Genomic DNA, 132,900 nt, shown 5'->3' on the forward strand with positions numbered 1-132,900 from the left:
TCGTGGGAAAGACAGCTTAGTGATCGCGTCCAGCTTCTTCGGATCGGGCGAATGCCGTCTTTTGACAATTCATGGGACAGCGTCCTTGCACGAAAACACTCTTGGTAAAGCTGACGCTGATCCGGCATTCTTCAAAACGACTGAGAAGCCGATCCAGCGTCGCCAAACAACTGTCGAAGTCTTCGCCACCGAAACAGATATCGTCCACGAAGGATCGCCGGTCGAACACAGGTACCAGCGACGACTCGTCGGCTTCGTTGGTCGTAAACATATCGGCTTCGGGGCTGTTAATGAGCCGAGTAATGGGTTCAGCTGTCTTCGAGTCATCGCGGGCAGCTGCAAACTTGGTTCGAGTCGTCGCTGTAGTGCCTGGTAGGCGAGGCGACGACTCGAGTCGCCGGCAGTGTTCTGCCGAGTCTTCGGCGGCCTTCATTTTTGCTGCACAGGCGTTCCAGCCGCCCTTCGGTTGCACAAATCCCCACAATGCGTTGTCTATCATCCGTTGGTAGATCATCGGCGCGTTCTTGAGGCCGAAAGGCATTCGTAGCCACTCGAAATGCCCCAGAGGACACACAAATGCCGAAATCTTGCGCGCACGTAGAGTCATCAGGATGGCCCAGAATCCGCTGGCCGCGTCGAGCGAGCAGAACCACAGGTAAGTCTCTAGGTCCGTGAGCAAGTCGTCGACGAGCGGCATGGCGTACTCCAGGATTGCCGTTACCGCGTTGACCATCTTGTAGTCGATGCAGAGGCGGATGTCTTGGCCATTCTTCTTGAGGACAATGACGATTGGCGAGGCCCACGGGCTGTCCGAGAACGCGATGAGCCCTGCCTTGAGCAGTCCTTTGAGGAGTTCGTACAATTTCTTGAGATGCTTGAATGGGATCCGTCGGGCCCGCTGTTTGATCGGCGCGTGCCCCTGCACATCTATGTCGCAGACCACGCCATATGCCGGCGGAGGGAGTGCATTCCCGCTTGCAATCATGATACTTTCATGGCGTTGGAGTACCTCGATCAGGCTCCTTTGTTGGTCTGCCGACAACTCGGGATTCTTGACGTTCGCCGCCGAGTAGTCGAGTGTCGTCGGCGCCGGTTCCGATAAATCGGGGAGGAACGCTAATTCATGCGCGTAGTCCTCCAGTTCGATGTCCGCCGCCGGATGCTCAGTCGTCGGTACCTTCCGTGGCCAGTACGCGCATTACTGCTATGAACGTCTGGTCGAGAGTCGTTGAGATGTCTCCGGCTTCTCGGCTGGGTGCAGTCTGAGTCATCGGTGGAGGCCCCTTCGGACTGCACTCTAGTCCTTGGTCCTCGTCGCGGCGCACCGTCGACTCAGCAGTCTCCAGTCCTGGTCCGGCTGGTTCTGGAGTCATGGCTTCATCGTTAGTCGTCGCCACCCCCGTTGAGTCGCCAGCAGTAGCGTCGAGTCGTCGGTGATGTTCCTCCGCTATCCATTCTGAGTCACCCGTCACCGACGAGTCGTCGGCACTGTCACGTTCACTGTTGACGGGTGGTTTCTCGGCCGAGTCTTCGTCAGGTCGCTGCAGAATGCCCTTAGGCGTCGGGTAACTCACTCGTTCCACCGCTGGAGGCTGCTTGGCCAACCATTGTTGGTAGAGTTCAGCCTCCCACTTGAGTAGTGTCTTGTCCCGTGCGGCAGCGTATGCGAGTACCTGCCACTCGTTGTACTTTGCGGAATCTAGCCGCACGTAGCCCTCAGTCTTCGGCAGCGACCCAATCGGAACCCAGGCTATCACCGGGAAGTGCACCGGACAACTCGCCAGCCTATCCGTGGCGTTGGTAAGTCGGATCCTGACCGGACGTCCCTTGTAGAACCTGGTGACAGTCGGGATGAACGTCTCAGTTCGGCGGATCCACGGCACGTGAGTCGTCGGCTCGGGTTGTCGCCGCTGTAGTTTAATTTCGTCCCATTCGTGGCCCGGTATCTGCAATGGTTCCGTCGGACCGTACACGACGTGGCTTCCTTCGGCCTCGTCCATCATTTTTTGAGTCTTGATCAGCGGGATCATTACCTCGTCGGGAAGCTTGGCCGTCGCGTTTAGGAGGTCCAGTCGGATACCGGCCGGGATCATAAAATCGGTGCCAAGCACCACTTCTACCCCGACGCAGTGATCCATTATCCAGACTTCAAAAACATAAACGCGTTCCCATCCAAGGGTGACTTTCACCTTCGCTCGGCGAGTCGTCATCATCTTGCCCTTGGTGATCCCTTGTACATCCATGCAACGTCCATGCCCCACTACTTCGCGGAGTCTCAGTCGCTTGGCAAGTTTCTCTGAGATGACACTGACATTTGCCCCAGTGTCCAGCAATATCCTCGTGCGCGAGTCGTTCACGGCTCCGTTCACCAGTGTCCGCATCCTTACGCGCTTGTCAAATTTCTGCGCCGACCACCATCCCATCCGTTCTCCAGCTAAGAGTCGCACTTCTGGAACGAGTCGTCGGCGCGAGTCTTCTTGTATTGCGCTTGTCAGCCAGTCTTCGGCGGTATCTCCCACCTCTTCGTTATCGTCTTCTTCACACCATACACCTCCACCGAGGCAATCGCCTCTCTCCTTTTCCAATTCCGTCGTTTTCATGTCGTTGTCTTGTTCAGTCTTCGTCCATTCGCGCTCGCCCATAAATGCAAAGATGCACTCGGCTTCAATTGCGGGCTCGGCTAACTGTGGCAGCCCGATTGGGACCAACCCAGCCGTAGTTGGCGGGCTGCCTAGTTTAAATGGTCCGAAAACAGGAGTTCTTGGAGCTCGGGTGTGAGGTCTTTCTTGTCCACCTTGGACTTGATGATCTTGGTGATTTCTTGGAACACTTCACATTTTCCGGCGTCGTGCACTTGTTCGCACAGCTTGTACCGATGTCGGCAGTAGTGCGCCGAGTGATAGAGGCCCCCGCAGGCTGCGCACGGCCCATACTGGCGAGGTTTCTCGTCGCGGTGACCGCGGTTCTGGAGCCGATTGTCCCGGCCTTGGTTGCGCCCCGCTGAGTCACCCCAGGGTTGTCGGTTGGCGGACCGGGCGTACGTGCCTTCGGCGGCGACTCGTCGTTCGTTGTCATTGGCTGCCGCAAGGTAGTGGTCGCTTCCGTCTGACGAATAGCTATCACCCCAGTCTTCGCCGCAACGTTGTGAGTCGTCGCTGCCGTGTTCACTTCCATCTTCGCTGTTGCTGGCACCATCATATATGAGGCGTTGTTGCTGCAGCTCGCTCCGCGTGTCCCTCGTGTCCCGTCCATGAAGTTCGGCGACGATGTCGGCGACAGATGCTTCAGCCAGGCTCACGCGAGGCATATTGCGTGAGTCGTCGCGACGACGCTCATAATCTCGTTCGCGTCGGTCGCGACGGTTGTAAGCATCCCGCGAGTCGTCACGGCGGCGGTCATCACGTCGGCGAGCGTCTTCCGGGCGCTCATGGCGGCGCGAGTCATCGTGACGTCTGTCATCACGTCGTCGGGAGGCATCCCGAGCTCGAGTGAGGCAGCGACGACTCGCGGGACGAATTGCGCTCGTCAATCTTCAGTATCTCTTGGATCATCTCTTCCAACTCATGTATGTCTGAGATGCGCAGGTGGCACAGGCGCCGTTCGAGTCCTCGGTCGCCGCAAGTCTCGAGGAATCGCTTGACGTGGTCGCGTGCTTTGCGGCCGTTGCTCTCAAACCGAATTCCGGCGTTCCTGGCATAGCCATTGAGCCGGTTTAGGTAGTCGCAAACATGTTCCTTGTCTTCGCGCTTGGCTGAGTAGTAGCGAGTCTCCGCTGACTGGCTGAACTGGGAGCAATAGTACTTGATGAAAGCTTCGCTTAAGAGGCTCCACGTTCGCTTGGTCTTCTTGGGCAGTTGTCGGTACCAATGTAGAGCGCCGTCCCGAAGACTCAGCTCGAAGGGCATGCACCATTCGTTGGGCGATGCTCGCGTTCCTTTCATCTCGTAGACAAAGGCGCGAAGCCATTGCATCGAGTTCTCGCTCTTGTTCCTGGTGCCCGAGAACGCTTTGATCTGCCCCAGTGGGCGATGCGTTGCCACCTCGATCCTCGGAGTCGCGTTAAGCAACTCAGATTCGGTCACCTCGTGGATTTGGCGCAGGTACTCGCCCATCTGCGCTCCTCCATCGCCGGTAAAGTCCACTTCTTCGTCCGATGAGTCGTCGGTGGGCCCGCTGCGGCGGATCCTGCTCCGTCCTGAGCTGCTTTTCGTGCCCCTGGCCGATTTTGAGTCATCGGTGGTACGCCCAGCGCGGTCTGAGTAGCCCGTAGTTGGTGGAGTCACCATGTGGGAGCCTTGAAAGTACGGGGATCGCTCCCCTGACGCGCTAAACCCCCCTCCGGTGGGTTTTCGGCTGGGGTTTTCGCGGAGTGCCCTCTTCGGAGTCGTCGGCAGCGGCACGCTAGCCGGGTCGACCACTTCGCGAGCCGCACGAGTCTTCCGCGAGTCGTCCAGAGTGAACGAGTTCACGCCGAAGGCTGTGCGGAGTCGTTTCTTCCATTTCCAGAGCTCCGCGCCCGCTTCGGCCGGCACCCAACACTCCAGAGTCGACGGTGAGGGGTGCTCCAGAGGCCGAAGCCCCAATGCTTTCAGAAATCGCTCGGTTTCCTTCACCACTTGTTCGATTGTTATGGAACTCACTGGGCGAGCCAACTCGTGACACAAATCGGCCCAAATCGCTTGGCGAGTCATCGTTGGCTCGAATAGCTCACCCCAGTCGCTCTTCTTCATCTCTTCGTAAAGTCGACCGAGAACCTTGTTGGCCGCCGGCGTGTCACCGTTGAGTGGTGGCCGGTTACCGGAGGTTTGCTCGGTCACTTGAGTCGTCAGGACCGGTGACCTCGAGTCGTCGGCGGCGTCTTCAAAGTCTTCCAAGTCGTCATACGCTGGCCCTGGGCCATCCACATCATCCAGTTCATCCGCGAGGTTGCGCGTCACGGAGCGCGTGTCATCGTCAAGCTCAACCGCGAGGTTTCGCGACAACGAACGTGTGCCCGCGCTGCGTCCCGCAGACAGCACTGCATCTTCCGGAGTCTCGGGTGTCACCACCGCTGGCGCAGGCGCCTTCTCCTCCAGGTAATCGTCGTAGTCTTCATCCATTTCTTCGTCCTTGGCGTCGGATCCAGTCATCGAGTCGTCGAAGCTGACGGTCCGCTCAGCAATCGGGTCGAGATGCGGCGTGATCAGGGCCGCAGTCGAGTCGTCGCCACGCGTTCCGCCAGTCTTCATTGGAGTTGCTGGTACCGCTGAACGTGATCCTTTCGCCATCTTCTTCTTTCTTTGTCTTTTTTTCTTCTTTTTCTTGTTCTTGTTCTTCTTCTTGGTTGCTCGTAAAGTCGATCGACCTGCAGTAGCACGAAACACAGAAGGTCACACCAATCCCGGGTCGCGGCACCAGTTGTCGTGTAGGAACACGCGCTAAATTATATATGGCACACTTTCCCCACCAACAACACCCACCAAGTCACCGAAGACTCAATGGGCTCGTTAGGGTTAGAACCTGAAGGCCCAGGAACTTTCCCTTGCACCGGGTTGATGTTTCCCCTGTGTACCGAGCTTCCGCTAGTCGACCGACGGAAGACTCAGCGTCACTAGCTACGAGCAAAGGCTAGCACGCTCTCACACACAAAATATACCTCGCAGGCCCTCAGGAGGAAGGGTCCCGGCCTTTTACGGCGTGATACGAGGGTGCCGGAGCTATACTCCGGCGGGAAGAAATAAATGGAATGCGCTCTCGCTCCTCCAGTTCCTGGCGACGACTCGTCGCTACCAATACACCGGCCACTAACTCTTGGCCCTGCCAGGGATGAACACACGCTACACTAGTAGATGTGCCCACCGAGAGTCATAATCCTACCTACCAGGTTTACCTTGAGCTGCAGGTCGTTCACTGCAGGCACCGGTGTCGCCCTTGCGTGGTTGGGAGGAAAAGCTGTTCTGTTATTGTTGCCCGAAGGCTTATCTGGTCTTCTCTTAAGTTTCCTATCGATCAATACAAATATCAAGTATAAACGCGTCCGTTTTGGACCGCCAGTTGTAACTCACGACTCTTCGGCGCTTTCTCTGCGACGTGGCGGCGTTACCGACGACTCAAACGGCCGCTGAAACGCCACCGACGACTCGGGACAGGCGCCGATGACTCATAAGTTCGGATCTTGCCAGTAGGTTCGCCCCGCACTTAGCGAGCTGCAACCGCCCGCTCTTGACTTGGGACCGTCGACGAGTCATCGTCACCGGCCTATTTAGGCCAATCAGCGATCAGGGAGTTTAGTCCAATGACTGGCGATGGGTTGTGACTTGCCAGTTAACGCCGGCGCCTCGAGTCTTCTTCGTCCCTCGTCCCGCCTTTGGGTTTTGGCATCGGCTTCATTTCCCGATACCACACAAACGTGGATGACCAGTGTGTGTTTTGGCGGAGAACTGGCACCAGGGTGGTTTTGGTCCTAAAATTCGAAAGGAGTGTACACATAAAATCGTATTTTGCCAAACCCAAAATAAAAATTGTGAATACCCAAATTACCTTAATTTGGCGGCCTGCCTCAGCGTACGCAGTTTGCGCATGAGCTGCTGCACTTCTTCGAGAGCACTGTCGTGTGGCTCCAGATAGTCATGAACGGCCAAGTGAAGGCGGTGGCTTGTGCACCCAACCAGCGGCACGCCAAGCAAATTTGCAAGCCGCTTGTTAAGTGCGCAGTTGTCTCCAACCAGGAACTTGCAGCCAGAAATCGACTTCCCAAAGAACGGTAGGAAGCGCGTGATGGCGGTAAGATGGCCCTGGGCATTCATCTGGTCGTCGGGCTCGTCGATCACCGGGGCCAGCGACAGGAGCGGGTACTGCGGCCCGGCCTCGGTCTCGTAGCAGGCGTAGACGGCTAGGTAGTGCTCCGTTCCATGTGACCATCCGTCGATCATAAGCCCAAAGCTATCAGGCATTTCCACCCCAATTGCCTTCTCTACAGCCTTCACAACCGCTTCCATGCTCTCAGTGAGTGTCGCGACAGATATAGGATTCAGCTTTGTGTGCCTAAATTCAAAATTAGAGTTAGATACGTATCAATTTCTAAAATAGACCCAGCGTTACTTACTGTCGCGTTTCTTTTGACTCACAAAAGGAAAGCGGCAAGTTACCCATGACAACCCAACGCAACCAAGCGTAGCGGTTAGACGCTTTCTGGCTTACCCATGGCAGCATCATTCCGCTAGCTGCCACGCTAGCGTCGCGCATGTCACTCTCGTAGTTAAGATGGTCTGTAACGGGGTTACACGTACAAGTGGCTACAGCCACTTGTGATTTTTAACAGATAGGATATCTATTAAAGTTTTAGATACTTCCTCACCTTGGTGTAAGTCACACCAATAGATACATTGAAGTGAGCCACCACAATGAGTGGTCCACACCTACCCAAAGATCCTATTGGTAGAAAGCAGCATCTTTCTACCAATTAGAGACGTGCATATTAGCGGGGCTCTGAAAGCCAGCCGGTGTCAACCCCTTTCATAGAAGATAAACAGTTTTAGCAGATTTAGGAGGAAGATCAATTCACAAACAATACAGTTCTCATTTTACCTAATCTAAGCCACTTGGAGTCTTATTTGATTTAAATTATATTTGCGTATTCAAATATAATCAACTTGAGTAATTACTAAGTACTTACGCTTCCTCATACACGTAGCGCAACGTGTAAGCTAAAGTAGTTAGTCAAGTTAGACCCACTACATGGTCGGTTCGGACGTGCGACACCAGGTTGGTGTAACCCGTCCGTGGCGTATGCTTGCGGGATTTCCCACATGACTTGCAGGAGAAGTACCCCGTGGCCTCTCCGTCAACGTCTACTCAGGGTTGAAGTAAAAGCTTGCTATTTGCCTGGGCGTGAAGGTCGGGCGAGGCGGAGTGGCAGCGAGTAGGTTGTCAGCCATGGTGGCGTCGGGATGCGTGCAGTAGTGAGTGGTAGTTTGAGTTTGTGTTTGGAAATGAGGCCTGTAGTTCTGAGTGAGCTGCCGGAGCTCGATGTGTGGCTCCGAAAACGCTGGTACTTTGAATGGTGGGGCAAAATAGGTAACCTTAAAATAAAGTGGTGCAACATAAATTACGGATTTTAACCTGAATTGGCACCAAAATAAAATATTGTAACACTAAATACAAATTTATTTTGGGAGGGGTACCCGCAACCCTCCTGAGGATAATTTCGGGTACCCGCACCCTACCCGAAGTTCGGGTATACCCGGCCGGGTAAGCATTTTACCCGGGCTCCGGTATCCGATTGCGAGCTCTGCAAGAAACTAAAGAAGCAACACAGGATCTATTGGTGCTTCAATACGATACACGTACTAACAAATGAGTAACAAGGACTACTCCTTGAGTAATCCTCAACTTACTTGTATCCTAGGATACTTATCAACATAAGCGGAGTTTCCCAATTCCTCTAGGTTGTTCTGTAGTGTGACTGGTGATCAAACACACTTGTCATGCTATAAACCTCGGTAGTCTAAGTCCTGTAGCGATTTCGAGTTCATCTTGTGCTGATTTCAATTATCAGGAAGTATACCTTCGAAGCTGCTATCCTTGTTGTCGCGCTTGAGCTGCAGCATGACGCGGAAGTTCTTGGGGATGTCGTCGGGGTTGTGAATTCGACGCACGTCGGCTGCAGGGTCCAAACGGTTGCGCACCGACGAGCGTTTCGGCACCAAGCCGCCCATAACTCGCTTTTCGCGAGGTCGAATGAGAGGCAGAGTTCGAGCTCCCATCCCTACACTGCTCGCGAGTGCCAGTGCCTCGGGCGTGCTGCCTCTGGAAGACGCCGGGTTTGCTGTCGACCCAGCTATTAGCTCGTTGAGCGCTTGATCAGCAACACTCAGTGTCTGCAAGTTTGTCTGCAGCTGCGGTATTGCCGTCGAAGAATTCCCACGACTACCCGACGACGGAGAAGATAGCACAAGTGTTCGCCGACGTTGCGAAAGGGGAACCGAAGATGCAGAATTACGTTGCGGCCGAACGTCTCGGGGGCATTCTAGCAGCTTGAACCGAACGGAGGAAATGGCTTCGTTCAGAGTCTGGAAGTCGTGCTCTTTCGCCTCCGAATCGATCAGTGAGTACGTTTTCTTGTCAGGTTTTGTCTGCAATTAGGATGATGATCAGCCCTGGTTGGCGAGTAAATGCATCGGTTGGTTCTAAGCGTACCGGATCAACAGGCCGCATTGCAATTGCAGCGACACGGAAAGGTGTCTCTCCATCTCTGAAAATGAGAATCGATCACACTCATCAGAACACTTTCTAAGTTCAGCGAAGTTGCGCTGCGCGTGCAAACTTACAAAAATGAGCGGCCAACAAAATGCGACAGGAGCGCATGCTTGGTCCAGCCAGCTTTGCGCACAAACTCGCTCATGTCCAGCACTTTTAACGCGCTGAGCGGGTTGTTGGCGGTGCTGTCCCAGCACGAGATCTATGGTTTGATACGCAGAACAAACAGTTATTACTTCTGTGTTAGCCCCCCCCAAGCCCCTCACTGCAAGCACATTACCTCGCCACGCGTGACTTTGACAATCGTAATGAGATCTGTGACTTCGCCATTGACGTCTGCGATTTTTCGCTTCAGATACGACGACGTTGCCAGTGTTCGTGGCTCAGTGTTGTTATTGCCTGGGCCAAATGGACTGCTTCGTCGGCTGAGAATCGCGGCATTGCCTACAGTCGAGAGCGCCAAGCTCTTCCGACCGATACGTCCTGACGAATTATCGCCAGATGGATCACCATCGGCATCGTCCAGCTTCTTGGGGGTGTTCTGCGCTGCTGCTCGTGAGCGATGGCCAGACACGCACATCCATACTTCGCCCGGTTTGGGCATAGTGTCCTCCAACAAGAAGTTTTCGCGCGGCTCCGACATTGAACCATTCAGAGCGCTAATTGTGCAGTTCTTGATGAAGACTGTTGTCGGAGGAACGAGTTCGTTGGCGAGCGTGTCTTCGTCTTCGGCAGCACCGCCCCCTTCATTTTCTTCGAGAGTCTCAAGCTCCTCACGAATAATTACTGACGAGCTAACTACTAGTAATGATCGGCGTCGTCGAGGCAGCCAGCCCCATTCACAGCTCGACTCTGAGGACGCGTACGTTGAAGGTCGCCCGAGCTGCCAGGCGCGATGCCGACCTCCGAAGCTACCGACTTGTACACCGTCTAGCGTCCATAGACTAACTTCACCATCGGCACAAGAGAAAATCAAGAACAGCTCAGGCACACGAGTCAGGTTTTCCACGAAGTCAGCAGATAGGACTCGCCGGCTTGGTGCTGACAGGGAATTGGTCGCTCCCGCTTGACTGAACGAATTGCCACTGCCGAGACGCCAGGTGCAGACCAATGCAAGCTCCACTCCTTCGTGGTTTCGCGCCACGCGGAGTTCCCACACTTTAACGTAGCCAGCAGCGTCACCAGATACAAGATGCGTGTTTGCTTTATCGCACCGCAACACAGTGACTGCCTCCGAATTAGTCGTGGGTTGTGCGCTGGGGTTTTGCATCGAGACATCGAGTGGAATTTCAGCTTGAGTCGCCATGGATCGATCGAAGCATAGCAGTATGCCACGCTCACCTGCAGCGAAGAGGAGTTCGAGCTTTTCTGCATACCATAGCGACTCAATTGGTCCCGAATTCTGATGTAGCGGCGCGACGAGTTCCCCCGAATTGAGAGACCACAGAAGTACCAAACCATCCAGCCCTGCTGTTGCCACGTACGCGGGTGGAAGATAAGCCAGCGTCAATACGTCCATGGTATGATGCTGACGCCGTCGGCGGCGTCTACCACGCCTTCCGTGGCCTATCTCATCCGGATCCTGATCGTCATCATCGCCGTCGCTGTCTGGCGGAAGTACGTGGACTGGTAGCGCCTCGGACTCGTCGTTTTTGTCGGCCCACACGTAAAGCTGGCGATCCCAACCAACAGAGCACACAAATCGCTGGCAGATAAAGTCTCCCATACCCACTCGTAAGTTGCGCTCGATGTCCATGATGTCTGTGACCTCATGTTGTCGATATTGAGAAGTCTCAGATCCTCGTGCGGTACGTGCACCTCCAACGACGTGTGGTCGAGGTCTTGGGGTTGCTCTTAATCCTTGCCCAGGGTCTTGCGGTGGTTGACTACCTTCTCCAGGCTGAGGTCGCGGAGGATGCACCGGTGGAACCGGGGTCGGATGATCCTGCCCATGCTGAAGACGCACACGAGTCGGCGATGGTAATTCTGCTTGGGCCATCAATGCAGAATTTCCACGCCGGCCTTCGTGATCCATTCCGAAAGAAGCGGGTAGCAACATTATATCGCGAACTTTTCGCTTTCGAGGAGCGGCTAGTGCGACGGCAGTGTCTGCCCCACTAGAAGCGCCAGAGGGGTCATCGGACAACGCGGCTGAGCTCGCTACAGTCCCGGCCGTTGCTGGCGTCGTCGTGAACAATAGGGAACTCACGACGGGGGGCTCTTTCTTGTGGAACTGTTTGACGAGAGCACCGTTGCTAAAGTTCCACATCTTGAGCTGCTCGCCGTCATGTGAACCCGTCAGTAGTCTTCTGCCGGCATGATCGAAAGCAATGCTCGTCACGGGATTAGCACCGTGCGCGTGCGTAAAACTTGAGATTTCGTCGCCAGTCTCGGCGCTCCAGGTTTTGATAGAAGACTCTGCATCCATCGCAGCTGTAACCACCTGATGAAACACATTGTTGTAGCATGCCAGTTTCATAGGTCGTTCGACAGGAGCACCTCCACGCGCTTTTGTTTTCCGAGCGGCAGCTAAAGATGCGGCAGGACTTTCATCATCATCGACACCTTGCGAACTTGTCCCCCCAACGGTTTTCACTGCCCAGCGAGTGAGCTGCGTCGTTGCAGTCATAAGGCACGGCTGCTTGCCGTCAAACAACAACGCTGACACTCGGTTCTCGGCACTCAGACTCATGGCAGCTCCACCAGAAGCATACAACGACGCTGCAGCTCCTGCGCCCCCTGTATGTCCTGAAGTTCCAGCACTAGTGACCGAACTACCACCTCGGTGCCGATCTACGATAAATGTCTGCAGACAGCGGTGATTCCTCACGTCCCAAACCTTGACGGTGTTGTCTGCAGCCGCGGACACGATCTGGAAATTGTCGTCGTCGCTGACGAGATGCAACACCGAGCTGGTATGGCCTTTTAGCGTGGCAACAGCTCGCTGGGAGCTGTACGGGTTCCAGATGTGAATATCGCGTTCCATTCCGCAGCTAGCGATCAGTCGCGTACTAGCGCACCACGCCAAGTCGAAGACGCCCTTGCGATGGCGGGTGTACTCGAACTTGACAACCAATCGGTCTACGTCGAGAATCGACACTGTAGCATCCAGCGAGGTGGCCACCACTGCTCGCATGTCGTGGACCCACTTTACTCGAGTGATCCAGTCCGTGTGCTTCTGAAACTTAACACGCGATGAAAACCCTTGCGCTTCTAGCACAGCGCTGCCTGCTGGATTGCCCCCGCCGCCTCCGAGGCTACTGGGATTGCTAGTTGACGAGGTTGTTGTTTGGCTTGTATTTCCACCTCCGCTCCCTGCTGCTGTTGTTGAAGACCCTGACGGAGCTCCGGAGGGTCCTGATGAGTTGACATTACCAATATTTGTACCGCTTGCTCCATTGTTACTACCCCCGCTGCCAGTGTTGGAAGTAGTGGCATTCGATCCAGGTGGAGGTGAACGACCATCGCAAGCTAGCCACTGATCGGAGCAAGTAAGCACGGCGATGCCGCCTGTGTCGTCTCCAACAACAATTGCTTCACGATCATCTGACGGCTTCTCCACGTAAGCGAGACACAGCGGGATGCACTGTCTTCGCGAGTAGTCCACGAGGTCACCGATGAGTTGACCCGAATTCAAGTCGTAGAAACTAAGTGTGCGATTCATGGACGACACTGCCAGTCGGTTAGAGCGCTTCATCACACAACAATCCGTGAGCCAGTCGCGCCCAGAAGCTAAAACTTGCTGCGGGGCTAGCGAATTCGCACTCCACGTGCGAACGCTGCCGTCTTTGCTGGTCGTGAGGTAGACGCTGGGTCGCTCTAGTCGAACAACACGAGTGATCACGTCCTTGTGATGTGGCAGTAACCCAAGGCCAAGCGTTCCGCCGCTTCCTCCGGTGACATTGCCCATTGTGTCCGTCGGAGCCGGTCCCGTGCCACCGGGGCCATTACCATTACCTATTTCGCCTGTGAACTTTTCCGGGTACGCCGTCTCGTAGCAAGAATTACCATCGTCCCCTGTATATTCGTCACTGCCGCTCCCACTGAGGAACATATACTAGCAACACAAAAAACAGCACCGCGGTTAGACGACGCTGGTGCAAGTCATAAACCGCAGCAAATACATGTCGCCACGCACATTCGTAAGCTCATCCCAGTCTACCGTTCCATCCGAGTTCGCGTCAATCTTCTGAAACCTGGCAGCAGGAGCGCAGTGAGCTACAGCCACTAACGATAAAACAATTCGATGAAACACAGAACCGAGTCGTACAGTTCTGTAAGTTGTGTTTCACTGAGCGAAGCGTCCACGATCTCACGAAAGAGACTCACGAACTCCTTCTCCGTCAAGTCGCCGTCCGCGAACTTCTCCTTGAGTGACTGCAGCTGTTCGACGCCGATTTCATCGCGAGAGAAGACGGTGCCCGAACGCTTTTTCGCGCGAGGCAGCGCCATGCCAAGGCGAAGACCCTACGACGCGTGAGGCGACTATCGACCCAAAATACGAGGAATTGAAACCGCAAGCCGATGCCTTGATGGAAGACCCCGCCGATACTGAGCCGGGGAATCGATCTCATGGTGGTGCTTTTCAACGAGTTCAAAATCCTCACAGCGATCTTCGGACACCGTTCATCGAATTCATCGGAGATATCGCGACAATCGCCCACGATCTGCTGCTGACAAACAGCTTTTCGCGCCGTTCACCGCGTGTTTTGTGTACGGGCATTCGGCGACATCTGCGCTAGGCGAACGTCGCCGCCTGCATCTGTCGCCTGCTGAGCTGATCGATGAGCTCTTGCCCACTTTGCGTGAACGCCTGCAAGAGCTCTTCCGCAGCTTGTTGGCCCCTCCCCATGGAGAAGTCGCTCGCGACGACGGCACGGAACGCTTCATATGGTAGTCGCCCTTAATTTCACACCACAACGCGCGTTGAAGTCGAAGCAGCGACGGCATTTCGACTGGAACAGCTGCAGCCGCGTCGTCTGGGTTTACCCCCGCCTCAATGTCCGCAACTGTTGGATGCCCCCGACAGCTCTCGGACTTCGCTCCTGGCGAACGGATTCCCTTTCGAGAACGGTTTAGTGTTGTTCCTCTTCACCTTCGCCCGAGAAGACACGAGAGAGCATTCGGTGTGGGGAATTCCCGTCATGTACGGACGATCAGATCGCGACCAGCTCAAAACGCTCCAAAGCACTCGAGAGCCTCGAGCCTTGCGGTGTCAAACGAGTGACCCCCATCCCACAAGTCTATCCTGACGGCCATCTGACTCAAAGTGCCCCGGTTGCTGCACCTTTCGCCTTTGGGGCTTCCAGCCTCATCGCGTTACATTCGGAGCGTGGGGACAAATCCCGCGTTGGCATCTGCAGAGGCTCGAGTCAAGGCGCCTTGTCCTTGATGCCATCATCTTCGCATTCGCCCCATTGGGAAGGAAGGCATCGATCGGATAGACTCGAAATGCCCGCGACCCGCAGGTTCGGGACGCCGCGGAAGCGCGAGGACGTTTCCTCGCCGACGGCGGGGGACGGTCCCAGCTCGGCCTCCGTCGCCATGATGAACGTCAGCTTCAGCTACGGGAGCGAAGAGAGCAGCGCCGCCCACGAGTACAACAGCCAACGCAGCGACGAACCGGCTTGGGAGCACCCGAGCTCGCTGCGACGAAAGCCGCCGACTGTCGAGGCCATGCGGGAGTCGGCTCGAATGAGCGACAAGCGGCTGCACGAGCTGGCCGGTGCCAGCGCTTCCAGCGTCAATTGGGGCGAGCTCGACATGGAGCTGGCGGCCGCGAGCCTTAGCGAGAAGCACGACAGCGTCTGGAAGCGCAAGAAGACGCGTCGAGGATACTCGCACAGCGACGCTATGAAGCTCTTCACGCGGCTCACAGTGCGTGACCGTCGACACCAGACGCGCTGGGGCCCAAAGGGATTCGCGGTGCTGGCCGAGGGGTCCTTGAACTGCACCGTGCAGGAGCTGCGCCTGGTGTTTCGCGCCGCATCCTCCGATATTTTCCAGGACATGATGCGCTGCATCTACCGCCGCGAGTTCGTCGAGGGCGAGCTGCTGCGCGCCATCAAGATTCAACGCGGAGAGGGGAACCCGGCCAAGGCGTACGAGAAGAGGGAGCTCACGGTCAAGACGGCCACCTTCGAGAGCGGCAAGTTGTTCTCCAAGAACGAAGCCTGGTGCTTCTTGGAGATGCTGCAGCCTCGGGACCGAGCCAAAGAGGAGCAGTCCGCGAGGAAGACGGCGTCGTCCACGGCGAGCGCCGTTAGTACTGCTCCTCCCCCGGCTTTCACGAGGACGCTGGTGTCTGTCGCGCGTTCCGGTATTGTGCTGGACAACGTGTTCGTTCCGACGCCGCGCACACCGCAGCACGTCCCGAACGTTGTCATCAACTACTCCTTCGAGGAAGACAGCAGCGGCCGCACTACCCGCGTGGTTTTCCACGGCGAATACTTGCCACCCGACTCTCACGATGCGTTCAAGCGTGCCGGACACGAGAGACGTCTTGCACGGACGTGGCTGCTGCGTCTCGCAGCGAGTTGCCATCGGTTCTTGCTGGTCGTGCGACGCCGTCGACTCGGAATGCAGGTGATCATCAACAGCACGCGTCTTCCACTCGAGACCGTTGCCAACGTTCCTCGGTGCGCTTGCTGCCGCCGCTCGTTCTCCAAGTTTTTCAAGCGCACAAGAAGAAGACTGTGCTGCTTGTGCGGCTTCCTGGTGTGTGATAAGTGCGCTCATGCACAGGAGCGAGAGCACCGAGCGCGTGGTGACGCCCGCCCACAGATCGAGCAAGTGCGTGTCTGCGAGCGCTGCATCATCCGAGTGGACCAGGCTAGGTACACCGCTGTGACCGAAGAGGATCTGCGTCCGGCGCGAGTGATTTCGGACTCGAGCTCGCCACTCTCCCGAGCAAACAGCACTCCAGGCGGCAGTCTCCGTGGCATTGGCTCGAGACGTACCAGACCCACGCTCAAGACACGGCCGGCATCTCTGAACGATCTGCTGCTGGAAACCCTGGCAGATGCAACCGCAGGCGGCGAAGCTCAGCGAAAGCGCAAGGCAAGTGTACTCAGTGTCATGAAGGATATCGTCGACGAGGAGCGAGCCCGCAGACGAGCGAGCTCTGCCAGGCTCCGAAGTTCATCTGCAGATCCAACCAGAACGGGCTTGCCATTGCTCGGAGAACGCAACGAAGACAGCGAAAATGACGATGATGAAGACGACGAGGGAGAGCAGATGGATAGCGTCGAGCGTCTCAAGCAGATATGGGACGAATCTCCACGCTGGGAGGACGACTATCCCCTTGCCAACGCCGACTCGAGAATGTACCAGATCGAGTTCCCCGATGACCCGTCGGAAGTCATCATCCCCCCGATTCCGACCAACGAGTTCGAGAGACTGAAACTAATCCGCGAGCAGCAGCTGGACGAACTCGGCGACGTCCCTGAGCTTGGAATCATTTGTTCTCTGGCTGCCAAGGAGCTAAGCTGTGCCGTGAGCATGATCACCGTTGTGGACAAGGCCCAGCTGCACGTGCTGGCCTCCACTCACCCGGCAGTGCCCGGTGGTATGTCGGCTCCGAGAGAGCAGGGCTTCTGCACCCAGGTCATCCTGGACAAAAATCCCCTCGTGTCTCGCCACGTTCAGGCCGATGTGCGCTTCAGTGCCATGTCGACTGTGCGCAAGATGGGGATCAACTTCTACTGCGGCTTCCCGCTGATGGGATCCGACGGCACCACAGTCATCGGATCCGTTTGCTGCGCTGACCCGCAAGCTCGTGACTTGACGCGATCGCAGTATAAAGCCATGAGCAGCCTGGCCAGCACAGCGTCGCGTGTCGTGCAGCGTGCTGCCGAGAACCGAGCAGTGCGCGAACCCTCCATCGAATGCTGAAATCGCCGTCATCGCAGTTGACAACTACTATAAGCAAGTACTACAAAATGAACGATCGCGTAAAAGAACTTCTAGCACGCACGCCATAGATTTCATCAAAATCCATGCATTAGCGAGCGAGTGTAAACCAAGCAGAACGCGTATTGACCCGCGCAGGTTACTTACTCTACCGAGTTCAGGTCTTTCAGCAGTACCAAAGCGCGTGCGGCTTCCAGGTTCTCCGCCCACGAGCTCTTCTGGTCCTCAGAAACATCATCGGCGCAGCTAATCGTACCCGCCAAGGTTACAAACGACTGCATGATAGCAGTTGCTTTCTCCGGTAGTGAGTCTCGGAACGCCTTCAATACCATGTCTCCATACGTGACAGTGTCGCGAGGGAAGCTGCCGGGAAGCGCTGTGATCTGCTGGAAGAAGAGTTGCAGGACCAACGCTACAATAACCGCATACTGGTCACTGCTCTCAAGCGCTTGCGTTACCTTCTCGTCCAGCTCTGCAAGCGTCGCCTGTCGGTACCCAAAGATGACTTGGCGCTCCTTCTTGCGGTCCAGCTTGCGAAGCGGCATACTGAGAGCCTCTGCCAGCACCGGGACGTGAGCCATGAAATCGCTTAGTGACCGACGACCAGCAGTGGCAAGGGTCCACAGTCGCACCAGGGCACTTGCAGTGGCTTGCGGGAGGCTCGACTCGAGCACCTTCTTGTTCTCATCGCTCAAAGAAGTCAGGGGACCAATGACAGCGTTGTTCTTCTCCTCATTGTTTCCACTAGGAGACGACAGGAGTGGAACACCTTCCAGCTCCAAACTGTTGCTCTCAGCCACAAAGCTCGTTACAAGCGCCGCAATCTCCACTGACGAGGAGTCGAGCACGTGTGTCTCCACGATAGCAAGCTGCTCCATACCAACCGGATCCTTGGCATCCACGTGCATCGACAGCTTGTTAAAACCCTTCTCTAGGATGAGCAACTTTGTGAACTGCTCATCGAATCGGTCTTCGAAAGTCTTGCGGAGCTCGCGCAGTGACGCAGCATCGCCACGCAAAATGCTCGACAATGCCTTGGTCAGGGCAGTCGAGTACACCTCGTCTAGCTTTGGCTTAAGATACGCCACCATGCCGTCCATGAATTCGTCGTCTCCTTCCAGGTCCTCGACAGCAGGAAACCACTTCACCAGAAGTTCAATCGTTTCCTCACGTGATGGCACAATAAAAACCTGCGCAGATGCCGAGCTGCTTTCGTCATCTCCACCAAGATCCCCACCGCGCTTTGACGCTCGCTTGCCCTTCTTGCCTTTTCCAGACTTTCCGCTTTTGCCGCTGCTCTCTTCCTGGTCGCGCTTGTTGCCCCCCTTGGCGCGTTTGCCCTTCTTTCCACGCTTACTACCAAAGTCCTCATCGTCCGAGTCCTCTTCCTCCACTTCTTGTCTAGTCTCGCGAATGCTCGGAGTGTGCCCACTGCTCTTCTGCTGGGCTGCAGCACGCGAAGCCTTAGCCGTCGCATCTTCTGCAAATTTCTCCAGGCACAACGCAAAGAACCCCGAGCTGACGGCGTAGCTCTCGGCGATCTGGTATGCCTTGGCCACATGGCCCGCCTTCTCCAAGGCCGGCGAAATCGCCAACAGCAGCCCCACGTCTCCCACAGGAAGTGCACTCGGCAGCAACAGACGTACATCCACGAACGTGTTGTCATTCACCGCCGCCTCGACCGATCCTTCCAGCTGCAGCTGTAGCGCTCGGCTCACCACGCTGTCCTGCAGCGGGACGGCGTCCGGGAACCTCTTCTTCAAGAAGTCGTATGGCCGCGTAACCTGCAGCTCCTTGGCGCGTGCGTGCTCCAGGTAGCCGTTCTGCTGGAAGAACGAGTACATGCTTTCCCTCTGCGCCGCCATGAACACGTATGGCACGTACTCACGTCCCCTGAGCGTGCCCACGAGCACCTTGGCCTGCATGAGCTCGGCCAGCGCCTCGTTGGCCACAGCCTCGTCGAAGCCGAAGGAGCGGATCACGTCCGGCACGAACACCGGGCGCGTGATCGCCGCGAACACGCCGCGCACGCGAGCCTTCTGCGCCGCCACGTACGAGTCCGTGTACAGCACGTTGTCCCGCTCGCGCGCCTTCAGGATGCCACCGAGCCGAGCGCGCACCACGCCGCGCATGAAGTCCACCGCGAAGCCGAACTGCTGCGCCAGGTCCCCCACGGACGTGGTGCCGCTCTCCTGCAGCAGCACGTCCGTGTCCTCCATGATGCCGTCCAGGTACCAGCTCGTGAGCAGCTCCTCGCCGTCGTTGACCAGCGCGTAGCCGCCGCGGCCGCGGCACAGCGCGTGCGCCTGGCGCTCCACATGCGAGCGGTCCACGTCGATGAGCTTCTCCAGCTCCGTGAGGCTCAGGCGCCCGCCGTGCAGCGCCACGTAGTCGGCCACCTCGCGCTGGATCTGCGGCGGCGTCAGGAACTGCTTGCCCGTGCGCGTGTGCACCACCTGCAGCTTGCCCAGCTGCTGCAGCTTGAGCAGCAAGTCGATCACGTTGTGGTCCGACAGCTTGAGCGCCGCCTCCTGCTGCTGCACGGCCGCGAGCTGCTGCTGCAGCAGCGCGATCTCGTCCATCGTGGCTGCTGCTGTCGGGGAGAAAATACTTTGCAAAACGTACAGTATCAGTTAAAAATTGCGATACAGGGGTTCACACGTCACACATGTTTTTAATTGGCCCTCTCGAACTTTTTGCCATCTTTTGATTGGCTATATTACGAGAAATCAATCACAGGGGCAGATATTTTAAAGATAGAGAGCAAAGGCTACCATTACCTTTACGCAACATCCCGTACTCGCTAGATCTGCTATCATGTTATGAGACGGTTTCAAACGAAAAGATGTTCCCAAACCTAAGTGCGAATCGCGATTTAGCCACATCAATCGAAAAAAGCGCGTCTTCTCCTTCTTTTGCTATTAGTCGCCGGTAAATGTTGAAAACTCGAGGAATGACATCTACGGTATCTAAATATGAAAATACCTCCCCCCCTCAATTTCTAGATTTGTTTTGGGCGTGAGACCGCAATATACATTTTTTAAATATTTGCACATCGTTAATTGTTAAAACCTTTGTGTTAAACGAAATTGAATTAGAGTGATTTTACTTAAGTACACGAGTGTTGTCACTTTCAAATTTATGATGTTTGGATCGAAAACTTCAAGTGATGCCGAAGCATCATTTCGTTCCACATCGTCTCGTTCCAACGCAATTTGGACAGGAGGAAACTGCTGATCGCAATTGGAGTCTTGCAACAGCGTTCGGCCCGGCGGGTGATCCTCCGAACTACTTCCCTGTGTCGACGAGCAGGCTGACAAAGTGTAATGAGTGACACGCAGCGACTGCAAGGTTTTGCTGGCAGACTCCGAGTCTGCTAAGACGTTGACGATCACTTGCGTCTTGTCTCCATTCGAGAGGCAAGATTGCAGTAAGAACGTCAACTTTGCGCTCCGAAAAGGAACTTACAACCAACAAACCAAAGCACAGGTGAGAAATTCAGTCGAAAGCAGTAAATAAAATAGAGGAGATGCACGTACATGTTTATTGCATGGACGGACTGCATCGAAAACGTCGTGAAGGGCGCTTAGATTTTTGTTAATTGCCTTCGCTTCCTCCAGTCGTTGACACGTGACATTGGAGCGAGCAACGCGCTCACTCCCAGCGAGGTCAACGAAATGGAAGAGCCCATCCACGTTGTCCTCATAGTTGGGATTTGAGCTAACAATTCGAGCCACAAACACAAAGTGCGAGCACGACGATGAGGAGTTCATCGTCGTGCTCGCCGTGTTTCGGCGGCTTGTTGCTCGAGCGAGCAAATCCATGATCTCCTCGCACGCACTTACCTTAAAGCTGGCGAGTCGTAGTACAGTGACTTGTCGCCGTTCCTGAAAAATTTCAGGTCGTCACCCAGCAAGTCGGTCGTTTGCTCATTGTAGATCTGGATGGCGGACGCTTGTACGTCGTAAGTCCAGCCATTTCCACTCAAACCAGCGGTTTGGTGGAAAATGTCATCCAGAGCTCGCGGAATTAAACCGCGAAGCGGGCCACAGCAACAAACTGGGGAGCATCGTATCCGTCGACAGTGGACTGGGCCATCTCTGCCATTTCACCGTAGATTTCGTCTTGGTGGAGGACGGGGTAAACCCTGGTCGAACTCGAACGATCAGCCCCTTCTGCTCCCATGCAGGGGTCAAACGCACTCCCGTCACTTCTAAATGACAGAGCCGCGTCTTGATCTTGAGCTGGTCGGGCTCAAAGCAAAATGGGAACATATCGCAGTTTCTTAAAACATATTGGTGGTAAGCAAAAAAGGTAAATGAAAGTGCACAAGTTGAACGCCATACCTACATGTTTGACCATTGTTTTCTAAATTTTGAAAAGTGACGAAGCTCTGTTACGTGATTTTTTAGCGGGTCGATTTAGACAGAAAACATATTCAGCCCTTTATGATTTTGCTTCTCATCTCAAAACAATATCTGCCTGTTAACTTTTTTTCAATTTTTTTTTTTTTTTTTGGGGGGGCTATGATTTCAATGCATCTGCTTTATTCAAGATAATAATACTATCGTAGATAATAATTTTATCCACTTCACTACACCTTTCCACCTTCAAAACGGCAAATTGCTGGTCGTTTTGATCTTACATTTTGGAGCATTGAACTTGGAATTTGTCGTTTGTAGGTGGGCCTAGGTGTATTTACAATCGAATAACAACGCCATGTTCAGTCAAAGATTTACAATATGTACGTGATAAAACCACTGTCTAGTGATAATGTTCAATTTTCTCAAGCAAAAGACAAAAAAATCGATAAAAAGTTTTGCCAAATAAACCCCCAAAATATTTTGAAGATGTTTTTCGGCGTCACTCTGCTGCGTCACGGTCGTCACTCAACCGAGGGTTAACTTCCGCTTTGGGCATCATGGAGGTGCGGCTCGACATCGCCGAGGAAGCGCTCAAGGTGCTGGTGGCGGCGCTGCAGTGCCTGTCGCAGGTGGGCAAGGAGCTGTCCATCGAGTGCGACCCGTGCGCGCGGCGCCTGACGCTGCGCGCGCTGAACGACGCGCACTCGGCGTCGGGCCAGGTGGTGCTGGACCGCAGCTTCTTCTCCGAGGCGCAGGGCGGGCGCAGCGTGACGCTCGCGGACGTGGACATCGCGTCCAGCGAGACGCTGCGCGCGCGCTTCGGCGGCCGCACGCCCTTCCTCAAGTGCAAGGTGTTCGCCAGGTCGTGCTGCAACGTGTTCCGCACGCTCAAGCACGTGCAGAGCGTGCAGCTGGCGCTGCTGGTGGACAAGGAGGCGCTGGCGCAGGCGGACGCCGCCAGCCAGGACGCGTCGCAGGCCAGCGACGTGGACGAGGTGGACCTGGACTGCATGGAGCTCACGTGGCGCCTGCGCTGCGACTTCGACATCACCAAGACGCACCACATGAAGGTGCAGGCGTGCCAGATCATGCGCGCCGTGTTCGACAAGAGCGCCAGCCCCAGCCGCTGGCGCACGCGGCAGCACCACCTGAGCTCGCTGCTCACGCACATCCACCACAGCGGAGAGGTGAGCGTCACGTGCTCGCCCTCGCACGTCAAGTTCGAGAGCTACTTCTCCAACTTCACGGACAGCAAGGCCCAGCTGCAGACCGAGACGGCTGTCGAGAGCGCCGAGTTCAGCGAGTACATCCTGCAGCAGCCGGCTGATGATAGTGTCGACACGGCGGCACAGCTGGTCTTTTGCATCAAGGAGATCAGGGTGGGTGGGCAGGAGTTGACTGAGAAGAGCGACACGAACTGACGGTTGCTGCTGTTGCTGCTGCTGATGACACAGGCCCTGCTGGCATTCTGCAAGACGAGCGACGTGTTGGAGGTGTCCTTCTACTTCAGCACAGCAGGGAGGTGAGTCGAGATGAGGTGAGTTGATGTTGCAGAGGTTGTGTGTCTGATGATTGCGGTCTGCTGCTGCTTCTCCATGTGAACCGCTCCCAGCCCGGTGCTGTTCGCGGCCGAGTCAACGTCTATGGCCAAGTTCTCCATCGAGATGACGCTGTCCACCGTGACGACGTTCCTGCCGGCGTCATCACAGACGCGCAGCGAGGAGGAAGTCGCGCTCTTCGCCAACGGGTACGCTGTGCATGCAGCAGGCAACGACCACCAACACCTCCGAGACGACTTACCCACGTGCATGAATGACCAACCTCCTCTCCCTTGCAGCAGCGGCAGTGGCTACGTCGCGTCCAGCCAGCCGCCGTCGCAGTCGCAGTCCTCGTCGCAGGACAACCCCCGCTACCTCACGCACAGCAAGCGTCCGCGCGTGGACTGACGGACCTGCAAACTCGAGCACGCAAACACACACTCCGCATATCCACTTGCCCCCTCGCAACGCAACGCAAAACGCCGTCGAAATACGCAAATGATGAAGTTAATTTACCCAGAAGACGGCGCCGAGCCGCCAGCCCCGCCGAGTGTTCTACTGCTCGCGCTCCTGCACGAACCAGCTCTCGCCGCCGAGCTCCGTCTTGCCCTCGGCCACGCTCTCGAAGGTCGGGGACTTGTCCACGATCTCCCACTCGTCGCCCTTGGGGCTGCCGCTGGCCTTGGCGTCCTTGCTCTTGTGCTTCTGCTGCTGCAGCTGCGCGCGACGCTGCGCCGCGGCGGCCTTCCGCTTGGGCGACGGCCGGCGGTAGGGCACGAACATGGTGTCGGCCACGTCGACGTCGTCGTCCTCCTCCTCGTCCTCCTGCTCGTCGTCGCTGTCCACGCCGTCGCTCTCGCTGTCCGAGAACTCGTCGCTGCGCGCGAGCTCGCGCAGCTTCTCGAGGTCGAAGTGGCGCTGGCGCAGCGGCGACGCCAGCGTGCGGAAGGCCGGCGACAGGCGCCGGTTGAGCCCGCTGTTCATGCCGCCGAAGGCGTTCTCCGAGCCGTGCATGGACACCGCCGCCATCCTGGTCCCAAGATCTCTAGGTTGCTGAAGCTGTTGCTGGTGCTGCTTGCGCTGCTGCGGGCGAGTTGCCGAATGAGCTGCGAAGCAACTGGTGGAAGAAGGGCGAAGGATGGTGACCAGCACCAGCGCGCCCCTCCAAGATTCACTGGGGCTAAGTATGGCGGCCTGTGTATCGCAGAGGGTTGGTGGCCGGCGTGTTTGCGTGGACGCCTGACCGCCGCTGCATTGGGGCTGATGGCCAGGTGGAGGCTGCGGATTGGCAGCGACAGGATGGCAAGCGCAGTGCAGCAGGATGGCGAGGGCTGCCAGGTCAAATCATCCGTCGGAGACCATTGTCCGGACGTACGGACGCGGCGGCGCCACGTCGTGGGATTCAACTGCGTGGTTGAACGCGTCGAGCGTATCACGGCGAGGAAGCGAGGCGAGGGACCAGATGGCCGAGGCTTCGAGATCACGGGCTGGGGCATTGAACTTCAATGCATGCGCCTCATGAGCATGCCAAGTGGAAGGGCAGAGAAGGCTGAGAACTCTCGGCGCGACGCGAGCGATGCTTCAAGCACATGAACGGAATGGTTGGTCTCCGGTGGTTCGTGCGCGCTGGCCGGTCGCGCGCCGCTTAGATGGAGAAGGCACTTCCTCTTTCTCGAGTGTAGCCATGTCGCGCACTGCAACAGGTGTGCCACGTTGAAGCGAGTACTGTCGTGTATCGCTTCATGTCTGCATCAACTGGTGCGGGGAATGGCCAAGTACGCTGTACTGTTTTCCTCCGGATGTGCGATGTGCGCAGAAGAAAAGGCTGATTCAAGTGTATGTGTATGTGCGCTCGGCGCCATGGAGGTGCTGGCGACTAATGGGCGTGTTTCATGACGTCACTAAGGCATGGACGACAGGCGTCTGAAGACATGCAGCAAGCGAGAAACGGTGCGGACATGCAGACGCTCAGTCGTACGTGACCCGGAAGAGCAGGCACTCCTCGTTCTGGTCGGTGCGCTTGTCGTTGATGAACAGGTAGATGTCTTCGGCGGCCGCGGCCGAGTGATCTCGCGCGGCGAAGGCCAGACGCAGGAAGGCTTGGCCATTGCTGGGCAGCTGCAGCACGGGCTCGCGAGGAACCAGCAGCGTGGGCGCGCTGGAACGCAGCATGATGGTCTGCGGCTGATCCCACGGGTTCGCGTACGAGATCTTCTTCTGCGCGGCGCGGCCGACGGGGAGCCGCAGCTCGTACGTCTTGGTGATGACAGGCAGCGCCAACGTTACGTGAACGCTCCAGGCTCCGACGAGCTCGTGCGTGTCCACGTCCACGAGGTTCACCAGCACCACCATCTGCGAGCCTGCTCCGTTATCCACCGCACAGTAGACGAACTCGATGCGGTTGAAGGCCTGAGGAACCAGAGCAAACACCTGACCAGGACGGAACTGCACGAGGCTGCGGTGCTGCATCGGCGTGAAGCACATGACACGGCGCTTGCCAGCTTCCGCTTCTCGGGTCGATGAACCTCCGTCACCCTTGATCACAAGCTCGTGCCGGACGCTCTGACCAAGAACAGCGTGCACATCCACGCGCAGCTTGGACTGGATGCGGATCTGCCACACCTCGAACACGCGCGCGTAGTACTTGTCGTCGTACAGCACGACGAAGAAGGTCTCGAGCGCGGGGTACTCCCCCACGCGACACTTGAAGCTCACCAGGCCGCTGTTGTTGGCTTCGTCTTCGCCACTGCGCAGCAACTCCATCGCTACGCTCGGATCCATGCACGCGACGAACTTGCTGCGCGGGTATCGCAGCTTCCAGCGCCAGATCGACGACGCCGGGTGCGAGAAGCGGAGCACGCGGTGGCAAGCAAACGGCTGCGGTTGCAGCTCCATGTTGAAGAGCGCTACCGTGTGGCCGTGTGAGCAGCTCTTGATCACCACTGAGACCGGGATCGCCGACGCCCTCTTCCCCTGTTCTGACGACTTCGGCGTTCGCGTATAGCTGTCGCTGGTGTCGAGCCAACGTAGACGCAGGGGGATATGAAGTTGATCGTGCGAGTCCATGACGACTTCGTGGTGGTCATCGATCATCTCCTCCTCGATTTCTGAGTTCGAAGTCACGAAGCCGTACGATAGCGGCAGGTTTTCACGGTAGAACGCCCACTCATCGCTGCTACGCACGATCTCCAGATCCAGCACGACTGCGATCTCTCTGGACGAAGGCAGCAACAGCTCGATTCGGAAGCGGTCGTTGTGGTTGTACGGGTTCACGAAAGGAAGCTCGAAGAAGAGCAGATCACCGAAGGACGGGAACAGCGTCAGTGAGGTCGTCACCTGCTGACGAAGCAAGGAGTACACAAGTGATTTCTTGTGCCCATCGCGATAATACGAGAGCACGCGCAGTAGTTGGTTCTTCTCCTCTTCGAACCGGCGTAAGCTGTCCTCGCCTTGCTGCTTACCACGCTGCTGATACCGGTTGGTTTTGGACACAGCTCGAACAAGCTGCTTATGCGCCTTGGCTTCGTCGCTCTTAACGTGCTGTCGATATCGCGCCAGGCGCTCAAGCTGGCGAGCGTACAAGTGGTCGTTCATCTTTGTCACAGGCTTCGCCATTCCTCCACCAGCCCCTGCCCCTGCATCTGCCTCATCCTCGTTTTGATCCGACAACAGCGTGAACCCGAGCTCCATCAACACCTGCAGAAACTCGACACGAAGCAGTTCGCTGCGCGTTTTGCTTGACCGTCCACGACCGCCAGGAATTCGCCCGCGACGGTCATCCGCATCCTCCAAGAACTTCGACACCACGCGCAACGGTAGAATGCCCCGTTGATAAGCATCCAAAGCCGTTTGCCGTAGCTTCAGCTCGACAGCTCGGATTTCGGGGTTGCTGCTGAACGTGTAGTTGCAGTCAAGGTTTGCTGCAACCCCGCTTTGCTCTTGCGGCTCTCTTGGAGTAAGTCCTTGTGCAGACGTTCCTAGAATGGCATCGGTTTTTGTCGCTTGCTCAGCCTTCTCCAGTGCTGGTTCTATTGTTTCCTTAACCGTGCCTGCTGCTCCAGATGCCACGGCAGGTTTAGTTTTCCATGGCTTATCTCGAACGACAGTCGAAGCCGATCCTGTTGTCTCGGTTACAGCACGAGCACTTTGCGAACCTGGTATAGGGGGCTTCTTCGCCGGCATCCGAGAGGAACCTGAGCGACGAAGTGGTGGCGGGCGTTTACTTGTTGCAGGTGGAGCAGCTTTCGGGTCTGGTGGTGCAGTGGACCTCTGGTCCTCACTTTTGAGTGAGTTCGCAGGTTTTTCCCCTTCTACTGGGCCATTTTCCGCTTCAGGAGTCTCCATGAACAATACAAAGTCTTCCACACGAAGTGCATTTTGCTGTTTCCCGTCAAGCGACTTGGCCATCGCGATGATATCGTCGTCCGAAAGGTTTGCGAAGTCTGGACCCAGTTCTCGCAGCCCTATCACAAACTGGTCATATGAAAGAACCCCCGTGGCCTCCTTGTCGAAATGGTTGAAAGACTGCTGGACAGCTACTCCTTTCCCCACCGCCGTCTGCAACAGCTTCTTTAGCTTTGCAAGTCCATCAGATACTTGACTGCTGAGCGGGCTTTCGTTTGTTGTTGCACAGTTTCCCGACTTCGGGGGCTTCGAAGCGGTCATTTCAGCCCTCTTAGCTGCTCGCACTGCAGCAAACGATACCCGCAGCGGTGTGGTCTTCGACTTATCGGATCCGTCGTTCTTGGTGGATTCGTCAGCACCAACAGCCTTGGGGTCAGTTTGCGTTCGCCGAAACCGAGCTCCAGCAGTACTGGTTGCATCGGGGGATTTCCCCTTCCCGAATGAAGACGAACGCACCGGTCGCTTTTGCCGTTCGTTCTCCACAGGAGTAGCGTCGGAACTAGGAGTTCCACTCGTTGCCTCACTGTCACCTCCTGCAGCTGCAGGAGGGGTTGGTCCCCTTTCCTTCTCCGAAACACTAGGGGGTTGATCAGCTGGACCAATGGTGGTTTGTGCGACTGCTTCCTCCCTCGGTGATTCCTTTGCTTTAACAGCTTCTACGTCCTTGGTGTCTGCATTACCAGGAAGTACCGTTGCTACAGGAACTGACTCATCACCTCCTTCGCTTTGAAATACATCATTCTCGGTCGAGTCTTTCACTTCCTCAGTGCTAGTATTTTGTGGAGGAGTGGCAGTCTCCGAAGTCTTGGCATCACCAGCAGGCTCAGGCGTAGTAGTAGTAGCACCACCACCAGCAGCAGCAGCGTCGGGCGCGTCTTCATTTTGAGTGAGTGGTGGAGATGCTTTAGCAGCATCAGCAGAGTTTGTGGCACACTCCAGGACTTCCCCCCCTTGTGTCTCACTTGGCGTAGTTTCCACCGTCGCATCTACAGCGATCGGTGGTGGCGATATTCGCAGAAAAGCGTCGAACTCTTCGAGCGATACGCTGCCACTGCCATCCTTGTCGAGCTCCTTGACGATTGCGAGAGTATCTTCGTCAGCCACATTCTCAAAACCTGGGAGCTGTTTGATAGCTACCACAAACTCATCTTTAGTGATGACTCCACTGCTATCACTATCAAAATGAGCAAAGCACTTCTTCACGTCGACTCCACTCGCCTCCGCACGGAGCAGAAGCTGGCGTAGTTTGTCCTCTGTTGTCTGTCGAGCTGTAGGTGGTTTAGATGCACCGTCTTTTTTCTTGACGTCTTCCCGAGGTGAGTTTTTGTTGTCGGAAGCCGTAGACACTGGTTCAGGATTAGCGATCTCGTCACCAGCATTGTCTGCTGAGGTATTCGACGTGGATGGCGATGTTGCTGTTTCTGGGAAGAGCTGCCTAAACTCTGAGAGCGAAATGGTGCCGTTGTCATTGCGATCAAGAAGTTTGATAACCCCATTGATCACTGAGCTGTCCTCTGCAAACCCCAGCTCCGTCATCGCCGCCACGAATTCCTCCTTCGTAATGATACCATCACCATCTTTGTCGAAGTGGGCAAAACACGCATCGATAGACACACCCTTACCGACCGCTTTCTCCATTAACGTCTTTAGTTTGGCCATCAGATCATCCTTGCGGTCGTCAGTAGATGGGGAAGCGCGCTCATTATCATCACTTACTAGAGATCGGAATTCGCTGAAGTCGATCTTGCCACTGCCATCTTCATCGAGCTGTTCTAACAACGCATCAAAATCTTCATCCTTCATTTCTCTAAAGCAACCAAGAGCAACCAAACCACCTTTGAGCTCATTGCGCGTGATTTCACCGTCTCCATTAGCATCGAAATGAGCGAAGCTCTTTTTCAAGTCGACTCCCTGATCCTTTGCCTTTTCCAGAAGCGTTCGTAGACGCGCTAGCGCGGAGTCCTTGCCCGATGTTTTTGCAGGTGGTTTTGCGGACTGCACTGTTTTAACTAAGGCATACAACTCTTTGATATCCACATCCCCGCCTTCATCCACAAAACCGAAGTACGACATTAACTGCATCACGTCTGCACTAAGGCTTTGTGAAGATAGACCAAGCTCGTCGCGACAGAATGCCTGGAATTTCTTCCCTGCTAGCTTGGACGACACATCAAGCTCAGCTAACTTAGTTAAGTGAGGAATGAAAACCCCTGACAATGACTTCTGATTCTCCTGGAGCTCGGCACCAAACTCTTGGAACTCTCGTCGAGAGATAATTCCATCTTGATTCGTATCAAAGCGAGTAGCGACAAGCGCAGCATCGTCGCCGGTCATGCCTTGGCCTAGAAAGAGGCCCTCCATGGTTGTCTGAAACTCAGCTAGAGAAATATTTCCGTCGGAATTGGAATCAAATTGATCAAAGACCTCGTGGATTGTCATTCCGCTTGCGCAAGCACGAACAATCAGCTTGACCAGCTTCCTTTCCGCCTGTTCTCGAGCTGCTTGCTGAAAACTCGCCGCTTTCTCGTGCATCTCTTTGCCTGACACACCACACGCCACTAGAAACTCACGGTAGTCGATCTTCATGTCCCCATCTGAGTTGATCGTCTTCACGTACACTTCGACAGCATTTCTTTCAAACTCCTTCAGAGTGTCATCAGAGTCACTCTCTCCACTCTTCGCGTTGAGCTTCAACAACTGATTAAGAGCCTGTGTAAACTCCTCAACAGACAGAGTACCATTACGATCAGCATCAAAATGCGTGAATACTTCTTCAAAGCTGATTCCTTTCTTCTCCAGACGACTTAGAATCTTGTGAACATCTGCTTTAATGTCCTTGACAGTCTCGTTGACAACCTCCTTCTTGTTGTCCTCAACAGAGATGCCCAAAGACTCCAGGAATTCTACGTACGAGATGGTGCCATCGTGGTCTTTGTCCAGCTCGGCGATCAGATCCTGTACGCTTTCCTTATCGCCGCTCGTCGATACTCCGAGTTGATTGAGCCCGCGCTCAAACTCCTCATAGGATAGCTTGCCATCCCCTGACGCATCGATCTCAACAAAGATATGATGTACACGGATACCCTTCTCCATCGCGCGAACAACAATGCGCTTAATGTGATCTCGCCACTCCCCTTTCGGCATACGACTCGGTGTGTCCAAGAACTGACTGAATTCCCGGTACTCGATCTTGCCATCCTTGTTCTTGTCGAGTAAGTCTGCAAGAAGCCCCAAGTCATCGTCGGATAGATCGTCAAATACAGCTCCCAGCGAGCGCATCGCCTTAATAAACTCATCTCGCGAAAGGAACCCATCCTTGTTAACATCGAACAGCCCAAAGGCATCCGAAAGTACGAGTTGATTTTTCGTCGCAATATTCAGCACTCGCTTTAAACGCTGAGCGTGGTCAGACGTAGCCACACTTGGCTGCTGCGGTTGCTGTTTCTGCTGAACTTCCGGGGCTTTCACGCTGGCTGCAGGCTGGTCTTCGACTGGTTTAGCGACAGAGGCTGCTACGGGAACCGGGGCTTCAGGTGGCCTCAGCGAAAGCAGGGCCAGCAAACCTGTCTTCCCTTCCATGTCACACTTAATGCGCGTCGGTCGATTTCCAGCTGAGCTCGAGGCGGATGCAGCTTTGCGTGACCCAAAGAGCTCACACAGGATGGCGATCTCCTTGGGAGTGAGTGTGTTCACCGAACCAAATCCTTTCTGCTGGAGAGGTTGTGCCTCTCTCCGCTCACGAAGTTCCTTCCCAGTTCGGTCTCCATAAAAGCCTTCCTGTGAGAGGAGGCGATAGAGCTCTGGGTTGGACTCCACTAGCGTCCGAGCACGAACTCGATGCTTGGGCTTACGGGATGGTTCGAGATGATCTTCAATCGGAGCTGGTTGTGCCCCCGAAGACTGCACCGCGCCAGTTTGGTTTGAAGTCTCCTGGTCGATGTAGTTTTCTCCCTTTAACCCGTAGCTGCTCATCAAAAGCTGAACCCTCCCGACGCTTGGACTGTCAACTCCACCTCTTGTGTCGGGAACAGTGCAAATTGCGCTCCCCTCGTCATCTCCAGTATGATCAGGCAGTAGCGTGCCTCCTAACGGTGGTGCTATCTCAACCTCGGCTTGGAATTTCTTGACACTATTTCCTTGACGAAGCAACTCATGCAGAGGGATGGCAAACGTCCCGAGCTGGAAAAGGCTGTCTGCATCCCACACATCGACGTACAGGTTGTTCCACTTGAGATATTCTGCAAAGCGGCGAGTCTCCAGTGGATTCATCGTGGACGTGGTGTCCACGTCGAACTGAATCGCCAGCGATGGCTTGTTGGCAGTAGAGTCTCGCATCAACAAGAAGGTTTGAATCTCGCCGCCTGCTCCGTTATCGAATGCTTTGCTAAGGCGCAGGGTCTCCGTCCGCGTAGGTGGGAAGTTGTAAAACTGGAAGGTGAAGTACACTCGAGCAGGAGCTGGACTGCAGTGCATCCCAGTCTTCACTTCAGCCCCAGGGCTACACGCTCTGTAGGCAGCGAAATGGAACCTAATCTCGTTGGCCTTGAAAGGGTCCTTCACCTCCGTTTCAATGGACTTCGCGATGATCTCAACCTTCTTTGGTCTCTTCCGTTTGTCGTGGTCCATTTGATTGTTTGTTGGAGACGAAGGCGGCTTGTCATGAGATTCCATGTACCCGTAACGGGTAAGGAGAGTCTTCGAAGCACGACTGAGCTCGGATGTTGGGGCATCAGGAACAAGAGTCGTTGGATCAGCGGGTCGTTCCGCTTGCTGCTTCTTGGTTGGCGACGGGGTTCTCGGAGGTGGGTCTGCAGGCTTGTCCTTGGCAGTGGGTGAGGTGGCTAACGCATTTAGCGTTTGAGCCAGCACCGGATTGCTGTTCGCTTTGCCGAGAAGCTTCCTTGCCCATTGATCTGCAGCACAATCTTCGTTGTCGTCGTTGGTTTGGTTGCTTTCATCGACAGCAGGCTTCACGGGTGAAGCCGGGGCCTTTGTTTCTTCGATTGGTGGTCCCGGTGCTGGTACATCCTCGTCAATAGTGATCCTCAGATCGCAAAACGCAAACGAGTCCTTCGTCGAAGGCTCACGATTCTGAAGCGACCTCGTCACTTGATCCGGCGGGGTGTACAACGTGTTGTCCGAATAAGGGCGGCAGGGAGCTCCTGATAGGAGGTCTACATGCAGCACGCGCCGATGTTCTTCTTGCTCTTGCAGCAGTACTCCCCCTAGTGTAGTAAGAGGCTCAGCCGAAATGGCGGTGGCGTGATGGTGCTTATCGTACAAGTATAGTTTCTTGCCGTCGCTCGGAACCAGAGCGCGTGCCCCCATCGTTACCAACACCACGTCTTCCTCTGGTAAAGGAGGCTTCTTAGCTTCAAGAGTTTGCTGCTTCAGCTTAGACGGCCAGATGATGCGGAAGTGAACAGTGTACTGAAGCACAACAATGATCGCCATGTTCGGGTGGAACACAAAGCCGCGAAGTTTCGAGTGGTTGCGAACGCAGAGTAGTGTGTCACCTCCGTTTGGGTCGGCCTTCAGGGGGACCGTGAATTGACGTGTTCGAAAGCACCGTCCGTTGTGCAGTGCAATCTTCAACACACGAGCAGATACTTCTCCTTCGACACTGGTAGCACCTTCGTGAATTGCTTTACGGCTGATCCTCAGCCGAGCGACCAAATTTGCTTCGATCTCGTCGCGAAGATTGATGGCCACCCGAGTGGCAACGACATCCAGCTCAAATGGTTCCTCAATCTGCACCGACTTGGGAACAAGCGAGGCAATTTTCACAAACGACGCTAGCGTTTCTTCGTAGGTAGTGTCGGCTTCTTCGTGCAGCAGCATCTTCGGGTTCTTGCCCATGTCGATGTTGGCTAGATTGCCGTTCTTTAGACCGGGAATCGGGTCAAGTGCGCCCACGAGCTCAGTCTTTCGCAAGAACATCGCAATAGACATCATCGGCTCGTACTGCACTAGCTGGTAGTAAAACTTGCATCCTTCGTGTTTCTCCTGCGCACTCCAAGTATCAGGATTAAGCTCCCAGAGCGCACGTGGACTTCCTGTAAATACACTGACAGAGTCACCACTCGTGTTCAGCGAGAAGGCTGATGGCACGGAGCTAGATTCGTCCTTCGCGCCAGACTGCACCGGTTGTTGACGAGCAAATAACGGCAGCAGCGTCCAGCCACAGCCTACTACTCGTACTGTCGCCTTCGAGTCGGGGTCTTTTTCGTATGCCACCAGCTCCATTACTCCGACGCAGTTGGCGTCAATGATGTCCGAGATGAAGTAGGCTCGGAAGTTCAGCAGCGCATTCTCAATCACATACCGCAGCGTGCCATCCTTCGGGTGTCGGGCCTGCTTGATGTGAAAAGGATCCACCGCAAGTTCCGGACTTACCCACGTGTTGCCAAAGAAGCGCTTTGACGTGGCATGAAACAAGCTCACATGAACGCCCAAGGTGATGAGAGGTTCCTCTTCATCCTCCTCATCTTGTTCATTCGCGCCGCTGGCAGCTGGGATCGCCGACGTGTGCAGGATCGAGTCGGGCAGCACCCAGTTCATCACCGACATGACATGAAGCGAATATCCCTTGGCCTTCTCGACGCGAACAACTCCGTCAGGCACGGGCATAGACAGCAGACTCGAGCGGAACTTCTCAAACTGCTTCTCTCGGGTCGTCCATAGTGATGTCGACGCAGGTTCAGCAGGCGGAAGCAACGCAGTCGTGCTGCCCGACTGGTTCTGGGCCTTCTGCCATCGACGCCGGGACACTCGCGCCGCTCGAGCACGCCGAACGGACGGTGCGGAGTGAGCCTCCGAGTCCGTCGAGAACTCCGACTCGGAAGGCGAATCAGACTCGGACGACGCGAAGGAGTCTTCGAAACTCGAGGAGCTGGGCGAGGACACGGCCGAAGACGTCGCTCTCGACGCCGCCGACGCTTGGCGCGCGCGAGCCACCATTGCCTCCAGAATGAACTTGACTCCGGCCGCCTGCAATAGCACAATAGCACACACACACACAACTCGTCTCTCTCTCTCGTGAAGGGTCACTACACGCCAAGCGCCAAGCAAGCAGGCAGGGGGACACGCATCGAGAGAATCAAAAGCACAATGCAGCAACCTGTTCGCGCTTACTAAAACTACCGAGACAAGCTGCAGGTCCGTCCGAGAATGCGAGCATCCACACACAAGTTAGGTGTTGATGAGCTTCTCGGCCATGGACAGCTGCGCCTGCGTGAGGCCCGAGAGGTACGACACCATGAGCAGGTCCTGCAGGCCCGTGTTGAAGAGCTGGTCGAACTGCTCGTCGCGCAGCATGGGGATGGCGGCCAGCGCGTCGGCGATCTCGCGGCCGAGCTTGGCGTCCGCCGCCTGCTTGCCGGCCACCACGTCTCCCACGAAGCTGCTGGCGCCGTCGATGACCTTGTACAGCTGCTCCATGGTCTCCTCCAGGGCCTCGAGCTCCTTGGGCAGGGCCACGGCCTTGGCCTCTCCGTCCTTGGGGGCCATGGCGTTGACTGCAGCAACAACAAAACACAGTGTTAACTCCCTGCTACTGGCCACTTAAAGGCCGGGAAGACGTAGACGTAGACGTACGCGCAATGGCCTCCGGCTCCGAAACCTTCTGCGTGACGGGGATCTGCTTGAACTGGTTGACGAGCGCCGTGTCCACGACCTCGAGCGGCGCGCCGACGAAGGCCGACACGTCCAGCTGGTCGCCCCGCAGGCTCGTGTCCAGCACCAGGTGCACGGGCAGCTCGCAGACCGAGCTGTAGAACTGGTGGATGAGCGCCGAGTGGTCGTCCAGCTGGCCCGCGCCCGCCGCGTACCAGCCCACGACCACCTCGCCCTCGTTCACGCGCTGGTGCAGCTCGTACATGTGCGTGTGGAAGTCGCGGCCCACCGCCACCTCGTCGCCGTTCTCCAGGTGCGGCACGGCGAACGAGCCGCTCACCTCGGCCACGCCGCCCTCCACGCGGCCCAGCAGCGTGCCGATCACGCGCGCCTGGCCCTCGGCGCGGCGCAGCGCGCGGTCCAGCACCTGCAGCACCACCACGGGGTGCAGCTTCACCTCGGTCACGGGCTCCGTGCCCAGCAGCAGCGCGCTCATGATGCTCTCAGTGCTTGGGCTGGGGGTGCGGATGATACTCCTCTAATGGAGGGCGCAGCGTTGGGTGGTGCGTGTGCATCCGCATAATTCTGACGCGTATATCACAGTACAGTGGATGATGTCTATGTGTAACGTGTTCATCCCAGGTGTATATTGTATATTAGAGTTTGTATGTCGGTGACTTTTAAGTGTTTTGGATACTGTGTTGGAATTGGTTGCTGCAGGTTTGGAACATCTGTTCCACTATACACTTGAGTGTATACACTATTATACGCGAATAGAGGCCGCACACTTTTTGACGAGCATGCTCCGGATGCGAGTGACCACGGTGGAGCGCGCGCTGCGTCGCCGCGTGCTGGGCGCGGTGCGGCCGCTGGCGGGCAACGGAGCAGCTGGCAGCAATGCGCAGACGGCGGTGGACCACGGTGCTGCCTTTTCCGGACTGAGCGCGGTCTCTGGGCGCCAGGTTCAGGCGACGACGTGGCTGGCGGCGGCGGGCGGCGCGCTGGCCGTGGCGGCGGCGCTGGGCGGCGACGCCCGCAGCGAGCAGAAGCAGGAGGCGGACGGGGGCTACAGCGTGAACCCGATCCAGAACGTGACGGCGCTGCTGCGGCTGTACGAGCAGATCGACCAGAACATGAGCGTGTTCGCGGCGCGCTTGCTGGAGGAGCTGGAGAAGAGCGTGCAGGAGGAGAAGAAGGCCAACGGCGGGCGGCTCCAGCTCTCGCCCGAGCAGCGCGCGCTCAACATGAGCATCGCCTTCGAGTCCACGCTGGAGAAGGTGCAGGACGCGGTCTTCCGCAACAACTACGTGACCAAGGAGCAGGTGCAGGAGGCCATGCAGCAGCTCGTGACGGGCACGCTGCGCGGCGGAGGCCCCGACGGCAAGATCTCGGAGGCCGAGGCCGAGACGATCGAGGACTTCGTCCGCAAGCTCGGCCGGCTGCGGTGGAAGGTCACGGGCTCGCGTGACCCGCTGATCCCCGGCGCCAAGTCTGTGTGGGTGGGTTGGAATTAGCTGGGCTGGTGGTTGCGGTGGTGGGCTTAATGCTGACGTGCAGCTCGGTGTTGCGTGCTGTATGTAGATGGTGCCCGAGGACAAGCCGGACATTGAGGTCACGACGGTGATCAGCGTCATGGAGGAGCTGATCCCGTCGCTGACGGCTGAGATGGAGAAGCTCGCCACTGCGCTGCGCAAGCAGAAGCTGTCGGACGCCGAGTTCCGCAGCCAGCTCTCGCAGCAGTACGTCAAGGCGTCGGGCAAGCAGACCGAGGAGATCTGCAAGAAGTTCAAGCTGGACCTGCGCGCCTTCCAGGCCGCGCTCATGTTCTACCACGACAACGACCAGTTCGAGAAGGCGCTGGCCAAGCTGGCCGCGCAGCAGCAGAAGAGGTGCGTACAGGGGATGGAGGAGGCCACTCTTTCTTGTATTTGCTTGCGATTCACTATGATACACCCATTGTCTAACTACTCTAACTACTGTCGGCAACCTCCTCTGCAGGTTCAAGGAGCTCGGCTTGTAAGGCTGCACGATTGGCCGGAGAGAGGTGGGGAGCGCGCGAGCGACGCCCTAAGATCCATTTGTAGGCCGCGCGGTGCGGCTTAAACCGTTGCGACTCCTGCACCTACCCTCCTCCTCGCTGCCAGGACACGCGACTGCCCATATAGAGACCCCCGCTGTTGCTTGCAGCACCAAAAATGGAGAAGCTGATCGAGCATCCATCCTGCCGTCTCCTCTCCTTCTCTCTCGTCTTGGCACGGAATCTCCGCTGGCCGCTGCGTTAATAGCGACGCGTCAAAGTCTGCGCTTCCTTCTGCGCAGTGGCGATCCGGCGACTCAGAGCGCTGGGGCGGCTCAGCAGTCGACGCGTCTGCAGCAGCGTCGAGCCGCAGCTGAGCGCTCCCTGCTGCGCCAAGGCGCGCTGTAGCCTCGGCAGCTGCTGCGGCTGCTGCGAGGCTGCCAGGAAGTCCCAGAGCTTGCAGACGCGGCAGTCCGCGCTGCTGGTGTTATTATTATTGCTGCTCTTCTTGGGGCACGGGTGCGTCGCGTACGTCTTCATCAGCCGGCGCGTGGAGTGGCACAGCGAGCTGCCGCAGGCGTCGCCGGCGTGGCAGTGCTGCACGTGCTCCAGCCCGCGCTGGAAGGACGCGGCCTTGGCCTCCCACTGCTTGCGCATGGCGAAGGCTGCCGCTGTGGCTGTGGTTTTGGCTCTGGCTCGGGCCTCGACGTCTCGCTGGTCATCTGCCGGTCTCTGCTGCTGCTGCGGTTGCTGTTTCGGGTCCAAGGCGGGGCGGGCGTACAGGCAGCGCTGGGGCGGGCTGGGCATGGGGCGGGCAGGCGGAGGTGGCGCGGGACGCGGGGGTGACTCAGTCGCGCAGGACAGCTCTCGAGCGAGGCCGTCGGACGCGGAAGGAGGCGAATTGGGAATTGCGCCGAGGATACTGCGCCAATCCAATGGACCGACCGATGCTTCTTCTTCTCTTGAGAGACAGCCGCCTGTTTGAACTTCGGTCCACCGCAAGGAACGTGGTGTGCGCCACGCGAGTTTCTAGAACGGGAGGCGTTGCCAGAAGAAAGTTTCTGAGAACGGCGGCGAGAACCCTCTTGAGAACGCATGCGTGGGTACAGTCGCGAAGTCGACTCGTGAATTGAGAGTCGGAAGTGCACTGCTGAAAGTGCATACCCCGCGTTATGCGCCATATCAGACGGAAGCGTTTTCTGAGGGGACAGCACCTCGAGCGATGCCTAAACCTGTATGGACGCCAAGCCAATCCTGGAGGCACTGGCCGAGCAGAGCATGGGCTCCGCAAGAAACCTCGAGCGCAAACGGTGTCGCTCCGCGCGCATGACGTGGTGCACCGGCGCCGCGCCTCGTGCCCCAGCTCCGGGCACCGTCAGCGACGGCGAGAGCGTCACGGACATGCGCAAACACCCGCATTCAGCGGCGGCTTCAACGTGTTGCCCTGGCCGGCCAGCTGGAACATTCCGCCTGGCCGCGAGCCTGCGACGGAGAGGCCGGCACGCGCCGGCGCTCGCTGGGGACGCCGCGGTTGTCGCGACCCACAAGAAAACTCGCTGGGGCCGAGACAAGCCCCGCTTGCTCACGTGGCGCAGCTATCATCATCCATTGTCGTCTACAGGTAGACCGTCGAAATCGCTGCACTTCCTCGCAGGGGGGGGGGGTCTCCACGGGTACATACAAGTATGCATGTGGGAAGGGCAACTGCTCTAAGAGCAGTGGCCTGGGGCTCTTTAGTGTCACTCCTTACGTTCCCTGAGGAAACGTGGCCTACGCCGCAGGCACTCCAGCGAGGCATCACGTGGTGGTGTGGTGGTTACCTTACCTAGCAATGTTGGCGAAAAGAAACGCGTCTCCGAATATTTTGCAGTCAATCCATGCCTGCAGACGCTATCAACACCATTGCCGTTCTCTTTATCGCGTCAAAGCAGCTTGTGCACTGCACAAGAAGCAAACATCACACGACCTTTTAGTTAAGGTGTAAGATTCGCGCCACTTAGGCCACTGCCACAGCTTGTGGTTCTCTTCGCTTGCATGGTACACGTGAGCGAGAGCGCATGAGTGAGCGTGCTGTCGTTCGTGTCCAGGCGCGAGCGCAGCAGCAAGTGGTGAGGTTAACGAGTAAGGGTGATACTTTGAGCACTGCTCAAAGTATCAAGCTAGAATACATCGGAGGTTAAAATTGCATTTTATTTTTATTTCTGTATAGTGTACCACAAAATTTATCCTATAGGACAAAAGTTACGGTACACTATTCTGAATTCAAGTTAAATTTGTTTTTTATCCTACGATTTGTAGGATCACAAGTCTCACAATAACTTGAGCGGGTACAAAGACCGACGGATTATTTGAAATACGAACGGTACCATGTTATTGGTACAACCGGATTAGAATAGATATAAGGGCTCCTCCAGCCTTGGTCCCCACCACCTCTTCCTCCTCCGCCCATAGCAGGACCAGTTGTAACGGGGTTACACGTACAAGTGGCTACAAGCCACTTGTGATTTAACAGATAAGATATCTGTTAAAGGTTTAAATACTTCCTCACCTTGGTGTAAATCACACCAATGGATACATTGAAGTGGGCCACCACAATGAATGGTTTACACATACCCAAAGATCCTATTGGTAGAAAGCAGCATCTTTCTACCAATTAGAGACGTGCATATTCGCGGATAAATTTCGGACTTAAATAGGATCACATCGAAAATAAAGTATTTATACCGAAAATACACAAATATTTTCGATCATACAGTATTTAAATTTATTTTTGGCAATGCCACAAATAGCAACAAAAAAAGGCGTAACATTGTCCATGCCACTACGTCACTATCCCGAGGTGATCAATCGACCATCGCTCGGCAACTCTTCCGCCCATGGACGCCGCTCTGTGGGAGCACCAGCGGGAGATCGCGGCCGTGGGCCGCCGCCGCAGCGTGCTGGTGAGCAGCGCGCAGCCCGTGGGCAAGAGCTTTGTGAGCTGCGCGCTGCTGTGCGAGGCCGCGGCCGCCAGTCCGCAGCGGCTGGCGCTGGCGGTGGCCGCGTCCGCTTCCGCTCGCTCGGAGCTGCAGACGCAACTGGCGCGGCTGTGCGGCCTGCGCGTGCTCAGCAGCGACGCGGACGCGTCGGCGGCGCCCAGGAGCAGGTGGATCGAGGACCAGGCCTTCGCACGCGACCAGCTGCAGGCTGCGCGCGGCCAGATCGCTGTGCTGTCGCCGCTGATCCTGCAGGAGACGCTGCGCCGAGGCGTCTTGGCGCTGGCGGACGTGGAGCTGCTGGTGCTGGAGGACTGGGACCTGGTGCACGCCGAGCTGCCGGCCTTCTTCAAGCTGCTTTCGAGCCTCCTGGACGAGCTGCCGAGCGCCGACGCGCCGCGGATCTTCGCCACGTCCAGGCTCCCGGCCTCCAGGATGGACTGGAGCCCGGTGACGAACCCGCTGCTGAAGCACATCCACGTGTTCAACATGCTGCCGGTGCTGGCGTCGACGTCGCTGGAGTCCAGCTTCCCGCCGGTGCACTGTGAGGTGTTTAAGAACAAGAGCGGAGAGGAGGAGGAAGGGAGTGTGAGAGACTTCCTGCTCGGAGCCAACAGCAAGAAGGTGGACCTGGTGCACGTGTTCCGGCTGGAGTTGGAGCTCGGCAACTCGGCCGCCGTGTACGACGACAAGAAGAAGCAGGACAAGGTGAACAGGTTCATCCAGGACGCGGAGGTGGTGAAAGAGCACTTGGGCCAGTGGTGTCTCTGGAAGTTTGTGGAGCTGGAGCTGCAGGTTAATCTGCAGGCGTGTATCGTTGACGACCCGGACAACGTGAATAACAGGAGGAAGCAGAAGCAGCAGGGCAGCGGGGAACTAGCGGACGACCTGATGAATGGAGAGGAGATTGAGAGCGACGCTGGAAATGAACCGGAGGATGGAGAAGTGGACGAAAATGAAGACGAAGTCGAAATGATGGATGTCACCAGCCACGAGCACGAAAATTCAAAGACTGCGAAAACAGATCGCTTGATTGCAAGATTTATAGGGCCTGGTATCGAGATAGACGAGAGTACAAGGCTCAAAATCCGGCCCATCCTGAAGGTTCTCGCTTGGTTATCTACTCAAGCAGCTCTTTGCGGGACTCAAAAGGCCTCGCCACGACTATTGAAGACTGCTGAAGTAGTGCGGAACCGTTTCACGAATTCTCCGGGACAAAAGGAAATTCGAACGTGGGTGTTTCTTGAAAGGAGGTGCCACTGCCGTGTTGTTGCTGAGTATTTCACTGCAACGTTGGCAGACCTGGGCTTACCTCCGAGCTGCTGCATGCTTGGCAGCAGCAATGCGCGTATATCTGGAGCTCTGCGCTTTTCATCATTCCTGAAGGTGATGCAGATGTTCACAAACTATAAAACGAAAATCCTGGTGACAACTTCTGTGTCCAAGACATCGCAGAGAATGCGCATGGCCCCTCCGCCGTGCGACCTCGTAGTGGTCATGAACGAGTTGCTCGAGCCCAACAAACTTTATGAATTTGGCAAGCGAGCAAATGCCACCAAAGGATTCGTCAAATATGTCACGGACGACACGGTGCTGGCTCGGAAGAAGTTCGAAGGACTATTTCGCAAAATGCAAGAGTACATTCGTCTCGAGCAAGAAAACAATCAAATCCATCCCGCAGCTTCACAGCCTGCACTCGCGGCCTCGAATGCGAACGGTGGCTTACAGATGCCGCCACCCACAGCATCGTCGTCAGAAATCACACCGCCCCCTGCCACCTCAACGCTAGCCTCTCTGCAGGCCGAAAGTCGGGCCGCTGTCATTCCGAAAAGGGTGCAACCAGTGGTGAATCCTTACGAGATAATTAATCGCGATACGGGTGCTATTCTGAACGTGACGAACAGCGTATCATGCCTGAGCAAGTTTTGTGATACGTTACCCGGGTTGGACACGTATGATCGGCGCCCACAGTACATTGTGAAGCGTATATCTACTGCAAAGCACATGGCCCCATCGCTGAAGCGATCTAAAAAGAAACTCTTGAAGTACAATGCGAAGCTGACGGACAAAATCGATGTGTTGAAGGCAGAGGCAGAGCAACGGGCGAATGAAGCCGCTGGCGAAAATGGTGAACGTAAAGTAGGCGACGACCAGTCGACTACCGTCGTACAGGATGCGCGTTTTCACTATGCCGCTACGTTGAAATTACCAGGGGCTTTGAACATTAGGAAGCAACTGCATTCCCAGCAGGTGGAGACACAAGAAGAAGCGAAGGGTATTGTCGCGTTCAAGGCGTGTCAAGAATTGATTAAGAAGGGGTTGCTGGATCGCCACTTCCGTTCCAAGCTTTTGGATGACCAAGTAGCTACAATTCACAAAGATGATAACGACACTGGAGCAGCCTCGAGCAACGGTGAAACTTCCAAATCGGATGATACGATTGTGATTGGCGAAAACGACGAAGCCCCCGATACCCATACACAACTTGCTGATCTATCGACGCAGTCGTCGTATGATTTACCGCCTGTGAGTGCTGTCGAATTGAGTTTACGACCGATTCGTAGCCTGGCAAGAGAAGCTGCTGGCAGCAGTGAGGAAGGCGAAGAGTGGTCCACGACGATGTGCTTTTATGGTCTCAGCGGTGCACACTACGCTATCTTAGCTACCGATGAGTTGTATACTGGAAACACCAACACAGGATGGCGTTATGATTTTGCTACGAGTGGCGTGATGACACCGGAGATCCAGCCGATAACACTGGCGAAGCGGCCATTGAAAATTACTCTGACAAAGCAGGATCTGCACGATGTACTGCATTTCCACCTGGTAGTCATGCGTCTCGCGTGTATGGGTGTACAAGACGCCGTGCGAGATGTAGACATTTCCAGTGATAACGTCTGGAACGAGTTTTCGGAGCAAAACGATAAGGGATACTTGGTTGTTCCCAGTATTCTGGACGAGATGAAGCAACCGCCAACACTGTCGCTGGACTGGGATTACGTTCGTGACATTATCAGAAAACCACTGCTTGAGCCTCTGTGGCCTCTGCCCTCGACTTGCACGGCAGAGAATGCATCGGATACAACTGATGAATGGATCTGCGTGCCGACGTTTCGTCTTAATGCTAGCTATGTTGTGCAAGCGTTTTCTGATAAAACCGTTGACGATATACGAAAGGAATATCTGGTGGATGATAAAGCATGGGCGACCCACTTGAAAAAGGGGAAATCTACCCCAGGCAATCCGATCCTAGGGCGGTGGCATACACGTGAACAGCTTGAGGAAGCCGACGCAGGGCAACCTCTGATTTATGGTATTCAAGTCCCTCCTATTGTTCCCATCATTCGAAGGGTTATGCAGCGCAACAACGACGACGGAAGTATCGCTCAGTACAAGACCAAGTTTAACGAGCGCTTGCTCGTTCCGCAGTACACGTCCCGCCTCCGACTCACTAAAAGCCGCTTCTTCGATGTGATGGGACTCGTTCCGCTTCTCTATGAGTTTGAACGCAAGTGCCAGATTTCACACTTGATGGGGAAAATCGGGTTGGAACTTGACATGACACTGCTAGATGATGCGACTACAAAGCCTGCGTATGAGCGGCTAGAAATTCTCGGGGACACGTTCTTAAAACTCGAAACCTCGTGGTACATGTACGAGCAGCGGAAAGACATTTCTCAAGAGGGCCAGTTGACACAGCTTCGTCGAGATATCATTCGCAATGACAGACTCAATCAATTCGCACTAGCGGCACGACTTCATCACTACATTTTGTACCCGGCCGAAGTGGAACAGCACCCATTCCAGTGCTGGAAACCGTCATGTATGGGAAAGACCCCCGACCCAGTCGTAGCTCCGTCAAAGTGGATTGCTGACGTTTTGGAGGCGATAACCGGAGCGTACCTTGTCGGACAAGGAGAAAAGGGTGCACGCTACTTCCTCAAATGGATTGGCGTCAGTGTCCTTGAACACCCCTCGACCGATTTCGCACGACCTTTTTACCCGGATTGCTTCCCAAACGAGCTCTATGACGCAGTGATGACCTCGCGTGGAGGAGTGCAGCATCCATTGAGCTTGAATTTCAAGGTTCCGCAATTCGAAGACCTCCCTAAGCGACTCATGCTCCTTCAGCAACGATTGAAGTACACATTTCGGAACAAACGCCTGTTGCTGGAGGCTGTGACACATCCGTCAGTGGGTCAATTGGTTCTTCATATTGATCAAATGGATGCGAATAGCAGCGATGCTGATAGGGCGGCCGAAGGCGGTGACATTGAAGTGATGTCGCGCACGCAAAAGAAGAAGAAAACGGTCTGGAAGGGTGACTACGAACGGTTAGAGTACCTGGGTGATGCTCTAATCGAGTATTTGACGCTGTCGTACGCGTTCCTGAAGTATGACAAATGGCTGCCAGGATCGCTGTCGCAGTGGAAGAGCGCTACAGTATCAAATGACGCGCTGGGCAAGACTGCGTTGGCTTGCTTTGGTGTAGACGAATGCATCTTTGCCGGCACTGTTCGTATCGACCGCGAGACAATGGAACGCGTTGCCAACATTGAACGGAAGTACGCCCGTGCCGAATCAAACTCCGGCCTGAGCCCAGCGTTTGAAGCTGTTGGGGTGTCAAGAAGGCAGAAAGCGAGGAATAACGGCATTAACCACACGCTGCCAAAAATGTTTGCGGATGTGTTTGAAGCGCTCGTCGCCGCGGTGTTCCTGGATTCAGGTAAGGACCTCCAACTCATTCGTGATGTATTCATGGGACCGCTATTGGAGACCGTGGGGCAGGATGCCTACGCTTACGTGTGTCGCGAGAGCGGGCTGTCCATGGACAACGGCGGTGACGAGCTAATGGAGGACTTGACGTTCTCGAGTGATGAGGAAGACTAATGTATTAGTGTGAACCGCAGGATCTTATAAACGACTAGTCAATTTTTGCTTTCACGTGAACTTTTGCCTCCTCGTATGTAGGCTGGAAATGTAGGAAGGCGAAGTGAATGAAAGTAATCCCCAGCGCGAGTTGTTCGATTTGTCCTGCCGCCTCGCAGAGCGATCGTAGTGCCGGTGAAGACACGCTCAAGGCGCTGACACCAGCCGCAGCGAAGAAGAGGGTGCCGAGAACGAGGTTCTTCGAGCCCAGGTATCCCGGCACGCGCTTCCACTTGGTCGGCCACGGGTCGCAGAGATACACTTGGTAGGCCCGCCCAAAGACCACGTTGGTGACGCACATGGCGCCGAATCTCGTCACGAAGAGCGCATTGAGAAATGTGGCGGTGACTTCGTCTCGCCTGTCCTGATGAGTAGTTGGGGGTGTGCTGCGTGCAGCAGCCGAGCCAGCCGAAGAGCGGTAGGGCGACAGCACCTCGTGCAGACACGTCTGGGCCATCTTCCAACAGACCAAGCTGAGGATGCAGAGGCACAAGGTCGGGATGGTGCGATTCTTGGAGAGCACCCGTCGGCGATACAAGAACAGCAGCAGTCCGCACTGCAGACCCAGCTTCGAAACGTGCTGAACGCTCTCGTTCGACGCCGCAGTCGCCACCTGCGTCGCGAAGTTGGACGCCGAAGCGCCAGCAGCTTGCAGTCGCGCCTGCGCCAACAGCTGCCGTAGCTCCACCAGGTCGTCACGCGCGTTGAGGCTCTCGAGCCACCGCAGCACACCGGCAAAGCCCCGGCGGGTCTGAAAAGACGTCGACGGGAAGACCGAGTGCTGGAGCTCGTGGAACTCGAGCGCCGGCACGTCCAGCACAGCATACAAATACCCGCAGCCGCACGCCACCGTCATGAACAGCAGCGGCAGACGCAGCCCCGCCTTCACCGCGCGAGGGGCAGCACCAACGTCCTCCCCTTCCATGGCGGTTGTCACACAACCGTTGGCTGCGTTGTGCGCGCGAGGGGACACTCCACGTCACTTCAACTTGAGGTTAGCGGCCCTCTAACGCGAAAGTTGCGGTTGGAAATGTCAAGTTTCGGCCCAAAAGTTTCAGGTTACGAACGTCCCCACCCCCTCCCCAAGTGGCGATGCTGCGCGACGTGCGGGTGCAGGAGCTCGGGCGCGGCGAGCTGGACGCGGCGGCGCTCGGCCGCCTGCAGCGCGCGGTGAGCCGCAGCGCCTTCGTGGCCGTCGACACGGAGATGGGCGGCGTCTCGTGCCAGGAGTGCGTCCGCGAGCTGCTGTCCCTGTGCCGAGGCTCCCGTCTAACGCCCGCTGTGTCTCTCCTTGTGCAGCTCGCCGCGCCCCAGCGTCATGGACTCCATCGACGAGCGCTACGCGCAGTACCGCGAGAGCGCCAGGCAGTTCCCGCTCGTGCAGTTCGGGCTCAGCGTCTTCCTCTGGGACGCCGACGCGCGCGTCTTCCGCGTCGAGACGTACCAGTTCCCGCTCTTCCCGGTCTTCCACGAGAAGGTCTTCGGGGCTGCAGGCGCCTCCGCCTCTGCCTGCCCCGACCGGAGGTTCCTGGTGCAGGCCAAGTGTCTGCAGTACATCCGCGCGCACGGCTTCGACCTCAACGCGTGGATCGACCGCGGCATCGGCCACTTGTCCCACCACGAGCAGCAGCAGGAGCCGTGCAAGTCGGCGCTGGAGCGCTCGGCGCGGCCCGAGATCCTCCGCAAGTTCGACCCGCAGCAGCCGGCGCTCATCACGGACGAGACGCAGGCCTTCCTGGACCAGCTCACGGCCAAGTTGAAGCAGCGGCTCGCGGCGTTCGACGATGGCAGCAGGGATGCTGCTGCAGGACGGGGCATTGCAGCCATGCAGGACAACGGCACGAGACGCCGTGGGCGCCGCGGAGGCAAGAAGAACAAGAAGAAGAACAACGGCCGCAACAAGCGGAGGGGGGAACGAGACCGCCCCACGCCGCCTGGCAGCACGACGAGCAGCAACGTCAGCGGGAAGGACGAGCCGCTGGATCAGCCGGCTCAACATGCTGATGATGAGTCGGAGAATGCGACCAAGGAGGAAGATATCGAGGAGGAGGAAGCCCTGGACGAAGAGGAGAGAGGCCAGCAGGAACTGGAGCCAGAGCTTGCGGAAGAGGTTGAGGACGGCACCCTCGAACCGGACGAGGACGCTGTTGCGGCCATGAAGCGATTCCTGCTGGCACCAGTGCCTGCAGATCCGACGTACGGCCCGTGCGGAGCTTTCGTCACGGAGCCGCTCGCACCCTTCCGCCGTCATGCGCTGGTGCAATATCTTCGCAAAATTCTCCCGGGTGCGCTAGCGCTGGATTGCAAGGTGGACAATGTTGACGATGAGGACGTCGTACGCAACCCGTGGAGACGCCGCGTTCGTATCATCGCGGCGCGTTCCCAGTGCCAACGGCAAGCACTGCTGCTGGCTGATCAGCAGCTCGCGGACGACGAGATGCGCGAGCGGAATTTGAGTCTAATTGGTTTCACGGCTGTGTTGGACGCTATTGTGGCTGCGCGGAAACCGATTGTTGGGCATAACATGCTCCTCGACCTTATGCAATGCTACGAGAAGTTCCATGGACCCCTGCCAGGGCGCTGTGCCGAGTTCCAGCGCGAGTTGCATGCCTGGCTTGGTGCTGGCGGTGGCGTCTTCGATACCAAGACGCTTGTCGACTACGCTATGCAAAAGGTGGACTCATTCGCTACCCATTTGGCGCACACCGCGCTTGAGAATTGCTTCGAGGTGTTGTCGAAGCACCCGTTCTACGGTCCGGAGGTTCAGAGCGCGCAGCCAAGTGTCAGAGGTGTTGACGCCGCGCGTGAGTATGGAGCCGAGCTAATGGGTTCGTCTCAAACTCCACTCCAGGCTCATCAAGCTGGCTACGACGCGTTCATGACCGGCTTTGTGTTCCTTCGTGTGTGCTCTGGTCTTGGGGTATCTAACGAGTCCATTGCGTCGCTGGGAAGATCCTCTCCGCGGTCTGAGAGTAAGACGAAGCGCGCTGACGATACCCTGGAGAGCCTTCGCAACGTACTGTTCGTGAGCCACTTTTTGCCGACGTACGTGTTGGACTTGCCCGGGCCGTTCCCGCAGCCCACACCTACGCCGTCACGCTCCCGATTTGTTCGCATGAAGCTGACTCGCACACGCGCGCCCGTGGCTGCAGGGGCCACACCACCGCCGAATGGTACGAGTAACAATTCCTGCCCTGCCCTGAAGACTTTCCACATCAAGCACTGTGTGGGGTGGGCTCTGAACCTGCAGTCGGCCACGAGGATGGTGAACGTGCACTGGGAGGGACAGCAGTGCGTGTATGTGGAGCTGCCGTCCGCTGAGGCTGCCGAGCAGCTACTAGCAGTGCGAGCTCAAACGAAGGAGTGCTGGGGCTCCGCGAACGACCCGATGCCGTCAATCGGCTGCGTCGACTTGGATCGGTGCCCTGCAACGTACGACTGCGCGGAGATGGAGGCAACGGCGACGGACTCGGCGCCGCCACCACACGCGCAGCCCATTAGTGATGACGAGAAGGCCCGCAGGAAACGTAAGAGCTGCGAGATGGCGCAGTGAAGCTGCAGTTGAAGGCCTGCGCCAGTGCTGTAGTCGCTGTAGCTTCTCGGCTGTGTACATAGCTGACATCGTGTCAATGTGGGAAGACAATGAAGCTCGGCCGCACGATCGAACCATGCATGCAATCACGAGTGTCGTAATGTGCTCATAGAGGTCCTGCACGTGCCGCTTATGCGAGCTAAAGTGCTGGGAGTAAACCTCATGATCTTTGCCCTGCAAGAAGCGTGCTCTAATGAAATACAGATGATGCCACCAAGGCGCATGCAAGCAGCGATTGCTGTAGCAAAGAAGCCATTGATTGTCTTTGACTCTATGGTTCTCCTGATAGATAATGAAACTACACGCCTACACCGATATGAAGATACGAAGCTAGAGCGCTCTGCTCGCGCTCCCTAATACTGAATGTCTACCTAGCCGCTCGCCAACCCTTTACAGCACGGGGGTCACCGCGCCGTTGATCTGGCACGACACCTCCAGGAACACTTGGTCCGAGGCGGCGCCGTTCGGGAAGGCGGCCGAGCGCTGGTCTTCGGAGAAGGCGCTCAGCGGGTAGAGGAACGTGACCGACTGGTCGTGCTTCTCCAGCAGTTTGTCGTTGGACGCAGCAACGGCGGCGTTGGCAGCCGTCGTGGGGAACAGCGCACCGGTGGACATGCCCTTGCGGATGGTGCTCATGTCCGCCACCGAACGCCGGGTCACTTCGTTCTTGCCGTTCAGCACGGTGAGCAGCACCTGGTTCTTCTCGTTCCAGAGCTTCGTCAGCTTCTCGTAGAGGCGCGAGGTCATCGACACGGGCTTGACCGTCGTCTTGGTCTCGGGCATGTGCTCGTCGTCGCCCTCGACGTCGCTGTGTCCGAACTCATCGCTGTCGGCGCCGAACCAGTTCGTGTCGGCGAGGGCCGGCGCGAAGGGCTCGTCCACGGGGTAGACGAACTCCTCGATCAGGTCCGTGTCGAAGCTCATGCCCACGTTCTCCAGCTCCTTGGGCGAGTCGCACGAGCCGGACGAGTCCGTCACGTCCGAGGCCGCGGACGGCGAGTTGGCCGGCTGCTGGGCTGCGGGCGAGCGCGACTTCTTGTCCGAGGCAGCCACCGCCACGGCCGCAGCGGCGGCCGCGCTGGCGGCGGACGAGGTCCACGAGGACACGTCCCGGAAGTCCTCCCAGGACGTCTTCTCCAGACACGCGACGATGCGCGAGGCGATGCTCATCTGCGACAGCTCCTTGACGGGCACGGCGTTGAACATGGACGAGAAGTTGCTGCCGCTCGTGACGTTGGCCACCGAGTCGCTCTGGCCGCAGAACGTGACGGAGAACATCATGGCCATCATCATGGCCAGGTTCTTCTTGGCGGCGTGGATCTCGTGGTGCGACTGGCTCTGCGCCTGCATCTTCTGGCGCTGCTCCTCCTCGGCCAGTGCAGCAGCGACGGGGTCCTCGCTGATGGGGCTCAGGCCGTAGGCGGCCAGCGGGGACTCGTCCAGGTCGCAGAGCAGGTCCTCGCCCACCATGGCGTCGTCCATGTCCTCGAGGCAGGCGGCCCAGTCCACGGCGGGCTCGTCCTGCACCACGACGGGCTGCTGTTGCGCCTTCTCGACGGCCACGGGCTCGGCCTTGATGCGCGGCTCGGCCAGGTCCACGCTCTCCTTGCGCACGAGCTGCTGCTTGAGCTGCTCGCTCTCGACGGCCATGGCGGCCAGCTGCTCCTGCAGGGCCTTGAGCTCGCGCTCCTTGGCCTGCAGCTGGTCCTCCAGCTGGCCCACGTACGCCTTCTTGCGCTCGCGGTGCAGCTGCGCCGACATGCGGTTGCGGATGAGGCGGCGCTTCTTCTTGGCCTCCTTCGAGTCCGGGTCCAGGTGCTCCAGCTGCGCCTCCATGGCTCGCAGGCGCTCCTCGCCGCTCGGGTCGAGTGCTGGCTCCGTCTTGAGCTTCTTGGCCGAGGGAGCGGCGGCGTCGGCGCCTTCCAGCGGCTTGCGCTTGTCGCGGCGAGCGTTCACGCGGGCCATGCGCTGCGCCTTGCCGGACGGAGCCTCGTCCGAGGAGGACGCCGTGGACGAGGCCGGAGAGGCCGGCGGCTCCAGCTTGATCAGGCGCTCGGACGGCGCCGCGGCGGCCGGCGGCAGGCGGATCTGGTCCACGGGCTGCACGGCGTCCGGCGTGCGGGCGGTGTTGCCGGCGTTGGCGTTAGTGTTGCCGGCGTTTTGCCAAATGTTGCGGATGAAGTCTGTCATGGTTATGTGCGTGTGCTTCTTCTTCTCTCTATCTTCTTTTCTCTTCGTGTTGCGTTGGTGTGTTTGAGGGAATGGCAAAATGTGTCTAAAGCGACAGGGAGAGAGGGGGAGAGTTAGACTTTTTTACGGTACGCCGCTGGCGACGACGAGCGTTTCGCGTCTCGGGGGACGCGAGGTGCCGTTGGGCGGATGGGTGGAGGCCATACCTTGCTTACTTCTCCTCTTCTCTCTCTATGCGGCGGTGATCGCCCTGGTGCGCTTCTAGTGCTCGACTTGCCTCCTCCGCGGCCTTTTCCCTTTTGACCGCTGGGTGCGGCCGTGCGTTGCTTTGATTTGCGTGCGCCCCCCGCACTGGCTTCGCCCCAGGTAATCCAGGGGCCAGCATCCGGATCGGCCGAGGTTTTTCTCGCCTTTTCGGATCCAGGCCATACTTTATGCACGCGCATAAACGGGCGTCTTCAAATCCCCATTTTCGCACCCGCAGAGCCCAAATTCGACCGCCGCGGTCGTCGCGCCGTGGACGAGCTCGTGGGCGGACGGAGGGCGTTCCGACCATGGCACCCAGCTACGCTGTACATGTACTGTGTACTAGTAGGCTGGTAGTTCTCTTTAGATGAGTTACTTGTCGGCGCACGCACCAGCGAGCTTGCAGCACTCGATGCAAGAGGTGGAGAGCCGACCATAGAAGGGAAAGTTCGGCGTATCTTGGCAAGGTAGACCTGCTACCCCAAAAAAGTAAGCGCTCGCCACAGCCACTAAATGTGATATGTGCCCGTGCTGTTGCAGGCTCGGAGGCTTTGCCACACAATCACCAGCTGCAGCGCGCTGAGACTGGTGCCCATTCCGCAGCTAGCAATAGGTTCATTTTTAAAAACTGGGTCTGCTGCAACCCCTAGCCGCCTTCTGGAATCGAGGTTTTTTCTAAGATACTGTACGCTGACTTTCTTCCACAAAACGGAGGCAAAGATCGCGAATGGCTGGTCACTGACCGGCTGGCGCCATCGCCATGCCGCGCTGTACAAGCCCCGCCGGCTGCGGGCTTCTCCATCTGCCATCTGCAGCGCATCAAGCGCCACCTGCAGCGCCGCCGCGGTGATCGCGCCGCAGACGGAGACGGAGAGCGCCAAGCCCAAGCCGAGGCACGGCGCTCACAGCACAGCAAGGGCCCCGTCTATCACAAGAAAGTTCTGCCTGCGACCAGAGTGATGTTTGTTGCGTTGTCAAGCCCCCAGACGTTCGTCGGATCGTGCGACAGCGCTCGGCAACGACACGGCAACACCTGCTCGCTCCGGTGCCGAGCTCGAGCTCCGCTCCTCTCGCTGCCGCCGCTGCTGGCAGAATGTGCACGCTTATCCTGGCAGCGCATGGCGTGCGCTGCTCGCTTCCGCCCAGATGGTGGCGACCCCCATAGGGGATTATGGTGCGCGGCGCCCCAGAGCGTCAACGGCACTGCATCGGCATCCTGCGGCACGAGGACGGAGGATCGCAGAGCGCCGGCCGTGATGGGGACAGCGGGACAGCAGGACAGCAGGAGGAGGAAGCTGCCGGCAACACGGCGCGGGCGGCGTCGCAGCTCAGGTCGGCGCTGCGCCTCGCCTGGCTGCCTGACCGGGTCCATCTTGGTGCGGACGACGCCACGACCTCGCCCCGCACATGAGTTACTCGAACTCGACGACAACGTGCTTCATGCCGTCGTCCGCGGCGCCTTCTTCGGCGCCATTTGCTGCTCGCCTCGGTGGGCGAGAACGAACGCGTAGCGCGCGCGCTGAGCTTTGCCTCGTCAATTGATGCCGCCCACGGCCAGAGATTCGTGCGGGGCGCTGCTGAGACTCTCAGTGAGAGGCCCAAGCACCAGCCGGGGCTCGTCTCTGACAGTCAAGTGCGTCAGCTTCGTCGCCGCCAGCGGGATTCCCGCCCAAAGGAGTTCAAATCCGGTGCCACCTCAACCTGCACAGCCGACGGGGCACCGGCGTGTCTTGCTCGTCGTCCTGCGCTCGTCCGGTTCAACGTGGATCCTGGGCCCGAGCAGGTGATCTTGGCCGGTCATCGCCACAGCGCAGACCCGGCGCAGAAGCCCGAGTCGAGCGTCGAGACTCGAGCGCGAGCTGCGCAGATGCAGCCTGCACTGCAGGCAAGGCAACTCGCTCCCGGTCTCTGCGCGCCTGATCTCTCCTGGAGGAGACAAGCGTGCACGAAGTTTGTGCCACGAACGGTAGCCAACTCGCACAGTCCAACGCAAAAATTCGCGTCGCAGTCGTGCTGGGCAGGACGTGCTTGATCCGCAGTGCACAATGGCTGCAGACGTGCGGTTTGCCTGCCTGCCTGCTTGCCTGCAACCGCTGCAGCTAAGGTAGCTTCAGCACCATTGCAGCGACTCTGCTGAGTAAGAATAAGGCGACTCGAAGTCGAGCAGTTACAGGGAAACCGACGTCAACGGCAAGTGTAGCTTGAAGCTCGAAGTTCTTTCGCGTCGCCAACGGCAACGCCCTTCACCAAGACAGTCTGCAGCGAGCGAGGTGCGTCGCAACGAGTGATGTGCGTTGCAGCTCGTAAGTCAAGATAGGATGTAGCTCACAATAGTGCTGTGTGTCTTGCACGTGCGTACATACCAACGCATGAAACTTCAGCGGCTTGAGTCAAGTCGGTTGCCTCACCAGGATGCAGGTCGCTACCAACGGGTGCGAGCATCCACTTGCCACGCACTTCTTCAGTCCTAGCCTCAGCTGACTCCTTCCCTAGCTTAGTCGACCCAATCTAAACTCCCCAACACTATTTCAGAGTGGTCCCAGTTTTACGTTTGCCACACTACTCGCCGGCTCCCTGCGTCACGTACAAAACGGGCGGGCGGTGCGTGGAATCCGCTCGGTACGTCCAGCGCAGGGGGAGGCCTCTCTGGCGGCCCCCGCGCGTGCTCAATGCTGCGTATGTCGCCCCAATGCGCCTGCACATACACTGACCCCGCAATCTCCTTAATATTCTGCCTGTCAGTGAAGCAATCGCCGAGCAGCTCTCGAGATATCAGCAGCTACTCGGCCGGCCCTTGACCTCAACCCAGCAGAATCCAGCGCCCACGCAGCCTCCAACGCCATGTTCTCAGCGCCAGTGGAAGCAGCAGCAGACAACCGGTCTACTGCCGAAGATATGGTGCGTTTCGCAGACGTACTGACAGCTGTTGAAGCTGGACGCCCCAAATGATACCGAAAGTATCTGCTACCGGGCAAAGGGGTATTTTTTGTGGTGGTTAGCTCATCGGTTTGCTGTTGCTGCTACTGCAGATGCAGCCGAGCCCGTCGCCTCCTCAGGGCGCGACGTCGAACCCGTTCAAGACGGCGCTGCACAAGTTCGCGCAGAAGAAGAAGGAGCGCGCCGCGGCTGCCGCTGGTCTGAGCAATGCTGCGACCTCGAGCTTCTTCTCGCGTGGGAATAATAAGGCTGCGGCGCAGCAGAAACCGCAGGCGCTGCCGGGATCCGTGAAGCAAGTGAACACGGGCCAGCTGCCTCCTGTGTGGGCGACACCGTCGCCAGCTCCGCCGAGGTTGGTGGGCATTCTTGGCTGAAGATTATTGGTGGGGTATCTAACCTGCCGTGCTGTTGTTTTGCGACAGAAAACTTTCGTCGCCGGTTGACTCGGCCTCACCGCGTCTCCGTAGTTTGTCGTCTGCAGACAGCGAGAGCGACGACGTGACTTCTAGGTCAGTTGACCACACGGGCAGGAACCGACACTCGCTTCATGAAGACGAGTTGGAGCAGGAAACTCACGGCACCCCGACGCATGCTAAGTCTCATCACCACCTTCACCACCACAATGGCGGTAACAAGGGCGCTCAGCTTGTCGCCAACCCGGTGCTGCAGTCTACGTCTTCGTCTCGCAATGCGTCCGGAAACCTTCGGTACACGCAGTTCGAACGATTGCTGGAGAAGGAGGTTGTCGACCTGGACCAACTTCGCAAGCTAAGCTGGGGCGGCGTACCTACGAAGCACCGGCCTACAGTCTGGCGGCTACTATTGGTAAGATCTTTGCGGTGGCGTTGTCACCTCTTTGATGCGCTCAATACTCACATGATTATTGTGCGTGAATACAGGGCTACATGCCGCCTAAACAGGATCGACGAGCAGCCATGTTGGAACGCAAACGGCAGGAGTATGTGGAACTGTTGCAGCAGTATTATTATATCCCGGATACTGATCGGGGTACGCGCGAGCAAACCACATTGCGGCAGATCCTCGTCGATATTCCACGCACGAACGCTGACGTTAAGCTCTTCCAAAACGAGCGTGTTCACCAGGTGAGCTGGGTCGTGCATCGAGGGGGTGACAATCGACTGTATTGACAAGATTGCTATGTCGTGTGTTGCTGTCGTGTGCATGTAGTGCATGGAGCGCGTTCTGTATATTTGGGCAATTCGACACCCAGCCAGTGGCTACGTCCAAGGAATCAACGATCTCATGACGCCGTTCTTGGTTGTCTTTCTTTCGGCTTTCATCGGTAAGCAACAAGATGCACCGGATTTACGTTGAAAACTGTGGAAATGCTGACAGTTGTCGTCGATGTGCTTGTTAATGATGCAGATGAGCCTCAGACCTGCGATCTGTCGAAGGTGTCCGATGATAACTTGCAGATTGTCGAAGCGGATAGCTACTGGTGCTTGACGAAACTGCTGGACGATATTCAGGATCATTACACGTTCGCCCAGCCAGGTCTGCAACGCATGGTGCAGCGCATGGAGGAATTGGTTCACCGGTGTGACACGGAGCTCTTTGAGCACATCGTGGAGCGTGAAAATGTGCAGTTCGTGCAGTTTGCGTTCCGCTGGATGAACTGCTTGCTAATGCGTGAGCTTCCCCTAGACGGCATCGTGCGCATCTGGGATACATACCTGTGTGAAGACTCTGGTTTTGAAAGCTTCCACGTGTACGTGTGCGCTGCCATTCTCATGACATTTGGCGAGACGCTCAAGACCCTCGAGTTCCAGGACCTCGTGCTCTTTCTGCAGAGTCTGCCGACGAAAGATTGGGTTGAGAACGAGATCGAGCCCTTGCTGTCCCGCGCGTTTATTCTACAAACCTACTTCGCCGACGCGCCGAGTCACCTCAGCTCGCAAGCTGCTCAATAGGAGCGAACGAGTCAGGTAGCCCACCAATTGTCACGAAATATAAACATCTCGACTGCTACAGCATCCTGCGTGTAGCGTGTGAGCAACCGAAACATGATGACGTGAATTAATGGACAGTCGATGGTGGTGTCTTCAAATTATCCAACCACCAATACACTCGTTTGTACTCTCCTTTTGGTAGCGGTGGTGCTTCCGTTCTGCATGGTGAGCTGACGCACGAATTTGACGGGGAGAATGGTCATGCACTTGCTACCGGGCAATCCAGTAGTTCAACCTGGTACTTCTAGAAGAAGCCGCACAAGCACTGTTGGTGTTGCCCTGTTACCAAGATCCCTGTTGGAGACGCGAATTCTGCTGTAGTGACGGTAGCCTCGTCGGCAACGATGCAAACAGCTACGACGGCGCGAGTTATCAATGCAACGGACTGCCCTCGTCGTGCACGACAACAAATTTCTCCGCGTGAAGTAAGGAAGTCGCCAAGGCGTCAACTGTTTGGCGAAACTGAGGTCTACCTACCGACTGGTAGCTCGCCACGAGGCTAAGCTTGCGCAGGAGCAAGACCATACCATACCTACCGGGTTCATTTTACCAAGCCGCCGGAACTACGATATTGCTGTTCGACGATGATTAAGCGGCGAGTTGAAGCTTTCGCCCGGCCAAAACCAGTAGCTGTCAACAACTTGCTGCTTCCAGTAACTTTGAGTAAAACTTCAACGCTCACTTCCATTCTTACGCAGCGCGCAGCTTCTACAGCGGGACAACAAGCGCTCCCAACGGATTTGGCCACGGCGGACCGTGCAGCTGCTTCAATATGCCGGCGTACGAACGGGTGGTGGGGTGGGTCTTATCGTGGACGCTTGACCAGCTCCGTTAAGTTTTCTCCACAGCAATCGTTCTCCGCGACTCGTACGGCGGCATTATTGGCGACAAAATCCAGTGTGCATCGATCGACAGCAGACAGCAGTCGCGCCGATGTAACCGCCTACATGTCACCAAATTAAAGTATTACACGTATTGATATACCTGTATGTAGGCTCCACCGAGACGGCAGCGGTTCTAAGCGGGGGCCTCGGCGGTCTTAACCCCTCAATGCGGCCAGGAAGGCTGGAGTGCATCCCCGTCCGGAGACACGTGCCGCAGGTGAGGCCGCGTCTGGGCCGCGCGACACCCCTTCCTGGGCGTACATAACTTCGCGTTGAAGCCCTGCTTTGTTCCGGAAGAAACCACAATGCCGACTCGTCACAAGCGCGCTGCAAAACACGGTGCGTTTGCCGGGATGGCTTTCATCTTCTCCCTTACAACTCCCCAGTCACTTCTCCACAACTGTCACCTCCCCTCACCTTGTTTTACGAAAGCTGCGCTTATACCTGTCTAAACCGATCGCGTCGACTTGGACGGGCGTCCGAAGTAGGGGAATCTTTTGCCACGCGGCACCCACGCACTTTGGTTTCGACCGCAAGAGCAGAGAAGGAGAAGGACAGGCGCCGCGGAGTCAAAGAGGGCGGCCATGGCAGACGCGCGCTACGAGCTGCAGACGCCCGAGGAGGTGCTGAAGCACTTCGACGTGACGGAGGAGCGCGGCCTGAGCGCCGCGCAGGTGGCGGCGCGCCGCCAGGAGCACGGCTACAACGAGCTGGACAAGGAGGAGGGCACGCCCCTGTGGAAGCTCGTGCTGGAGCAGTTCGACGACGCGCTGGTGAAGATCCTGCTGGGCGCCGCCGTGGTGTCCTTCGCGCTGGCGATCTTCGAGGACGGCGGCGAGGAGGGCATCGGCGCCTTCGTGGAGCCGCTCGTGATCCTCGTGATCCTCGTGCTCAACGCTATCGTGGGCGTGTGGCAGGAGTCCAACGCCGAGGCCGCGCTCGAGGCCCTCAAGGACCTGCAGCCGGAGAACGCGCGCGTGATGCGCGACGGAGAGATGCTGACGCTGCCCGCGCGCGAGCTCGTGCCGGGCGACGTGGTGGAGATCCGCGTGGGCGACAAGGTGCCCGCGGACCTGCGCCTGCTGTCCATGAAGACCACGGCCGTGCGCGTGGAGCAGGCCCAGATGACGGGCGAGTCCACGTCCGTGAACAAGGACATCGACGCGCTGCCGCAGGGCACGGAGAACATCATCCAGGCCAAGACCAACATGCTGTTCGCCGCGACGGTCGTGGTGAACGGCCTGGGCCACGGCGTGGTCACGGAGATCGGCATGAAGACGGAGATCGGCAAGATCCAGCAGTCCGTGCAGGACGCGTCCAAGGACGAGGAGGACACGCCGCTCACCAAGAAGCTGGACGAGTTCGGCGAGCTGCTGTCCAAGGTCATCGCCATCATCTGCATCGTGGTGTGGGTCATCAACTACAAGAACTTCTTCGACCCCATCTACGGATCGGTCGTCAAGGGCTGCATCTACTACTTCAAGATCGCCGTGGCTCTGGCTGTGGCCGCGATCCCGGAGGGCCTGCCGGCCGTGATCACGACGTGCCTCGCTCTGGGCACGCGCAAGATGGCCAAGAAGAACGCGATCGTGCGCAAGCTGCCCTCGGTCGAGACGCTCGGCTGCACGACTGTCATTTGCTCGGACAAGACGGGCACGCTCACCACGAACGAGATGTCGTGCGTGACGTTCTCGCACCTCGGCAAGTCCGAGACGGACCTGGTGACGTACGACGTCGAGGGACACACGTACGCGCCGATTGGCAAGATTGAGGGCGCCCCGCTGGGCCAGTTCAAGGCCGTGTCCTCGCTGGCCGCGGTGTGTTCGCTGTGTAACGAGTCTGCTATTGAGTTCCACGAGGGCAAGTACGTGCGTGTTGGCGAGCCTACGGAGGCCGCTCTGAAGGTGCTCGTGGAGAAGATTGGCTTCCCCCACGACAGCGTAAAGCAGGCGGAGCTTGAGTCGCTGCGCGCTGCCAGCCCTGAGAAGGCGGTGCAGTTCTGCAACGACTTCCTCGTGGAGCAGAACAAGAAGCTGGCTGTGCTCGAGTTCTCGCGTGACCGTAAGTCGATGTCGGTGCTGTGCGCCAAGTCTGGCGCTTCGGCGCAGCGTGCTACCCGTTCGTCGTCCGCGAACCAGAATGTGCTGCTTGTGAAGGGTGCCCCCGAGGGCCTTATTGACCGCTGTACCCACATTGAGCTGGGCGACGGCACTGTTAAGCCGTTGACGGATGCTGGCCGCCAGGTGCTGCTGACGCAGGTGTCGAGCCTGGCCCGCAAGTCGCTGCGCTGCCTCGCTCTGGCTAAGAAGGAGGAACTTGGCGAGCTCGGCTCGTACGACGGTGACCGCCACCACCCCGCGCACAAGCAGCTGGAGCGCACGGAGAACTTCGCTGCAATTGAGGCGGGTCTGACGTTCGTTGGCCTTGCCAGCATGCTGGACCCCCCGCGCCCGGAGGTGCGCCCGATGATTGAGACGTGCCACACGGCTGGAATTCGCGTTATCTGTATCACGGGTGACAACAAGCTGACCGCCGAGAGTATTTGCCACAAGATCGGCATCTTCAAGGATGGCGACGACCTGTCCACGCGCTCTTTCACTGGCGCCGACTTCTTCAACCTGCCGCTTGAGAAGCAGAACGAGTACCTGTCCGATGTCCACGGAATGGTGTTCTCCCGCACGGAGCCGAAGCACAAGCAGCAGCTCGTGAAGATGCTGAAGCAGCTGGGCGAGGTTGCCGCTATGACTGGCGATGGTGTGAACGACGCGCCTGCTCTGAAGCAGGCCGACATTGGTATTGCTATGGGTATTACCGGTACGGAGGTTGCTAAGGAGGCTTCGGACATGGTGCTTGCCGACGACAACTTCGCTACGATTGTGGCTGCCGTTGAGGAGGGCCGCGCCATCTACAACAACATGCAGGCGTTCATTCGCTACCTGATTTCGTCGAACATCGGTGAGGTGGCTGCGATTTTCTTCACCGCTGCTCTTGGTCTTCCGGAGGGTTTGATCCCCGTGCAACTGCTGTGGGTGAACCTCGTGACCGATGGTCCTCCGGCTACGGCTCTGGGCTTCAACCCACCTGATGCCGACATCATGAAGAAGCCTCCTCGCCGTAGCGACGATGCTCTTATCACGGGCTGGGTGTTCTTCCGGTACATGGTTGTCGGCATCTACGTTGGTTTCGCTTGCGTTGGTGTGTTCGCCTACTGGTACATGTACTACGAGGCCTCGGGCGATGGCCACACGCTGATCACGTACAGCCAGCTGACCAATTGGACCAAGTGCCACGAGTGGGAGAACTTCACCGTGAACAACTTCGACGGCATGGACTTCTCGTCGGACCCTTGCCGCTACTTCACTGACGGCAAGAGGACGGCGTCGACGCTTTCGCTGTCGGTTCTGGTCGCCATTGAGATGTTCAACGCCCTGAACGCGCTGTCGGAGGACGGCAGTCTGATCACGATGCCGCCCTGGTCGAACCCGTACCTCATGATCGCCATGGTGGTGTCGTTTGTCATGCACTTCGTGATCCTGTACGTGGACGTGCTGGCCGACACGTTCAGCGTGATCCCGCTGGACTTTAACGAGTGGCTGGTGGTGCTCGCGTTCTCGCTGCCGGTGATCCTCATCGACGAGGTGCTCAAGTTCATTGGCCGCCGCATGCACGCGCGCGAGCTCAAGGAGCGCATGGACGAGTGGGAGAAGAAGACCCAGTAGACGAACAGCTAGTGAGGTGCTGGCCCGTGTCCGCTCGAAGGACTTTTGCTGCGACGCGGTGAGGTGAACATATCGGTGGCTCCTGCGCCGACCGGAAGCGCTCGATCCATCAACCGAAGCAGAACCGCTTCTCGTCCTGGCGCGGCGATGAGCCTGGATCTTGTTTGATGACGATGCATGCTAGAGCGAACTCGAGACAGCCGTATTAGAAAGAAAAAGCAATAAAACATGACCACATGCGCCTTGTTTCGTGACTGTGAGAGGCAAAGCCTTGGGTCGGCTTGTGCTCGTGACGACTCGTCACTGACGAGCACGGTACATGTATCAAATCAAGCACTGCCCATGGTGCAGTGCACAAATTTCAAAGCACTGAGTCCGTGCGAGGAACCTAGCAGGGAAATGGTCTGCGCAGTGGCGACCCTATCAGCCGAGCGCATTGCGTGGCGCCAAAGCTATGGCCGATGGCAAACATCAACTAAGTCCCAGTGTGCAGTCCGCGTCGGTTGTCGGGCAGCACCTGTTTGCTGCCACGAACGCCGACGGACACACAGAGCTTTCACCCTTGGGCTGGGCACCCGCACTTCAACCACCAGCACGGCTGGCATCACCCAAGCGAGCCAACGGCTCGTCCAGGCCCGAGCCATGTCGCGGATATCGCCGCAGAAGGGGGACGTGAAGCCTTGCGCGGCGCCCAGATGCGTCGTTGATCGCAGGAAACAACATCGCCCGTGGACACATCCGCGCCAACACGCCAGCAAAACCAAAGCGAGGAGATCTCCCTCCTCCTTCGGAAGGACCTTCAAGGTCCGCGCTGTGATTCCCAAAGGTGGAGGGACCAAGTGTGCAATCCCGGGCGGCGGTCTGCGATAAAGCCGCGAGAGAAATGCATCACATGATTTCCTTGAGGCCAAATCTTAGCCTGCAAGCCAGCCCCACCGATATAGGCAACCAAGCGTTGGGGCTTCCGCGTGCGTCGCCGCCGCCGCCTAACTGCGCCTGCGTCAAGTCGACCCGAGCCTGTCCCGAACTTCGGGCCGAAGTTGCTGCACTTGCTGCACGGACATCGAGATTTTTCGACGGAGCGGTCGCCTTGTGGCGCGCGCGGAGCCGTCGAAATCCAAAGATATGGACGGGGGCCGCAGCCAGCAGAAACACGTGCTTTGCCGGCGCACAGCCTGCCGCGAAGCCATGTGTGCTGCGCTTCCAGCAGAGCCGTTGTTCGGACGGGTAAAAGCGTTTTCTTCCGACTTCAATGACGAACTCGCTCGCATTTTGGACGGGGGGCGGCGTCGTGGAAGGCACTGGTACATGCTCATGCAGGCCACAGTAATGGGCTTGCCACGAAGCCCTCGCACGCGGGCAAAATGCATTGGACAGCCCGCGTCGTGCGGTTGCCATTTGAGGAGCGCTTTCCCACACGCGCACGCCACTTCACATCTTGTGCACGGTGTTAGTTACCGCGTCGTGTGGCACACACAAACCTCCAACCCGCATACCCGTATACATCAACAACTGCAGCCGCATCAGCTAGTAAACCTCCCCTTAACCCTCAACTCGCACAAAACGAGAGTTACACACTACTCTCCGCCTCAACCCCTAATAACTACTATAGCCGGGTATCACGCCACGCAGGGAGACCGGCGAGGTCCATCTCCGGCGCCCTGTCGCCCCACCTAATTCCCAAAAAGGGCGGCAGTTGGCCGGTCAAAAGCAGCAGTTTGGAATTTGGCTGCTTCCGCGCAGGTGCGTCTTCTTCTTCGAGGGAAAGAACCCACGTCCAATGGCGCGCGGCGAGCACCACCCCCACCAGCGGCACTGGCTGGACGCCAAGCGCGACTCGAGCAGCTTGGACCCCCGCGGCATGCGCTTCCCGCTCGTGAGCGCCAGCAAGGCCGCGGACGAGATGAGCCGCCTGCGCAAGCTCACGTCGCTCTCGTACCTGAGCGGCAAGCTGCGCGGCATGTTCCACCGCGAGCACCGCGACACGATCGTGTGCGAGGACGACGAGGAGAGCCCCGGCGGCAAGCGCAACATCTACGACATCATCCGCCGCAACGAGCAGCGCCACTCGAGCGGGGGCTTCGACCACCTGGCCAAGTTCAGCGACGCCGTGCCCAGTGCGCGCCCCGCGGCCTTCTCGCACTGCGCGTCGCTGCCCGCCGAGCCCCACGAGCCCAGCAAGGAGCAGCGCTGGTGCACCAACTGCTCCAAGTGCTTCCAGCGCGGGCTCAGCCGCTTCGACCAGTACTGCGGCCTGGACTGCAAGACGGCGCACCGCCTGCGCCAGTCCGCGTGAAGCCACGCCCCTCACTACCTGGCGCAGTCGCCCTCGCTCGTCTCGGAGGAGACGCTGGCGGTGCGCGCCGCGGCCACGCGCCCGCCGCCGCACTTCACGACTCACTCGCTCACCCGCCAGCGCCGCGGGTGAGCGACAGAGCAGAGCGACGAGGTCTTTTACGCGCGCGCTCGAGAGGGCGCAGGTAGCTTCGGAGGGGAGTCCACAGATGACATGAACCAGCCGCGGATCGGCTCGTCACGGCCACGCGGCGGGCGTTGAAGGGGGGAGGGGAACGAGAAACCCTGCACCCACCGCCCACAAGAGAAGAGAGAAGGAGAGTACAGGCATGTACGATACCAAGAGAGAGCTCGAGCGGGAGGAAGCCTGCCTGTTGCTCGGCTATAATGTTATGATAATTTAACCACCGCCCATTGCCTACTGCGTAGCGCTACGTTGCCTGCTGCTTCCCGCCTTGAACCTGATACGCCGGCGCCAGGCAGGTCACTACGGTAATTGGATTGTTGCTGTAATGCACAAGTTCGTTCGGAGGTAAGAACGCTTTTTAAAACACGTTTAAAAACGTGTAATGGAGTGTTTTTACATGTTTTTTTCCCCAAAGAACCTGAAAAGTGTGCACTTGCTCATTACAGTAGTCCAACATCATAACCAGCACTCCTACTACCGTAACACCAATCACCACGCACGCGCTGTGTCGTCGAGGGCCAGGGTCTACACATCCTTTTTCGTGTATGAAGTTTTCTCGAATGGCCGCAGCAATGATTGCACAGACCACCATAGCCCTGCAAACGAGGACTTATGCGTAGTTGACCCACTATTTGTATTTGTATTTGCTAACATGCTGGCGACCAGAAACGCCGATGTCGATATGAATGTGCCTTGGAACCACCACCAGCACATGAACTTTCCCACCAGCCCGTTCAAAACCCTCTCCGAAGTATTCACCACTGTTGAACACCACTGTGGACAGCATCTCAGCCCCAAAGCCTCGCAATTGATGTTTTTTATCGAGCGTTACCGCAGTTGCTTCTTCATCTTCCAGCCACGTGTCGCCATTCCTCGCCAGAAAGAGCTGCAAGCGCATGAGCAGGAAACCGAAGCATATTCTTCTTGAGGACCTCCTCCTTCAGGTGTCCCACCGTCTTGTTCCCGTCGATGTCCACAGGGAAGGCACTTCCAGTGGCACCAACGACCTTGCAGAAGATAAGCAGCATCATTCCTCGGCAAGGCAGATTCTCGAATGAAAAGCAGAACTGTGCCGGCTTCGCTCTGACGCGAGATGGTGTTCGACTTACCTAATTGAATAATTAGGGGGGTTCGGACTACATCAATCTGTCAATCTGTGCGAATTCTCGTCGCCTACGAGAAGAATACCAGTATCATGGAAACTTCAAATCGAGCATTTTTCCGGCTAAGTATCAATGTTAATTTCGCCCCAAATTTGGGATTTGGTCCGAATTGACCATCCAAAAAGCGACCCAAATAGTGTACCGTGAACTTCCGATTAAGTAAATCTGCACTTACACAGAAGAACACGGTACAGCATTTTGTCGCTGCTCGCACTTAGCCGGATTTGATAGCTCGATTACGACGAGGGGGTCGATCTCAATCTGACTCCGAAGAAGCCTTGACGCCTCGACGACAGCAGCAGCTCCAGAGCAGTCAAGGGCAGCGATGGTGGCCTCCAACAAGATCGTCGTGTGCGACAACGGCACGGGGGTGCGTCCTGCCATGACAACCAACTCACAGCTCGTCGCTGACTGACTCTCCCCTCCCCTTTTGCCCCGCAGTTCGTGAAGGCCGGTTTCGCCGGCGAGAACTTCCCCAAGGCCATCTTCCCGTCCCTCGTGGGGCGCCCCGTGCTGCGCGCCGAGGAGGCGGTGCAGACGGACATCCTGCTGAAAGTGCGACACTTGGTGCCGGACAGTTGCCGCCCCAGATTGAAGCTAACGACACAGTTTATTGCCTGTAGGACATCATGTTCGGCGACGAGGCCGCCGCCGTGCGCTCCAACCTCGAGATCTCGTACCCCGTGGAGAACGGCATCGTGAAGAACTGGGACGACATGGAGAAGCTCTGGGACTACACGTTCAAGGAGCGCCTGGCCATCAACCCGCGCGACGGCCACCGCATCCTGCTCACGGAGCCGCCGCTCAACCCCAAGCGCAACCGCGAGAAGCTCGTGGAGATGATGTTCGAGAAGTACGGCTTCGAGGGCTGCAACATCACCACGCAGGCCATGCTCACGCTCTACGCCCAGGGCATCACCACGGGCGTGGTCATCGACACGGGCGATGGCGTCACGCACGTCGTGCCCGTCTTCCAGGGCTACGTGCCGCAGCACCTCATCTGCCGCCTGGACGTCGCCGGCCGCCACATCACCAACTACCTCATCAAGCTCATGTTGCTGCGCGGCTACCCGCTGAACCGCACCGCCGACTTCGAGACGGCCCGTCAGATCAAGGAGAAGTGGTGCTACGTCGCCTACGACACAGCTGCGGAGCGCAAGCTGGCGCTGGAGACTACCATCCTCGAGGAGTCGTACGAGCTGCCTGACGGCCGCATCGTGCGCCTCGGCCGCGAACGCTTTGAGGCCCCCGAGGCGCTCTTCGACCCGAACTTGATTGATGTCGAGGGCGCGGGTCTTAGCGACATGGTGTTCGACATGTGCATGAAGGCCGACATCGATCTGCGCGCGGAGTTCTTCAAGAACATCGTGCTGTCCGGTGGCTCCAGTATGTACCCTGGCCTGCCTAGCCGCCTGGAGAAGGACATCAAGCAGCGGTACTTGACCGACGTGTTGAAGGGCGACAACAGCCGCCTGAGCAAGTTCCGCCTGCGTATTAACGACCCGCCGCGCCGCAAACACCTGGTCTTCCTTGGCGGCAGTGTGCTGGCTGATGTCATGAAGGACAACGACGCCTTCTGGCTGCTGAAGAGCGAGTACGAGGAGCAGGGCCTGCGTGTTATCGACAAGCTGCAGTGATAAAATTCAGTGGACCAAACGTAGCTCTACCTGCGTGCTTGCGTGTCGGTAGGCCATGCTAGATACAACGGCAGCCTGATGAAGTCAAATTTCCACATAAATTCATCAGCGATGCGTGAAGTCATGCCAAGTGGGTGTCACTAGAGAGTTTTGAAGGCAAGAAACACTTTCGAACGCAGCAATGCATAGCTTGCACATGTTGAATATGCTCATGGAGCTGAAACGACGAACATGCTTATCTATCCCCTAGTGATTGGTACAATAGCTCCATGCTTCATCGCTATAAGGCGAGCTTAAGTCTGGATGAACGCCAGCTCGCCCTGGAGCGTCTCGTGGCGGTAGTCCACTCGGATGTCCGGCACGTTGGTCATACGAATATCTGCGTAGCGGTAGCATCGGCAAAAGTTAGAAGACGAAAAAAATGGTGTCAAACATGTCCGTGAACTTACCATTGCCGCGCGAACCGGGCAGTGTGTACTTGGGGCCAAGGTAGTGCTCCTTGAACTTGTGCTCGAAACCTGACTGCAGCACCGAGTTGCGCGCGATCTCGCACATGTCGGTGGACGTCAGCTTCCATACCTGCACGGCTACCGAGTACTCTTCAAGAAGTGCATCCTTCGTATAGTGCAGCATGACCGGATCATCGGTACTGAGCGAGACGTTCAGGCCACGCGCGTGATAGATCGGGAAGGGGTTGCGGTGGTAGGCGAGGAACAAGCGGTTGTTACTCAGCGGCGACATGGCAATGCCAATCTGCGTCAGGTAGTACAGGTACTGCAGAGCGACAGACTTACGAAGCGTGATACCGTGGTTGATGCCGTTGGCAGTCAGGTAAGCGGCTGCCAAGTGCTCCGGGTCGCCAGCTTCGCCTGAGTGAGGTCGGAACGAGAAGCTGTTGAGGCCCTTCTGGCGACGGAACTCGTTCAGCGCAGCAATGTTGGCATACAGGTAGTAGCACCAGTAATCGTACGGAGGGTTGGCCTCGTGCGTCCACTCGTGGGGCTTCGGCAGCTTCTTACCGCGCTCAGCACGGAACGGCTCGGCCTTGCTTTCATCGTCCACACAGTCGAAGCCCACCATCGTCTCGAGGAAGTAGTGCAGCGGCAAATTGCTCGATGGGTCACGCGTCACTTCGAACAGCGGCAGGAAGATGTAGTCGAGCATCTGCTGAAAGTTGTCCACTTCACCGAGCTTCTTGTACAGGAAGTAGAGTCGCGGGATCTGCACCATCCAGCGCACGTGCGGTGACGTCAGCTTGTTCACGTAGATCCAGCGACCCAGTTTGTCCCATTCCGAGTGCTTGCGTCCGTAGATCGAGACACGCCACTCCACAAGCTGGTACTTACTCGCGTGCAGATCGGAGATGACCTCCTTCGTGATCTCCGCCAGGTACTTGCCGGCAATCAGGTTGTCCGTCTTGAGGAAAATCTCACGCAGACGACTCTGTCCGGCCGGGTTATACTTGAGGTTGAAGCGGTCGAAGCGGTGGAATGTGTTGCTCGCGTGCATGTCGAGCGTGTCGACGCTCAGGTCGTACCCGGTGAGGTTCAGCGACCGGAAGACCTCGCTCAGCGTCATGAAGCGGCCGTCGCGGAAGATCACGATCTCGCCGGGCGAGTTGCGCAGGCGCGACTTGATGAAGCGCAGCAGGTGCTTCTGGTTCATGCACGCCGAGTGGTGGATGTGCGTGTCGACCTTGCGCACGTTGTAGAAGTCGCGGTGCGGCACGGCCTTCTGCGCCACGAGCTCGCGCTCCGAGTTGAGCAGCGTGTGCAGGTTGTACCTGGCCTCGAGCAGCTGCAGGCGCTTGAAGGCCAGCGTCTTGACTGGGCCGTAGTTGATGATGCGTTTGACCTCGAACAGGTCCTTGTAGTACTCCTCCATGGGGCCCACGCGGCTGATGGGCTCCACGGCGTCCTTGTCCTCGTACACGAGCACCACGCCGTCCACCATCATGAAGTGGTGCTGCGTGGTCTCGGGCACGGCGTTGCTGAACGGCTCGTACGGGATCTCGTCTCGGTGGCGCAGCTTGGCGGCCGCGCTGGCCGCACGCGGGCTGGCGTGCAGCTCCGCGGGCGGCGGCGTCTTGGGCTCGTTGACGGCGATCCACTTGCGCCGCAGCGCCAGGCACTTGCGGATGAGCTCGCACACCTCCTTCGTCTCGCGGTCCACCTCCTCGGGCGGCGACGTGATCTGGATGCGCTGGTACGTGGACAGCTGGCCGTAGGGCTCCGGCAGCGTCTCGAACAGGTCGCCGCTCTGGTCCTCGCGCGCGGCCGCGTGGTCGTCCACGAACACCTCGGACAGGCGGCGCAGGCGCTTCTCCGTGGCCACCTTCTCCAGGATGGAGGCCTTCAGGCGGCCCTCGTGGTGCGTGCGCTGCGACGCCTCGTCGCTCTCGTCCTCGTCGGGGCTCGGCACGTCGCCGTCGTCCGCGTCCGTCGTGGCCTGCGCCGCCGCGGCGATCACGTCCGCGTGCAGCAGGTGCGGCGGGAAGCCCGGGTCCAGAGGGCCGTCCAGGTGCAGGTGCGCCAGCTCGCGCTCCAGCACTTGCGCCGACGCGTCCATGGGTGGAGGCTGGGGTGGTGCTGCTGGAGGGTCTTTTTGATACTGAGCTGCTCGGCTGCTTGGGTGTTCGCATTCAGCGGGAATCACCCACGATATGCTGGGTGGTTGCAAGAGGGTGGATAAAAGACGCGAAAATGGACGGGGTTGTTTGGACTTTGACTGGCAAATCATGAGGGGGTGGGTGGTATGATGTTTTTTTTGGGTGGTTGAACTGGTGACGACCGCATCGTGTCGGTGGTCTCGACAAGAGCGAAACTGGAGGGAACTACGCGATGACTGCATCACCAGAAGCGCTGCCGCCACTGTTCAGTGTGGGTTGCCGTGAGGGGGGGGGGGTTCATGAGTGAAAAACGCTCACCTGAGATGTACGAATTCGACTGGCGATAACAACAGAGGTTTCTTCAACTACGAATTGATATTCTCTACCTCCACGAGATTGGCGTCAAGTTCGGCCCAACCAATTGTCGAAGGTATGCGGAAGGGTGATAAATGTCGACGCTTGGGGGGTCGATCGAGAGTGACTCAAGCGGGAGCAAGACTCACGCGAAGAGATCTACTGGTAACAAGCGACTTCGGCGTAGCCCAGCGGCGAGTGTTGTCGACATAATTGAAGAGGAGCGCGAAGAGGAGGAGAAGATGCGTAATTCAGGATACGACGCGGTTACTCGTTCCTCTATTGCTGTGCAAAATGCGGTGACGACGCCAAAGATGATCAAGGACGCTGGTGCTAATGAGGAATTTGTCATGCAAGCACAGCAGAAGGTGGATGGATTTCATGTAGTGCGTCGAAACTACGGGGTTCCGCTTAGTTTGCTTGTAATAAGGGGATACTACGCTGTTTTACTACAGTTTCCTGAACTATCTCAGCAGGTATACTTGAGTTCACTCGCAACCATTTTCCATGTCAACGTTGGTAGCACCGTTGCAATCAGCGCCTCGCAACGGGTACATTCACCGAGAAATCCATCGTAAACCTCACGTTGTGTTTTTCGCCTCTCTTATTCATTCATCAGCATTGCCAAGAACAGTGATTTGACCATCAATTCCGACTGAGCAGGGAAGCGATTGAAATTGCTCGCTGCCGAGGCACTTACAGCGGGCACCCATAATGGGCACCGTTATCGTAGTGAGAAATACTGTGGTTTGGATTATTCATGCATCTGTTCCCATCAACGTTCTTTGTTTGCTTCTTGGCTCTCGCACTTCGTAGCTGCACCGATAAGAAGCTGGTTATGCAGGCGAAGACCCGAGTGGTGACGTATTTTTTTTAAGTCATCGTTGGAATAGCCAGGGAGCCCCAGGTTGAGTAGGAAGTTCCTACTAGGAACACGAGCACTGGTAGAGCTGAAGTGCTCAAATTAACAGCTCGACCCAAGGACCAGCCTTGCTCACCACGTTCGAGAGAAACTGCAATTGTTCCACGACTGCGACGTACGTCATGCACGAGGTAAACGTTGCACCACAGTTGAAGCACTGCTGTCACGGGGTAGTAGTGAGCACATTTATCGATACAGATCACCCAATGTGGTGCATCTACTGTTGGCGCGCCCCGTGCCGCAAAAGAGTGCTATTGCTACGCTGGTAGCTGGACCCGAATGGACATTATTTTTCTGTTACTACGCTAGCAGAGAGAATCACAAACTGGATGGTGCGGTGCCGGTGACCTAGCTGCGCGAGTAAGAAACCCCAGAGGCCTCCATATACTTTTACACTAGAGAAATGCCACAGTCAAGACAGCTCCCAAATCTTTTATCCCCGTCGGATTGACCGCTGTTTTAATACCTGCACCACATATATCACAACTGAGTGCTGGTGCGGTAGCTTTTGCCGCGGACAAATTTCGCTACCAGTTTCATTTCCCAACGACTTGCACTTTTCTAATGTTGGTGCGAAAACTGCCGTTCTTTTTATTAGCCCAATGAGGGGTGCTGTGCTCAACGTATGTGTGCAACTTGCAACGTGCCTTGACAATCTACAGAAACTCACAAGACTCGTCAGCCACACCGTGGTTGTGCTGTTCTTGCATGTTCGCGTGCGCTCGCTCATGCCTCGTGGCTGTTGTTGACGCGAAGCGTGTCAGTCAGTGGCGCGCGCTTGATCTCGCGATTGTGCAACCGGCTCAACTTTGGACGAAAACAGGGACAAGATCTTCGCAGTTGCGAGCTCAAGTTACGGTGGTCTCGTAGCGCAAGTGTGCGCGGGCAGGCTGGAGCTGTCGTTGACAACGACTCGTTGTACTAGTTGACCCACTCAATTGCGGAGATAAAAAAACTATTGTCCACAATTGCGGCTGCCGATGGCGCCCAGCTCCATTCAAGTAAGGATGGGATCCAGCGAGCGCACAACCGAGTACTATAGCAGTGTGCATGCACTGAGCAGCGAGCGCTATGGCAACGTCTATCTTGGTCGCGTTCATGCATCCCGGGTTGACCAACCCAACCCTTGAGTTGAAACGCGTGCCGCCCAGGCTCGTCTTGACACCAGCGCCATTGAATCCCTCGCCCTCCTATCTTCCTATCCGAGGCGGTGCTGCGGCCGCACTCAGGCAGCGAGTGGCTGGCTGGCATAGGGCGCCAGGACGACCTAGTCAAGTCGGCAGTGGCAGCACCTTCAACAGCTGGGAAGTCTCTCATAGGTCCCAAAAGTCTCTCATAAAAAACCTCCGTAAGTTAATGGACTTAGAAAGGGACGTCCTCCCGCCTCATTTTCCCCGCGCCGGACGACGAAGCACTGGTCTCGGCATACACTTCATGACTGCTGGTGCTTCGGTGCCGATTTCTAGGTCGGCGGCGCGGCGGTGCGTTCTCAGCAAGACAGAGCACCGAGCGCGTCCCATATCTTGGTCATCCCTTCCAAGTTGAAGTGGGTCGGGGTAGGGTATGCGTTCTCAGAGCGTGCTAAGTTCATTGAAGCCAGTGCGCACCTATCGTGTACAAAGACGGTGTATTATGATGATAAAACCTCATGTTTTGAGGTTTTTCAGCGATGATTCATACTTTTCGCTATAGTAAAGAGGCCCGAAACCTAAGAATATCGGACATAGCCGAACAACTACGATAGAATATAATTCATGAAAGGCTCCAATCCGGCGTCATTCGCCAACTCGCCGGCAGCAGCGCAAGCCTCCCCAAGCCCAAGCCTAAACCTCTCCAGCACTCCCCAGCACCATGAAGGCCGTGCAGAAGCTCCGCCCCGTCGCCTCCAAGCTGCGCGGCGTCTCGACCCGCAGCGTCTGGACCTCGCAGCAGGTACGGGGTCAGCTCCCGTAGATGGCTACACGTTTGTCAAACGTTGCGCATAGTGGCTAACGGATATCTATGCTCTTGCCGCTGCAGTACATCGACCGCGAGGAGAGCTGCGGCGCGCACAACTACCACCCGCTGCCGGTGGTGCTGACCAAGGGCCGCGGCTGCAAGGTCTGGGACGTCGAGGGCAGGGAGTACTACGACTTCCTGAGCGCCTACTCGGCCGTGAACCAGGGCCACTGCCACCCCAAGCTCGTCAAGGCCCTGACCGAGCAGGCGCAGACGCTCACGCTCACGTCGCGCGCCTTCTACAACAACGTGCTGGGCGAGTACCAGGAGTACATGACCAAGCTCCTGGGCTTCGACCGCATCCTGCCCATGAACACGGGCGTGGAGGGCGGCGAGACGGCCGTCAAGCTCGCACGCCGCTGGGCCTACGACGTCAAGGGCGTCCCCGAGAACCAGGCCAAGGTCATCTTCGCCAAGGACAACTTCTGGGGCCGCACGCTGAGCGCCGTGTCCGCCTCCAACGACCCCGCGGCCTACGGCGGCTACGGACCCTTCATGCCCGGCTTCAGCAGCATCCCGTACAACGACGCGGACGCACTGGAAGCCGTCTTCGAGAAGGAGGGCAAGAACATCGCTGCCTTCATGGTCGAGCCCATTCAGGGTGAGGCCGGTGTCGTCGTGCCTGATGATGGCTACCTCAAGCGCGTGCGCGAGCTCTGCACCAAGCACAACATCCTCTGGATTGCTGACGAGGTGCAGACCGGTCTGGCCCGTACCGGCAAGATGCTGGCCGTTGACTACGAGAATGTCAAGCCGGACATCTTGATCCTCGGCAAGGCTCTCTCCGGCGGAATGTACCCCGTGTCGGCCGTGCTGACTAGCGATGAAGTGATGCTCACGATTAAGCCCGGCCAGCACGGTTCCACCTACGGTGGCAACCCGCTCGGCTGCAAGGTCGCCATGGCGGCGATGGAGGTCATCCAGGAGGAGAAGCTCGCTGAGAATGCCTTCAAGCTTGGCCAAAAGTTCCGCGGCGAGATGGAAAAGTGCGTCGCCTCACTTGACACTCTTGCAAACGTGCTGGTCATCACTAACGTGTTCACTGTTTGCTTTGCTTGTTTAGCTTCAAGTCGAGCGTGCTTCAGGGTGTGCGCGGTCGCGGCTTGCTGAACGCGATCATTATCAACGAGCGCCCCAACCAGCCGGACGCCCTGCAGCTCTGCATGAACCTGGCCAAAAAGGGGCTACTGGCCAAGCCCACGCACGGCAACATCATCCGTCTCGCACCCCCGCTTGTCATGACCGATAAGCAGCTCGACGAGTGCACGTCGATCATCAAGGAGGTCCTCACGGAGGCGGAGAAGTAAGAACCGCGGGCAGGACGCACGCACTCAAGACCCTGTGGCGAAGGATAAGCTGCAGATAGGCTAGACTCAGATGCATGTGCCCTTCGTGAAGTTGAACGTCGAAATAAATGAATTCTAAGCCAGAGTTGTCGGCCGCCGCATTGATAATACTGAAGTATTTCAACACTCATTGCAACGATTTGTGGCCATCTTGCTGGGTTGTCACCGCCAACTTGTGACGGTAAGAGCAACTAGCGTCGAACATGGATATCACGCGCTTCTGAAGTGCTGGAGAGCTATGATACTTAACAAAACGTATCCAAGCGTCAGTAATGTTGCCATTTTCAATTGCAGCAGCATGACAAAATACATGTACTACACCACCACCACAACACACTCCCACTCAAACGATCGGCGCCGACAAGCGTAGCAAGTTGAAGTGGTCCAACCCAGTTCTCAAAATCCTCGGGATCTGCCCAATTCCCCAAATGTAATCCCCACTTCACCCAAAATAGGGCTCGTCCATTTCCATTTTGGCGCCAAAACCGCATTCCGCACTGCCGATGGCCCTGACGAGCCGCCGGCCGCGCGCCGCGAAGGCGCCCAGGACCGAGGCCGACAACAGCCAGGACGCGTCCACCACCAGCGAGACGGAGGACGAGCTGCTCACGGCCTCCGACGCGGAGCAGGACGCGGCTGCGGCCGACGAGGAGGGCGAACATTTGGGCACCAAACGCCGCCGCACGACCAAGACGCAGGCCAAGCGCAGCAGCAGCAGCAGGAGCAAGGCGCCGGCCACGCAGCTGTCGCAGCTGGACGCGCACATCGAGTCGGAGATGGGCGTGGTGGAGGAGATCTACTGCGAGAACTTCATGTGCCACCGCAAGCTGCGCGTGGCGCTGAGCCCGCACATCAACTTCATCACGGGCGAGAACGGCAGCGGCAAGAGCGCCGTCATCGCCGCCATCCAGATCTGCCTGGGCGCCAGCGCGCGCTCCACGCACCGCGGCAAGAGCATCCGGAACCTCATCCGCCACGGCCACGAGGGCAACGCGCTCGTCCGCATCACGCTGCGCAACGACGCCGTGGGCAGCGACGCCTTCCGCCCGGAGCAGTTCGGCAGGAAGATCCAGGTGGAGCGCCTGATTCGCAGGGACGGCTCGGCCGAGTACCGGCTGAAGGACGAGCGCGGGCTGCTGGTGTCCAAGCTCAAGACGGACCTGGACGCCATGCTGGACCACCTCAACATCCAGACGGAGAACCCGTGCGCCATCCTGGACCAGGAGAACGCCAAGCTGTTTCTGAAGGGAAACCCCGGCGACAAGTACAAGTTCTTCCTGCAGTCCACGGACCTGTACAAGATGCGCAACACGTACTCCAAGATCGACGAGGAGACGCGGAATATTGCAGAGACCACGCTCAAGAGGGAGCGCGCCAAGATCGCCACGCTGAAAAAGGCCATGGATGAGGCGAAGAAGCAGTGGAAGGAGGCGCAGAGTGTGAGGAGATGGTGGCTTTTGTGGGGGGAGTTGTTGAGCAGCACTGACGCTTCGTTGTTGCTGTTGTTGTTGTTGTGCTTTCGCAGATCGGGAAGCTGGAGGAAGAGTTTGAGGTGCTGAAGAAGGAGCTCGCGTGGTCCTTCGTGTGCGAGAAGGAGGCGCTGGCGGCCAAGACGGAGAAGAAGATGAGGCGCAAGCAGCGCGACGCGGAGCATGCTGCCGGGGAGTACGAAGAGACGAAGGAGCAGGTGGAGAACCTCGAGCGCAAGCAGAAGGACAAGAACGACAGACTCGAGGAGGTCAGCGCGCGCATGACTGAGAACAACCAGCGGAAGACCGACGTGAAGAACAGGATCCGCGAGGCCCGGCGCCCACTGCACAATTGCAAGGCGGAGATGAAGCATCTGACGCAGTCCAAGGAGCGCGCGAACCAGCGGCTGGCGCGTCTTCAGCGCGACCTGCAGAAGAAGCGAGAGAACCACGAGGCCATGCTTCACAACCGAATGCAGCGCAACGACGAAATGCGCGACCGCATCGAGATGAAGCGCCGTGAAGTGCGGGATGCTGAGCATGAAGTCAACGAAGCCAAGGACCGTGCTCAGGCTCGTCCGCAGGAGCTGGATGAGGTGGAGAACCGCCACGACAACTGCGTCCGTCAACTGCGTGAAGCTGACAGCGAGGCCGGCAAGATTCAGCACCGAATTAATGCGCTCAAAGGGCAGAAGCGCGACAGTCTCGCTGTGTACGGCAACCGAATCCCGCAACTGCAGCACCTCATTCAGGAGAACCGCCACCGTTTTTCGGCACCGCCTATCGGGCCACTTGGTCTTCATGTCAAGCTTCCGGAGAGGTATATGCACTTTGCTGTGGCTATTGAAGTCGCTCTGAAGGGAACACTCGGAAGTTACCTGGTGGTTAACGGTCGGGACAAGGCTCTGCTGGACGACTTGAAGCGCCAGGTCCATTGCCCACAGAACCAGGCCAACATTATTATTTCGCAGCGGTCTGGCCGTCGTTACGGCAATTTGCGTCTTGCTGAAGGGAACCTCGCTGCACATGCGATCTGCAACATCCTCGAAGTTAATGACGATGAAGTGTTTAACGCTCTCGTCGATGTGTGCAGTTCAGAGAGCAAGCTGCTGTTTGACGATCGCCAGTCTGCCGAAGAGAGTGTTCTGAGTGGATCAAGTGGCAACTTCAGAATGGCACGCTTTGTGTCGGAAGTGTATCTACCTAGTGGTGACAAGTTTGTTGTTCGTTCTGGAAACCTGGCATTCATTGCGAACAAGGGAAACCGCCGCAGTTCCATTATTTGTCAGGACGTGGAGGGTGAGATCAGAGAGTTAGAGCAGAAACTCGACTATCTACAGGGCAACTTGGATGTGTTACGGCGTGACGAGGCTCGGCTGCGGCGCGATCGAGAAGACTTCCGTCACCAAATGAAGCAGCAGAACGACCGCATTGACTATTTGTCGCGCAAATTCAATCAGAAGCGGGCAGAGCTACGCAACTTTGAGGAGGAACTGTCGGACGATATGCAGCAACACACACTGGATACGTCTGTGCTGGAAGATGAAGTGCGAACAGTTGAGGACGAGCTGGAGGGTTTCCACCGTCGTGAGCAAGAGCTGAACGATATATTGTCCAAGTCCAACCCGGACCTTGAAGGCCAACTGCATGAACTCGAAGAGCTGGACGAGATGGAGAAGAAAATCGCAGCAGAAATGAACGAGTACCAGGAAGATGCTGACGCTATCTACAAACACCTCAGTGAGATGAAGGTGCAGGAGATGACGTATCAGCGAGAGGCAGCAACTTTGCGCGAGATGGTAGTGCAGTGGGAGGACGAGTTGGCCGCTATTCAGGAAGAGTGTGAGGAGCTGAGGCAAAAGGCTCAGCAACACTGCGAGCGCGTAGCTGTGACGCACTCGCACGACTACTACGGCAAACGATTAACCGACATCAAACGCCAGATCGATCAGGAGCGCAGTCGGTTCCAAGGCATGGACCTCGGAGAGCTTAAGGACGACATGGACGCAAAGAAAATCAAGTACAAGAGTAAGAAGGCAAACTTTGATAAGTTCCGTGAGAACCTCGAGCGCATCCGGTCGATGCTGGAGGAGCGCAAGCGGGTATGGCAAATCCTCCGCAAGGAAATTGCTCACCGGACGTCCATGGGGTTCAACAAGTACATGTGCCTGAACAACTTTGCGGGCAAGCTGAAGTTCCGGCATGACGATCAGCGGCTCGAAATCACGGTGCTTCATAATGAAAAGGGAGCCTCTCGTGCGTCGCAGGTGACAGATATGAAGGAGCTATCAGGTGGTGAGCGTTCGTACACACAAGTGTCGCTGCTGCTGGCTCTCGGCGAGAGTATTGAATGCCCGTTCCGAGTAATGGACGAGTTCGATGTGTTCATGGACTCTGTGAACCGCGATATGACCATCCAGCTACTCGTGGATGCCGCTAAGAAGGACGGCAAGAAGCAGTTTATCTTTGTGACCCCGAACGACCTCAGGTACGAGAGGCTTATTTGCACAGATTGTTAATGCAGTCTAACTCACTCGTGCGTGTTGTGTGCTACCTTCAGTGCTCTGCGACGCGATCCGATGGTAAAGATCCAGAAGATGAACCCGCCGCGTGATCGACTAAACGCAGATCAAGCATAGGAAGAGCACGAGTATAGCCACGCCTTTATGGCGTGTATAGTAGTATCAGTAGGGAGCAAGCGTACGTCGCGTTGCTGGCATTTATTGACAAGCACATTTCCACGAAGTCTGGTCGGCCGTACTGTCTCCAAGCCAGGTCCACATGGAAGTATCTTTTGAGGCATCACAAGACACCAGAGAGGACGGCCTGTAAATGTGTGCACGAGTCGAGCGGTGGCGTACGCTATCATCACGGTCATCTTTTGAAGTGTAAGAATGGCTGCTGGTTGTTTCAAGCACTTCAACTGGGGTCAAGTTGAAGTTACCACCACGATGAGACCGGTCGATCTCTGGCGTCCTGGACTAGAGAACGGCAGAATGGTTACCCGCTTCTTGCATGGAGGCAACGCAAGGCACACAGCGCCCCGCCGTGCTCCGAGCCCCGCTGCAGTCTCCTGCTCCGTGGATGCGATGCATTTTCCTGTATTCCCAGTCAGTTGGCGCTGCATGCGTCGTTGTAGATCGAAGCACTGCGATCTAAGCCGTGCGCGCCCGTGTGTGAGTGCATCTGGCACGCCTCCATTAGATCAAGCCTCAATATGCTCAAGATTGCCAAAGGTCCAATAACTGATGCGGCTTGTAGGCTACAAGTTGTAGATATGACAGTGTTGTTGATTTTTTTTACCATTTGCTAGACCGCGCCTCAGCGCTACCAATACAGATCACTCAAAAGCTGCATGCTGTTCGCTGTGAACGGCGCATTCAAAAGGATTTTCGGCCATCGGAACTCAAATCGTGCACTACTCGACGATGTCAATCAATCGACCCTAAACAACGCTAAAACGTCCTCCCCTTACGGCTTCGCACGCAGCCAACTAGCCCCGCAATCTCGGACTATTTTGACGCTCACTGCGTATTCACGTTACTGTTGCGGTCACGCGGCGGGTACATGGTCTGAATCTTCACCATTGGATCCTGCGGCAAAGTGCTGTACGGCCAACAAAAAATACAGCATCGGTACCAAAGTCAATGTATCCGCCAAACTTACCAGGAGCGTACCTCAGGTTGTTTGGCGTCACGAAAACGAACTGCTTTTTGCCCTCCTTCTTGTCGGCGTCCACCAGCAACTTCATGGTCATGTCACGGTTCACCGAGTCCATGAACACGTCAAACTCGTCCATGATTCGAAACGGACACTCGGTGCTCTTGCCCAGCGCGAGCAGCAATGCGACCTGTGTGTACGACCTCTCTCCACCGGACAGCTCCTTCATGTCGGTCATCTGCGACGCGCTAGTGGCGCCTTGTTCGTTCTGGAGCACAGCAATCTCGACCTGCTGCTCTTCGTGCCGGAATTTCAGCTTCCCCACAAAATTGTTTTTCATCATATACTTGCTGAATTCGTTTGATGTGCGGCGTGAAAGGGCCGTGCGGAATCGATTCCACGTCGTTTTGCGCTCCTTCAACATGGACCATATCTGCAGCAAGTTCTGGCGGAACGTATCGTAGTTAGTCTTCTTGGCGTTGTACTTAATCTCCTTCAGCTCCATGTCGTCCTTCAGCTCGGCCAAACTTAGTCCATTCAGACGCCGGCGAAAGCTAGCGAGACGGTTCTCCGCTTGCTTCATCCGCTTATCGTAAGCATGTCGAGGAAGAATATTAGCTGGTCGGGTGCAGACCTGGGATGCTTTCTCCTCTTGTCCTTCCTGGTCCTGCTGGAGCAAAGCTAATTGTTTGGTCATCCGCTCAACTGAAGCTTTTGATGTCTCATCTTGACGCCGAGTCATGATCTCGTCCGACTTCATCTTACTGAGCTGCTTATAGAGCTCGTTTGCGTCGCGTTGGGGGTCATTCAGTTCTGCAGCGACCTCATTTTCCTCTGCGTTCAGCTTTCCAAGCTCAGCTAGCGGGCCTTCCAATTGGTGCTTCGACACCGTGATACATTTCTGCAACTCCACCTCACGGGCTTCCAAACTCGTCAAGTCCTTTTGAACTTTGCTTATCTCGTGATCCAGCACCGTCGTATCCAACGTGTGGTCTTGCTGCAGGTCAGAGCTTTCGCTCTCAAGATTTTGCAGCTCGCTATACTGTCGATTGTATCGTCGGGATAGATTGTTGATGTGGTCATTCTCCTGTGTTGCAGCCCGATACAACTTCTCTCTATCCGCTCGCAGTTGTGATTCCTGGCTGCACACGTCTTGCAGATCCCGATGTAGAGCGTCAAGGCGCTGCTCCAGTCCTCTGATCTCACCCTCCACGTCTTCGCAGATAATAGGTCGACGAATATATCTCTTGTTGGCAATATACGCTAAATTCCCCTCACGCACCATGAACTTATCCCCGTTCGTAAAAGATACACTACAGACACACCTCGAGCCATTCTGAAGCCCCCACTACGACCCTGCAACACGCTTTTCTCTGCAGTTTGGCGATCATCGAACAGCAATTTGCTCTCCGTGCTGCACATATCAATCAGCGTGTTGAACACCTCATCATTTGTCACTTGGGAGAATGTTACAAATTGCATGAGCTGAAAGTTCGTCTGCTGGCAAGTCCAAATTTCCATATCGCCGGCCATTACGCTGGGAGATAATAATTTCTGCCTCGCGGTTCTGGCAGCGGGCCTGGCGCCTCAAGTCATCCAGCAATTTCTTGTCTTGACTATTGACCACCAAGTAGCTCTTGAGCGTGCCTTTCAAGGTTATCTCAATCGCCATGGCAAAGCGCATGAACTCCTTGGGGAGCTTCACGAACTTTCCGAAAGGTCCAATAGGTGGCGCAGTAAATCGGCTCAAGTTCGCCTCAATCAGCTGTTCCAAGCACGAAATGTTGCTGCCAAAAACTGCCAAACTGTTCGTTTTTCGATTCTGTAGCGAGCGAAGGCGATATTGATCATTTCGGATGCCCCCTTCAACTTCGTCGATGTAGCGGAGGCAATTCGAGTGTCGATCCTCCAGCTTTTCAGCATCATCTGGTGTGTGTTGGATTCGAAGCTCGGCCTCACAAATACTCTGTTGGGTCTGCGCAGTTTCTTGCCGCTTTTGCTCAAGGCGATCTCGCAAGTCACTGCTCCCCACCTTGCAAAGAAGTTCCTCGTGCTCCTCCTTCTTACGCTTCAAAACGCGTTGCAATCCTGCGAGGCGTTGGGCTTCGCGCTTCTTGGACTGTGCCAGCTGAGTCAATTGCGACTGCTTTTGGTGAAGCGGGCCTCGAATCTCGCGGACCTCCTTCTTTATGTCCGTCTTGCGGTTGTTGCACTGATCCATCCTTTTGCTGGTCTCTTCGAGCCTAGAATTGAGCTCGCTTTGCCTCTTCTCCAGCTTTTCAACCTCCGCTCGTGCCCACGCGCATCTGGCAGCGGCTTGATCAGCGTCGCACTTTGTCTTCACAAGCTTCGCCTCCACTTTTGTTACTTGCTCCTCCTTTTCCCGCACGAATGACCACTCCAATTCAGCTTTCACAACGCCGAGGTAGCTCACCAGCTTTTCAATCTATTAGCCAACACGAAAGAATTGAGCAAGTTCATCGCCGATCACAACAAAATATGTTTAGTACTCACACTCTGCGCCTCCTGCCAGTGCTCCTTGGCTTTCTTCATCGCATCCTCCAGCGCTGCGATCTTGGATTGCTCGTGCTGTAGCGTTGACTCGGCAATCTTGCGAAGCTCCTCTTCGATGTTTGCGAACGTCGTGCGCATCTTGTCCAGCTCCGTTGACTGCAGGAAGAACTTGTATTTGTCTGTTGGACTGCCTTTCAGGAAGAGCTTGGCGTTCTCCTGGACCAGGATGGCGCACGGGTTCTCCGTCGGGATGTTCAAGTGGTCCAGCAGAGCAACCAAGTCTGTCTTGACCTTGGATACCTGCAGCCCATGCTCGTCCTTCAGTCGGTACTCGGCCGAGCCGTCCCTGCGAATTAGCCGCTCCACCTGGATCTTGCGGCCGAATAGCTCCGGGTGGAAGGCATCGCTGCCCACGGCGTCGTTGCGCAGCGTGACGCGGACCAAAGCATTGCCGTCAAAGCCGTGTCGAATCAAAGTCTTGAGATTTTTGCCACGATGCGTGGTGCGCGCGTTGGCGCCCAGGCAGATCTGGATGGCGGCGATGATGGCGCTCTTGCCGCTGCCGTTCTCCCCCGTGATGAAGTTGATGTTCGGACTCAGCGCCACGCGCAGCTTGCGGTGGCACATGGAGTTCTCGCAGTAGATCTCCTCCACCACGCCCATTTCCGAGCTGACATGCGCGTCAGCTTCTGCCTTGGCCTCCGAGATCGCCGCTGCAGTCTTGCCATCGTATTGAGTCAAGTTTTTCGCGACGATTTCAAGCTGCTGGTTGCCACATTCGGGAGTAACTTCAGATGCTTCCGCAGTAGCAGCCCTCGATGCCAGTCTCGGGCTGCATCGTTGCTTCTTGGCGGCTGACATGTTTCAAACTGACGGTGCTTTTGTTGTCGATGCAAGCGATTTCCCGACAGTTAAGTTAGCGTCGTCTCTCATGTCGTTTGTCTCTCATGACGACGCTGACTAACTGTAGGTAGTCAGATCCCCGATTTCGCATGGAGGATTTAACGACATTGAGCTACCGGGATCCTTGTACCTCTTGAATCCAAAGACTGTATTCCCTGTTTGTGCAGGAAAATGCTAATCTGTATTTATAGTGCTGCTAAGAATCTCATGAGCATTTCCTGCATGTACCCGCAGTAAATTCGTGCCACGCTGAACTTGACCAGAGGCCTGATGGCGAGTGGCGGACGCAGGTATCTCGATCTTGCACCGCTTTGCATATGATGCCGTCACTCATGTTATCGACGTAGTCGCCGGTGTGCATTGTGCCAGCAGTTCTACAACTCCGGGTTCCGTGACAATGTGCCTGCCGGGGTGAGTCGACCGAGCGCAGTCTTTTCAACCGAAGAATTCAATGTTAACGGGCTGGATGGTGATGGCAGGAGTTGCTGCGTGCGCGGCGGATGCTGATGGAGCGCAGTACTGAAGACGACGGGCCTACGAGCCGCTTGATCCGCCAAGGATTCGACCAGTTTCTCGCTGATCTTGCTCGCGAGCGCGAAGCCCTTGACATCAGCCAGCGCACCATGCCGCTGGATGTCTGCGCGTTCTGCGTGCAGTTCTTGCCGTCTTCGTTTAATACGAGTGGCGATGGCGAGGAGGAACAACGCGTCCAGAGCCCAACCAGTTATGCTGTCCAAGCAGCCCCACCTTCGGAGCTCATGGCTGCTCGCTGCAGCACTGGGGGTCAAGTGCGCTCAAGCCTCGTGATTCAACACCAATTTCCGAGCAAGGCGTCAACCTCAGCAGCTCTCGGTAAAAGTCCACGAACGGCGCGAATGACAGCGAGAGTTCATCGACCACGAAGCTGCTCTCGACCTGCTCCGAGTGCTTCAGGATCACCTCGAGCTTCTCCGACATATCGTCTTCTGTCAACTGATGCCACTCGGGTACTTCGGATTGAGTCACCTGCAGCAGCGCTGCATTCGATGCCGATGGGGCACGAATACAGCCAACACCGCGGTCTTTTGACGGCCACAAATGTCATGGGCAATCTTCGCGCGCAGGAAAAACAGCAAACCACAGCGATACTGCGGGCTGAGACCAGCCAACGAGAAGAGTACTACAACCAACGCGCCGCATCAACGAGGCTGGCTCAGAGAATGGCTCGAGAACGGGATGAACGAATGACAGGGTCGGTCGATCCAGAGATGGAGCAGCACCAGAATATTATCGACGCTCTGATCCGCGGCGCGGGGACGTTGTACACGGGTGTCGTTGTCGCTCAGCAGGAAAATCAGCCTCCAGTCCCCGCACCTCGAACAAGCGTGACCGCGGCCGGCTCCAAAATCGTCACGAAGAAACATGGTCGCCATTTTAAAACCGAACTATTCTTCCCAGCCATCCCCGCACGAGCAGCACCGCAAAAATCAAGTAGAAGTTAGCTCGTGCCTTATTTGCTTTCAAACCAAACCAATCCACACACAAGGTAGAACACTTTCTTGTGCCTCAGTTCACTTCTCTTGAAGTTATTTGGGTGCTTCATGAATGCAGATTCAAATCTGCTTACCAACAAAATGACGTACAGGCCCAGCCAACCTTCATCACTGAAGAAGAAGCCGATCTTAGAACTGGCCGACAAACGGAAGAACAGACAGAACACGTGCCCGTAACGACATGTTTTGCGCACTTCGGAACCTTCACTTCGGTGTATTCAAAACATAATATGCACGTAGCTAACATTTCTCTTCGCACTAGCGGAAAGAGGTTTACAGGCCCAGCCATCCCTGGTCGCTGAAGAAGAAACCGATCGTAGAGCCGGCCGATAAACCGAAGAACAAGCAGAACACCATGACAGCGCCGCCCGACTCGCGGTCCTCCGGTTTGAGCATACGCGGGGCGACACCCATGGTCACCGTGGACAGGAAGCCGTTTGTGACACCAATGATGAGGTTGAGAACGATGTTGTAGGCGATGGCACCCATGTCGTCGAAGCCGAAGGAGTAGAGCGAAGTACCCGCGACGCCCATAAGTAGCAGCGGGATGAAACCCAAACGGATGATAGAGAGACCCAGGCACCACTCACTGGTGAGCAGCTTGTACACAGCAGCACTAGTCATCACACGACCGAAGAAGTCACCGTAGTTGTAGCTGCCCACAATACCGGGCGAGCAGTACCAGTTCTCCGTTACCTCGTGCTCGACCGCAGCGTACGGCGGCTTGAGGTTACGCGCAGCAGCACACCCGAAGCCCGGGTACACCGACAGCGACACGAAGAAGACGAGGAACTGCGCCAACGCGGGGACCCAGATGATGCGGAAGATGCGCCACAGGTTACTGCACGTCTTTCCGAGCGGCAGCGTGTCAAGGCTTTCGGCCTTCATTGACTCTTCGTTGCGCTCAACCAGGAACTTGACGCAAGGCAGGTTGTTGAGGCGGTAGTACACGAAGAGCGCTACGATCAGCACGACGATGAGGAGGCCGAAGAAGAGGTAGAACGAAAGCTTGGTTGAATCACCCGTCTGGTGTACGCCGCCAACGGCGAGACGCAAGATGGTGAGCAGCGAGACGTTAATGATGCCAGCGGTTCCGTTGCCGATCTGGACAGCCTGGGAGAATTTGGGAATCGGGAACAGCGCCGCGAACGTGTAGTACGTGGCCTCGGTCAGCGAGTTGCCGAATCCAATGCAGCAGAAGCAGGCCAGCACGAGGATGGCGCCGGTCTTTTCGTTGGAGAAGTTGATGGCGCTGAAGACCATGATGAGGACAGCCATCAGCATGAAGATGCCGTAGCCGACATGCACGCGGAAGTCGCGCGTGATGGACTTGTCGAAGCCGAAGAACATCTGCAGACCCTGACCGATGACCATGGGCCATGCCGTGCAGAGCGTGGTGAGGAACGAGAAGTCGAGTCCGGAATCGGCAAACTGCACAGTGTAGAAGTCCTGCGCGCTCAGACACGAGTAGTAGGCCCACAGCACGGAGGCGTTGAGGAACATGAACATGTAGAAGATTTTGCGCTCGTTCTTGATCATGTCCTCCCAGATCTCTTGCGGCATGCCGTCGTGTCCGATCTCAAGGCCGTCATCGTCTTGAATGGGTGAAATGAGCTTGTCAGCCTTGGTGGGCGAATCCATAGTGGCGCTTGACCTGGCTTAGAATTTCGAGCCGAACCACACGGATGGCGACTTACTTGATTGTTGTCCGGTAAATTGTAGAATGAGCGACTGGGAGCGTGGTGCTCCGCCACGCGGTGTTCACCGCCTTTGTCGTAGACGAAAGCACGACTTTCGCATGGCCCGACTACCAAGAGATCCCGACGTCAGTCTTGCCCCTTTCAAACCTGCTTGCAGTTGAGTCACAGGTTTGTTTATTCGGATAGATAGCTAAATGCTGTGGCAGAATGTCTACATATATATGACCTGTCATTAGATTCTTTATAGTTTTACCTCTCTACAACTTATACTGATGAACAAACACAAATTCATCATTGCTGCATAAACACACGAAGCGCGTACTACAGTATAATACACGTACACATTCAATAGGGTCCATTCCAAGCACCATCGACATCGGCGTGTAAGTTTGAACGCATTCGACTTAGGCACTGTCAGACACAGGTGTGAGTGTGGATTGCTGGCTGCCCTTCAAGTCCTCATCACGAAGTTATTTGAAGAACTCAAGTCTGCAAGCTCTCGTTGTGGCGAGCTCTTAGAGTTTTTATGGCGGATGCAACCACCAATTCCTTATGCATGTATGCACACCCTGCAACTTATTAATACAGTAGGTACACCCACTCCAGTGGAATCTCCACCGCACGTCAACCGAAGTTGCGCACAGGCGTTGAATGTGAATATATTGCGTAGAAGGCGCAAATTGAACTTAAGTTGACTTCAATCGCTGCTTACCAGGCGCAGGCGCGCATTGTGCGTGAACACCAGCAATTCATGCGCACTTGCCCCTTCACGTGAAGTTCACGAGCCAGCAATGCGCTTCCGATCACCATGTCACACAGTGTTCGCCTCGGCTAAGTCAGCGGTGCCACTAAAACTGCAACTTGCAAGACCGCCGTCAACAACGCAGATGCATTCAAGTAGGATCGATATTCAACAACGACCGCTGCTGCTGCTCTACAGGCCAAGCCATCCCTGGTCGCTGAAGAAGAAGCCGATCGTAGCACCCGCGGCGATACCAAAGAACAGGCAAAATACCATGACGGCACCACCCGACTCACGGTCCTCCGGCTTGAGCATACGCGGGGCCACGCCCATGGTCACCGTCGACAGGAAACCGTTCGTCAGACCGATGAGCAGATTGAGCACAATGTTGTAGGCGATGGCGCCCATGTCGTCGAAGCCGAAGGAGTAAAGTGAGGTGCCGGCAACGCCCATGAGCAGTAACGGGATGAAGGCCAGTCGCACGATAGAGAGACCCAGGCACCACTGACTGTTCAGCAATTTGTAGACGGCAGCTCCCGTGAACACACGGCCGAAGAAGTCGCCGTAGTTATAGCTTCCCACGACGCCAGGCGAGCAGTACCAGTTCTCCGTGACCGTGTGGACCACAGACGAGTACGGGGGCTCCAAGTTGCGGTCCGCCGCACAGCCGAACCCGGGGTACACGGCTAGTGACACAAAGAAGACGAGGAACTGCGCCAACGCGGGGACCCAAATGATGCAGAAAATGCGCCACAGGTTGGCGCAAGTCTTGCCAATGGGCATCGTGTTCAAGTTCTCGGCCTTGCAGGACTCTGCGTTACGCTCGAGCAGGTACTTGGCACACGGGATGTTCATCAAACGGTAGTACACGAACAGCGCCGCAATCAGCACGATGATGAGAATGCCGAAGAAGAGGTAGAACGACAGTTTGGTCGAGTCGCTCGTCTGGTGGACACCTCCAACCGCGAGACGCAGAATCGTGGCCAACGTGATGTTGAAGATACCAGCCGTGCCGTTACCAATTTGCACGGCTTGCGAGAACTTGGGGATCGGGAACAGCGCCGCAAAAGTATAGTACGTGGCTTCCGAGAGCGAGTTGCCGAATCCAATGCAGGCGAAGCACACCAGCACGAGGATGGCGCCGGTCTTTTCGTTGGAGAAGTTGATGGCGCTGAAGACCATGATCAAGATGGCCATCACGATGAAGATGCCGTAGCCGACATGCACGCGGAACTGGCGGGTGATGCTCTTGTCCAGACCGAAGAACATTTGCAGACCGTGGCCGATGACCATGGGCCACGACGTGACCAGCGTGGTCAAGAAGGAGAAGTCGAGTCCGGAATCGGCGAACTGCACCTCGTAGAAGTCTTGGGCACTCAGACACGAGTAGTAGGCCCACAGCACGGAGCCGTTGAGGAACATGAACATGTAGAAGATCTTGCTCTCGTTCTTGATCATGTCGTCCCAGATCTCCTGCGGCATGCCGTCACGCCCGATCTCGAGTCCTTCGTCGTCCTGGAGCCCCTGAATGAGCTTGTCCGACTTGCGTGGTGACTCCATGGTGTTTGGTGCACTTCGGCTCTACTGTAGTGAGTTCAGCCTCCCCGCTTGTTCGGCGTCTGGTGAATCGCAGAATGAGCGGTAAAGCGCTCACTGCCTACGTACATACATGCAAAGAGCAGCGTCCCCATCGGCGGGCGGGTGCCCTGGAAATGATAGAAAAGGAAGGCGGTAGGCCACGCAGGGCCTCAGCACGTTTGACTCGAGCTGGAGTCTCCGTTGAAGCGGGTCTCCCATAGTTGATATTAGTGGTCCGGCTCAGGAGTTCAGAATCGGTCAGAAACGAAGCAACGGACTCTCAAAAATGGTATGAACATGGCACGTAACGCTTGAGCATGAACTCAAAGCGTCCTGCAGACAGGAATTCCTCTCGCTACAACACTTCGGAGCTGGCAAACAGACAGAAACTAACCTTATTAGGTACACACCGAATTGCAACTGCAGGCCACCCAAAGTGTTTATGCCACATTGGACGAGGCCGGTCAGTGCCACAGAGTGAGATCGTCAGCCTCGTGAGGCCAGGCTCACCAGTCGAGTGTTAAACGCCTGCGCTGGTTTCGACGGCGCCGGAGCTCGCTCGCTGCAGCGATGCAGGTGGATTGCATAGCGAAATGGCTGGAGCTCGCCAGCGACGACGACTGCATAGGGTGCAAAAGGTGGCCGTGCGCGCCGCTGGCTGACGGAAATGGCCCGCCCTTGTGGTGCGACCGGGTCTTCCGTGTTCGTCCAAACCGGCCTGGACCGATCCGATTGCTCCGATCAACTCGCGATGGCTCGCAGATCAGCGATACTGTAGCGCTCCAACAGCCGTCGTTGCAAACGAGTGAAAAGAGACCGCCTTCTCACCCAGCAGCTCAGGCAGCGCGGCACTGCCCACCACCGGTTCCGAGACCGATGCAGAGAGCCCCGTTGCTTGCACGTTATAGGTGGCCCATTTCGCGCGCGGCCGCAGGCCGTCACAGCAGCGGCTCTGTGGTCACGACGCGGCAACTCGCCCCGACCGCGCGTGTTTTTCCTAGGGTGCGCCATGTTGAACACGCTCGCCCGAATCGGCTTGTCAAGCGCTTTCTGGCGCAGCGAAAACAAGCAGGAAGGGCTCGCGAGGCAATCCGCGCGCTGCTTACCGGCGAAAGGCAACTTGCATCGCATTCACCCGTCGGGCTCGCTCACTTGATACACCAACGGCGGCATAGTGGAGCCAAGAGTATCGCGGGGATGCGCTTGAAGCTGTCGTCTACAGCAGTGGGACGCAGACACGTTTCAGCAAATCAAGTGAGTCCACGCGCGGCGATGCAGCCCGTTTTGGTTGGCTCTGCAAACCTTGTCGTCGCATCAGACCGCTGATGCCCGTCCAGGGCATTGCAGCACTACGGCAACTCGAGGCTGAATGCGAAGGCAACTCAACCGAACGTACTGCGGCGAAGAGGACAACACTCCGAGCGCCTTGGCAGCCACGGCAGGTGAGTAGTCTTAGACGACCGCAGGCTGGCAGCTCACCAAGGCGGAAAAAAGAACCAGTGCTCTCGTATGTCGCGGGCGGTCGTGAGAGTCGGTTCCGCACCTTTCAAATCGCCCGCCAAGCGCAGGCGCTGCCTGCGATGGCTTCAACTTGATCGTCTTGTTGGCAGCGACTTGCTGTCCCAAGCTTTCGCACTCGAGCTGTGGGCGAGCGAACACAGTGCTCGGATAAATCGCTGCTTCATCATCTTCTGCCGCGCAGCTCTTACAGACGAGAATCCACGACAATATCAACAATCGACCCGCGCGACCAGTGAATATTAAAATCTTGAGGGCATGTGTCGACTACATGTCTTCATTCGTTCGTATAAGCTAGAATACTGTACCTCTACAGCAAGCTTACCAAATAGATTGCAGTCCACATTGCTACCGGTAGTAATTTTGCTGTGCGTGCTTCTCGTCTGAATGAGAAGCTCCGCAACTTTGCGGGCCGCAAGCAAACCGAAACAAACCAGCACTGCTGGAAGTGTGGTATGTACACTCCGCCAACCATCACTTCAACATGGATCAGTCACCCGGTTCACGATCCACCAAAACTAACTAATGTCGAGCGGCACCGCCACCCACACGCGCCTTACCACGTCAGCGGTGGTCAAGTTCCATCCATTTCCACCGCAGCCTTCGCCTCCACTTCCAATTCCGCTTCGACCTGCTCAAGCCAACCAGCCGCCATGGATTCGCCGGGCAAGACAGACAAGCTCGTCCAAGAAGACCCGCTCGAGATCGCGCGCGACGGCATGCCGCCCGAGATCTGGGACGACATGGTCAAGCACGAGAGGTTCATCTACTTCTCGCTCATGTTCCTCAACGGGTCGGTGCTCTGGGCCTACTACTCGTGTCTGAGCGCCCAGGACTTCTACACCGTCGAATTCCCGGACTCGGGGCTCGACTTCTCCTTCCTCACCACCCTCTGCACGGCCTGGCCCATGGTCATCGGTCAGGGACTTCAAATGGTCTTCGGACTGGACAAGAAGTTCGGCCAACGCGCCCGCGTGCACGTGGGCTACGGCATCTTCATGCTCATGGCCGTGCTCATCATGGTCTTCAGCGCCATCAACTTCTCCAGCCAAAAGACGGGTGCGGTGCTCGTGCTGGTCTGCTTCGGGTGCATCGGCTTCGGCAATTCACTGTCCGAGGCCACGTACTACACGTTCGCGGCGCTGTTCCCGATCGAGAAGTTCACGAACGGCGTGCAGATCGGCAACACGTGCGCCGGCGTCCTCAACATCACGGTGGCGACGGTGCTGCGACTCGCGGTGGGGGGAGTGAACCAGACCAGCAGCTCCACGAAGCTGAGCTTCTACCTGTTCTTTAGTCTGCTCGTTGTCGTGCTCATCTGTGCCATCCTGCTGTACCGCTACTTGATCAGCCTCCCGTCGGTCAAGTTCCTCATGGACCGCAACGAGAACTCGACCAAGGAGGAGCACCTGGCCAGTCAATCGGTCGGCCGCACGCTCCAGAACTTGGCTCGTATCTTCGGTATCATCTGGATGCCGGCGCTCGCGCAGTTCCTCGTCTTCTTCGTGTCGCTCTCGGTCTTCCCGGGCTTCGGCTGCGCGGCCTCGCGCAACCTGTACCCGCCGTATAACGACGAGCCGCACGGCCTCACGGCCACTTGGTACTGCTCGCCGGGCATCATCGGCAGCTACAACTACGGCGACTTCACCGGCCGCATCCTGTGCACGGCGGCGGTGTACCGCGTGGTGACAATGGGCTGGGCCTTCGGGCTCTCGGTGCTGCGGATCGCCTTCATCCCGCTGCTGCTCATGGGCGTGGCCGGCACGTCGCTCTACTCGTTCCCGTTCGGCAGCATGGGCGCGCTGGCCTTCAACATCGTGCTCAACCTGCTGATCGGCATCTCCACAGGCCTGCTTTCAACCGTCACAATGGGCGTGGCGCCACGGATGTTGAAGCCCGAGGACCGCGAGTCGGGTGGCGCCGTCATGGTCTTCTTCCTGTTCCTCGGCATCGCCACGGGCTCCACCTTCGGCTTCCTCGTGAGCGACAACGGCTGGCTCGGACTCTAATCTATAGCTGTCGGTGCATCCATTGACACGAACACCTTTAGGACATCCGATGGATAATACCGGAACGAATCCCATGTCGATGAACCTGTGGCACGAACTTGTAGCTCGGAGACGTGTCCGTCCATGTTGCAACAGATGCCGCTCTCCACGCGGGACAACAATCGGTCGATGTGTCGGCGATGGCCTGGCTAGCTGATCCCTACACCTGCTGGGCATTTCTTCCCGCCGACAAAGCAGCACGCAGGCCTGGACCCCTCTCCAGTGGTTGACGTCGAGTTACTTAATCGCAGGAGCGGTTTGCATTAGTCTGCACCGCCTCACTCCTCGGGCCATTCCGAAATCCGCCGGGCAAGTCTCAAGTGTTCGTGTTCGACTCCCGCACCTCCCTCTCAAGCTACACCAGCGATGGAGTCCCCGAGCAAGTCCGAGAAGCTCGTGCCCGAGGACCAGGTGGAGCTGGGCCGCGACGGCATGCCCGAGGAGATCTGGGACGACATGGTCAAGAACGAGCGCAACATCTTCTACTCGCTCATGTTCCTCAACGGCTCCGTGCTCTGGGCCTACTACTCGTGCCTGAGCGCGCAGGACTTCTACACGGTCGAGTTCGCCGACTCCGGACTCGACTTCTCCTTCCTCACGACGCTCTGCACGTCGTGGCCCATGGTCATCGGCCAGGGCATCCAGATGATCTGGAGCCTCGACAAGAAGCTCACGCAGGAGTTCCGCGTGCGCGTGGGCTACGGCATCTTCATCCTCATGGCCATCCTCATCATGGTCTTCAGCGCCATCAACTTCTCCAACCAGAAGACGGGCGGCATCCTCGTGCTCATCTGCTTCGGCTGCGTGGGCTTCGGCAACACGCTCTCGGAGGCCACGTACTACACGATCGCGGCGCTCTTCCCCGTGCCCAAGTTCTCGCAGGCCGTGCAGATCGGCAACGGCACGGCCGGCATCCTCAACATCTCGCTGGCCACGCTGCTGCGTCTGGCCGTGGGCGGCGTCAAGCAGACCAGCAGCTCCACCAAGCTGGCCTTCTACCTCTTCTTCAGCATCCTCATCGTCGTGCTCATCGTCGCGCTCTTCGTGTACCGCCGGCTCACCAACCTGCCGTGCGTCAAGTACCTGCTCGAGCGCAACGCCGCGTCCGCCAAGGAGGAGAACCTCACGCAGCAGCCCGTGGCCAAGACGTTGGGCAACCTCTGGCGCATCTTCCTCATCATCTGGATGCCGGCCGTCACGCAGTTCCTCGTCTTCTTCGTGTCGCTCTCGGTCTTCCCGGGCTTCGGCTGCGCGGCCTCGCGCAACCTGGCGCCGCCCTACTCGGACGTCACGCACTCGGTGACGGCCAACTGGTACTGCGCGCCCGGCATCGTGGGCGGCTACAACTACGGCGACTTCTTCGGCCGTATCCTCACCGGCGCCGCCGTGTACAAGCTGCTCAACAGCGAGTGGTGCTTCGGCCTGTCCATCGTGCGTCTGGCCTTCATCCCGTTGCTGCTCATGGGCGTTGCCGGCACCTCGCTCTACGCCTTCGGCCACGACGACATGGGCGCCATCGCCTACAACATCGTGCTCAACCTGCTCATCGGTCTCTCGAACGGCTTCCTGTCGACGGTGACCATGGGCGTGGGCCCGCGTCTCCTGAACCCGGAGGACCGCGAGTCCGGTGGTGCCGTCATGGTCTTCTGCCTGTTCCTGGGCATTGCCGGCGGCTCCACGCTCGGCTTCTTCTTCAGCGACCAGGGCTGGCTGGGTCTGTAAGTTGGCGTTCGCGCCGCTTAGGTAGTCCGCTCTACTTGTTTTCGAGCGCGAAGAACTGTACATGCTCCCCGTGCACCGCACGGCAAGCAACACTATTCAGTACATGAACTTCTTATACGTGGGTGTCGTCCGGGTCGAAAGGTGATGCAGAAGCCACCCGACCTCAGCGTCGAGCTCTTGCTCAAACAAAACACAGAAACCGTATCAAACACCAAGGTGTTGATACATGTACTTACGACTATTGAACACCACGGGAGAAGTATGCCCCCCCCCCCCACGTAAAGCACCACCAGACCAAGTCAAGTTCTAGAAGTATGCAAGTTGAAGCTACTCGAGACATTTTTTCAAATAATTATGGGCAGCTAGGACGATGTGGAGCTCATCGTCGCATTAGTGCCACCTTCAGCTCCATCCTCCGAGTCGGCCTCCGTTTCGCTGCTGCTGTCGAACAAGACGTCCCAGCCGAGACCCCACGTGGCCAACACGTCCTCACGCGCTGTCTTGCGGAAGTGCCGCATCTTCGTGCGCAGATACAATTGGATCTCCAACCGCAGCGCGTCGCAGGGTTCCACCATGGCCATCGTTAGCGGCTCGCGGGTGAACGGATCCCTCCCGGTGCTACCGCCCTGCTGTGCCGAGGCCAGCAGATGCCGAGCTATCACGGCGCGATCTACGATGTTGCCCGATGGCAGACGTACGGGGTCGGTCATCAGCGTGCTGAGCAGAGGGTCCAGGTACTGATCGGGGATATCTCCAAGACACGCTTCCATAGCCTCCTGCACATGGATCATCTCGTCTGCCTCGTGCATCGCGCGAACGAACTGCTGCACCCACGAGTCGTCCAGGTACAGGTAACCACCCCCCACGTCCTCAGTTTCTTCTTCCTCGTCCGAGCTGCTGCCTAGATCTTGCTTTCGATGTGGTCGCAAGAAGCGGCAACCGCCCACGAACAGTCTGAAGTCGAAGCGACCATCCTTGGCCAGCGTCGCGATGAAGCGCTTACCCAAGCGCTTCTTTGTCGTGGCAGCATCACCAACAGAGCTCCCAATCGATTCGGACTGCTTCTCCAACAACGCTAGCGCCTCGTCCTCATCCAGTTCATGGCCTGCTTCTTCGACTACCATGCGGGCTTCTTCGACATCGTCATCGTCATCGTCTAGGCTAGACCCGAGATAGCTTTCCGACTCAATGCGCGTGCACAACGCGTTCAAACCCCAACGCACATGCGTGTCCAAATCACCCACGCGTCTCTCCATGATGTCACCACTTGACTGCACGATCTTCCAGAACGACGACGGCGAGCAGAAGCTAGACGAAGTTGAGGAGCCTGAAGACTTCAAAGCGCTATGGCCGGAGTAGCGCACCACAAGTACAATTAGGTGCGCCAGAAGCAGTTTGCCATCCTCCACCAGAGGCAGAGAGAAGACCCACTCCTTTTCTTCGTGTGCATTCGCCAACGAGGCCACCAGGAAACTGAGAGTGCGCGCCGCTTGTTCTACAACAAGCGGTTGCAATAAAACGTGTCGAAGAGCTGTGGCAGGGGCCGACACTGAACGGGAACGAAAGCTACCTTCACCGCTGATGATTGCAGCGAACCACGAAGTCAATTCCAGCGCCTCCAGGAGCAGACGCATCGTCAAGCGTAACTGCTTCGCGTTGATTGCTACATACCCATCGAGCATGTCGCGTCGAAAGGGTAGGACCACGACACTTCCATCCAAAGAGTCCTCAATGAGATCGTGTATCTGTCGGAGAGTCGTGATCTTATTGTGAGCCTCGTCAAACAGCTTGGCGATATCGCTCCACAAACCACTCACAAGCCCCGTCAGTTGCTGAGTGCTGCAATTGTCTGGCTCCGCAGATAGCGAAGACTGCGAGGTCTCAACGGCATCCGGTGCGCTTAGCATTTGGAGGAGGCTTTGGCGTTGACTCGGCAGTTGCCAGAGGTAACGCAGCAGCATCGTTACTGATACTCGTGTCGGTAGAAACCCCCACAGCATGTGATCGCCACTAGTCACAGCGCTGGTGAATGCCAGACCATTGTTACTGGCGTTGTAGCGATCCATGTCCGAATGAAACTGCAGTAGACCAGGTATCAAATAGCGCGACAGTAATGGGTGCCGCTTAAATAATGCTTCCATTCTCCGGTGCCCTGGGCGGTGCTGAACTTGCTGACCCTTCGAAACGAAAGTCAGCAGAGTTGTCAGTGAGCGCAGCGCCTCCACTCGGAGGTGAGGATTCTTCGTGAACTTCGGAGCCACCACTATTTGTGTAAGCATTATCAGCAGCGGCTCCACAATTTCTCTAACTTCGTCAACTGCATCGCTGTCAGCATCATTCTGCTTCATTCCCTTCAGCTCAGATACGAGTTCACGGTATTCCAATTTTTCGAGGCCCAAAAGGTAAACGACGTCGCACAGATCGAAGAAAAAATGCTCTGGGAACCCGCTGAACATGGGCGAGAAATATGAGAGGGGTTCAGCGAAAGGATCCTGAGGCACAGTCCCTGGTAAGGAATCCGCAGGAGTTGTAGACGCTGTGTGCAATAGCCAGCGACACGTTCGCGCGTAGAACACAAGCCACTCCGCTATATTGGCACTTTCCAGCAGGTGCAACTCCATCTTCACACATTTCACACGGATGTCCTCAAGCCGAGCCTTACTAGCTTTGTAATGTACAGATGGGTTCAGCGATCGATTTTGTCGCCGCCGCCGCTCTCTTCGCTGTTTCTCCACTTCAAATCGCTCTTCATCACAGGCGCAGAATGCCTGCAACTCCTGGACCTCCTTCAACATACTCAGCCAACGCGACAAAGTCGCTAGAGGACCGAAGTGGAGATACTTCAGCGTAACGTAAAACATCTCCGTACTGCGAGGAAAACGTACACGCGGGATGAGGGCGGGCGGATGCAACAGTCGCTGGAAGTGCAGTTTCCGTACTACGTCTCCCCACGGAATTTGCAGCTGACGTCGCCATGGGTCTGTGACCACAAAATACATGTGACCAGGAGCGTGCATTTCGTTGGGATTGCCATTGCTGAGTTTCTCCTCGCGTGTCAAGCACATCGCACAGACGAATCTAGTTGATATACAGTTTGCACACTTGTAAAATACGTCGTCCGGCTGACCAGTTGCACCCAGCGTGTCTCCACAATCAGCGCAGTGAATGCTTGATGCATCAAACACTTCATCCACACACTCATACGCCTTGCTTGCATCGTCTTTCTGCTTGCTAGTCGTAAGTAAATCGGCAGGCAACGGCTGGAAGTGCTTTAATGCGAAAACAGGGATCGGCGACTCGATACGGAGGAAGACATGATCGGGATAATGCACCATAGCTTCAGACTCCGACTCCGACGAGGAATCGGTAGCAGCCTGGTGTGAGCGGAAATCTTCAAAGCAGCTACTGCACAAATCCATATCCCCGCAAAATGCGCATTTATACCGCACATGGTGAATATTGGCGAACTCGCAGCGATCACATACTACACCCTCGTGGCAGGATAAACGCGGGTAGTAGTAGGTGGAGTCCACCTCCTTCTCTTCCTCGTCATGATCTTCTTGACTCCTCTGTATTCTGCGTGCGTTGTATGTAGCAATACATATCTCGTCACGTGACTGAATCTCTGACATCTCGGAATCAGCAACCTTTTCGCTGGCACGTGCATCCTGTGTACTGCGAGAGTAGTGAAGCGGAACCTCCGGGAAATCCTTGCTAGCATATACGCGAGCGGGCTCCACACTTTGGTGATAACGGGCATCGATAGCGCTTGGATCATGCTGAGCTTTATCTAGCAGAGGAAGTGTGTAAGCAAGTAGCATAGTAGTAACGTTCACCAGAAACCCGTCTAGTCGCTCGTGAGCATCGTAGTTCAAGCGCCGTCGTGGGTCTGCCGTCATCAACGTGAGTGCAAGCCAGCATAGAGTGGCGTCCACCACAATTGGGTGCTGGTCGTTTGATAGTAGTGTCTTCATGAGAGTTTGTAATGTTCTTCGGAACTCAGCATAGCCATTCATCCACTGTGCACGCAGGCAATCAGCAACTGCAGAACCGTGATTCGCAGCCCTCACAGCAGCGTCAATTTCGTGCGCATCATCAAGTATAGAGGTAGCACGCAGGAATGGGCCTAGCAGTGTGCTCAACGACATGGTCCACGTCCTCATAAACAGCGGGAACCAAGCAACCGCTGGCCTTCCAGACGACGAAGGCTTCGACGCTGGCGGAGACATCACTAATGCAAGTGCCGCCGCCTTGTCTGCAGCCAGCAAATTGTGAAATAACTGCGCGAATTCCGCAGCCGCCTGAAAGTTATGCGGGTACAGCTCCAGCACCCGCCGACGCAGTTCCTGTGCAATCTGGCGTACAGCCACCGCGCCCGTCTTGTGCTTCAGCTGGGGCACGACCAGCTCAAAAAATCGATCCGTCGTGAGTCTCGTCACATCTGCCAGCGGGTTGCTCCGTCGAGCTGCTTCTTTCACGTTCGGGATCCTCGTAAAGCACTCGCGACACAGGTTGAAGTTGCACGCCGCGCAGCGATAAACACCCCCGGCCCGCGCCGAGTCGCCGCTCGTCTGCGTCACGCGCTCGCACACCGAGCACCTCCACTGCTTGGCGCCCAGGAACGCGCGCAGCGGCAGCGACGGCAGCAGCGCGTGCTCGTGGAAGGCGTGCTTGACGCCGACGCCCCGCGGCTGCAGCAGCACGTTGACCACGGCCACGCCCAGGAGCGAGGCCAGCTTCTGCGCCGAGTCCACGAGCGTCTTCTGGCTCACGGGCGCCCACATGTGCAGCAGCTGCGCGGCCGCGAAGGCCACGCCGGCGTCCACACTGGCCAGAGCGTCCACCGCGGACGCTGCGTCCACCGCGGACGCTGCGTCCACCTGTTCGATCTCCTGTCCCTGTGTGGTGGACACTCTGTTCATCGCCTGTATAATCAGGTACAGTGCCTGCACGAACAAGTCGGACGCGCGGTCCGTCCACATGTCCTCCGGGAGGTCCTCAAAGGTCCTGGAGGACACCCAGACGCCGCTGTCCTCCCGATGGTCCTGCTGCTGCTCCTGGCCGCGCGCCGCCAGCGGCCACAGCCTGCTGCCGCCCGTGGGCTTTCCTCTCTCGTGCGCCGCCTCCTGCCGCTGCAGGCGCGCGACGCTGCGGCGCTGCAGCTCGCGCCACCACTCGGCGGCGTCCACGGCCACCGCCTCGCCCGCGACGAAGCGCAGCGACGGGGACAGCGCGTGCACGTCCAGCAGCTGCGCCACCAGCCGCGTCAGCGCGGCCAGCACGCGCAGGTAGGCGGCGGAGGCCTGAGCGTCTTCTGCGAGTGAGGGGCGGAGAGGAGGCCTGTGGGGCGCCAGAGCGCGCGCGGGACGCGGAGCCGGCCGCTGCGCATCGTCCGAGGAGGAGCAAGCGCATGCGCGGCGCCTGGAGCGCCTTGAGGCCGCGCGGACGCGTCGCGGGCGCACAGGAACATGGCGAGATCTCCCCGGGCCGTCGACGTTCTCTCGACCTTCAAATGGGGGTAGAGGCTATGGTACAGTGTACCGATTGAGAAAGCGTCGACCACCGAAAGGCAACTTCCGACGTTACTGTACCGAACATTGAGGCGTGGAATCTTCTCCTTCTCTCTCTAGTCGTACTGCGGTACTTCTACGTGTATTGTAGTGCTGTTCTTTGTTTGCTGATGTATTGCTCTTCCCTTTCACGTGCTGGTTCGGAGGTGGGAGGGCGTCCCTGCTGCTAGCTTCTCCACCTCGTTGGTGGCTTCCTGGATGCAATACACGAGCGACCGCAGCTCTTCCACCGAGCAGGTGAAGGCCACCGTCTGCAGCCCCTGAGTGGCAGTGCTAGGCGACTGCAGCTTCAGCTCGACGAAGTACAGCGGCTCGTGGACGCTGCCTGCGCTGCTGGAGCGCAGCACGTAGTCCAGCCGCCACGACACGTCCACCACGTGGGCGAAGTCGAAACCTAGGAGTGAGGGTGAGCACACAGCAGCAACAACAGCAACAGCAACAGCAACAACAGCAACGACAATGCAGTTAGAGACCACTGCAGAGATGTCCGCACAGATGTAGCCATGTCTAGGCGTACTGGTATTCTCTAGCACGCGCTCCACGCTCGGCACAGCGGCAGCCAGCGCTGGCAAGAGCTTCAGCTGCAGGTCGTCGTCCTCCACTCCGAGAGCGAAGAGCTGCTGTCTGCTGGGCCGCATAGCACACAAGCAGGAATCCCGTCAGGTCGGGTATAAAATTAAAGAGTTTACTTGTATCTGCGTCAACAGTTGAGCTCGCACCGCTGTTCTGCCGGCGTTCGAGCGCCTCCGTCCCTCGCACATGTCGCCACAATAGCGCACATGGCTGCGAAGGCCTCGCTGTCGCTTGGTGACGGGAGCTCTGCGGCGTTCGGATGCGTATCAACGGAGTGGGCGAGGTCGGTGGCCATTGCCGAGGCTGCCGCACTCGCCAGCGATTGCAGGGAAGCGGGAGAAAGTGTAGAGAAGGTCGAGCGCGCGGCGAGGCACCACGCGCGCATCACCCTCAAGGAAGGCGGCAGCATCGTCCGCGAAGCCGCCGGCCATGATGATCTGGAACACCAAATTTAATACTGCGGATACGGGCTTTTATATTTGATGTTCATAAAACCCAATCGCACTTCTTCGGAAAACCAAAACACCCACTTGAATTTGAACGAATCGAACGTTATTATTATAACCATCGGGATTCGGCTTACATCCGTAAGATACGAAAAAGGCTAAAAATTGAACGATGTTTTGACAACTCCAAACCGATCTGGGTCTCCATCGCAAACAATGTGCTTTGAGTAGACTTTGGACAGACACAAAAGGTTGAAGAGTACTAACCAGCGAGAAAACATTGACATGGATTGAGAAACACACATTATATTCTATTCGACTGAAACTCAACGCTCATCTCTATACATCGATACGATACTCGTTCGCGTACGCACTCAAACGGTGCGGGTGCTGACACAGTCACACTGGATGGTTGGCCGATTTGCCGAGCTAGGCGAAGGAGACGGTGCTGGTGGAGTACTGGCAGAGCGAGCCCGAGGGACCGGCGCCCAGCTTCTTGGGCTCGCCCGACGTGGCACCCTGCGACCATGCACACACGTCGACCTTCTTGGTCTTGATCTTGATGTTGCCGAGCGTGGCCTGGTCGCCCCAGTTCTTGTTCACGGTCACAAGGCTCACCTTGCCGTTGACGGCCAGGACGTTCTTGAGGGTGACCTTGCGGCCCTTGCCGCCGCACGTGCCGCAGGAGCGATAGAGCTTCCCGAAGTCCTGCGCGTAGCTACGAGCCATCGACGGAGACGGATTCCTGGTCCGTTGATGCTGGATGACCTTGTCGTCGGCCAGTTAGCGCGCGCCACCACCGAATCACCCTGCTCACGCTGCTGAGGACCCGCCCTTGATTCTCAGCGCGATCCTCGCCACGTCCTCCTCGTTGCTCGCTCGAGCCGCTCTGCTCGCAGTGTCACGTCCTCCATTTGGATTTCCTTGCCGATGATCACGTTCTTGAGCATGGCGCCGGGCTCCACCATGAACACAGCCGTCTGCCACCCGCTCTCCTTCTGGCCGCCGCACTTGACGTTCGAGCGCGCAGTACAGTACTTCATGCCGCCAGTGTTACGTCGTGCCTTTCTTGACCGTGACGGCTCCGTACATGTATTCGTAGAAACCGTCTTTGCTGGCGGGCCACGATCCGTCGGGCATAGCAGGCCGCAACCCCGTCCCTCCTTCTCCCGAGCGCGTAATAAAGGGAGGCGTCACCCGTACACCACACACTCCGTCTGCCTGCAGAGCTGCCGCGGGCCGGACAATCGATCGGCCAGGTGCGACAAGACGACGGAAAGAAGGACGTTGACGCATGGTTGTTGTTGGTACTGGTGGCTGGTTGTTGTTAGCTTGATCATAGCAACGACCCCGGGCCGTGGGCGCTTGGTTGATTCGGTGTTGCCCCGTCTTTTTGAAGAGCGCTGTTGAATGAGCTCGGTGGCCCGACAGGAAGTGCTCGCGCACACTTTGCACGACGCTGTGGCACAGCAGACTGCTGTATGCCAACCGAGCGCGAACAATGCAACTTGACGGAGCAGTGTTGTCCGTAGTGCCGTCGGCCGCTCAAAGGGGCAATACGTGACGTTCGTTGCTCGTTACAAGTGGGGCAATCGTTGACACGAGCGTCAAATCCTGTCGCAGTTCCATTCGTGTGGACTGTCCGCACAGATGCAGACGGTCGGAAACGGCAGCATGAACGGTGACAGCGAGCAGAAGAGCGCTACACCGCTAGATGCCAGACCTGACAGGAAAATACTATCTTACATGTAGTAATAGATCCTGCAGGCGATGGATGACCACCGCGGTCGCCCGCCACATGGGTTTGCTGCGTTGTTGCCCGACGCTGCAGCTGGTGCGGACCGTCCCACGGTCTGCGACCCGAGCGTTGCGACCGTCAACTCGTTGACCTTGGGCCGTCCACTTCGCTGACGAGCAACGAGTGAGGCGTCCACGTATTGCCCGCAAAAGTTTGAGCGGCGTTGCATGTTCTTATGCTGCAGCGCACTACGGACAACACTGCTCCGTCAAGTTGCATTGTTCGCGCCGTTGGCGGCAACATACCGTCTGCTAAACCGTGCCACAGCGATGTGCAACGAGTGTGGCGACGTTCGCGCTCTTCACAACGCGGTCAAACAGCAAAAGACGGGGCAGTCACCGAATCCGCGCCACGGACACCGGGGTCGTTGCTATGATCAAGCTGCGGGCAACAACCAACGGTGGAGCCAGTGGACCAACAAGCATCGCTTACACACGTCTTCGTTTCGACTCGATCTTGTCGATGCAGTGGCGATCGATTGTCCGGCCCGCGGCAGCTGGGACTGCAGGCAGACGGAGTGTGTGGTGTACGGGTGACACGCCTGATCAAGGCGTTTAATACGCGCTGGATGATTGCGTTTATTCGGAGAAGGAGGGACGGGGTTGCGGCCTGCTAACTGCACGGATCGTGCAACGCCAGCAAAGTGTTTCTTCGTCATACGAATACATGTACGGGAGCCGTTCAATGGTGCGGGGGATTTGCAAGAAGGCACTCACAGATAACACTGGTGAAGTACTGTACTGCTGCACTAAGCACGACGTCACGTCAGTGCAACAACGGCGCAGCAACTTAGAGTAGGAGCGTGGTGGCCACTTGACGGCTGTGTTCATGGTGGAATGCTCAAAAGTGAACGTGAGGTCAAGTTGTGTTGCATCGGCAAGGACGGCAAACCCTTTGGAGGACTGCACTGCGAGCAGAGCGGCTCGCTCAGCGATCGAGAACGTGGTAGGAGGACGATGGCCAGGACGCGCTGAGCATCAAGGGCGGGTCCGCCAGCAGCACATCTAACTGGGATGACACTAGCATCAACGGACCAAACCGTCTCCATCGAGGGCTTCTACGCGCAGGACTTCGGGAAGCTCTATCGCTCCTGCGGCACGTGCGGCGGCAAGGGCCGCAAGGTCACCCTCAAGAACGTCCTGGCCGTCAACGGCAAGGTGAGCCTTGTGACCGTGAACAAGAACTGGGGCGACCAGGCCACGCTCGGCAACATCAAGATCAAGACCAAGAAGGTCGACGTGTGTGCATGGTCGCAGGGTGCCACGTCGGGCGAGCCCAAGAAGCTGGGCGCCGGTCCCTCGGGCTCGCTCTGCCAGTACTCCACCAGCACCGTCTCCTTCGCCTAGCTCGGCAAATCGGCCAACCATCCAGTGTGACTGTGTCAGCACCCGCACCGTTTGAGTGCGTACGCGAACGAGTATCGTATCGATGTATAGAGATGAGCGTTGAGTTTCAGTCGAATAGAATATAATGTGTGTTTCTCAATCCATGTCAATGTTTTCTCGCTGGTTAGTACTCTTCAACCTTTTGTGTCTGTCCAAAGTCTACTCAAAGCACATTGTTTGCGATGGAGACCCAGATCGGTTTGGAGTTGTCAAAACATCGTTCAATTTTTAGCCTTTTTCGTATCTTACGGATGTAAGCCGAATCCCGATGGTTATAATAATAACGTTCGATTCGTTCAAATTCAAGTGGGTGTTTTGGTTTTCCGAAGAAGTGCGATTGGGTTTTATGAACATCAAATATAAAAGCCCGTATCCGCAGTATTAAATTTGGTGTTCCAGATCATCATGGCCGGCGGCTTCGCGGACGATGCTGCCGCCTTCCTTGAGGGTGACGCGCGCGTGGTGCCTCGCCGCGCGCTCGACCTTCTCTACACTTTCTCCCGCTTCCCTGCAATCGCTGGCGAGTGCGGCAGCCTCGGCAATGGCCACCGACCTCGCCCACTCCGTTGATACGCATCCGAACGCCGCAGAGCTCCCGTCACCAAGCGACAGCGAGGCCTTCGCAGCCATGTGCGCTATTGTGGCGACATGTGCGAGGGACGGAGGCGCTCGAACGCCGGCAGAACAGCGGTGCGAGCTCAACTGTTGACGCAGATACAAGTAAACTCTTTAATTTTATACCCGACCTGACGGGATTCCTGCTTGTGTGCTATGCGGCCCAGCAGACAGCAGCTCTTCGCTCTCGGAGTGGAGGACGACGACCTGCAGCTGAAGCTCTTGCCAGCGCTGGCTGCCGCTGTGCCGAGCGTGGAGCGCGTGCTAGAGAATACCAGTACGCCTAGACATGGCTACATCTGTGCGGACATCTCTGCAGTGGTCTCTAACTGCATTGTCGTTGCTGTTGTTGCTGTTGCTGTTGCTGTTGTTGCTGCTGTGTGCTCACCCTCACTCCTAGGTTTCGACTTCGCCCACGTGGTGGACGTGTCGTGGCGGCTGGACTACGTGCTGCGCTCCAGCAGCGCAGGCAGCGTCCACGAGCCGCTGTACTTCGTCGAGCTGAAGCTGCAGTCGCCTAGCACTGCCACTCAGGGGCTGCAGACGGTGGCCTTCACCTGCTCGGTGGAAGAGCTGCGGTCGCTCGTGTATCGTATCCAGGAAGTCACCAACGAGGTGGAGAAGCTAGCAGCAGGGACGCCCTCCCACCTCCGAACCAGCACGTGAAGGAGAAGAGGGATACATCAAACACGGAGGGGAGAGCTAATATATTGCTGTGTCAACGTAGCCTGCGGGGGCTGCTGGACTGACTAAGCTGCTTTGGCACAAGTGTCGTCACGGGCATCATCATGGCGGCGGTGAGCGGGTAGATCAGTAGCGGTCGTTGTTGCTCTGGCTGACGACGACTTGGCCTTTTTCGAGCAGTTGGATGTCCTTCTCGAGTTGCGTGAGCTCCTTCTCGAAGGTCTCTTTTCGCCGTACCTTGCCGAGCGTGTCGAAGACAACGTTATGGCAGAGCTTCTGGTACTTGGCGTTCACGTGATCCCACTTGGACTTGAGCGCGTCTACGAGTGCCAGTCTCTCGCTCTCGTCCATGGACTCAACGCGGTCGCGACTATCTTCCTCCATTAGGCTGTGGTTTTGCCGCACGAACTCCTCGATCATTGAGTTTTCGCGTTCGATCTCGTCCTTCACCTGGCTCAAGTACCGCGGCACCTGACCATAATCCTCCTTCTTCATGTACTGCGGAGGCTCATTTTTCACGCGAGCCCGGTTGCCTGGCACAGCGAGAATCGTCTCGACAGCGTTAGCCGTGACAAAGTTCTTGGCGGACTTGAGCCCCATGATCGGCTTGTCGTCCCTCTTCACCACGGGAGCTCTTGTCGCCCCGGGATAATTGAATTTGCCCGCTGAAGACCAAGCACCAAAAACACCACGGATCAGCGAGTTGAGACCGCTTTCAGCAATACAACGAACTACCTACGTTTCTTGGAGACGACGGCAGTGGCGTTTCGTTCACCCTTGCGGATGAAGGACTTTGGGTCAGGCTTGGCAGGTAGGCGACCGAAGCCGCGAGCACTCGCAGGCTTTTCCATCCTTTGGGCTGATCCTAGGTTTGCACCCTCGAGCTTGGTCTTGCCGCGTACGCCGAAGGTGCTTCCGGTGGGCTGCACATTGGGGTCGAACTTGGAACGGTAGCGCTCGGGTTTCGCAGGCTCCACGTGCACCTTCGGAATCAGGTTGTAGATGCACTCGTCGCGCTGCATGGTTGTGGTCGTGTCCTCCGATGGTTATGACGGAGGTGTGCGTTGTCTTGGCTGGGTGACAGCTCTAAAGGCGAATGGCGCGTCGGTGGGGCTGCATTGGTTTCGGTTGCTCGCACAATCTCATGGGGAAGCTGCAGTGCTATCTATGGCCTATCGAGTTGAAGTCGACATGACTTGTTGATCAAAAATGGATCAATGCGCGAGCGTGATGCTCTGGAGCTGATCATTCGTGGCGACTGCATTTACTTACTTTAGTTTACAATTTGTAGCGGCTAGAAGCTACAACGACTTCGACTTACTCACATGCTTTGTGCTTGCGGACGCGTCCAACAAACTCGTCATTCGTGCCCTCGTCAACCACTTTGGTGAAATCAGCATCATCATCCACAGCATATTCCTCTGGGACGACATCAACCACGACCATCGTGTGAGGAGGCTCCACCTCGACCAGCATTGGAGACGAAGTGGTCGGCGTCGGGGTCGTCGGCGTAGTCGATGGGGTGTCTGTGACATCCTCCTCGCCTTCGGAATACCAGCCGCCTACATGTACTTGACCGAAGCTACCGTCCGACAGATCAAGAGATGCAAGTGACGTAACCTTGACCTCCTGGGTCTTCGTGGCTGATGGCGCTATAGTTGCCGGGGCCGTCGTTGTCGGTCCTGGAATCGGCACCATTGTTGTCGGCGCTGACGTCGGTGCCACCGTTGCCGGCTCTAGAATCGGCGTCAACGTTGTCGGAGCCGGTGTAGGCGTCTCCGTTGCAGTCGCATTGCTAGTACTATTGGCAGTAGCGCTGATGGTGGCCATTCCGAGCTTCTGAACATACACGCCGTTATTCCAGAGCTGCACGAAGGCCTCCACGAAGAAGACGCCAGCATCGGGCCCTCGGAGTGCCCGGTCAGATTGACCTGTGCATTCGCCGTCACTCTCACCAGGAGGCTTGACCCAAACGTAGCGACTCACGTACTCGGATCCAGTATTGGTCGTGGGCAGCTCGCCGATACCTGCCCAGTTGGCATTGCACCACTCGGTGCTCGGAGGACTCACAAGATTTCGCGACGTGTCCACAATGCACTTGTACTCGCGACCGCTGGCTTTGACGAATCGCTCGCACGTAGCTGCCATCTCCTCGTTTGAGCGATAATTCGACGCGTTGAGCGAGATCCCCTTGCCTTTGCAGTTTGGGTCCACAGTGTTGACGATCTTCGCGACAGCAGCGGCTTGGTCGTCGTCGGAGAGCGTCCAGTACCCCACATCCAGGTAAATTTCAGCGTTCGGGTTTTGCGACAGGATGTCCATCGCCACACCGAGGTTCTCAGCGTAGCCTTTGGCGTTGCCGCACCCTCCATCAGCCAGTAGACCAATTGCGTCGGGCTCCAAGATGTACACAACTTGCTGGTTGCCTGCAGCGCTCGCGAGTTGTTGCAAGAAAGCGCGATAGTCGTCGCTGTTGGCGTTGGAACCAGCGGTCGAAAACCCGTTGGCACAGTCCTTCTGGGGCAAACCATACACGACAACTGTGGGTGGAATTGTGCCTTGGTTCGTGTCGCTACAGACTGGGAGCACGACGGCCTTTGCCAGCGCTGACACATCTGATACGCGGTCGGTGTACCATTGCGCGACTTGCTGCTTCGCTATGAGCTCGATCTGGTCTTTCACATTCGGGTACGTGGCCACTGCGGTCGGGTATGAACCACCAAGCGTAGTTTGGCAGGTAGAGAATCCTGCGGTCGTGACCGAAACGGAGAGCGCCGTGAGCATTAGCGTGAAGTAGCGACTGACGGGTATCATGGTCTTGTTTGGGCTTGGACTGCCGCGAAAGTTGCGAGTCTGAAGGGGAGGCGGACTCGACTCGCTTGAAGATGTCTTGTTCAGCTGGTAGGTAGATTGCGAAGTGGATGAGATTGAAGCAATCCACGTAGTAGTTCCATTCGCTCTGAGTACAGCTCGACAGAGCTATCTACCAGCTGCGGCGCCATCGTCCTTGGCGCATTTGTATACAACAACCCATGCAGCCTCTACCTTCACAGCATAAGTGCAGCTTGGTGAGCTCGAGTCACCTGGCATCGGTGTGAGTACTGCGGGAGAATCCGATCTGTCCAATCAAAACTAAAGCAGATTAGTGAATTGTGATGGAATAAGATGCTGTTGTGCCCTACAAACCTGAGCTGGAAGAGTAACAAGCAAAATATAGCCGACAAGGTCATAGTTAGCACAACACGTTATCATCACTTACACCTTTCCTCATCTTTATAGTTGAATTCATCACGCTTCTAGACCACATCTTCGCTAGACGATCGCAATGTCTTCGACGTTCTACGAGGAGACGACTGATTCTTGGACACCACCACGTCCTCGTCATGAGATGAGAGGCCCCTCTCTCCGCACTCGGCATCGAGTAAATCAAGCTCATCATCTTCGTCATCGTAGTTGAGCTGCTCGGTGCTGGCAGCTGGAGAGTTGGGGTCTTCATCAATGCGCGAGTATTGCACGTTGCTTCGTCTCTTTTGAACTCCAGATGCTGCTTTTGCCTTTGCAGGTTTCTTTTTGGTGCGCCGCCGGCGACGACGAAAGAACAGTACAACGACCACCAGCAAGACCACACCCGCCAACGATGCCATCGCAACTGGACCTGACCAAGACACCGATGATGGCAGGCTCGATGATGACACCGAGGCAAGCTGATCCCTGGTTGTCGCCGCTGATGCACTACCGGAGCTGCCGTTGACATTGGCCTCTATGGTTGCAGCGGTGGCGGTGGGGTTGGCGTTGATAGTGGCAGAAGGGCTTGGGGCTGGAAGAGATGCAGCGGGGCTGATACCAGAGTTAGCGGTGGAGCTTGCTGATCCAGAAGACGTCGACAAGCCAATTTCTCGTGTGCGAACTGGCTTCAGGACGACCACATCCTCGGTTCCTGAGCAAATCGGCGAGGTGGTAATGCTGTTTGTGGACACTTCAACGCTTAATGGGGCACCGAACTGCTCGCAGGTCCCACACCGAGGTAGCGGGAGTGCTGCCCATGTTTGGACGTTTGGTAGGTTTGTCTTTTCGGCAGCTGTATCAAAATGAACAGCTAGAATCGCACAAATACGAATAAACGCGTTAGTCTTGAGTAACTTTCTTCACTCAATGCATCACACAATACGTACCGACACGGAAGAGCTGGCAGCTGAAAGCGTCTCGCACAACTAAATAGAGCGCGTCAATCTCTTTCATGGACCGGTGGAAATCGTCTCCAAAATGAGGAATCATCAACGTGTAAATCTCCTCAGCCACGCCCGAGGAAAACCCTTCAGGCTCCGCCTTGAGCTCAAGATGTACAGCATCACTGGCGCTCGTTCCGTTCACAAAAACAGATCCCAACAATTCTGCAGATCCAGGTCGCAGCCCGCTGTTTGAAACAACCACCTCCACAGACAAAAACGAAGACGTCGAGTCGCCATCCGCGATCGCTCCTAGCTGTACACTCTTCAAAGACAGGGAATACACGGGTCCTGCCATGCGAGCAGCCTGCAAGTTCGTATAATGAAGATCAGCTGATAGTTGAGGGACATCTTCACGGGGTGGCCAAAACCCTGGAACAGATGCGGTCTCAAATGCTGGTCCAACCTCGGGAGACATCGCGAAAATGTTGTGCGCTTGCCACATCCAGTCGCTCGTCTCACCGTTCACAGTATACAAATTGCTCTCCTTCCATGACTGACCATAGTCGAACCCATTAAAATGCGCCAGCTCGCGGGCTAACGCGACAAACACCGAGTTGTTCGGCTCCGCTGGTATGCCTTCGTCCTCACAAGCGAATGGTAGGTTGAAGTACTTGCCAAAGGAGTGGTAATTGAGAGCCACACTGAAGTCGGAGGTATTCCGCTCCACAAGCTCGCGAACAGCTTGTGTCTCCGGTTCCGAAAAAGCACGAGGGCCATTGTAATCATCCCCACAAGGTTCGTTGCTGCTGCCCTTAGTGTTGAGCGCGAAGCAAACATCGTAGTTACGGTTCAGATCTACACCTGCGTCGGGTGGGCTCTTGTCGCAAGTCGGTGCTGCGCTCTTGCGCTGACCCATCTTATCGTGCTCCCACACACGCATCATTTCATTGTGCGCGTAGCCATCAGGGTTTACGACCAGTATAAACCAGAGTTGGCGTGACGACAGTATCTCCAACGCCGCTAGGTCTCCATTGCGATAGTCTGTCGTCAATATGTCGATTGTATACACCATGTTCTGTATGAAACAACGAGCAGCTACGAATTAGTTCAGACAACTTTCACCTGTTAGGTTCACGACAGCCATCTACCATCATTGAAATTGGCTGGACACATGATAAAATAAAGAAAAGGTTAGCTCAGCAGCAGCAGGGAAGGGCATAGCGTTTTAACGTCATGCCTGTTGTTAGAAAACAAACAAACAAACAGGCTTTACCTCGCGAGCGTGGTGCATGCCTGTATAAAGCGCTTGTGGCACGTGCTGGTCCTCAGCAGCGTGACATGCACCCAAACACAGAGCACGCAGAGGTCGTTTCTCCACTGACTGTCCAAGAACGTCCACCCTTGTAATGAGAGGAAATGCCTCAGCTATCTCGTTGATGTAGGAGTCCACTTCATCCACGGACAACGAGCCCTGAATCGACCCGAGCCGCGGAAAAAAAGCTGCGTAGCAAATATCAACGCCACTGGTGAGTAAAACGCATCACTCCAGCCACGACGTGAGACCAGCAGCGTACACTCTTGCGCTCGGCAATTGCTCGAGGTCGAATACCGCGGCGCACACCATGGGTCTGACGCGTTCGCCGAGCTCAACTCGATCCGCTCCACCGCCAGCTTTACCTCATTGACTCTCTTCTCCTCACCCTTTACGCTCAACTCGACAACGACACTGCCACCGCCGTCGCTCGCGCTTTTCCCCTCGCCAAGCTCGTGGATAAACTCTTCCAGCAACAGCACTTCGTCCACATACCAGCGCATCCACTCGTCGTCCCACACAAAGTCCACGTCATGGAAAGCGTCCGCCACGTCCTAAAACAAACAAAACAACAGCAGATCAGCCCATTCTTCCTCGGCACCACCTCCCTCGTCCTCCCCAACGCACCGTGACGCACGGCAGCTCGGCAACAAGCGTCGTGTTCTGCGACGACGCCACCAACACCTCGTTCTTCTCGGCGCCTGCGGGCGCCGAGCCCAGAGTCATGTTCAGTCCACCGCGCACAGGCAGGTGGACACTCAGCGTCGCTTGTCCGCCCTAACAGGAAAAAAATGCAACGTAGTTGTCAATACAATTGTTGCGAAATGGACATTTTTCCACGGAATGGTATCCATCTTTTCGAGACGGAGTGGATGCAATAGTACTGCAATGTCCACCTTTGGCAATTGCGTCCTCATGGACACACGGTGCAGCGAGTGGGTCCCCCCGAGCGGAACGGAGACCTGGAACGCCGCGTCCGCCGCCAGCTCGAGCGCCCCGTTCGAGAGCGACGCGCGCGAGGGCTCCCTCGCCGTGGCGGGCTGCTGCTGCAGCGCCGTAAGGTTGGCCGCGTCCGCCGTCCACACGCGCGTGAAATCGCACAGCCGCGCGCGGTGGATCTGCGGTGCCCCCGTCGCCATCGTGACTGCTACGGCAGAGGCTGACCAGTGTACAACAAATCTATGAGCAGCACAATTGTTATTAGAGACCTTTCGAAGGGGTATTTATCTCGAAAAAAGCACATTTATCGCAAGGGGCACAACGAATGTGATTGGTCAGAAAAGAAGTCATCATAGGTGAGCTTTGGGTAGGGATAGCTAAGGAGCCCCGATTGAAGCGAAACGCGACGGTGTATTTGGAATCGATGCGGCACAGCGTCATTAAATGCATAGACAGTCGATAAGCAGGCCTGATTCAGCGAGCTGCCAAGGCTGAAGAAGCTGAAAAAAAAAAAAAGACTGTAGGAAGCGAACAAATCGAGGGTTTTGGCAACAGATAAAGCGACTGACAGCTCAATTGAATGCGATTGCACACGACCCTGGAGGAGGGGACAATGAGGTGAGAAATACTCTCTTGGAGCGGTTAGATGACACTTCTACACGACGGAGAGCACTTCGACGCGTCCAGTTGACGACGAAGCACGTTCAACGGTCTACCAGAGATGTAAAATCTTTCTTTGCCAGAGTATCAACTAAATATGGTGATATTACGTTCCCGATGCTGGAGCACGGGATTGCCAACACGGCATTAGGACCAGAGGATCTGGCAGAGATCCTGGCAGGAAATTGGCATCCTATCCTGAATCGACGAAGCGAGTGCCCCAACCAACTTGAGGCTGCAATTTCTGAGCCATCGAAATCACAAGCGGGATGCGCCAAGGCTGCCCTTTGGCGCCATTTCTCTTTATTATTGCGGTCGATGTGCTCTATGACATGGTGGAGACGAACCAGGAGTTCACTGGGATACGACTCTCGGGGGATGATGATAGCATAGAACTCAAAGTCGCTGGCTATGCAGATGATACGGCGATTTACGTGGAAGATGCGGACAAACAATATACAGTATTGGGTGTAGTCAAACGATTCTCTCAATTACCGGGGCTACGAGTCAACGTCGGGAAGTCAGTCGCCTTCCCGCTAAGACAAACCACTCACGCGGAGGAGTTGGTAGTGTTTAATTCTCTCTCTCCCCCCCCCCCCCCTCAAACCGAGTGCCGTTACGTGGGCCACTGGGCCACAACAGTATTGTAACGGGGTTACACGTACAAGTGGCTGCAAGCCACTTGTGAATTTAACAGATAGGTTATCTGTTAAACGTTTTGGATACTTCCTCACATTGGTGTAAGACACACCGATGGATACATTGAAGTGGACCACCACAGTGAGTGGTCCACACATACCCAAAGATCCTATTGGTAGAAAGCAGCATCTTCCTACCAATCAGAGACATGCATATTAGCGGGGCTCTGACAGCCAGCCGCTGCCAACCCTTTCATAGATGATAAACAGTTTTTAGCAGATTTTAGAGGAAGATCAATTTACAAACAATACAGTTCTTATTTTACCTTAAACTAGCTACTTGGAGTCTTGTCTAAGTTAACTTATATTTGTGTATTCAAATATAATTAACCTAAATAATTACTAAGTACTTACGCTTCCTCATACACGTTGCGCAACGTGTAAGCTAAGTAGTGAGTCAAGTTAGACCCACTACACCTGGTAGCACTTTGTAGTCCGTCCAACGACCGACTGCTTGACGTTCGTACGCGGTGTACGAACGCGGAGCCGAGAACCACATGAGCACGGAGGTGCCCATGGAGAGCTCCAATACGCCTGCAACGCATGTTGCACGCGCTGACTGCCCCCACCTGTCTGACCCAGAGTGGGAAGCCCTCCAACGACTGTCAACAGTCATTGGAGAAGCGGCGATAGCTACGATGCTGCGTACGCTATCGCCGACGGAGCAACATGGTGTTGCTCTGGGGTTCATCGTGAAGGAACAGCGTGATGCTGCTTCCTCAGTGACGGCGTCGTCAGGGACGACACCGCGTGCTCAACCATTAAAGTTGAGCGTAAGCAATTACGTGGGGAGAGAGGGCGAGCCTCTCCTCCGATGGCTTGTCGAGCTCGACACAGCCATAGCGGCTCGACGCATCGTCGACCCGCTGTCGAAGGTCGCGTTCGCCATGTCCTGCCTTGGCGGACGCGCAAGGAGTTGGGCGTATGGACGCCGACTCTCCGATCCTACGTGCTTCAGCACGTACGAAGTGTTCAAAGAGGAGCTCAAGCAAGCGTTTGAGCCCCCGCAAAACGAGTTCCGGTCGAGGGCGGAATTCCTCGACCTTCAGCAAGGTAAGCATGACGTCCATGCTTACGCACAGCGCGCACGATACTTGGTATCAAATATCGTGACTAATCCATTTGACGAGGCGACCAAGGTCGTCACGTTCATGAAAGGACTTAGAGATGGGCCCGTGAAGACCTATCTCTTCCGAGAGTACCCGAGTACTCTCGAAGCTGCAATCACTCTTGCCATGCAAGAAGAGTTTAGCCTGCGGCAGGCTAAACTCCATGTAAACGTACCGAGGCCGCAACCGCGCCCGGTAACGAGGACGGGAGGTCCGGAGCCAATGGACCTCTCGAACGCAACAACTGCTGGCTACCAGCAGCAGGGAGGTAACGTGCGATGCTTCCGTTGCGGAAGGATCGGTCACTTTACACGGGAGTGCACAGCTCCCATACCCCCTGGAGGTGGCCGTCGTGGCGATGCTAGGCATCGCCGCGGACCAACAAAAATGCGAACATCCAGTAGGCGCGGGGCGCCCTACTGGTAATGCAGTCGCGCGTGCCGACATCGGGCACGCGACACTGAGGACTGCAGCCCCCAGTGAGACCAGCTCTCACTGCAAGAAACAAGATGACAGGCCAAACCTAGTCATCTTGAAGGTTTACTCGAAGAGAGCGAGTGACTCTCTTCGAGCTTTGGTAGATTCAGGCGCGTCGAACAACTTTGTTCGACTACGAAGCCTGCCGAGACTTGACTTCGAGGAAGTAAATGTACCTCGAAGTCTTCTGGAGGTACGACTGGCAACAGGTGCCATCGTAAAGACCGAGAAGAGCGTCGTGAACGTGCGCTTCTCGTACAAACAACGAGTGTTTGTCGAACACTTTATCGTCCTGGACCTGGACGATAAGTTCGACGTGGTAATGGGCATGCCGTGGCTTGCACGGCATGATCCGGTAATAGACTGGAAGAAGCGCACGCTCGTGCGCTTCGGACGCGACAGCGGAACAGAGAGCGATGGCCCTGTTACCGCAGCGCGCGCACCTGCTGGTGCGCGCGGCTCACCAGTCGAGACAGCGCTTAATGCTGCTGTCCCGGAGTGCCCAAGAAGTGAGCGAGGGCGCACACAAGCGAGACCCACGTCGGCAATGCTGCCGACGTCGGAAGAAAAAGATGTGTTGGTTCCGGGAACCAACACCCACGTTCAAGCGCGCAAGGGACAGTCCCTGACCCGAAGCGGTCAGGTCGACAACGACGCGTCGGCTCCGGGAGCCGACGCACCCTCGGTCATGAGGGGCTCCGCCAATGAATGGCGTCGAGGTGACGAAGGCGTGTCAACTCCGGGAGTTGACGCTGCAAACAGTGCGGACGGTTGCAAACGTACCGCACTGACGCAATTTGCATGCTGTCGTGCAGCCGGGCTGCACGACGAAGCGCCATGCGATCAAGCCGGGCTTGATATCGCGCGCCCGCAGACAGGGTCTGCCGGCGAAGGGACACATTACCGTGCAGCCGGGCTGCACGAAGGAACATGCGGTCAAGCCGGGCTTGATACCGCGCGCCCGCGGACAGGGTCCGCCGGCGAACAATTGTCCACGGCCGGGCCTGGACCAGAAGAACAACTGTGCGGAGCCGGACTCCGCACAACAAGAAGTCGGCGCAAGCGGAAAACGCTGCGCAAGTCTCGGTCGGGGACCAAGACGCAACAAGAACAGTCTGCTGGGCAGACTGCGGCGGTGACGCCGGGCGTTGACACGCTGAACGTCTTGACGCGTACCGATACTGGATTCCAGTATCGTGAAATGAAACTCGCCAATCCTCCGACGACGGCGTCGGAGTTGACTTCGCTTCCAGCCATGAGCTGGAAGCGCTTCACGCGCGACTTGCGCGATGGACGCATCGAGCAGGTCTGCGTTCTTTCGAACAGCGAAAGAACGGAGAACGAGAGCGAAGAGCTGAGGCAGCTCTTCATGGGAAGTACCACTGAGAGTGAAGACACTCTCAGTGCGAAGACGAAGCGAGAGCGCTTCGAGGAACAAGGTTGGGACTCGCTGAAGTCGAGTCCCTATTACGAATTGTTGAGGGAGTACAAAGACGTATTCCCGGAAGAGATTCCTGCGGAGCTTCCGCAGGATAAGGGCATTCAGCACGAGATTGATCTCGTGCCGGGCACGAAGTACTGTGTCACGCGGCAGTGGCCACTGCCGCGAGAACAAGTGAAAGCGATCGACGACTTCTTTGAAAGTCGTCGTAAAGCAGGATAAGTGCGGGAATCAAAGTCCCCGCACAGTGCTCCGACGTTCTGTGTCAAGAAGCCACAGGGCGGGTGGCGCATCGTTCATGCCTACAACAAGCTGAACGATGCGACGGTACCGGCGCAGACGCCGATACCGCGAAAAGATGTTATCATCGATTCAATGGCCGGGAGCACCGTTTACAGTGCTCTCGACTTGCGAGATGGATTTTATCAAATCCTAATGCGTGAGAGCGATATCCCTCTCACGGCAGTGAGCACGCCAAGCGGCATGCTCTGGGAATGGCTAGTAATGCCACAGGGGCTTCAGAATGCCGTGCGACTTTCAACAGGTGCGTGACGCCTTGTTGCGCTCGGTGCGCGACTTCGCACCGAGCTACTTCGATGATGTATTCATCCACAGCCGGGCTGTGGACGAAAAGACCGACATTGAGATGCACAGGGTGCATCTCCGGAAGCTACTTGAGCTTATGCGAAAGCATAAGCTCTACGCGAACCTGAAGAAGTGCATCTTCGGGGCGAGCGAGATACCCGTCCTCGGGTGTCTCGTAGGGAAGAATGGTGTTCGCCCTGACCCGGAAAAGGTCAGAGTGATCAATGAATGGCCAACGTCTTCAAGTGTCAAGGAACTGAGGCAGTTCCTTGGCTTGACCACGTCCTTGTGCAAGTACGTGGAGGACTATGCGGGCAAGATCCACCCGCTGTCACAGCTTCTTAAGAAAGAAGCTGTGTGGAATTGGAAACCCGATTGCCGAAAGGCATTCGAAGCAGTCAAGCGGGGCTTGACTAAGGCGCCGATCTTGGCAGTGGCTGACCAAGATCGCCCATTTCACGTAGTGTGTGACGCATCCGATTTCGCGATCGGATGCGCGTTGATGCAGCACGATCACGAGGGCCGTGATCGTGTCGTCTACTACCAATCGCGTCAGCTGAAAGCAGCTGAGCGTATTTATCCGGTACATGAGAAGGAACTCCTTGCCATGAAATACGCACTCGCAAAGTTCCGAGTGTAATTACTTGGGAGTAGACCATTTGTGGTCTACACCGACCATGCTTCACTGCGTACCGCAGTGAAGTCGCCACACATATCACAAAGAATGGCGAGATGGCCTTCATTCTTTGCGGAGTATAACTTCCGGGTCGAATACAAACCCGGAAGATTGAACGTGGTGGCCGACGCGTTATCACGTCGGCCGGACTATGCAGAAGCTGTTGACGTCAATGCCATTGACGCCATGCGATCGAGCAAACCCACATCATCTCTGTTGGATGATGTGAAGGCCGCGTACGCGCACGACGCGGACGCGAAGCTCTTGCTGGCCCATGGCACAGCGCCTTCTGACAAGTCCCGTCAGAAGCTGCCCAAGCACCTTCGAGCGCGTGCACACCGCTTTCGTGTGCACGACGGACTACTGCTTTACAATGCAGTCGACGACAACGCGGATCGCGTTGTCGTGCCAAATGACCATGACCTGCGACTCAGGATCATGTACGAGTATCACGATGCCCCGACTGCGGGACATCTCGGATGTGAGAAGACATACGTCCTTCTCACGCGCGACTTCTACTGGCACCACCAGTATAAGTGGGTGCGCAAGTACATCCGTGCTTGCGAGGTATGCCAACGCGTAAAGCCTGCGCCATTCGCGCAGGCTCCCTTACAATCACTACCGACTCCGTCGGAGTGTTGGAAGTCCATGTCTCTGGACTTCATCTTTGGTCTTCCCCCGGATAGCGGAGGGAACACCGGTGTTGTGGTCTTTGTAGACCGCTTCAGCAAGATGGTACATCTTGCTGCGGTACCGGCAGAAGTGACCGCGAAGCAGACGGCCCGTCTGCTCGTCGACATGGTGTTCAAACACCGTGGCATGCCGACCGACATCGTGTCGGACAGAGACCAGCGCTTCACAGCGCACCTGTGGCAAGAAATGTTTACACTTCTTGGGAGCCAACTTTCCATGTCGACTGCGGATCATCCGCAGACGGACGGTCAAACCGAGCGCGTGAATCGCGTGCTCGTCGATATGTTGAAGAGCTACGCTCACTCGTTCCAATACTGGAGCGAGTGCTTATCGATGGCAGAGTTTGCCATCAACAACTCAGTGCATGCCTCGACCGGGCATACACCGTTCTACGTGAATGCCATGCGGCATCCACGCCTACCGAGTTTACTCGGAGTGATGGCTCCCACTTTAAGTGGGGGAGGATCTACGACTGCAATACAGCAGCCGCAGAAAACCGCTGACACTTGCACAGTGTCAGCTGCAATAATGGACAAATCACATGAGTCTGCGCAGGGCGCAGACTCCCCCAACAACAAGGCCAACGACCACGGGTCTGCGCAGGGCGCAGACACCGCAAAGAATCACGCAGAGGCCGGGCCTCTAGCGGAGAGCGAGCTGAATGACTTCAGCCCGGATGCAATCAGTTTCATCACCAAAAGACAAGCCGTAATTCGGTTTGTCCAAGACACAATAGCAGCTTCTGTTGATCAACAGAAGCTGAACGCAGACAATGCGGGCAGAGGCAACACAAATGAATTTAAAGTTGGTTCATTAGTTTTGTTAGCTACACAAAAGCTGCCTAGACATGGAGTTTCGGATTTCGGAGCAAGCAAGCTTGCTCCGCGCTTCATCGGGCCGTTCACTGTGTTGGCACGGCACGGCAACGCATACACGCTAGACATACCGTCTAGCATGCGCCTCCATCCGACCTTTTACGTCGGACGGCTGAAGCCATACCTGCAGCACGAGCCATCTAGCTCGGCTGACCCGAAGCCTCGGCAGGAGCCGAGGCAGAAGCGGAGACCTTGGCCTCGTCGACGAGCAACCCCTTCATCTGGGTCCCCAGCTCGACCTGGATATTCGAGGCGGTCTGCGAGACCGCCGCGACTTGGGCCTTCTGGTTCGCCAGCTCCTGTTTCAGGGCGGCGAACTCAGCGCCCTGGAAACGCTCCACGGCGGTCACCCGGTCGTGGAGAGGCGCATACTGATCAGCCCGGGGCTGATCATACCCGGGGCGTGTTCCCACCCCCGCCACCGCCGATCCGTGACGCCCGCGGCTCAACCCGCTGGATTGTTGAGCGGATTGTTGACCATAGTACCCCGAAAACGAACCCTCAAGGGGCTCGTTTTCGTATTCGTTGGAGAGGATTTCCTCCCCATCGAGATACATAGAGCCGCGGAACGTCTTGCTGGAGGACGTTCCGGAAATGGTGAGGGCGTACGAAGAGCAGTACGCGCTGGCGCAGCGGAAGTAACACGAGCGCTGCGATCATCGCTAGCGCCCGAACCCTCACGTGCTAAGAACTTAGCACGGAGCTCTTGAGACTCTCGGGCACACGGAACGACGTGTACCCGTTCAGGTCGCGGTCGCTCAAGCGGACCGCGCCTGAAGCACTTCGTGCACTGGAAAGCCCTCGGGCACAGCGCACGGCACATTTGCCTCCTCAGCAGCAACATGAAGTTGCTCCAGCTTTCCACGCTTCGAGTACGTCTCGAAGCGATCACGCGCTTGCTTAATCCGATCACGGTAAGCACTCGGCCTCTTGTTGAAGTTCTCAACAAAAGCATTCCAGCTTTGACAAAGTGCCTGCCATTCGGGCACTTTGCTGCGAGAATAGTCTTCTTGCTTTGAAACCATCGGAGCTCATGGAAGAGCCGATGTAGTATCGCGCCTTTGATGCGTTTCCGCATCAAAGTGCAGCTCGGCAGCCACAGCGTCATCTTTGATGGCGCTGCATACGTACAGCGGCACCTCATTCGGAGGTACCGAGTTCCCATACCGGTCCGCGATCTCGGACGCGGACGGCATCCATGGATCGCGCGCTGCAGGCGCAGCGCGCGGAGAGCCTTGAGCTTTGAAATCACGCGCTGCAGCAGCAGCGCGCGGAGTACTGAGAGCCCCAGCGGAAGCGAGTGGGGTATCGCTCTCAGTTCGCGAACGCTTCGAGCTCGAAGCGTCCGATTCGTCCCCTTCACGCGGGCGAATGTTCTTGGCATGAGGGTCGAGCGATTCGCTCGACACTGAGTCTTTACGCTTTGAGGGCGAGTCCTCCTCGCCCTCCATGGCTTCATCGTCGTCGTCGAGGTCGACGACGTCGCCATACTTCGCCTTCTGGCGTTTGAAGTAGTCGTTGATGGAGAGATGACTCCCCACCGACTTCGAGGTCTTCTTCGGAGGCGCGCTCATCTTTGAATGAGCGCGGATTTCTTCTCCAAACGCGGAGAATTGACGAATGGTCAATTCCGAAGATTGACGTGCGGAGACCCCGCGCGTCTAACCTTAAGGGGGGGATGGTGTAACGGGGTTACACGTACAAGTGGCTACAAGCCACTTGTGAATTTAACAGATAGGATATCTGTTAAACGTTTTGGATACTTCCTCACATTGGTGTAAGACACACCGATGGATACATTGAAGTGGACCACCACAATGAGTGGTCCACACCTACCCAAAGATCCTATTGGTAGAAAGCAGCATCTTTCTACCAATCAGAGACATGCATATTAGCGGGGCTCTGACAGCCAGCCGCTGCCAACCCCTTTCATAGATGATAAACAGTTTTTAGCAGATTTAGGAGGAAGATCACTTTACAAACAATACAGTTCTCATTTTACCTTAAACTAGCTACTTGAAGTTTTATCTGATTTAAATTATATTTGTGTATTCAAATATAATTAACCTAAGTAAGTACTTAGTACTTACGCTTCCTCATACACGTAGCGCAACGTGTAAGCTAAAGTAGTGAGTCAAGTTAGACCCACTACAACAATAATGTGTCTCTTTTTATTTATGGCGTATTTAGGAGTGTCCCAACCAACTTCCAACAGTGTGTGGTGTTCATGGTTCATGACCGTGCGTCCGGCCTCTTTGTTCCGGTGTTCTACATTCTAAGTACATCGCGCACCAGTAACGCGTACTGGGATATGATACACTTTGTCGTGCAAGCTACTGACCAGCAGCTGAGCCCAGATGAGGTTATCTGCGACTTCGAATCTGCGTTGGTGGACGCGGTGCAAACACAATTCCGCGATGCCATCATGTTGGGCTGCTTGTTTCACATGAAGGAAGAAGAAGAATGGTCGATTACCGATTAGTGGTCTTCTCAATTTGCTAAGTAGTAGTGCTATCTTCGTGTCGTTTATTCGGTCAGTGTCTGGAATACGATGCCTGTCCGTTGGGTGAGATGTAGCTGAACATGACGTACTCGGAATATATCGTGGTTTCTTCGTTGGAACTCCCCGAAGAAACTGGATGTTGCCAAATTTTGGAGAATGCTTGTGAAGTTCTTTTGATTCGGCTTGTCGGTCTGTCTAAGCAGCCGACTCCGAATGTTGTGTAAATCGCGGAGGTATTGAGTTGTTCAGGGTCGATTTCCTCGAAGCAGAGCCGGTTTCGTTCTGTCCAGCGGTGGTGGAGGGTAATGCATCTGATCATATTCCATAATGATATAATCTCAGCTTGTTGGTTATTCCAGCGTGGTGCTACTTGCAGCTTGTGGGGCATCACAATATTTGTCCAGGAAAGGGGGCCTTCAAAGAAGCGGCACCAGTCTTTCCACAGTTCATTCCACAGTGCATCAGACTTGGAGCAGTCCTTGATGAGATGTTTTGCTGTCTCTATGTTGTTGCATGTAGGATAAGGGCAACACTGGATATTTGGATCTAGATGTTTGAGGAACCAGAAGCGCGACCTTACTTGGAGCAGTCCTTGAAGAGATGTTTTGCTGTCTCTATGTTGTTGCATGTAGGATAAGGGCAGCACTGGATATTTGGATCTAGATGTTTGAGGAACCAGAAGCGCGACCTTACTTGGAGCAGTCCTTGAAGAGATGTTTTGCTGTCTCTATGTTGTTGCATGTAGGATAAGGGCAGCACTGGATATTTGGATCTAGATGTTTGAGGAACCAGAAGCGCGCGACCTTACTGGCAAATTACGTTGCGCGATGCGCATTTGTAGATCATCGTAAATTGGCAGGAGTTCCGATCTGTGTTGGCGTCCAAATCTCACAAAGGCGGAATCATCTTCTAACGTTGTGGCAGTTAGATCTTGGCAGATAGGATGTTGGGTGGAGTTTAGCTTGTTTCACATGAAACAAGCCCTGCGACGTGCCATGAAACGCTATGCTATTCCTGATGACGAGTGCAATGCGATGACTCGAGGAGTCATCGACATGTTGACTGTGGTCAACCTTGATCACGTCAAGTCACGGGGTATTGCGTGGGTTCAGCTGGAAATGAAACGCTGTTACGCTGAGCAAGAAATTCGATACTCGTTGCCTGAGTGGCACGAATTTTGGGAGTACTTTCAACGAACGTGGATTGATGGCTATTCTGTAGAACTTTGGAATGTTCATGGGATGGATAACGAGCTAGTAGCACGAACAAACAATCCGCTAGAACGCTTTAATCGCGTTCTCAATACTCGCTTCCCCACCCCACACCTTCAGTGGCTACATTTGTGACAGTTATCAAGCAGTTATCGGCTGAGTATGTTCAGCAACTGGCCGACATTCCGCGTGGACGCGCTCGCCGCTTAGCGCGCGAGACTATTGAGCTGCCCAACGCTGTTGATCTGCCGGAGGAGTTGGAAAACCCTACGGAGTCGGGCCCTGATGCTTCGTCATCTGCTGCTGCTTCAGGTAATAAATGCAACCACTGTTAGCACGGATACTAGCATGTTGACCAGCTAACTTCAATCGTATACCTGCCTTTTGCCTGCCATCTATTCGTGCAGCACCTGTGCATGCACTGTAATTCTTGCCGTCACTAGCTATGCTCAAGTGCCCTCCCATTTGCATTATGCAAAAAACCTGTTCATAGATCTGGTCAGTTCTGTAAGGTCAAGATCTTTGCACCGAGGACGGAGGTGATCAGGGTTGACCACAGTCAACATGTCGATGACTCCTCGAGTCATCGTATTGCACTCCTCATCAGGAATAGCATAGCGTTTCATGGCACGTCGCAGGGCTTGTTTCATGTGAAACAAGCAGCCCAACACGATGGCATCGCGGAATTGTGTTTGCACCGCGTGTATCACACAGTAGTCGACCAAATAGATTCCAGGGGTGACCACTAACAACCTCCCAAAACCACATGTTAATATGAAACAGCACCTCTAACTGGGATATGAAATGGGCGGATCAGTCCCTGGTGCGCGTCGCCGTGGCCCCCGTCCAACTTGGTCTTGAACTAGGGAGAACGACGACGAGGACTAGCTGCAACCTGTGGCGAGTGATGAACTGCCGGTGGGGTGATACAACCCACCCAAGCAGACGAAAATGACTACTGCACCAAAATGATTGTATATTTAATTTGGAACGAGCTTACGAGTGGATATTGCGATGGGAGAGAGATAACAAGATACGTAAAGATGATGAGAAGACGATTAGCGAAAGCCCGAGAGCTGGCTACCCTTACGCTACAATCACTGACAGACTCTGAGCTAACTACAGCTGCGAACATGAAAGTGGAGACGAGAGACCGAGGTCTCAGGGGTCCGAGTTAGAGGCGACCTGAGTGAGTACCATGAGGAACGCCTCTTGGGGCTCCCCGGTTCTGGGTTGGACCTCCGACTCTCCAGCTTCCGGAGCAGAGCCACTGGCCGCGCGTTCGTCGTCGAAGTCCTCGTCGCTTAAGCGCTCGGACGGAGAGGCTGCACGAGCTTCCGAGCGAGGAGTGGCAGCTGGGGCCTCATCTGCTCGACCGTCGTGGGCTCCCGTAGCCTCCCCAACCGAGCCTTGGGCCGACAGCTTCTGTAACACTCCGCCACGGGACGCGCAGACTCTCGTTGCTCCTCCTCTTCAGCTTCCGAGGCCTCGGTTGCCGAATCTTCAGCTTCGGCAGGGGCTCTGGTAAACTGTGGAAGCGAGTGAACTTGCGAACCCATGGCGCGGTGACTAGCTTGGGGTCCAGCGGGGGATCGACAGTGACAGCCGACACGACTTGTTGCAGAGTCATCCCGCGGAGAACGAAGACCGGAACCGCTGGGTTGCAGGGAGCGAAGATGGTGTTGTAGGGATGCGCCGCAGGGACATCCACCCAACAGTTCCGCCAGGGCTCGTGGCCATCCAGCTCCGTCACCTCGGTGCACCAGTCAGCGGTTATAGGAGTCCACAGCAAATTATCCACCGAGCACACGGGAACCGAGGGCTCGAACATGACTTCTGAGGTACAACGGTTGCGCCCGTGCGAATCCGGGTAACACCGAGGCCACAGACGGTACGCTTGTGCTCGGCGACCTTCATCTTGTCCCGGAGCTCGGCGTTCTCCACAGCCAGTGAGTCTAAACGCCGAGACAAGTGGGTGTTGACGGACTCGGCGGTACTCAACTCGACCCGGGGAGCAGCCACGTCATTCGAGGAACTCGGCGTAGGCTGCTGGCCCTGAAGAACGTATGTGACCTCAGCAACGGAAAAAGCGGAGAGGAGAGCGCGTCGACCCGACGGGTCGATGGCAGGAGGAGACCGAGCCGAGATGAACGCCAGGAGCCGAGCAAGAGCAGCGTTCTCCTCCTGACGGATAGCCGACTCGGCCCGCACCAGCGCCTCAAGGGAGCTTAGGCTCGCTTGCTCCGCTGATTTCGACCGGTCAATACCGGCGGCGTCCGAAGTGGTGTCGCCATGCGAACTCGGCGGACGAGGGGGAGAGGTGCGAGAAGCTGGACCAGACTCCCGGTCGAACTCCAGGGAGTTGGTCAGATCGATGAGCGAGCCATCTCGTTCATTGCTGATCCCTGAAGCCCGGGATGGCCGACCAGGCGACTCGGCGGGCCTCACCACACCTTGAGGCGGTTGCAGATTCGGAGCACTTGGTGACGAAGCCTAAAGGAAAAGTGAACAAGATGGTCAGCAAAGTGGGAGCCCGCCAAGTACTAAGCGAGGAAGCAACTTACCGAGGAGACAATGGGCTCGTCACGACTTGGCATGACGATGGAAGAATGACGATGCCGTTGGGTTTGGAGCCGAAGAGAAAGGTTGACCCAGAGTGATGATCAAGTCCCTCGTCACCTCGGCTCGGAAGGTGACCGGGGCAATTGTGGTGTAGGGAACACCAGATTTTGTGGAGTACCCGAAGCCAAGGCGAAACAAGGTACCAAGACAGCCAAGAAAGCAGCACCGACGATACACTGTGCAGTCCGCCGAGCTCGCAGGCTTCACGAGCCCACTGCGGCCGACTGACGAGGAATCAAGAGCACCGGAGACCAAGGACGGGTGGTGCCACGCAAGGGAAGACGCACGTACGGCGGGCCGATATTTGTGTTTTCTGCAACACCACACCACCGTACACCTGGGCGATTCAGGTTTCACCAGGTCATCGAGGTTGAAGACTCGGAAGTGCGTTCATCGCGGGGAGGGACGGATGCATCTTCAAGCCCGCCGCGGAGTTCGACTACTCCAGCTCCGTCTTCGTCGCAGAGTCGAGTCCCCGGACCTGAAGTATTTCCGCGAGGTGGCACTTCAGTTCCGAAACCTGGAAGCTTGGACACCATTCCAAGTTCGAGCGCAAGTGGTGACAAGACTCAGCTTGACGAGACGGCGGCGAAGAACTTTGTGGCGCGCCAGGTATGCTGCTGGGAGCAGATGCGTGCTGGACCCGTCGTCCCGCCTTCCGTGGAGTATGCTTGGCGACGCCGAGGCCCGACTTTTCAGCCTGGATGGAGGCTGCGATGACAACGTCGGACTACTTGCGACGTCGAGCAATTCTGGAGAATCGCGATGCTGTTTGGATTGCTGAGTTGCGTCCTTTGCGCAGAGGGCTGAGCATTGCCCACGACTTGACCGCCGTTGCCATCCCTCCAAGCATCATGTGTAGTGGGTCTAACTTGACTCACTACTTTAGCTTACACGTTGCGCTACGTGTATGAGGAAGCGTAAGTACTAAGTAATTACTTAGGTTAATTATATTTGAATACACAAATATAATTTAAATCAGATAAAACTCCAAGTAGCTAGTTTAAGGTAAAATGAGAACTGTATTGTTTGTAAAGTGATCTTCCTCCTAAATCTGCTAAAAACTGTTTATCATCTATGAAAGGGGTTGGCAGCGGCTGGCTGTCAGAGCCCCGCTAATATGCATGTCTCTGATTGGTAGAAAGATGCTGCTTTCTACCAATAGGATCTTTGGGTAGGTGTGGACCACTCATTGTGGTGGTCCACTTCAATGTATCCATCGGTGTGTCTTACACCAATGTGAGGAAGTATCCACAACGTTTAACAGATATCCTATCTGTTAAATTCACAAGTGGCTTGTAGCCACTTGTACGTGTAACCCCGTTACACCATCCCCCCCTTAAGGTTAGACGCGCGGGGTCTCCGCACGTCAATCTTCGGAATTGACCATTCGTCAATTCTCCGCGTTTGGAGAAGAAATCCGCGCTCATTCAAAGATGAGCGCGCCTCCGAAGAAGACCTCGAAGTCGGTGGGGAGTCATCTCTCCATCAACGACTACTTCAAACGCCAGAAGGCGAAGTATGGCGACGTCGTCGACCTCGACGACGACGATGAAGCCATGGAGGGCGAGGAGGACTCGCCCTCAAAGCGTAAAGACTCAGTGTCGAGCGAATCGCTCGACCCTCATGCCAAGAACATTCGTCCGCGTGAAGGGGACGAATCGGACGCTTCGAGCTCGAAGCGTTCGCGAACTGAGAGCGATACCCCACTCGCTTCCGCTGGGGCTCTCAGTACTCCGCGCGCTGCTGCTGCAGCGCGTGATGTCAAAGCGCAAGGCTCTCCGCGCGCTGCGCCTGCAGCGCGCGATCCATGGATGCCGTCCGCGTCCGAGATCGCGGACCGGTATGGGAACTCGGTACCTCCGAATGAGGTGCCGCTGTACGTATGCAGCGCCATCAAAGATGACGCTGTGGCTGCCGAGCTGCACTTTGATGCGGAAACGCATCAAAGGCGCGATTACTACATCGGCTCTTTCATGAGCTCCGATGGTTTCAAAGCAAGAAGACCTATTCTCGCAGCAAAGTGCCCGAATGGCAGGCACTTTGTCAAAGCTGGAATGCTTTTGTTGAGAACTTCAACAAGAGGCCGAGTGCTTACCGTGATCGGATTAAGCAAGCGCGTGATCGCTTCGAGACGTACTCGAAGCGTGGAAAGCTGGAGCAACTTCATGTTGCTGCTGAGGAGGCAAATGTGCCGTGCGCTGTGCCCGAGGGCTTCCAGTGCACGAAGTGCTTCCCAGGCGCGGTCCGCTTGAGCGACCGCGACCTGAACGGGTACACGTCGTTCCGTGTGCCCGAGAGTCTCAAAGAGCTCCGTGCTAAGTTCTTAGCACGTGAGGGTTTGGGCGCTAGCGATGACCGCAGCGCTCGCACTACTTCCGCTGCATCAGCGCGTACTGCTCCTCGTACGCCCTCACCATTTCCGGAACGTCCTCCAGCAAGACGTTCCGCGGCTCCCATGTATCTTGATGGGGAGGAAATCCTCTCCAACGAATACGAAAACGAGCCCCTTGAGGGTTCGTTTTCGGGATACTATGGTCAACAATCCAGCGGGTTGAGCCGCGGGCGTCACGGATCGGCGGTGGCGGGGGTGGGAACACGCCCCGGGTATGACCAGCCCCGGGCTGATCAGTATGCGCCTCTCCACGACCGGGTGACCGCCGTGGAGCGTTTCCAGGGCGCTGAGTTCGCCGCCCTGAAACAGGAGCTGGCGAACCAGAAGGCCCAGGTCGCGGCGGTCTCGCAGACCGCCTCGAATATCCAGGTCGAGCTGGGGACCCAGATGAAGGGGTTGCTCCAGCGCGTCCGCGCGCTGGAGGAGAGGTTGCTCGTCGCCGAGGCCAAGTCCTCCGCTTCTGCCTCGGCTCCTGCCGAGGCTTCGGGTCAGCCGAGCTAGACGGCTCGTGCTGCAGGTATGGCTTCAGCCGTCCGACGTAAAAGGTCGGATGGAGGCGCATGCTAGACGGTATGTCTAGCGTGTATGCGTTGCCGTGCCGTGCCAACACAGTGAACGGCCCGATGAAGCGCGGAGCAAGCTTGCTTGCTCCGAAATCCGAAACTCCATGTCTAGGCAGGTTTTGAGTAGCTAACAAAACTAATGAACCAACTTTAAATTCATTTGTGTTGCATCTGCCCGCATTGTCTGCGTTCAGCTTCTGTTGATCAACAGAAGCTGCTATTGTATCTTGGACAAACCGAATTACGGCTTGTCTTTTGGTGATGAAACTGATTGCATCCGAGCTGAAGTCATTCAGCTCGCTCTCCGCTAGAGGCCCGGCCTCTGCGTGGTTCTTTGTGGTATCTGCGCCCTGCGCAGATCCGTGGTCGTTGGCCTTGTTGGTGGAGGAGTCTGCGCCCTGCGCAGACTCATGTGGTTTGTCCATTGTTGGAGCTGACACTGTGCAAGTGTCAGCGGTTTTCTGCGGCTGCTGTATTGCAGTCGTAGATCCTCCCCCACTTAAAGTGGGAGCCATCACTCCGAGTAAACTCGGTAGGCGTGGATGCCGCATGGCATTCACGTAGAACGGTGTATGCCCGGTCGAGGCATGCACTGAGTTGTTGATGGCAAACTCTGCCATCGATAAGCACTCGCTCCAGTATTGGAACGAGTGAGCGTAGCTCTTCAACATATCGACGAGCACGCGATTCACGCGCTCGGTTTGACCGTCCGTCTGCGGATGATCCGCAGTCGACATGGAAAGTTGGCTCCCAAGAAGTGTAAACATTTCTTGCCACAGGTGCGCTGTGAAGCGCTGGTCTCTGTCCGACACGATGTCGGTCGGCATGCCACGGTGTTTGAACACCATGTCGACGAACAGACGGGCCGTCTGCTTCGCGGTCACTTCTGCCGGCACCGCAGCAAGATGTACCATCTTGCTGAAGCGGTCTACAAAGACCACAACACCGGTGTTCCCTCCGCTATCCGGGGGAAGACCAAAGATGAAGTCCAGAGACATGGACTTCCAACACTCCGACGGAGTCGGTAGTGATTGCAGGGAGCCTGCGCGAATGGCGCAGGCTTTACGCGTTGGCATACCTCGCAAGCACGGATGTACTTGCGCACCCACTTATACTGGTGGTGCCAGTAGAAGTCGCGCGTGAGAAGGACGTATGTCTTCTCACGTCCGAGATGTCCCGCAGTCGGGGCATCGTGATACTCGTACATGATCCTGAGTCGCAGGTCATGGTCATTCGGCACGACAACGCGATCCGCGTTGTCGTCGACTGCATTGTAAAGCAGTAGTCCGTCGTGCACACGAAAGCGGTGTGCACGCGCTCGAAGGTGCTTGGGCAGCTTCTGACGGGACTTGTCAGAAGGCGCTGTGCCATGGGCCAGCAAGAGCTTCGCGTCCGCGTCGTGCGCGTACGCGGCCTTCACATCATCCAACAGAGATGATGTGGGTTTGCTCGATCGCATGGCGTCAATGGCATTGACGTCAACAGCTTCTGCATAGTCCGGCCGACGTGATAACGCGTCGGCCACCACGTTCAATCTTCCGGGTTTGTATTCGACCCGGAAGTTATACTCCGCAAAGAATGAAGGCCATCTCGCCATTCTTTGTGATATGTGTGGTGACTTCACTGCGGTGCGCAGTGATGCATGGTCGGTGTAGACCGCAAATGGTCTACTTCCAAGTAATTACACTCGGAACTTTGCGAGTGCGTATTTCATGGCAAGGAGTTCCTTGTCATGCACCGGATAGTTGCGCTCAGCTGCTTTCAGCTGACGCGATTGGTAGTAGACGACACGATCACGGCCCTCGTGATCGTGCTGCATCAACGCGCATCCGATCGCGAAATCGGATGCGTCACACACTACGTGAAATGGGCGATCTTGGTCAGCCACTGCCAAGATCGGCGCCTCAGTCAAGCCCCGCTTGACTGCTTCGAATGCCTTTCGGCAATCGGGTTTCCCATTCCACACAGCTTCTTTCTTAAGAAGCTGTGACAGCGGGTGGATCTTGCCCGCGTAGTCCTCCACGTACTTGCACAAGTACGTGGCCAAGCCAAGGAACTGCCTCAGTTCCTTGACACTTGAAGGCGTTGGCCAATCATTGATCACTCTGACCTTTTCCGGGTCAGGGCGAACGCCATTTTTCCCTACGAGAACCCCGAGGACGGGTATCTCGCTCGCCCCGAAGGTACACTTCTTCAGGTTCGCGTAGAGCTTATGTTTTCGCATAAGCTCACGTAGCTTCCGGAGATGCATCCGGTGCATCTCTACGTCGGTCTTCCTGTCCACAGCTCGGTTGTGGATGAACACATCATCGAAGTAGCTCGGTGCGAAGTCGCGCACCGAGCGCAACAAGTGCGTCACGCACCTGTTGAAAGTCGCAGGGGCGTTCTTAAGCCCCTGTGGCATTACTAGCCATTCCCAGAGCATGCCGCTTGGTGTGCTCACTGCCGTGAGAGGGATATCGCTCTCACGCATTGGGATTTGATAAAATCCATCTCGCAAGTCGAGAGCACTGTAAACGGTGCTCCCGGCCATTGAATCGATGATAACATCTTTTCGCGGTATCGGCGTCTGCGCCGGTACTCCCTCAACAATTCGTAATAGGGACTCGACTTCAGCGAGTCCCAACCTTGTTCCTCGAAGCGCTCTCGCTTCGTCTTCGCACTGAGAGTATCTTCACTCTCAGTGGTACTTCCCATGAAGAGCTGCTTCAGCTCTTCGCTCTCGCTCTCCGTTCTTTCGCTGTTCGAAAGAACGCAGACCCGCTCGATGCGTCCATCGTGCAAGTCGCGTGTGAAGCGCTTCCAGCTCATGGCTGGAAGCGAAGTCAACTCCGACGCCGTCGTCGGAGGATTAGCGAGTTCCATGTCACGATACTGGAATCCAGTATCGGTGCGCGTCAAGACGTTCAGCGTGTCAACGCCCGGCGTCACCGCCGCAGTCTGCCCAGCAGACTGTTCTTGTTGCGTCTTGGTCCCCGACCGAGACTTGCGCAGCGTTTTCCGCTTGCGCCGTCTTCTTGTTGTGCGGAGTCCGGCTTCGCACAGTTGTTCTTTTGGTCCAGGCCCGACCGTGGACTGTTGTTCGCCGGCGGACCCTGTCCGCGGGCGCGCGGTATCAAGCCCGGCTTGACCGCATGTTCCTTCGTGCAGCCCGGCTGCACGGTAATGTGTCCCTTCGCCGGCAGACCCTGTCTGCGGGCGCGGGATATCAAGCCCGGCTTGATCGCATGGCGCTTCGTCGTGCAGCCCGGCTGCACGACAGCATGCAAATTGCGTCAGTGCGGTACGTTTGCAACCGTCCGCACTGTTTGCAGCGTCAACTCCCGGAGTTGACACGCCTTCGTCACCTCGACGCCATTCATTGGCGGAGCCCCTCATGACCGAGGGTGCGTCGGCTCCCGGAGCCGACGCGTCGTTGTCGACCTGACCGCTTCGGGTCAGGGACTGTCCCTTGCACGCTTGAACGTGGGTGTTGGTTCCCGGAACCAACACATCTTTTTCTTCCGACGTCGGCAGCATTGCCGACGTGGGTCTCGCTTGTGTGCGCCCTCGCGCACTTCTTGGGCACTCCGGGACAGCAGCATTAAGCGCTGTCTCGACTGGTGAGCCGCGCGCACCAGCAGGTGCGCGCGCTGCGGTAACAGGGCCATCGCTCTCTGTTCCGCTGTCGCGTCCGAAGCGCACGAGCGTGCGCTTCTTCCAGTCTATTACCGGATCATGCCGTGCAAGCCACGGCATGCCCATTACCACGTCAAACTTATCGTCCAGGTCCAGGACGATAAAGTGTTCGACAAACACTCGTTGTTTGTACGAGAAGCGCACGTTCACGACGCTCTTCTCGGTCTTTACGATGGCACCTGTTGCCAGTCGTACTTCCAGAAGACTTCGAGGTACATTTACCTCCTCGAAGTCAAGTCTCGACAGGCTCCGTAGTCGAACAAAGTTGTTCGACGCGCCTGAATCTACCAAAGCTCGAAGAGAGTCCCTCGCTCTCTTCGAGTAAACCTTCAAGATGACTAGGTTTGGCCTGTCATCTTGCTTCTTGCAGTGAGAGCTGGTCTCACTGGGGGCTGCAGTCCTCAGTGTCGCGTGCCCGATGTCGGCACGCGCGACTGCATTACCAGTAGGGCGCCCCGCGCCTACTGGATGTTCGCGTTTTTTGTTGGTCCGCGGCGATGCCTAGCATCGCCACGACGGCCACCCCCAGGGGGCATGGGAGCTGTGCACTCCCGTGCAAAGTGACCGATCCTTCTGCAACGGAACCATCGTACGTTGCCTCCCTGCTGCTAGTAACCAGCAGTTGTTGCGTTCGAGAGGTCCATTGGTTCTGGACCTCCCGTCCTCACTACCGGGCGCGGTTGCGGCCTCGGCACATTTGCATGGAGTTTAGCCTGCCGCAGGCTAAACTCTTCTTGCACGGCAAGAGTGATTGCAGCTTCGAGAGTACTCGGGTACTCTCGGAAGAGATAGGTCTTCACGGGCCCATCTCTAAGTCCTTTCATGAACGTGACGACCTTGGTCGCCTCGTCAATCGGGTTAGTCACGATATTTGATACCAAATATCGTGCGCGCTGTGCGTAAGCATGGACGTCATGCTTACCTTGCTGAAGGTCGAGGAATTCCGCCCTCGACCGGAACTCGTTTTGCGGGGGCTCAAACGCTTGCTTGAGCTCCTCTTTGAACACTTCGTACGTGCTGAAGCACGTAGGATCGGAGAGTCGGCGTCCATACGCCCAACTCCTTGCGCGTCCGCCAAGGCAGGACATGGCGAACGCGACCTTCGACAGCGGGTCGACGATGCGTCGAGCCGCTATGGCTGTGTCGAGCTCGACAAGCCATCGGAGGAGAGGCTCGCCCTCTCTCCCCACGTAATTGCTTACGCTCAACTTTAATGGTTGAGCACGCGGTGTCGTCCCTGACGACGCCGTCACTGAGGAAGCAGCATCACGCTGTTCCTTCACGATGAACCCCAGAGCAACACCATGTTGCTCCGTCGGCGATAGCGTACGCAGCATCGTAGCTATCGCCGCTTCTCCAATGACTGTTGACAGTCGTTGGAGGGCTTCCCACTCTGGGTCAGACAGGTGGGGGCAGTCAGCGCGTGCAACATGCGTTGCAGGCGTATTGGAGCTCTCTATGGGCACGTCCGTGCTCATGGGGTTCTCGGCTCCGCGTTCGTACACCGCGTACGAACGTCAAGCAGTCGGTCGTTGGACGGACTACAAGTGCTACCAGGTGTAGTGGGTCTAACTTGACTCACTACTTAGCTTACACGTTGCGCAACGTGTATGAGGAAGCGTAAGTACTTAGTAATTACTTAGGTTAATTATATTTGAATACACAAATATAAGTTAAGTAAGATAGGATTCCAAGTGACTTAGATTAGGTAAAATGAGAACTGTATTGTTTGTAAATTGATCTTCCTCTAAAATCTGCTAAAAACTGTTTATCATCTATGAAAGGGGTTGACAGCGGCTGGCTGTCAGAGCTCCGCTAATATGCATGTCTCTGATTGGTGGAAAGATGCTGCTTTCTACAATAGGATCTTTGGGTATGTGTGGACCACTCATTGTGGTGGCCCACTTCAGTGTATCCATTGGTGTCTTACACCAAGGTGAGGAAGTATCCAAAACGTTTAACAGATAACCTATCTGTTAAATCCACAAGTGGCTTGCAGCCACTTGTACGTGTAACCCCGTTACATCATGTCTTCGAGAGAGCATCATGTCTTCGAGAGAGTGCGCGGCTGTGTTGGAGACTCTCCTCTTCGAAGCTGGTTTCGAGTTCATCAACGCTGTTCCAGAATGGTTCATGATGGACGCGTCCAAGATCGACGCTGTGTATGTGCGTACAGTTGTCGAAGAAGTCCAGCAACTAATGACCGTCGAGTGGAAACAACTCGCAGCTGGAGTGCCATTCAAGGTTGCTCAAGCCTTGAGTGTGGAACCCGTGTTCAAACAAGAAGAAAGCAAAGACAACGGTGCTCAAGCTACAAAGGGTGATCTATTGATGGAGGACTACGAGCTCGAGCTGCTTGGACAAGCGTTCGTGTCGCAGTGCAGGATGGCCGGGATCTCGGAGCTCCGCAGCCCGCGAGGGCCGCCGGAGAACGATCCTGACCCCAAGCGCCCGCAACACCGACCTGCACGTCCGCTCAGCATCTCAACCCCGTCGGATCATTCCTTGATTCCCCCGTCGGAAACGAGTCTCAAATCCCAAGCCACGAGTGTTCAAGGTTCAACCTTGAATGCGTCGTCCAGCGGTGTCTCCGACTCCGTCGCAAGCATGATCGGCCCGTCAGGAACTTTGAACTTCTCCGCGTACAGCTTCTCGCACCAGACGCAGACATCAAGGGACAGCTCATCGTCGTCCTCGCTAATATCGCTTGGACACAGCCTGGAGCTTCGGCGCACATGGGCTCGGTGCCTGGCCACTTGGCCATGAGCGTTCAAGCTGGCGGGACCCTGGTCGTGACCCC

The 132,900-nt window shown here is 56.5% G+C and overlaps 37 protein-coding genes across 41 annotated transcripts; 18 read left to right on the forward strand and 19 right to left on the reverse strand.

Annotated features, from left to right (window-relative positions):
• Nucleotides 1–8,525: 8,525 nt before the first annotated feature.
• On the reverse strand, nucleotides 8,526–13,689 carry IUM83_12479 (WD repeat-containing protein 64; the record flags this gene model as incomplete). The annotated part of the gene is made up of 8 exons (XM_067937104.1): nucleotides 8,526–9,113; nucleotides 9,178–9,232; nucleotides 9,309–9,439; nucleotides 9,518–10,006; nucleotides 12,077–12,421; nucleotides 12,737–13,294; nucleotides 13,376–13,433; nucleotides 13,508–13,689. 8 exons carry the CDS (start codon nucleotides 13,687–13,689, stop codon nucleotides 8,526–8,528), a joined length of 2,406 nt encoding a protein of 801 aa, XP_067785371.1.
• Nucleotides 13,690–14,688: 999 nt separating this feature from the next.
• IUM83_12480 (GAF domain-containing protein) lies at nucleotides 14,689–17,130 on the forward strand (the record flags this gene model as incomplete). The annotated part of the gene is made up of 1 exon (XM_067937105.1): nucleotides 14,689–17,130. One exon carries the CDS (start codon nucleotides 14,689–14,691, stop codon nucleotides 17,128–17,130), a length of 2,442 nt encoding a protein of 813 aa, XP_067785316.1.
• A 40-nt stretch (nucleotides 17,131–17,170) lies between these two features.
• IUM83_12481 (E3 UFM1-protein ligase 1) lies at nucleotides 17,171–19,730 on the reverse strand (the record flags this gene model as incomplete). Its single annotated transcript, XM_067937106.1, has 2 exons — nucleotides 17,171–17,198; nucleotides 17,296–19,730. The coding sequence occupies 2 exons, from the start codon at nucleotides 19,728–19,730 to the stop codon at nucleotides 17,171–17,173; spliced, it is 2,463 nt and encodes an 820-aa protein (XP_067785286.1).
• A 2,339-nt stretch (nucleotides 19,731–22,069) lies between these two features.
• On the forward strand, nucleotides 22,070–23,458 carry IUM83_12482 (cell cycle checkpoint control protein rad9b-like; the record flags this gene model as incomplete). The annotated part of the gene is made up of 4 exons (XM_067937107.1): nucleotides 22,070–22,891; nucleotides 22,967–23,034; nucleotides 23,125–23,259; nucleotides 23,350–23,458. The coding sequence occupies 4 exons, from the start codon at nucleotides 22,070–22,072 to the stop codon at nucleotides 23,456–23,458; spliced, it is 1,134 nt and encodes a 377-aa protein (XP_067785318.1).
• A 147-nt stretch (nucleotides 23,459–23,605) lies between these two features.
• On the reverse strand, nucleotides 23,606–24,079 carry IUM83_12483 (uncharacterized protein; the record flags this gene model as incomplete). The annotated part of the gene is made up of 1 exon (XM_067937108.1): nucleotides 23,606–24,079. The coding sequence occupies one exon, from the start codon at nucleotides 24,077–24,079 to the stop codon at nucleotides 23,606–23,608; it is 474 nt and encodes a 157-aa protein (XP_067785317.1).
• Nucleotides 24,080–29,889: 5,810 nt separating this feature from the next.
• IUM83_12484 (nephrocystin-4-like protein) lies at nucleotides 29,890–34,414 on the reverse strand (the record flags this gene model as incomplete). Its single annotated transcript, XM_067937109.1, has 2 exons — nucleotides 29,890–29,897; nucleotides 30,025–34,414. 2 exons carry the CDS (start codon nucleotides 34,412–34,414, stop codon nucleotides 29,890–29,892), a joined length of 4,398 nt encoding a protein of 1,465 aa, XP_067785320.1.
• A 231-nt stretch (nucleotides 34,415–34,645) lies between these two features.
• IUM83_12485 (Eukaryotic translation initiation factor 3 subunit F) lies at nucleotides 34,646–35,564 on the reverse strand (the record flags this gene model as incomplete). Its single annotated transcript, XM_067937110.1, has 2 exons — nucleotides 34,646–34,971; nucleotides 35,051–35,564. The coding sequence occupies 2 exons, from the start codon at nucleotides 35,562–35,564 to the stop codon at nucleotides 34,646–34,648; spliced, it is 840 nt and encodes a 279-aa protein (XP_067785319.1).
• Nucleotides 35,565–35,868: 304 nt separating this feature from the next.
• Nucleotides 35,869–37,088, forward strand: IUM83_12486 (uncharacterized protein; the record flags this gene model as incomplete). The annotated part of the gene is made up of 3 exons (XM_067937111.1): nucleotides 35,869–36,567; nucleotides 36,650–36,957; nucleotides 37,067–37,088. The coding sequence occupies 3 exons, from the start codon at nucleotides 35,869–35,871 to the stop codon at nucleotides 37,086–37,088; spliced, it is 1,029 nt and encodes a 342-aa protein (XP_067785322.1).
• A 258-nt stretch (nucleotides 37,089–37,346) lies between these two features.
• On the reverse strand, nucleotides 37,347–37,742 carry IUM83_12487 (uncharacterized protein; the record flags this gene model as incomplete). Its single annotated transcript, XM_067937112.1, has 1 exon — nucleotides 37,347–37,742. The coding sequence occupies one exon, from the start codon at nucleotides 37,740–37,742 to the stop codon at nucleotides 37,347–37,349; it is 396 nt and encodes a 131-aa protein (XP_067785321.1).
• A 2,219-nt stretch (nucleotides 37,743–39,961) lies between these two features.
• Nucleotides 39,962–41,472, forward strand: IUM83_12488 (Dicer-like 1 (DCL1); the record flags this gene model as incomplete). Of its 2 annotated transcripts, none has more annotated exons than XM_067937113.1 (2): nucleotides 39,962–41,041; nucleotides 41,109–41,126. In XM_067937113.1, the coding sequence occupies 2 exons, from the start codon at nucleotides 39,962–39,964 to the stop codon at nucleotides 41,124–41,126; spliced, it is 1,098 nt and encodes a 365-aa protein (XP_067785272.1). The 2 variants fall into 2 exon arrangements, with proteins under 2 accessions (XP_067785272.1, XP_067785273.1); XM_067937114.1 differs by adding an exon at nucleotides 41,361–41,472 and having other exon boundaries at nucleotides 40,577–41,292.
• Nucleotides 41,473–44,284: 2,812 nt separating this feature from the next.
• On the forward strand, nucleotides 44,285–44,950 carry IUM83_12489 (Dicer-like 1 (DCL1); the record flags this gene model as incomplete). The annotated part of the gene is made up of 1 exon (XM_067937115.1): nucleotides 44,285–44,950. The coding sequence occupies one exon, from the start codon at nucleotides 44,285–44,287 to the stop codon at nucleotides 44,948–44,950; it is 666 nt and encodes a 221-aa protein (XP_067785285.1).
• Nucleotides 44,951–44,984: 34 nt separating this feature from the next.
• IUM83_12490 (putative transmembrane protein) lies at nucleotides 44,985–45,914 on the reverse strand (the record flags this gene model as incomplete). The annotated part of the gene is made up of 1 exon (XM_067937116.1): nucleotides 44,985–45,914. The coding sequence occupies one exon, from the start codon at nucleotides 45,912–45,914 to the stop codon at nucleotides 44,985–44,987; it is 930 nt and encodes a 309-aa protein (XP_067785216.1).
• Nucleotides 45,915–46,081: 167 nt separating this feature from the next.
• IUM83_12491 (poly-specific ribonuclease parn) lies at nucleotides 46,082–48,542 on the forward strand (the record flags this gene model as incomplete). Its single annotated transcript, XM_067937117.1, has 2 exons — nucleotides 46,082–46,218; nucleotides 46,289–48,542. 2 exons carry the CDS (start codon nucleotides 46,082–46,084, stop codon nucleotides 48,540–48,542), a joined length of 2,391 nt encoding a protein of 796 aa, XP_067785254.1.
• A 429-nt stretch (nucleotides 48,543–48,971) lies between these two features.
• On the reverse strand, nucleotides 48,972–50,771 carry IUM83_12492 (putative bZIP transcription factor; the record flags this gene model as incomplete). Its single annotated transcript, XM_067937118.1, has 2 exons — nucleotides 48,972–49,616; nucleotides 49,689–50,771. 2 exons carry the CDS (start codon nucleotides 50,769–50,771, stop codon nucleotides 48,972–48,974), a joined length of 1,728 nt encoding a protein of 575 aa, XP_067785372.1.
• A 28-nt stretch (nucleotides 50,772–50,799) lies between these two features.
• Nucleotides 50,800–51,217, reverse strand: IUM83_12493 (uncharacterized protein; the record flags this gene model as incomplete). Its single annotated transcript, XM_067937119.1, has 2 exons — nucleotides 50,800–50,856; nucleotides 50,978–51,217. 2 exons carry the CDS (start codon nucleotides 51,215–51,217, stop codon nucleotides 50,800–50,802), a joined length of 297 nt encoding a protein of 98 aa, XP_067785373.1.
• A 971-nt stretch (nucleotides 51,218–52,188) lies between these two features.
• Nucleotides 52,189–52,428, forward strand: IUM83_12494 (uncharacterized protein; the record flags this gene model as incomplete). Its single annotated transcript, XM_067937120.1, has 1 exon — nucleotides 52,189–52,428. The coding sequence occupies one exon, from the start codon at nucleotides 52,189–52,191 to the stop codon at nucleotides 52,426–52,428; it is 240 nt and encodes a 79-aa protein (XP_067785214.1).
• An 845-nt stretch (nucleotides 52,429–53,273) lies between these two features.
• IUM83_12495 (uncharacterized protein) lies at nucleotides 53,274–53,815 on the forward strand (the record flags this gene model as incomplete). The annotated part of the gene is made up of 4 exons (XM_067937121.1): nucleotides 53,274–53,287; nucleotides 53,399–53,481; nucleotides 53,550–53,636; nucleotides 53,760–53,815. 4 exons carry the CDS (start codon nucleotides 53,274–53,276, stop codon nucleotides 53,813–53,815), a joined length of 240 nt encoding a protein of 79 aa, XP_067785215.1.
• A 43-nt stretch (nucleotides 53,816–53,858) lies between these two features.
• IUM83_12496 (gtpase-activating protein gyp1-like) lies at nucleotides 53,859–55,885 on the forward strand (the record flags this gene model as incomplete). Of its 3 annotated transcripts, none has more annotated exons than XM_067937123.1 (6): nucleotides 53,859–53,915; nucleotides 54,047–54,276; nucleotides 54,377–54,779; nucleotides 54,854–55,057; nucleotides 55,143–55,257; nucleotides 55,341–55,885. In XM_067937123.1, 6 exons carry the CDS (start codon nucleotides 53,859–53,861, stop codon nucleotides 55,883–55,885), a joined length of 1,554 nt encoding a protein of 517 aa, XP_067785212.1. The 3 variants fall into 3 exon arrangements, with proteins under 3 accessions (XP_067785212.1, XP_067785210.1, XP_067785211.1); XM_067937124.1 differs by having other exon boundaries at nucleotides 54,053–54,306; XM_067937122.1 differs by lacking the exon at nucleotides 55,143–55,257 and having other exon boundaries at nucleotides 54,053–54,306; nucleotides 55,352–55,885.
• A 1,507-nt stretch (nucleotides 55,886–57,392) lies between these two features.
• On the forward strand, nucleotides 57,393–60,527 carry IUM83_12497 (Calcium-transporting ATPase 1, endoplasmic reticulum-type; the record flags this gene model as incomplete). Its single annotated transcript, XM_067937125.1, has 1 exon — nucleotides 57,393–60,527. The coding sequence occupies one exon, from the start codon at nucleotides 57,393–57,395 to the stop codon at nucleotides 60,525–60,527; it is 3,135 nt and encodes a 1,044-aa protein (XP_067785213.1).
• A 1,780-nt stretch (nucleotides 60,528–62,307) lies between these two features.
• Nucleotides 62,308–62,823, forward strand: IUM83_12498 (uncharacterized protein; the record flags this gene model as incomplete). Its single annotated transcript, XM_067937126.1, has 1 exon — nucleotides 62,308–62,823. One exon carries the CDS (start codon nucleotides 62,308–62,310, stop codon nucleotides 62,821–62,823), a length of 516 nt encoding a protein of 171 aa, XP_067785208.1.
• Nucleotides 62,824–64,497: 1,674 nt separating this feature from the next.
• On the forward strand, nucleotides 64,498–65,809 carry IUM83_12499 (actin-like protein 2; the record flags this gene model as incomplete). The annotated part of the gene is made up of 3 exons (XM_067937127.1): nucleotides 64,498–64,542; nucleotides 64,614–64,727; nucleotides 64,796–65,809. The coding sequence occupies 3 exons, from the start codon at nucleotides 64,498–64,500 to the stop codon at nucleotides 65,807–65,809; spliced, it is 1,173 nt and encodes a 390-aa protein (XP_067785209.1).
• Nucleotides 65,810–66,102: 293 nt separating this feature from the next.
• On the reverse strand, nucleotides 66,103–68,377 carry IUM83_12500 (AMP deaminase; the record flags this gene model as incomplete). The annotated part of the gene is made up of 2 exons (XM_067937128.1): nucleotides 66,103–66,188; nucleotides 66,259–68,377. The coding sequence occupies 2 exons, from the start codon at nucleotides 68,375–68,377 to the stop codon at nucleotides 66,103–66,105; spliced, it is 2,205 nt and encodes a 734-aa protein (XP_067785284.1).
• A 3,167-nt stretch (nucleotides 68,378–71,544) lies between these two features.
• IUM83_12501 (ornithine aminotransferase, mitochondrial) lies at nucleotides 71,545–72,998 on the forward strand (the record flags this gene model as incomplete). Its single annotated transcript, XM_067937129.1, has 3 exons — nucleotides 71,545–71,625; nucleotides 71,713–72,677; nucleotides 72,755–72,998. The coding sequence occupies 3 exons, from the start codon at nucleotides 71,545–71,547 to the stop codon at nucleotides 72,996–72,998; spliced, it is 1,290 nt and encodes a 429-aa protein (XP_067785264.1).
• A 542-nt stretch (nucleotides 72,999–73,540) lies between these two features.
• Nucleotides 73,541–77,145, forward strand: IUM83_12502 (structural maintenance of chromosomes protein; the record flags this gene model as incomplete). Its single annotated transcript, XM_067937130.1, has 3 exons — nucleotides 73,541–74,476; nucleotides 74,563–76,994; nucleotides 77,067–77,145. 3 exons carry the CDS (start codon nucleotides 73,541–73,543, stop codon nucleotides 77,143–77,145), a joined length of 3,447 nt encoding a protein of 1,148 aa, XP_067785267.1.
• An 885-nt stretch (nucleotides 77,146–78,030) lies between these two features.
• On the reverse strand, nucleotides 78,031–81,541 carry IUM83_12503 (ABC transporter SMC family; the record flags this gene model as incomplete). Its single annotated transcript, XM_067937131.1, has 5 exons — nucleotides 78,031–78,112; nucleotides 78,184–79,429; nucleotides 79,492–79,623; nucleotides 79,703–80,612; nucleotides 80,681–81,541. The coding sequence occupies 5 exons, from the start codon at nucleotides 81,539–81,541 to the stop codon at nucleotides 78,031–78,033; spliced, it is 3,231 nt and encodes a 1,076-aa protein (XP_067785277.1).
• Nucleotides 81,542–83,388: 1,847 nt separating this feature from the next.
• Nucleotides 83,389–84,756, reverse strand: IUM83_12504 (Equilibrative nucleoside transporter 2; the record flags this gene model as incomplete). The annotated part of the gene is made up of 1 exon (XM_067937132.1): nucleotides 83,389–84,756. The coding sequence occupies one exon, from the start codon at nucleotides 84,754–84,756 to the stop codon at nucleotides 83,389–83,391; it is 1,368 nt and encodes a 455-aa protein (XP_067785345.1).
• A 907-nt stretch (nucleotides 84,757–85,663) lies between these two features.
• IUM83_12505 (Equilibrative nucleoside transporter 2) lies at nucleotides 85,664–87,117 on the reverse strand (the record flags this gene model as incomplete). Of its 2 annotated transcripts, none has more annotated exons than XM_067937133.1 (2): nucleotides 85,664–85,669; nucleotides 85,831–87,117. In XM_067937133.1, the coding sequence occupies 2 exons, from the start codon at nucleotides 87,115–87,117 to the stop codon at nucleotides 85,664–85,666; spliced, it is 1,293 nt and encodes a 430-aa protein (XP_067785269.1). The 2 variants fall into 2 exon arrangements, with proteins under 2 accessions (XP_067785269.1, XP_067785268.1); XM_067937134.1 differs by lacking the exon at nucleotides 85,664–85,669 and having other exon boundaries at nucleotides 85,750–86,358; nucleotides 86,449–87,117.
• Nucleotides 87,118–89,306: 2,189 nt separating this feature from the next.
• Nucleotides 89,307–90,662, forward strand: IUM83_12506 (Equilibrative Nucleoside Transporter (ENT) Family; the record flags this gene model as incomplete). Its single annotated transcript, XM_067937135.1, has 1 exon — nucleotides 89,307–90,662. The coding sequence occupies one exon, from the start codon at nucleotides 89,307–89,309 to the stop codon at nucleotides 90,660–90,662; it is 1,356 nt and encodes a 451-aa protein (XP_067785278.1).
• Nucleotides 90,663–91,067: 405 nt separating this feature from the next.
• On the forward strand, nucleotides 91,068–92,423 carry IUM83_12507 (Equilibrative Nucleoside Transporter (ENT) Family; the record flags this gene model as incomplete). The annotated part of the gene is made up of 1 exon (XM_067937136.1): nucleotides 91,068–92,423. One exon carries the CDS (start codon nucleotides 91,068–91,070, stop codon nucleotides 92,421–92,423), a length of 1,356 nt encoding a protein of 451 aa, XP_067785279.1.
• A 362-nt stretch (nucleotides 92,424–92,785) lies between these two features.
• On the reverse strand, nucleotides 92,786–98,861 carry IUM83_12508 (ubiquitin conjugation factor e4; the record flags this gene model as incomplete). The annotated part of the gene is made up of 5 exons (XM_067937137.1): nucleotides 92,786–93,918; nucleotides 96,763–97,804; nucleotides 98,173–98,387; nucleotides 98,511–98,617; nucleotides 98,713–98,861. The coding sequence occupies 5 exons, from the start codon at nucleotides 98,859–98,861 to the stop codon at nucleotides 92,786–92,788; spliced, it is 2,646 nt and encodes an 881-aa protein (XP_067785275.1).
• Nucleotides 98,862–99,441: 580 nt separating this feature from the next.
• Nucleotides 99,442–99,741, reverse strand: IUM83_12509 (pectate lyase; the record flags this gene model as incomplete). The annotated part of the gene is made up of 1 exon (XM_067937138.1): nucleotides 99,442–99,741. The coding sequence occupies one exon, from the start codon at nucleotides 99,739–99,741 to the stop codon at nucleotides 99,442–99,444; it is 300 nt and encodes a 99-aa protein (XP_067785276.1).
• A 113-nt stretch (nucleotides 99,742–99,854) lies between these two features.
• IUM83_12510 (putative polysaccharide lyase) lies at nucleotides 99,855–100,055 on the reverse strand (the record flags this gene model as incomplete). Its single annotated transcript, XM_067937139.1, has 1 exon — nucleotides 99,855–100,055. The coding sequence occupies one exon, from the start codon at nucleotides 100,053–100,055 to the stop codon at nucleotides 99,855–99,857; it is 201 nt and encodes a 66-aa protein (XP_067785239.1).
• Nucleotides 100,056–101,823: 1,768 nt separating this feature from the next.
• IUM83_12511 (Pectate lyase) lies at nucleotides 101,824–102,156 on the forward strand (the record flags this gene model as incomplete). Its single annotated transcript, XM_067937140.1, has 1 exon — nucleotides 101,824–102,156. The coding sequence occupies one exon, from the start codon at nucleotides 101,824–101,826 to the stop codon at nucleotides 102,154–102,156; it is 333 nt and encodes a 110-aa protein (XP_067785244.1).
• A 580-nt stretch (nucleotides 102,157–102,736) lies between these two features.
• IUM83_12512 (COMM domain-containing protein 3) lies at nucleotides 102,737–103,476 on the forward strand (the record flags this gene model as incomplete). Its single annotated transcript, XM_067937141.1, has 3 exons — nucleotides 102,737–102,885; nucleotides 102,981–103,087; nucleotides 103,211–103,476. The coding sequence occupies 3 exons, from the start codon at nucleotides 102,737–102,739 to the stop codon at nucleotides 103,474–103,476; spliced, it is 522 nt and encodes a 173-aa protein (XP_067785168.1).
• Nucleotides 103,477–103,620: 144 nt separating this feature from the next.
• IUM83_12513 (Enkurin domain) lies at nucleotides 103,621–104,516 on the reverse strand (the record flags this gene model as incomplete). The annotated part of the gene is made up of 2 exons (XM_067937142.1): nucleotides 103,621–104,159; nucleotides 104,234–104,516. The coding sequence occupies 2 exons, from the start codon at nucleotides 104,514–104,516 to the stop codon at nucleotides 103,621–103,623; spliced, it is 822 nt and encodes a 273-aa protein (XP_067785243.1).
• Nucleotides 104,517–104,811: 295 nt separating this feature from the next.
• IUM83_12514 (Endoglucanase A) lies at nucleotides 104,812–106,308 on the reverse strand (the record flags this gene model as incomplete). The annotated part of the gene is made up of 1 exon (XM_067937143.1): nucleotides 104,812–106,308. One exon carries the CDS (start codon nucleotides 106,306–106,308, stop codon nucleotides 104,812–104,814), a length of 1,497 nt encoding a protein of 498 aa, XP_067785247.1.
• A 482-nt stretch (nucleotides 106,309–106,790) lies between these two features.
• On the reverse strand, nucleotides 106,791–110,114 carry IUM83_12515 (Zinc carboxypeptidase; the record flags this gene model as incomplete). Its single annotated transcript, XM_067937144.1, has 7 exons — nucleotides 106,791–107,590; nucleotides 107,667–108,738; nucleotides 108,812–108,826; nucleotides 108,937–109,163; nucleotides 109,238–109,529; nucleotides 109,603–109,752; nucleotides 109,872–110,114. The coding sequence occupies 7 exons, from the start codon at nucleotides 110,112–110,114 to the stop codon at nucleotides 106,791–106,793; spliced, it is 2,799 nt and encodes a 932-aa protein (XP_067785246.1).
• Nucleotides 110,115–132,900: the final 22,786 nt, after the last annotated feature.

This window comes from Phytophthora cinnamomi, assembly GCF_018691715.1.
Source record: "Phytophthora cinnamomi strain GKB4 chromosome Unknown Contig81, whole genome shotgun sequence".
In the NCBI taxonomy this organism is placed as follows: domain Eukaryota; phylum Oomycota; class Peronosporomycetes; order Peronosporales; family Peronosporaceae; genus Phytophthora; species Phytophthora cinnamomi.